At 34.0% G+C, this 142,426-nt stretch overlaps 71 non-coding genes across 71 annotated transcripts; 1 reads left to right on the top strand and 70 right to left on the bottom strand.

Annotated features, from left to right (window-relative positions):
* Positions 1–4,242: 4,242 nt before the first annotated feature.
* TRNAP-CGG (transfer RNA proline (anticodon CGG)) lies at positions 4,243–4,314 on the bottom strand. The gene has a single exon. It is a non-coding gene; the product is annotated as a tRNA-Pro (tRNA).
* An 18,562-nt stretch (positions 4,315–22,876) lies between these two features.
* On the bottom strand, positions 22,877–22,950 carry TRNAT-AGU (transfer RNA threonine (anticodon AGU)). Its single transcript has one exon. It is a non-coding gene; the product is annotated as a tRNA-Thr (tRNA).
* A 34,563-nt stretch (positions 22,951–57,513) lies between these two features.
* TRNAT-AGU (transfer RNA threonine (anticodon AGU)) lies at positions 57,514–57,587 on the bottom strand. The gene has a single exon. It is a non-coding gene; the product is annotated as a tRNA-Thr (tRNA).
* A 206-nt stretch (positions 57,588–57,793) lies between these two features.
* On the bottom strand, positions 57,794–57,867 carry TRNAI-UAU (transfer RNA isoleucine (anticodon UAU)). The gene has a single exon. It is a non-coding gene; the product is annotated as a tRNA-Ile (tRNA).
* Positions 57,868–62,798: 4,931 nt separating this feature from the next.
* On the bottom strand, positions 62,799–62,872 carry TRNAT-AGU (transfer RNA threonine (anticodon AGU)). The gene has a single exon. It is a non-coding gene; the product is annotated as a tRNA-Thr (tRNA).
* Positions 62,873–63,080: 208 nt separating this feature from the next.
* On the bottom strand, positions 63,081–63,154 carry TRNAT-UGU (transfer RNA threonine (anticodon UGU)). Its single transcript has one exon. It is a non-coding gene; the product is annotated as a tRNA-Thr (tRNA).
* A 1,027-nt stretch (positions 63,155–64,181) lies between these two features.
* TRNAT-AGU (transfer RNA threonine (anticodon AGU)) lies at positions 64,182–64,255 on the bottom strand. Its single transcript has one exon. It is a non-coding gene; the product is annotated as a tRNA-Thr (tRNA).
* Positions 64,256–64,463: 208 nt separating this feature from the next.
* On the bottom strand, positions 64,464–64,537 carry TRNAT-UGU (transfer RNA threonine (anticodon UGU)). Its single transcript has one exon. It is a non-coding gene; the product is annotated as a tRNA-Thr (tRNA).
* Positions 64,538–65,608: 1,071 nt separating this feature from the next.
* On the bottom strand, positions 65,609–65,682 carry TRNAT-AGU (transfer RNA threonine (anticodon AGU)). The gene has a single exon. It is a non-coding gene; the product is annotated as a tRNA-Thr (tRNA).
* Positions 65,683–65,891: 209 nt separating this feature from the next.
* Positions 65,892–65,965, bottom strand: TRNAT-UGU (transfer RNA threonine (anticodon UGU)). The gene has a single exon. It is a non-coding gene; the product is annotated as a tRNA-Thr (tRNA).
* Positions 65,966–67,036: 1,071 nt separating this feature from the next.
* Positions 67,037–67,110, bottom strand: TRNAT-AGU (transfer RNA threonine (anticodon AGU)). Its single transcript has one exon. It is a non-coding gene; the product is annotated as a tRNA-Thr (tRNA).
* Positions 67,111–67,319: 209 nt separating this feature from the next.
* TRNAT-UGU (transfer RNA threonine (anticodon UGU)) lies at positions 67,320–67,393 on the bottom strand. Its single transcript has one exon. It is a non-coding gene; the product is annotated as a tRNA-Thr (tRNA).
* A 1,071-nt stretch (positions 67,394–68,464) lies between these two features.
* Positions 68,465–68,538, bottom strand: TRNAT-AGU (transfer RNA threonine (anticodon AGU)). Its single transcript has one exon. It is a non-coding gene; the product is annotated as a tRNA-Thr (tRNA).
* Positions 68,539–68,746: 208 nt separating this feature from the next.
* Positions 68,747–68,820, bottom strand: TRNAT-UGU (transfer RNA threonine (anticodon UGU)). Its single transcript has one exon. It is a non-coding gene; the product is annotated as a tRNA-Thr (tRNA).
* Positions 68,821–69,891: 1,071 nt separating this feature from the next.
* Positions 69,892–69,965, bottom strand: TRNAT-AGU (transfer RNA threonine (anticodon AGU)). The gene has a single exon. It is a non-coding gene; the product is annotated as a tRNA-Thr (tRNA).
* Positions 69,966–70,173: 208 nt separating this feature from the next.
* TRNAT-UGU (transfer RNA threonine (anticodon UGU)) lies at positions 70,174–70,247 on the bottom strand. The gene has a single exon. It is a non-coding gene; the product is annotated as a tRNA-Thr (tRNA).
* A 1,071-nt stretch (positions 70,248–71,318) lies between these two features.
* On the bottom strand, positions 71,319–71,392 carry TRNAT-AGU (transfer RNA threonine (anticodon AGU)). Its single transcript has one exon. It is a non-coding gene; the product is annotated as a tRNA-Thr (tRNA).
* A 208-nt stretch (positions 71,393–71,600) lies between these two features.
* TRNAT-UGU (transfer RNA threonine (anticodon UGU)) lies at positions 71,601–71,674 on the bottom strand. Its single transcript has one exon. It is a non-coding gene; the product is annotated as a tRNA-Thr (tRNA).
* Positions 71,675–72,745: 1,071 nt separating this feature from the next.
* Positions 72,746–72,819, bottom strand: TRNAT-AGU (transfer RNA threonine (anticodon AGU)). Its single transcript has one exon. It is a non-coding gene; the product is annotated as a tRNA-Thr (tRNA).
* Positions 72,820–74,167: 1,348 nt separating this feature from the next.
* TRNAT-AGU (transfer RNA threonine (anticodon AGU)) lies at positions 74,168–74,241 on the bottom strand. Its single transcript has one exon. It is a non-coding gene; the product is annotated as a tRNA-Thr (tRNA).
* A 208-nt stretch (positions 74,242–74,449) lies between these two features.
* Positions 74,450–74,523, bottom strand: TRNAT-UGU (transfer RNA threonine (anticodon UGU)). Its single transcript has one exon. It is a non-coding gene; the product is annotated as a tRNA-Thr (tRNA).
* A 1,071-nt stretch (positions 74,524–75,594) lies between these two features.
* TRNAT-AGU (transfer RNA threonine (anticodon AGU)) lies at positions 75,595–75,668 on the bottom strand. The gene has a single exon. It is a non-coding gene; the product is annotated as a tRNA-Thr (tRNA).
* Positions 75,669–75,877: 209 nt separating this feature from the next.
* Positions 75,878–75,951, bottom strand: TRNAT-UGU (transfer RNA threonine (anticodon UGU)). The gene has a single exon. It is a non-coding gene; the product is annotated as a tRNA-Thr (tRNA).
* A 1,071-nt stretch (positions 75,952–77,022) lies between these two features.
* TRNAT-AGU (transfer RNA threonine (anticodon AGU)) lies at positions 77,023–77,096 on the bottom strand. The gene has a single exon. It is a non-coding gene; the product is annotated as a tRNA-Thr (tRNA).
* A 208-nt stretch (positions 77,097–77,304) lies between these two features.
* Positions 77,305–77,378, bottom strand: TRNAT-UGU (transfer RNA threonine (anticodon UGU)). The gene has a single exon. It is a non-coding gene; the product is annotated as a tRNA-Thr (tRNA).
* A 1,071-nt stretch (positions 77,379–78,449) lies between these two features.
* Positions 78,450–78,523, bottom strand: TRNAT-AGU (transfer RNA threonine (anticodon AGU)). Its single transcript has one exon. It is a non-coding gene; the product is annotated as a tRNA-Thr (tRNA).
* A 208-nt stretch (positions 78,524–78,731) lies between these two features.
* TRNAT-UGU (transfer RNA threonine (anticodon UGU)) lies at positions 78,732–78,805 on the bottom strand. The gene has a single exon. It is a non-coding gene; the product is annotated as a tRNA-Thr (tRNA).
* Positions 78,806–79,876: 1,071 nt separating this feature from the next.
* Positions 79,877–79,950, bottom strand: TRNAT-AGU (transfer RNA threonine (anticodon AGU)). Its single transcript has one exon. It is a non-coding gene; the product is annotated as a tRNA-Thr (tRNA).
* Positions 79,951–80,159: 209 nt separating this feature from the next.
* On the bottom strand, positions 80,160–80,233 carry TRNAT-UGU (transfer RNA threonine (anticodon UGU)). Its single transcript has one exon. It is a non-coding gene; the product is annotated as a tRNA-Thr (tRNA).
* Positions 80,234–81,304: 1,071 nt separating this feature from the next.
* TRNAT-AGU (transfer RNA threonine (anticodon AGU)) lies at positions 81,305–81,378 on the bottom strand. The gene has a single exon. It is a non-coding gene; the product is annotated as a tRNA-Thr (tRNA).
* Positions 81,379–81,587: 209 nt separating this feature from the next.
* Positions 81,588–81,661, bottom strand: TRNAT-UGU (transfer RNA threonine (anticodon UGU)). The gene has a single exon. It is a non-coding gene; the product is annotated as a tRNA-Thr (tRNA).
* A 1,176-nt stretch (positions 81,662–82,837) lies between these two features.
* On the bottom strand, positions 82,838–82,911 carry TRNAT-AGU (transfer RNA threonine (anticodon AGU)). Its single transcript has one exon. It is a non-coding gene; the product is annotated as a tRNA-Thr (tRNA).
* A 1,071-nt stretch (positions 82,912–83,982) lies between these two features.
* TRNAT-AGU (transfer RNA threonine (anticodon AGU)) lies at positions 83,983–84,056 on the bottom strand. Its single transcript has one exon. It is a non-coding gene; the product is annotated as a tRNA-Thr (tRNA).
* A 1,352-nt stretch (positions 84,057–85,408) lies between these two features.
* Positions 85,409–85,482, bottom strand: TRNAT-AGU (transfer RNA threonine (anticodon AGU)). The gene has a single exon. It is a non-coding gene; the product is annotated as a tRNA-Thr (tRNA).
* A 208-nt stretch (positions 85,483–85,690) lies between these two features.
* On the bottom strand, positions 85,691–85,764 carry TRNAT-UGU (transfer RNA threonine (anticodon UGU)). The gene has a single exon. It is a non-coding gene; the product is annotated as a tRNA-Thr (tRNA).
* Positions 85,765–86,837: 1,073 nt separating this feature from the next.
* Positions 86,838–86,911, bottom strand: TRNAT-AGU (transfer RNA threonine (anticodon AGU)). Its single transcript has one exon. It is a non-coding gene; the product is annotated as a tRNA-Thr (tRNA).
* Positions 86,912–87,119: 208 nt separating this feature from the next.
* TRNAT-UGU (transfer RNA threonine (anticodon UGU)) lies at positions 87,120–87,193 on the bottom strand. The gene has a single exon. It is a non-coding gene; the product is annotated as a tRNA-Thr (tRNA).
* Positions 87,194–88,010: 817 nt separating this feature from the next.
* TRNAT-AGU (transfer RNA threonine (anticodon AGU)) lies at positions 88,011–88,084 on the bottom strand. The gene has a single exon. It is a non-coding gene; the product is annotated as a tRNA-Thr (tRNA).
* A 1,308-nt stretch (positions 88,085–89,392) lies between these two features.
* Positions 89,393–89,466, bottom strand: TRNAT-UGU (transfer RNA threonine (anticodon UGU)). The gene has a single exon. It is a non-coding gene; the product is annotated as a tRNA-Thr (tRNA).
* Positions 89,467–90,262: 796 nt separating this feature from the next.
* Positions 90,263–90,336, bottom strand: TRNAT-AGU (transfer RNA threonine (anticodon AGU)). The gene has a single exon. It is a non-coding gene; the product is annotated as a tRNA-Thr (tRNA).
* A 209-nt stretch (positions 90,337–90,545) lies between these two features.
* On the bottom strand, positions 90,546–90,619 carry TRNAT-UGU (transfer RNA threonine (anticodon UGU)). The gene has a single exon. It is a non-coding gene; the product is annotated as a tRNA-Thr (tRNA).
* A 1,073-nt stretch (positions 90,620–91,692) lies between these two features.
* Positions 91,693–91,766, bottom strand: TRNAT-AGU (transfer RNA threonine (anticodon AGU)). The gene has a single exon. It is a non-coding gene; the product is annotated as a tRNA-Thr (tRNA).
* A 209-nt stretch (positions 91,767–91,975) lies between these two features.
* Positions 91,976–92,049, bottom strand: TRNAT-UGU (transfer RNA threonine (anticodon UGU)). The gene has a single exon. It is a non-coding gene; the product is annotated as a tRNA-Thr (tRNA).
* Positions 92,050–93,399: 1,350 nt separating this feature from the next.
* On the bottom strand, positions 93,400–93,473 carry TRNAT-UGU (transfer RNA threonine (anticodon UGU)). The gene has a single exon. It is a non-coding gene; the product is annotated as a tRNA-Thr (tRNA).
* A 1,351-nt stretch (positions 93,474–94,824) lies between these two features.
* On the bottom strand, positions 94,825–94,898 carry TRNAT-UGU (transfer RNA threonine (anticodon UGU)). The gene has a single exon. It is a non-coding gene; the product is annotated as a tRNA-Thr (tRNA).
* A 2,778-nt stretch (positions 94,899–97,676) lies between these two features.
* On the bottom strand, positions 97,677–97,750 carry TRNAT-UGU (transfer RNA threonine (anticodon UGU)). The gene has a single exon. It is a non-coding gene; the product is annotated as a tRNA-Thr (tRNA).
* A 7,081-nt stretch (positions 97,751–104,831) lies between these two features.
* On the bottom strand, positions 104,832–104,905 carry TRNAT-AGU (transfer RNA threonine (anticodon AGU)). Its single transcript has one exon. It is a non-coding gene; the product is annotated as a tRNA-Thr (tRNA).
* A 1,635-nt stretch (positions 104,906–106,540) lies between these two features.
* Positions 106,541–106,614, bottom strand: TRNAT-UGU (transfer RNA threonine (anticodon UGU)). The gene has a single exon. It is a non-coding gene; the product is annotated as a tRNA-Thr (tRNA).
* Positions 106,615–115,089: 8,475 nt separating this feature from the next.
* TRNAT-AGU (transfer RNA threonine (anticodon AGU)) lies at positions 115,090–115,163 on the bottom strand. Its single transcript has one exon. It is a non-coding gene; the product is annotated as a tRNA-Thr (tRNA).
* A 209-nt stretch (positions 115,164–115,372) lies between these two features.
* TRNAT-UGU (transfer RNA threonine (anticodon UGU)) lies at positions 115,373–115,446 on the bottom strand. Its single transcript has one exon. It is a non-coding gene; the product is annotated as a tRNA-Thr (tRNA).
* Positions 115,447–116,517: 1,071 nt separating this feature from the next.
* TRNAT-AGU (transfer RNA threonine (anticodon AGU)) lies at positions 116,518–116,591 on the bottom strand. Its single transcript has one exon. It is a non-coding gene; the product is annotated as a tRNA-Thr (tRNA).
* A 1,353-nt stretch (positions 116,592–117,944) lies between these two features.
* Positions 117,945–118,018, bottom strand: TRNAT-AGU (transfer RNA threonine (anticodon AGU)). The gene has a single exon. It is a non-coding gene; the product is annotated as a tRNA-Thr (tRNA).
* Positions 118,019–118,226: 208 nt separating this feature from the next.
* TRNAT-UGU (transfer RNA threonine (anticodon UGU)) lies at positions 118,227–118,300 on the bottom strand. The gene has a single exon. It is a non-coding gene; the product is annotated as a tRNA-Thr (tRNA).
* A 1,071-nt stretch (positions 118,301–119,371) lies between these two features.
* On the bottom strand, positions 119,372–119,445 carry TRNAT-AGU (transfer RNA threonine (anticodon AGU)). Its single transcript has one exon. It is a non-coding gene; the product is annotated as a tRNA-Thr (tRNA).
* A 208-nt stretch (positions 119,446–119,653) lies between these two features.
* TRNAT-UGU (transfer RNA threonine (anticodon UGU)) lies at positions 119,654–119,727 on the bottom strand. The gene has a single exon. It is a non-coding gene; the product is annotated as a tRNA-Thr (tRNA).
* Positions 119,728–120,798: 1,071 nt separating this feature from the next.
* Positions 120,799–120,872, bottom strand: TRNAT-AGU (transfer RNA threonine (anticodon AGU)). Its single transcript has one exon. It is a non-coding gene; the product is annotated as a tRNA-Thr (tRNA).
* A 208-nt stretch (positions 120,873–121,080) lies between these two features.
* On the bottom strand, positions 121,081–121,154 carry TRNAT-UGU (transfer RNA threonine (anticodon UGU)). Its single transcript has one exon. It is a non-coding gene; the product is annotated as a tRNA-Thr (tRNA).
* Positions 121,155–122,225: 1,071 nt separating this feature from the next.
* Positions 122,226–122,299, bottom strand: TRNAT-AGU (transfer RNA threonine (anticodon AGU)). Its single transcript has one exon. It is a non-coding gene; the product is annotated as a tRNA-Thr (tRNA).
* A 210-nt stretch (positions 122,300–122,509) lies between these two features.
* TRNAT-UGU (transfer RNA threonine (anticodon UGU)) lies at positions 122,510–122,583 on the bottom strand. The gene has a single exon. It is a non-coding gene; the product is annotated as a tRNA-Thr (tRNA).
* Positions 122,584–123,654: 1,071 nt separating this feature from the next.
* TRNAT-AGU (transfer RNA threonine (anticodon AGU)) lies at positions 123,655–123,728 on the bottom strand. Its single transcript has one exon. It is a non-coding gene; the product is annotated as a tRNA-Thr (tRNA).
* Positions 123,729–123,937: 209 nt separating this feature from the next.
* On the bottom strand, positions 123,938–124,011 carry TRNAT-UGU (transfer RNA threonine (anticodon UGU)). The gene has a single exon. It is a non-coding gene; the product is annotated as a tRNA-Thr (tRNA).
* Positions 124,012–125,081: 1,070 nt separating this feature from the next.
* Positions 125,082–125,155, bottom strand: TRNAT-AGU (transfer RNA threonine (anticodon AGU)). The gene has a single exon. It is a non-coding gene; the product is annotated as a tRNA-Thr (tRNA).
* Positions 125,156–125,363: 208 nt separating this feature from the next.
* Positions 125,364–125,437, bottom strand: TRNAT-UGU (transfer RNA threonine (anticodon UGU)). Its single transcript has one exon. It is a non-coding gene; the product is annotated as a tRNA-Thr (tRNA).
* Positions 125,438–126,508: 1,071 nt separating this feature from the next.
* Positions 126,509–126,582, bottom strand: TRNAT-AGU (transfer RNA threonine (anticodon AGU)). Its single transcript has one exon. It is a non-coding gene; the product is annotated as a tRNA-Thr (tRNA).
* A 208-nt stretch (positions 126,583–126,790) lies between these two features.
* Positions 126,791–126,864, bottom strand: TRNAT-UGU (transfer RNA threonine (anticodon UGU)). Its single transcript has one exon. It is a non-coding gene; the product is annotated as a tRNA-Thr (tRNA).
* A 1,071-nt stretch (positions 126,865–127,935) lies between these two features.
* Positions 127,936–128,009, bottom strand: TRNAT-AGU (transfer RNA threonine (anticodon AGU)). Its single transcript has one exon. It is a non-coding gene; the product is annotated as a tRNA-Thr (tRNA).
* Positions 128,010–128,218: 209 nt separating this feature from the next.
* On the bottom strand, positions 128,219–128,292 carry TRNAT-UGU (transfer RNA threonine (anticodon UGU)). Its single transcript has one exon. It is a non-coding gene; the product is annotated as a tRNA-Thr (tRNA).
* Positions 128,293–129,363: 1,071 nt separating this feature from the next.
* Positions 129,364–129,437, bottom strand: TRNAT-AGU (transfer RNA threonine (anticodon AGU)). The gene has a single exon. It is a non-coding gene; the product is annotated as a tRNA-Thr (tRNA).
* Positions 129,438–129,646: 209 nt separating this feature from the next.
* On the bottom strand, positions 129,647–129,720 carry TRNAT-UGU (transfer RNA threonine (anticodon UGU)). Its single transcript has one exon. It is a non-coding gene; the product is annotated as a tRNA-Thr (tRNA).
* Positions 129,721–131,656: 1,936 nt separating this feature from the next.
* On the top strand, positions 131,657–131,730 carry TRNAT-AGU (transfer RNA threonine (anticodon AGU)). The gene has a single exon. It is a non-coding gene; the product is annotated as a tRNA-Thr (tRNA).
* A 1,252-nt stretch (positions 131,731–132,982) lies between these two features.
* On the bottom strand, positions 132,983–133,056 carry TRNAT-UGU (transfer RNA threonine (anticodon UGU)). Its single transcript has one exon. It is a non-coding gene; the product is annotated as a tRNA-Thr (tRNA).
* Between the last annotated feature and the right edge of the window lie 9,370 nt (positions 133,057–142,426).

Here is a 142,426-nt window from a genome sequence, read left to right as displayed (position 1 = left end):
CTTTTACCCTTAGTGCTGACATTAAACAATTCAGAGCACTTAAGAGTATAATCTTTATTCTATGATGTGTAGAAAAAAAATAATTATCTAAAGCAATTTCCTCATCTAAAGAAACACAACACTGTCACTAAAATATACACCAGAATAGGCAGCATAGACAATTTTTCCTATCTCCTTCAATCCCTGGGTTCATAAATTCAATTATTAATGAACAACATGTATGAAAAATGTTCTGTGGAGCAAGCCCATGTTTTGGGATGATTTCTGTGTTGGTTCTTTGATTTTGTTGATTAAATTGTTTGTCCAGTGGGTACGAGTTTCTCAGAATAAATCTTAGAAGTGTCTGTTAGTCTATATTTTCCAAAAACATGATTTCATAATTGGTCAAAGATTTTTCAAAAGTTTTTGAGCCACATCAGTTTTGTCTTCTTTCCTGTGAGTACTATATATTTTAGTAATTTGATATCCTTTCAGTAGATCTAATGTATGTTAGAAAGAACACACTCTGTACATGGTGAAGAGTATTGAAATCAAGGGCTCATCAGGGATTTGAACCAGGAAACTCTTGCACCCAAAGCAAAATCATACCACAACACCGACGAGCCAGTAGGTCATGCCTTATTTGCTGGCAAGCATTTTGTTAGATATGTCTGATAAAGTATCATCAAAAAGGAAATAAAAAAACAATTCTTTCTTATGTTTAGTATTCTTCACATAACTGTAGGAAGTATCATTGCTTTGTGAATGAGATACACGAAGATGGCGTCTGAGGAAGTTAACTCTTTAGGAGGAATCTATTTAAAGGAAATAGTTCTATGCTTTTCTTTTTTCAGAAAATAGTTCTATGGTTTTCTTTTTTCAGAAAATTTGGGCTCCTCTGGGATTTGATCCCGGGACTTCTCGCACCTGCAGCGAGAATCATACCCCTAGACCAACGAGCCTTAGATGCCATGTTAGATGGTTTTTTTTATTTTTTTGTGTGAACTTAACTCTTAAGGAGGATTCTATTTAAAGGAAATAGTTCTTTGGTTTTATTTAAAGGAAATAGTTCTATGGTTTTCTTTTTACGGAAAGGTTGGGCTTGTCTGGTATTTGAACCCTGGAGCTCTCGCACCCGAAACAAGAATCATACCCCTAGACCAACGAGCATTAGATGCCATAATTCATCTTTTTTTTATTTTTTTGTGTGAACTTAACTCTTAAGGAGGAAATATAGTTAAAGGAATTAGTTCTATGGTTTTATTTAAATGAAATAGTTCTATGGCTTTCTTTTTACAGAAAGGTTGGACTCATCCGGGATTTCAACCCGGTATCTCTCGTACCCTAAGCGAGAATCATACCCCTAAACCAACGAGCCTTAGATGCCATTTCATATGTGTTTATTATTTTTGTGTGTGAGCTCTTTCAAAGTGGTCTCTAACACACATTCCACTTAAAAAAATAATAAGGTTTTCAGTCTTGTAGTCCAAAGATACTGTATATTGCAGCTTTCTGTAATTATATTCTGACCAAAAAATACAATTTGTGGAAACAGACTCTGTCGTACTCTATGCTTAACCAATCAGACTATAATAAAAACCTAGGTTTCAAAGATCTCAGGGTAGTGAAGAAAAGCAAGTCTAGAAAAGGTGTTAACATGGAATCTCTGTCCACAGAGAGATCATTCTTGAAATAAGAGGTCTAAAACTGTTGTATAATGCTCTTTTACCCTTAGTGCTGACATTAAACAATTCAGAGCACTTAAGAGTATAATCTTTATTCTATGATGTGTAGAAAAAAAATAATTATCTAAAGCAATTTCCTCATCTAAAGAAACACAACACTGTCACTAAAATATACACCAGAATAGGCAGCATAGACAATTTTTCCTATCTCCTTCAATCCCTGGGTTCATAAATTCAATTATTAATGAACAACATGTATGAAAAATGTTCTGTGGAGCAAGCCCATGTTTTGGGATGATTTCTGTGTTGGTTCTTTGATTTTGTTGATTAAATTGTTTGTCCAGTGGGTACGAGTTTCTCAGAATAAATCTTAGAAGTGTCTGTTAGTCTATATTTTCCAAAAACATGATTTCATAATTGGTCAAAGATTTTTCAAAAGTTTTTGAGCCACATCAGTTTTGTCTTCTTTCCTGTGAGTACTATAGATTTTAGTAATTTGATATCCTTTCAGTAGATCTAATGTATGTTAGAAAGAACACACTCTGTACATGGTGAAGAGTATTGAAATCAAGGGCTCATCAGGGATTTGAACCAGGAAACTCTTGCACCCAAAGCAAAATCATACCACAACACCGACGAGCCAGTAGGTCATGCCTTATTTGCTGGCAAGCATTTTGTTAGATATGTCTGATAAAGTATCATCAAAAAGGAAATAAAAAAACAATTCTTTCTTATGTTTAGTATTCTTCACATAACTGTAGGAAGTATCATTGCTTTGTGAATGAGATACACGAAGATGGCGTCTGAGGAAGTTAACTCTTTAGGAGGAATCTATTTAAAGGAAATAGTTCTATGCTTTTCTTTTTTCAGAAAATAGTTCTATGGTTTTCTTTTTTCAGAAAATTTGGGCTCCTCTGGGATTTGATCCCGGGACTTCTCGCACCTGCAGCGAGAATCATACCCCTAGACCAACGAGCCTTAGATGCCATGTTAGATGGTTTTTTTTATTTTTTTGTGTGAACTTAACTCTTAAGGAGGATTCTATTTAAAGGAAATAGTTCTTTGGTTTTATTTAAAGGAAATAGTTCTATGGTTTTCTTTTTACAGAAAGGTTGGGCTTGTCTGGTATTTGAACCCTGGAGCTCTCGCACCCGAAACAAGAATCATACCCCTAGACCAACGAGCATTAGATGCCATAATTCATCTTTTTTTTATTTTTTTGTGTGAACTTAACTCTTAAGGAGGAAATATAGTTAAAGGAATTAGTTCTATGGTTTTATTTAAATGAAATAGTTCTATGGCTTTCTTTTTACAGAAAGGTTGGACTCATCCGGGATTTCAACCCGGTATCTCTCGTACCCTAAGCGAGAATCATACCCCTAAACCAACGAGCCTTAGATGCCATTTCATATGTGTTTATTATTTTTGTGTGTGAGCTCTTTCAAAGTGGTCTCTAACACACATTCCACTTAAAAAAATAATAAGGTTTTCAGTCTTGTAGTCCAAAGATACTGTATATTGCAGCTTTCTGTAATTATATTCTGACCAAAAAATACAATTTGTGGAAACAGACTCTGTCGTACTCTATGCTTAACCAATCAGACTATAATAAAAACCTAGGTTTCAAAGATCTCAGGGTAGTGAAGAAAAGCAAGTCTAGAAAAGGTGTTAACATGGAATCTCTGTCCACAGAGAGATCATTCTTGAAATAAGAGGTCTAAAACTGTTGTATAATGCTCTTTTACCCTTAGTGCTGACATTAAACAATTCAGAGCACTTAAGAGTATAATCTTTATTCTATGATGTGTAGAAAAAAAATAATTATCTAAAGCAATTTCCTCATCTAAAGAAACACAACACTGTCACTAAAATATACACCAGAATAGGCAGCATAGAGAATTTTTCCTATCTCCTTCAATCCCTGGGTTCATAAATTCAATTATTAATGAACAACATGTATGAAAAATGTTCTGTGGAGCAAGCCCATGTTTTGGGATGATTTCTGTGTTGGTTCTTTGATTTTGTTGATTAAATTGTTTGTCCAGTGGGTACGAGTTTCTCAGAATAAATCTTAGAAGTGTCTGTTAGTCTATATTTTCCAAAAACATGATTTCATAATTGGTCAAAGATTTTTCAAAAGTTTTTGAGCCACATCAGTTTTGTCTTCTTTCCTGTGAGTACTATAGATTTTAGTAATTTGATATCCTTTCAGTAGATCTAATGTATGTTAGAAAGAACACACTCTGTACATGGTGAAGAGTATTGAAATCAAGGGCTCATCAGGGATTTGAACCAGGAAACTCTTGCACCCAAAGCAAAATCATACCACAACACCGACGAGCCAGTAGGTCATCCCTTATTTGCTGGCAAGCATTTTGTTAGATATGTCTGATAAAGTATCATCAAAAAGGAAATAAAAAAACAATTCTTTCTTATGTTTAGTATTCTTCACATAACTGTAGGAAGTATCATTGCTTTGTGAATGAGATACACGAAGATGGCGTCTGAGGAAGTTAACTCTTTAGGAGGAATCTATTTAAAGGAAATAGTTCAATGGTTTTCTTTTTTCAGAAAATTTGGGCTCATCCAGGATTTAAACCCGGAACCTCTCGCACCCGAAGCGAGAATCATACCCCTAGACCAACGAGCCTTAGATGCCATGTGACATGTTTTTTTTTTATTTTTTGTGTGAACTTAACTCTTAATGAGGATTCTATTTAAAGGAAATAGTTCTATGGTTTTCTTTTTTCAGAAAAGTTTGGCTCCTCCGGTATTTGAAACCTGGAGCTCTCGCACCCTAAGTAAGAATCATACCCCTAGACCAACGAGCATTAGATGCCATAATTCATGTTTTTTTTTATTTTTTTGTGTGAACTTAACTCTTAAGGAGTAGTCTATTTAAAGGAAATAGTTCTATGGTTTTATTTAAAAGAAATAGTTCTATGGTTTTCTTTTTACAGAAAGGTTGGGTTCGTCCAGGATTTGAACCCGGGACCTCTCGCACCCTAAGCAAGAATCATACCCCTAGACCAACAAGCCTTATATGCCATTTTGTATGTGTTTTTTATTTTTGTGTGTGAACTTTGTCAAAGTGGTCTCTAACACACATTCCACTTAAAAAATAATAAGGTTTTCAGTCTTGTAGTCCAAAGATACTGTATATAGCAGCTTTCTGTAATTATATTCAGATCAAAAAATACCATTTGTGGAAACAGATTCTGTCGTACTCTATGCTTAACCAATGAGACTATGGTAAAAACCAAGGTTTTAAAGGTCTCAGGGTAGTGAAGAAAAGCAAGTCTAGAAAAGGTATTAACATGGATTCTCTGTCCACAGAGAGATCATTCTTCAAATAAGAGGTCTAAAACTGTTGTATAATGCTCTTTTACCCTAACTGCTGACATTAAACAATTCAGAGCACTTAAGAGTATGATGTTTAGTGATGTCGCAAACTTAAAAATTTCGATTCGTGAACGGCGGACTCGAACTTCCGGTATTGTTTGCGAACATTGACTTCAATAGGCCGGTGAACTTTAAAACCTACAAGGACTTTTTCTGGCCACAATAGTGATTGAAAAGTTGTTTCAAGGGGACTAACACCGGGACTGTGGCATGCTGGAGGGGGATCCATGGCAAAACTCCCATGGAAAATTACGTAGTTGATGCAGAGTCTGCTTTTAATCCATAAAGGGCCTAAATCACCTAACATTCACCTAACATTCCCAAATTGTTTGCAATAACGTGCTTTAAAACATCAGTTATGATGTCGTATCTATCAGGTAGTGTAAGTGTTACGGCCGCTTCACAGTGACAGAGCAAACTCCAAGTGTAACGCACCACAAACAACCGCAAACAGTCCATTTGCACAACCACGAGATAGATAGATTTGATAGATAGATACATAGATTACATAGCTCAATCGATGCAATATACATATGATCGCTACAAATTACATAGATCAATAGATACAATATACATTTGATAGATACGAATTACATAGATCAATAGATGCAATATCCATTTGATAGATACGAATGTTATCGATCCAAAGATGCAATATACATTTGATAGATACGAATTACATCAACCAAAATATGTAATATACATTTTATAGATACGAATTACATTGATCAATAGATGAAATCTAATTTTGATAGATATGTTTGATAGTTAGATCGATTTGATAGATAAATAGATAGATTTGAAATATATATAATTTCCCTGACAGAGTATAACAATAAGACTTGCGGTCTGGGACCCGTGGTGTGTTAAGTAGTACTATTCTTAGCAGTTTACTACTACCTGTTACTCCCCCTATCGGGGGAGGTCTATATGGCCTGCATTTTTGGAACAGGGAGATGGAAAAAGATGATTGGTCTGTCCTCCTACTTCAAATTTGTCAAAAACACAAGTGGCTGTCTCAAAACAGTCCGGACACAAGATAGATAGATAGATAGGATAGATAGATATACATAGATTGATAGTTAGATTGAATCAATAGAAGAGAAATAGATAGATTTGTTAGATATATAATTACCCTGACAAAGTATAATAATTAAACATGCGGTCTGGGATCCATGGTAACTAGGTTGTGTTAAGTAGTACTATTCTTAGCACTTTCAGCCCTGTAACTCCTCCTATCGGTGGAGGTCTATATGGCGTGTATGATTACCCTGACAAAGTATAACAACAAGACACGCGGTCTGGGACCCATGGTAATTAGGTTGTGTTAAGTAAAACTTTTCTTAACACTTTAAGCCCTCTTACTCCCCCTTTCGGTGGAGTTCTATATGGCCTGCATGATTACCCTGACAAAGTATAACAACAAAACATCTGGTCTGGGACCCATGGTAACTAGGTTGTGTTAAGTAGTACTATTCTTAGAACTGTAATCCCTGTTACTCCCCCTATCAAGGGAGGTCTATATGGCCTGCATGATTACCCTGACAAAGTATAATAAGAAAACATGCGGTCATGGACCCATGGTAACTAGGTTGTGTTAAGTAGTACTATTCTTAGCACTTTAATCCCAGTTACTCCCCCTATCGGGGGAGGTCTATATGACGTGCCTGATTATCCTGGCAAAATATAACAGCAAGACATGCGGTCTGTGAACCACTGTTAACTAGGTTGTGTTAATTTTTACTATTCTTAGCACTTTAATCCCTGATCCTCCCCCTATTGGGGGCGGTCTATATGGCCTGGCTGATTATCCTAGCAAAATCTAATAACAAAACATGCGGTCTGGGAACCACTGTTAATGTTAACTAAGTTGTGTTAAGTTGTACTATTCTTAGCACTTTAACCCCTTTTACTTCCCCTATTAAGGGAGGTCTATATGGCCTGCATGATTACCCTGACAAAGTATAACAACAAAACATGCGGTCTGGGACCCATGGTGGTACTGGTATAACTAGGTTTTCTTAAGTATTACTATTCTTCGCAGTTTAATCCCTGTGATTGGTCTGTCCTCCTAATTTGTCCAAAACACAAGTGGCTGTCTCAAAACAGTCCGGACAGAAGATAGATATATAGGATAGATAGATATACATAGATTGATAGTTAGATAGAATCGATAGAAGATAAATAGATTGATTTGTTAAATATATAACTACCCTGACAAAGTATAATAATTAAACATGTGGTCTGGGACCCATGGTAACTAGGTTGTGTAAAGTAGTACTATTCTTAGCACTTTCATCCCTGTAACTCCTCCTATCGGGGGAGGTCTATATGGCCTGCATTATTACCCTGACAAAGTATAACAACAAGACACACGGTCTGGGACCCATGGTAACTAGGTTGTGTTAAGTAGTACTTTTCAAAGCACTTTAATCCCTGTTACTCCCCCTATTGGGGGAGGTCTATATGGCCTGCATGATTACCCTGACAAACTATAATAACAAAACATGCAGTCTGGGACCCATGGTGGTTCTGGTATAACTAGGTTTTCTTAAGTATTACTATTCTTCCCAGTTTAATCCCTGTGATTGGTCTGTCCTCCTACTTCAAATTTGTCCAAAACACAAGTGGCTGTCTCAAAACAGTCCGGACAGAAGATAGATAGATAGGATAGATAGATATACATAGATTGATAGTTAGATAGAATCGACAGAAGAGAAATAGATAGATTTGTTAGATATATAATTACCCTGACAAAGTATAATAATTAAACATGCGGTCTGGGACCCATGGTAACTAGGTTGTGTTAAGTAGTACTATTCTTAGCACTTTAATCCCTGTAACTCCCCCTATCGTTGGAGGTCTATATGGCCTGCATGATTACCCTGACAAAGTATAACAACAAGACACGCGGTGTTGGACCCATGGTAACTAGCTTGTGTTAATTAGTACTTTTCTTAGCACTTTAATCCCTGTTACCCCCCCTATCGGGGGAGGTCTATATGGCCTGCCTGATTACCCTGACAAACTATAATAATAAGACATGTGGTCTGGGACCCATGGTAACTAGGTTGTGTTTTAAGTAGTACTATTCTTAGCACTTTAATCTCTGTAACTCCATCTATCGGGGGAGGTCTATACGGCCTGCATGATTACCCTTACAAAATATAATAATAAGACATCTGCTCTGGGTCTGGGACCCATGGTAAGGTTGTGTTAAGTAGTACTGTTCTTAGCCTTTTAATACCTGTTACTCACCCTATCGGGGGAGGTCTATATAGCCTGCATGATTACTCTAACAAAATATAATAATAAGACATATGCTCTGGGACCCATGGTAAGTTTGTGTTAAGTAGTACTGTTCTTAGCATTTTAATACCTGTTACTCACCCTATCGGGGGAGGTCTATATGGCCTTCATGATTACCCTTACAAAATATAATAACAAGACATGCGGGCTGTGACCCATGGTAAGTAGGTTGTGTTAAGTAGTACTGTCCTTAGCATTTTAATACCTGTTACAACACCGAATGGTGGGAGGTCTATATGGCCTGCATGATTAGCCGCACCCAACCAAAAAAAAAGACATGCGGTCTTGGACTAAGACCCATGGCTAACTCGGTTGTGTAAAGTAGTACTATTCTTAGCACTTTCATCCCTGTTACTTCAAGGGCTCTCGGGGGTGGTCTACATGGCCATCATGTTTAGCCTAACATAGTACAACAATAAAGCCTTGGCTCTTCAAAGCCTGTTAATTGGCTTTATTTTGGTAGTACTATTCTTATTAGTTTAATATCTGTTACAACACAGAATGGTGGGAGGTCTATATGGCCTGCATGATTAGCTGCATCAAACAAAAAAAAAGGCATGCGGTCTTGGACTAAGACCCATGGCTAACTCGGTTGTTTAAAGTAGTACTATTGTTAGCACTTTCATCCCTGTTACTTCCAGGCCTCTCGGGGGTGGTCTACATGGCCATCATGTTTAGCCTAACATAGTACAACAATAAAACCTTGGCTCTTCAAAGCCTATTAATTGGCTTTATTTTGGTAGTACTGTTCTTATTAGTTTAATACCTGTTACAACACCGAATGGTGGGAGGTCTATATGGCCTGCATGATTAGCCGCACCAAACCAAAAAAAAAGGCATGCGGTCTTGGACTAAGACACATGGCTAACTCGGTTGTGTAAATTAGTACTAGTCTTAGCACTTTAATCCCTGTTACTTTCAGGCCTCTCGGGGGTGGTCTACATGGCCATCATGATTACCCTCACCAAAATATAACAACAAGACTTGGGTCAGGGAACCATGGTAAGGTTACTTCCTTTCACAAAATCGAGTATACCAGTTGCAGGCAGAGGTTCTGACCCTGCATTATGGCTGCACCTCTCCCTAAAAGAGGCATCCGTTACAGAGTCTGTGGGCATGTATGCAAAGAGATGGCTTGCCTAATAGGAGCAGCAAGGCAGTACAGGTCGTTCTCCTTCAGCCGTTTTATATGATGGCCCACAAGCCTCAACAGCCACAACAGCAGGAAACACCACCTATGCCATCCTTTAGAACAATAGAGTACAGGTATGGCATTGATTTTAGGAACACGGAGATAATTTTTAGGAACCGTGAAATTGAACTAAAAACCAAGCTTGGACACCCAGTACAGTACAGGTTGTTCACCTTCAACCTTTTTATAAGAGGGTCCCGGACCCTCAACAAAAACAACAGCAGGAAATAGGACATATGGCATCCTTTTGAACAATAGAGTACAGGAAAGGCACTGATTTTAGAAACCCAGAGATAATTTTTAGGAAACGGGAAATAGAAAAAAACATTGATTGGACACCCAGTACACTTCTTTCTCCTTCGGCCTTTTAATAAGAGGGTCCAGGACCCTCAACAGAAACAACAGCAGGAAAGAGGACATATGGCATCCTTTTGAACAATAGATTACAGGTAAGGCATTGATTTTAGAAACCCGGAGATAATTTGTTGGAACCGGGAAATTGAACCAAAAAAATGATTGGACACCCAGTACACTTCTTTCTTCTTCAGCCTTTTTATAAGAGGCTCCAGGACCCTCAACAAAAAAAACAGCAGGAAAGAGGACATATGGCATCCTTTTGAACAATAGAATACAGGTAAGGCATTGATTTTAGAAACCCGGAGATAATTTTTAGGAAACAGGAAATAGAAAAAAAAACATTGATTGGACACCCAGTACACTTCTTTCTCCTTCAGCCTTTTTATAAGAGGGTCCCGGACCCTCAACAGAAACAACAGCAGGAAAGAGGACATATGGCATCCTTTTGAACAATAGATTACAGGTAAGGCATTGATTTTAGAAACCCGGAGATAATTTGTTGGAACCGGGAAATTGAACCAAAAAAATGATTGGAAACCCAGTACACTTCTTTCTTCTTCAGCCTTTTTATAAGAGGCTCCAGGACCCTCAACAAAAACAACAGCAGGAAAGAGGACATATGGCATCCTTTTGAACAATAGAGTACAGGTACAGCATTGATTTTAGAAACCCAGAGATAATTTTTAGGAACCGGGAAATTGAACCAAAAAAAATGATTGGACACCCAGTACACTTCTTTCTCCTTCAGCCTTTTTATAAGAGGGTCCAGGACCCTCAACAGAAACAACAGCTGGAATGCGGACATTTTGCATCCTTTTGAACAATAGAGTACAGGTACGTCATTGATTTTAGAAACCCAGAGATAATTTTTTGGAACCGTGAAATTGGCCAAAAACCATGCTTGGACACCCAGTACAGGTCGTTCTCCTTCAGCCTTTTTATAAGAGGGTCCAGCACCCTCAACAGAAACAACTGCAGGAAACACCACATATGCCATCCTTTTGCACAACAGAGTACAGGTATGGCATCCATTTTAGAAACCCGGAGATAATTTTTAGGAACCGGGAGATGGAAAAAGATGCTTGGACAACCAGTACACTTTGTTCTCCTTCACCCTTTTAATAAGATGGCCCACGAAGCTCAACAGGCACAACAGCATGAAACACCACATATGCCATCCTTTTGCACAATCGAGTACAGGTATGGCATTGATTTGAGGAACCCAGAGATAATTGAGAGGAACCGGGAACATTTTACAAAAAATGTGCTTGGACACCCATTACAGGTCGTTCTCCTTCAGCCTTTTTATACCATGGGCCACGACCCTCAACAGGCACAACAGCATGAAACACCACATATGCCACCCTTTTGCACAATAAACTACAGGTATGGCATAGATGGAACCCGGAGATAATTTAGAGCAACCAAGAGACAGATAAAGATGCTTGGTCAGTCCTCCTCCTTCAAATTTGGGGCACTGCGCGTGCAATTTAATGGTCCACCAGATATGAGTGGTGTGTTAAGTTGTACTATTCTTAACAGTTTAATCACTGTTATGTGCCTTATTTTTTGCTTTGAGTTTTGTAGCCACAGAGCAGCAGCAGAGGCCAGAAAAATTAGGCATGTACTAATGACTGAAAAATTGGGTATTGTTGTAGCCACTGCTGTAGCAGCGGCCAGAAAAATTGATGTTTGTAAAACATTTAGAAAGTGCCCTAAAAGCTTGCGGCTTGAACACTAGTTGTTGGCGGATAAGTCAAGCAAGTCATCCTGCATTATAAGAAAAAAAAAGCCAGCGTGTGTACCAGTTGTAGCCCAAGCTACAAATGTATCGCCCAATGTCAGTCCCTTCGGGATCCATCCCTCATTCATTTTAATAAAGGTGAGATAGTCAAGGCTTTTTTGACCTAGACGACTTCTCTTCTCAGTGACAAAACCTCCTGCTGCACTGAAGGTCCTTTCGGACAGGACAGTTGAAGCGGGGCAGGCCAGAAGTTCAATTGCAAATTGGGATAGCTCAGGCCACAGGTCAAGCCTGCACACCCAGTAGTCAAGGGGTCCATCGCTCCTCATAGTGTCGAGATCCGCAGTTAATGCTAGGTAGTCTGCTACCTGTCGGTTGAGTCTTTCTCTGAGGCTGGATCCCGAAAGGCTCTGGCGATGCATGGGAGTTAAAAAGGTCCGCATGTCCTCCATCAACAAGATGTCAGGAAAGCATCCTGTCCTTGCCGCCGTGGTCGTGGGAGGAGGAGGAGGATTACTTTCATCTCTTCCCCTGTTACATTCCCGTTGTGCTGTGACATCACCCTTATACGCTGTGTAAAGCATAGTTTTTAATTTATTTTTAAAATGCTCCATCCTTTCCGACTTGCGGGAATTTGGTAACATTTCAGGCACTTTATGCTTATACCGGGGGTCTAGTAGCGTGGACACCCAGTACAGGTCGTTCTCCTTCAGCTTTTTTATACGAGGGTCCCTCAACAGGCACGACAGCATGAAAGAACCCATTTGCACAAGGTTGGATGCCTAGCTAATCATGTCCCGTTCCTCCTCCTCACTGATCTCACTGAGGGTATCTTCTTCCCCCAGCCACGTACAACACCACGGGTACCAGTGAGGTGACAACAACGAGCACCCTGGGATGCCTGTTGTGCTTGGTCTTCCTCCTCCTCCTACTCCTCCTCCTCAAAGCCACATTCCTCCTCTGACTCCTCTTCCTCACAATCCTCTTCCTGCATTGCCGCATGTCCAGCAAGCAATGCTGATAAGGCTGTTTGTGGTGGTGATGGACACCACAACTCTTCCTCTTCATGCTCATCTATGGCCTGTTCCAGCACTCTTTGCAGGGCACGCTCCAGGAAGAAAACAAATGGTATGATGTCGCTGATGGTGCCTTCGGTGCGACTGACAAGGTTTGTCACCTCCTCAAAAGGACACATGAGCCTACAGGCATTGCGCATGAGCGTCCAGTAATTTGGCAAAAAAATCCCCAGCTCCCCAGAGGCTGTCCTAGCACCCCGGTCATACAAATACTCATTAACAGCTTTTTCTTGTTGGAGCAGGCGGTCAAACATTAGGAGTGTTGAATTCCACGGTGTCGGGCTGTCGCAAATCAAGCGCCTCACTGGCAGGTTGTTTCGACGCTGGATATCGGACAAGTGCGCCATGGCCGTGTAGGAAAGCCTGAAATGGCCACACACCTTCCTGGCCTGCTTCAGGACGTCCTGTAAGCCTGGGTACTTATGGGCAAATCGTTGTACAATCAAATTACACACATGTGCCATGCCCAATTTCAATGCCGCCACCAAATTACTTCCATTGTCAGAAACAACCTTGCCAATCTCCAATTGGTGTGGAGTCAGCCACTGATCCACCTGTGCGTTCAGGGCGGTCAGGAGTGCTGGTGCGGTGTGACTCTCCGCTTTCAGGCAAGTCAACCCCAAGACAGCGTGACACTACCGTACCAGGGATGTGGAATAGTACCTGGGGAGCTGGCGGGGTGCCATTGATGTGGAGCAAGAGGCAGAAGCAGAAGAGGACTCAGCCGAGGAAGAGGTTATGGAAGAGGTTATGGAAGAGGATGGAGTAGGAGGAGTAGAGGAGGTAGCAGCAGGCCTGCCTGCAAGTCGTGGCAGTGTCACCAACTCTTCTGCAGAGCCACGCATTCCATGCTTGTCAGACGTCTTACGCTCAAATATGTCCTTGACAGACACCTGACTGTGGGCAGATGACCAGGAACTGCTACGTAAGAGAGACTCAGTGGAGAATGGTTGAGACGGGGCAAGGAGGACAGCAATGGTTGACGTGGCTGAAGATGCTGGAGCAGGAGGAGGAGGGCGGCTTTCAGTTTGTGTGCTGCTTCTACTCATGTGTTCTTCCCATCGGTGTATGTGATGTGAGAACATGTGCCTTCGCAAAGCAGTTGTACCTAGGTGGGTGTTGGACTTCCAACGACTCAGTTTCTTTTAGCACAGGTTGCAAATGGCATCACTGTTGTCAGAGGCAGACACAAAAAAAAATGCCACACTGCTGAGCTCTGCAATGACGGCATTCTGGTGGTGGCAACAACATGCGTTGATGGGCGTCAGTGTGCTGTCTGGCTGACCCCGGATGCCGATGCATGCTGTCTGACTGTGCCACTAGCTCCTTGCGACGACCTCCCCCTGCTTCCAACTCGTCTCCTCCTCCTCCTCTCTGTCTCCCCATCTGAACTTTCCCCCTCTTCTTCTTCTCTTCTAGCAGGCACCCACGTGACATCCACTGACACATCATCATCAACTGCTTCACTTGTATCTGACACATCAAGAAAGGAAGCAGCAGCGGGTACAACATCATCATCATCACACCGTACCTCCATGTCTGTAATGCTGCCTGACTGAGACATATCACTGTTATCTACATCCTCTGTCAATGATGGTTGCGCATCACTCATTTCTTCCAACTGATGTGTCAATAACTCCTGTGACAGATCAAGTGAAGTGGCTGTGGTGCTAGTGTTGGTGGTGGCGACAGGCGGGCAAGTGGCACTGGTCACTTGAGACGTGACCAAAGCACAGCTGGACGTAGATGATGCATCAAGGTTAGGAGGACTAGGAGCGGAAGCTGTAGAAGATTGGGTGTCCTGTGTTAGCCATTCAACTAGGTCCTCCTCAGAACTTTTCGCGTCCCCTCTGGCACCCGGCGTCTGAACAATGTGCATATTTGTAGGGTCTAAAGGAATCACAGCACTTCGACCACGACGGAACCTGCGGGGTGGCCTGTTTCTGCCTGTAATTTTTTTTAAAACGGATACTTACAATACAATTACACAAATTATGAGTGGTGGCACTGGGCAAGTGTGCATAGTATACGCTGTGAGACTGACAACAAAAAAAGACTGATGTTTCAAAGTCAAAAATGTTTATTTTTTAAATATTAGAAGTACTGTGACAACAAATATGATTGTTGGCACTAGTTGGCAAATGGGCCTGTCTGGCACACACGCTGAGAGTAATGCGACTGCAATTAGATTAAACTAGCTGAGTCATGCTTCTTAGTCCAAAAATTGTTTTGACAAAAAATTGACAATACTGTTAGAACAAATATGATTGGTGGCACTAGTTGGAAACGGCAAGTGGGCCTGGCACACAGGCTGGCAGACAGGCAACTACAATTCAATGGCACTAGGAGACTGAAGATTCACAGTCAAAAAAGTTATGATTTAAAAAATTTTCAATACTGTTACAAGAAATATGATTGTTGGCACTAGTTGGCTAGTGGGCCTGGCACATATGCTGGCAGGCAGGAGGAAACTGATGATTCACAATCTAAGAATTTTTTATTTTAAATATTAACAATACCGTTACAACAAATATGATTGGTGTAACTAGTTGGCAAGTCGGCCTGGCACACACGCTGGCAGGCAGGAGGAAACTGCAATTCAATGGCACTAGGAGACTGAAGATTCACAGTCAAAAAAGTTATGATTTAAATTTTTTTCAATACTGTTACAAGAAATATGATTGTTGGCACTAGTTGGCTAGTGGGCCTGGCACACACGGTAGCAGGCAGGAGGAAACTGCAATTCAATGGCACGAACAAACTGATGATTCACAATCTAACAATTTTTAATTTTAAATATTAACAATACTGTTACAACAAATATGATTGGTGTAACTAGTTGGCAAGTGGGCCTGGCACACAGGCTGGCAGGCAGGAGGAAACTGCAATTCAATGGCACTAGGAGACTGAAGATTCACAGTCCAAAAAGTTATGATTTAATTTTTTTTCAATACAGTTACAAGAAATATGATTGTTGGCACTAATTGGCTAGTGGGCCTGGCACACACACTGGCAGGCAGGAGGAAACTGCAATTCAATGGCACGAGCAAACTGATGATTCACAATCTAATAATTTTTTATTTTAAATATTAACAATACTGTTACAACAAATATGATTGGTGTAACTAGTTGGCAAGTCGGCCTGGCACACAGGCTGGCAGGCAGGAGGAAACTGCAATTCAATGGCACTAGTAGACTGAAGATTCACAGTCAAAAAAGTGATGATTTACAATTTTTTCAATACTGTTACAAGAAATATGACTGGTGGCACTAATTGGCTAGTGGGCTGGCACACAGGCTGGCAGGCAGGAGGAAAGTGCAATTCAATGGCACGAGCAAACTGATGATTCACAATCTAGCAATTTTTAATTTTAAATATTAACAATACTGTTACAACAACTATGATTGGTATAACTAGTTGGCAAGTCGGCCTGGCACACAGGCTGGCAGGCAGGAGGAAACTGCAATTCAATGGCACTAGGAGACTGAAGATTCACAGTCAAAAAAAGTGATGATTTACAATTTTTTCAATACTGTTACAAGAAGTATGATTGGTGGCACTAATTGGCTAGTGGGCCTGACACACAGGCTGGCAGGCAGGAGGAAAGTGCAATTCAATGGCACGAGCAAACTGATGATTCACAATCTAACAATTTTTAATTTTAAATATTAACAATACTGTTACAACAAATATGATTGGTGTAACTAGTTGGCAAGTGGGCCTGGCACACAGGCTGGCAGGCAGGAGGAAACTGCAATTCAATGGCACTAGGAGACTGACGATTCACAGTCCAAAAAGTTATGATTTAATTTTTTTTCAATGCAGTTATAAGAAATATGAAGCCTGGCACACATGCTGGCAGGCAGGAGGAATCTGCAATTCAATGGCATGAGCAAACTGATGATTCACAATCTAAGAAATTTTTATTTTAAATATTAACAATACTGTTACAACAAATATGATTGGTGTAACTAGTTGGCAAGTGGGCCTGGCACACAGGCTGGCAGGCAGGAGGAAACTGCAATTCAATGGCACTAGGAGACTGACGATTCACAGTCCAAAAAGTTATGATTTAAATTTTTTTCAATGCAGTTATAAGAAATATGATTGTTGGCACTAGTTGGCTAGTGGGCCTGGCACACATGCTGTCAGGCAGGAGGAAACTGCAATTCAATGGCACGAGCAAACTGATTATTCACAATCTAAGAATTTTTTATTTTAAATATTAACAATACTGTTAAAACAAATATGATTGGTGTAACTAGTTGGCAAGTCGGCCTGGCACACAGGCTGGCAGGCAGGAGGAAACTGCAATTCAAATGCACTAGGAGACTGAAGATTCCCAGTAAAAAAAGTGATGATTTACAATTTTTTCAATACTGTTACAAGAAATATGGTTGGTGGCACTAATTGGCTAGTGGGCTGGCACACAGGCTGGCAGGCAGGAGGAAAGTGCAATTCAATGGCACGAGCAAACTGATGATTCACAATCTAACAATTTTTTATTTTAAATATTAACAATACTGTTACAACAATAATGATTGGTGTAACTAGTTGGCAAGTGACCCTGGCACACAGGCTGGCAGGCAGGAGGAAACTGCAATTCAATGGCACTAGGAGACTGAAGATTCACAGTCAAAAAAATTATGATTTAAATTTTTTTCTATACTGTTACAAGAAATATGATTGGTGGCACTAATGGCTAGTGGGCCTGGCACACACGCTGGCAGGCAGGAGGAAACTGCAATTCAATGGCACGAGCAAACTGATGATTCACAATCTAACAATTTTTAATTTTAAATATTAACAATACTGTTACAACAATTATGATTGGTCTAATTAGTTGGCAAGTGGGCCTGGCACACAGGCTGGCAGGCAGGAGGAAACTGCAATTCAATGGCACTAGGAGACTGAAGATTCACAGTCAAAAAAAGCTATGATTTACAATTTTTTCAATACTATTACAAGAAATATGATTGGTGACACTAATTGGCTAGTGGGCCTGGTACACAGGCTGGCAGGCAGGAGGAAACTGCAATTCAATGGCACGAGCAAACTGATGATTCACAATCTAACAATTTTTAATTTTAAATATTAACAATACTGTTACAACAATTATGATTGGTGTAACTAGTTGGCAAGTCGGCCTGGCACACAGGCTGGCAGGCAGGAGGAAACTGCAATTCAATGGCACTAGGAGAATGAAGATTCACAGTCAAAAAAGTGATGATTTACAATTTTTTCAATACTGTTACAAGAAATATGATTGGTGGCACTAATTGGCTAGTGGGCCTGGTACACAGGCTGGCAGGCAGGAGGAAAGTGCAATTCAATGGCACGAGCAAACTGATGATTCACAATCTAACAATTTTTAATTTTAAATATTAACAATACTGTTACAACAACTATGATTGGTGTAACTAGTTGGCAAGTGGGCCTGGCACACAGGCTGGCAGGCAGGATCAAACTGCAGTTCAATGGCACTAGGAGACTGAAGATTCACAGTCAAAAAAGTTATGATTTAAAAAAATTCTATACTGTTACAAGAAATATGATTGGTGGCTCTAGTGGCTAGTGGGCCTGGCACACACGGTGGCAGGCAGAAGGAAAGTGCAATTCAATGGCAAGAGCAAACTGATGATTCACAATCTAACAATTTTTAATTTTAAATATTAACAATACTGTTACAACAATTATGATTGGTGTAACTAGTTGGCAAGTCAGCCTGGCACACAGGCTGGCAGGCAGGAGGAAACTGCAATTCAATGGCACTAGGAGACTGAAGATTCACAGTCAAAAAAGTTATGATTTAAAAAAAATTCAATACTGTTACAAAAAATATGATTGGTGGTACTAGTTGGATAGTGGGCCTGGCACACACGCTGGCAGGTAGGAGGAAACTGCAATTCAATGGCACTAGCAAACTGATGATTCACAATCTAACATTTTTTTATTTTAAATATTAACAATACTGTTACAACAAATATGATTGGTGTAACTAGTTGGCAAGTGGGCCTGGCACACACGCTGGCAGGCAGGAGGAAACTGCAATTCAATGGCACTAGGAGACTGAAGATTCACAGTCAAAAAAGTTATGATTTAAAAAATTTTCAATAATGTTACAACAAATATGATTGGTGGCACTAGTTGGCTAGTGGGCCTGGCACACATGCTGGTAGGCAGGAGGAAACTGCTATTCAATGGCACTAGTAAACTGATGATTCAAAATCTAACAATTTTTAATTTTAAATATTAACAATACTGTTACAACAAATAGGTGTAACTAGTTGGCAAGTGGGCGTGGCAAACAGGCTGGCAGGCAGGATGAAACTGCAATTCAATGGCACTAGGAGACTGAAGATTCACAGTAAACAATGTTATGATTTAAAACTTTTTCAATACTGTTACAAAAAATATGATTGGTGGCACTAGTTGGCTAGTGGGCCTGGCACACACGCTGGCAGGCAGGAGGAAACTGCAATTCAATGACACGAGCAAGTTGATGATTCACAATCTAGCAATTTTTTATTTTAAATATTAACAATACTGTTACAACAAATATGATTGGTGTAACTAGTTGATAAGTGGGCCTGGCACACACGCTGGCAGGCAGGCAACTGCAATTAAATAACAATAGCAGAATGATGTAACAGCTTGTTTTTTAAAAAGTTACAAAAATGTTACAACAGATAGGAGTAATGGCACTCAGGATAGAACTAGGCACAGTATGTGCTGGCAGCCTGACACACAGGCTGGCACTAGTGGTGGCAGGCTGGCCTGTGAACTAATATTAAATAACACTCGAAGAGTGATGTAAAAGTTTTTTTTTACAAAATTTAATGTTATGATACAACAGATAGGAGTCGTGGACTGGCACTGAGGATGGAAGTAGTCACAGTATATGCTGGCAGCCTGACACACAGGCTGGCACTAATGGCAGCCTGGCTGGCCTGGCAACTAAAATTTAATAACTCTAGAAGAGGACTGATGTTAAAAAATGTTTACATATAATTTACACTAATGTTGTTACACCAGATATAAGTGGTGGAAAAAAAAAATGTAATCTGTGTTACACTATATGATGTGGGCCAGAAACACACAGGCCTGATGGAAAAAGAAATTAAATTACACTAGCAAAATGATGTAAAAATTTTTTTTAACTTTAAAATAATGTAAAGCAGATATAAGTTGTGGCTGGTAGGTAGGGCAGCAATTTATCACAGTATGCTGTGTAAGTGAGAAACACACAGGCCTGATAGAAAATTAAATTAGATTACACTAGCAAAATAATTTAAAAGTTTTTCTTTTAAATTTAAAATAATGTTAAGCAGATATGAGTGGTGGCACTGGCTGGCTTCTACGTAGGGCAGCAATTAACAACAGTATGCTCTGTAAGTCAGATACACACAGGCCTGATAGAAAATAAAATTAGATTACACTAGCAAAATGATTTAAAGATTATTTTTTTAATTTAAAGAAAAAGGTTAAGCACATATGAGTCGTGGCTGCTAGCCTTGGTAAGGCAGCAATTAACCACAGTAGGCTCTGTAAGTCAGATACACACAGGCCTGATAGAAAATAAAATTAGATTACACTAGCAAAATGATTTAAAGTATTTTTTTGGGGAATTTAAAAAAAGGTTAAACACATATGAGTCATGGCTGATAGACTACGAAGGGCAGCAATTAAACACAGTATGCTCTGTAAGTCAGCAAAACACACAGGCCTGATAGAAAATGAAATTAGATTACACTAGCAAAATGATTTAAAAGTTTTTTTTTTTATTTAAAATAATGTTATAAGTGGATATGAGTGGTGACTGGCACAGAGCAATGAACCAGAGTATATACTGTGTGAGCCTGAGACACAGTCACAGGCCTGATAGAAATTGAAAATAAATTACACTAGCAAAATAATTTCAATTTTTTGTTGGTTAAATTTAAACTAATGTTGTTAGGCAGATATCAGTGGTGGCACTAATAACAGCATATGCTGTGAGCCTCACACACAGTCTGAAAGCCAGGCAAATGCAAATAAAAATACAAAGGAAAAAAAAAATGACTGAAGTTATAGCCCTAAAAAGGGCTTTTTGGGGTGCTGTCCTTGCAGCAGAGATGAGATGAGTCCTTCAGGACTGTAGTGGACACTAAATACACTAGCCTAGCTATCTATTTCCCTATAATATCAGCAGAAGAAACACAAAAAATCCTCTCTCTAACAAAGCAAGATCGTAATGAGTCTAAAATGGCTGCTGCCAAAAATCTGGGAGGGTCTGTGAGGGAGTGTCTGATGCTGATTGGCTCTAATGTGTCAGACGGCTGTGACATACAGGGTCAAAGTATCCTCAATGATGACACATAGGGGGTGGATCGAACATCGCATATGTTCGCCCGTAGCTGCGAACGCGAACAAGCTAAGTTTGCGGTGAACTGTTCGTGGGCGAACAGTTCGGGACATCACTAATGATGTTTATTCTATGACGTGTACAAAAAATAATTGTCTAAAGCAATTTCCTCACCTAAAGAAACACAACACTATCACTAAAATATACAACAGAATAGGCAGCATAGAGAATTTTTTTCCATCTCCTTCAATCCCTGGGTTCATAAATTCTATTATTAATGAACAACATGTATGAAAAATGTTCTGTGGAGCAAGCTCATGTTTTGGGATGATTTCTGTGTTGGTTCTTTGATTTTGTTGATTAAATTGTTTGTCCAGTAGGTACGAGTTTCTCAGAATAAATCTTAGAAGTCTCTATTAGTCTATATTTTCCAAAAACATGATTTCATAATTGGTCAAAGATTTGTCCTAAGTTTTTGAGCCACATCAGTTTTGTCTTCTTTCCTGGGAGTACTATCGATTTTAGACCAACACTCTGTAAAAGGTGAAGAGTATTTAAATCAAGGGCTCGTCAGGGATTTGAACCAGGGAACTCTTGCACCCAAAGCAAAGCCATACCACTAAACCAACGAGCCAGTAGGTCATCCTTGATTTGCTGGCAAGCATTTTGATATTCTTTCAGTAGATCTAATGTATGTTAGAAAGAACACACTCTGTACATGGTGAAGAGTATTTGGGCTCATCCGGGATTTGAATCTGGAACCTCTCGCACCCGAAGTGAGAATCATACCCCTAGACCAACGAGCCTTAGATGCCATGTTATATGTTTTTTTTTTATTTTTTTGTGTGAACTTAACTCTTAAGGATGATTCTATTTAAAGGAAATAGTTCTTTGGTTTTATTTAAAGGAAATAGTTCTATGGTTTTCTTTTTACAGAAAGGTTGGACTCATCCAGGATTGAACCCAGGACCTCTTGCACCGTAAGCGAGAATCATACCCCTAGACCAGGGGTCAGCAACCTTCAGCTCACAGATGTTTTGTAACTACATTTCTCACGATGCTGAGACACTCTTTAGGCTATCTGAGCATCATGGGAAATGTAGTTACAAAACATCTGGGAGCCGAAGGTTGTTGACCACTGCCCTAGACCAACGAGCAGTAGATGCCATTTTATATGTGTTTTTTATTTTTGTGTGTGAACTTTTTCAAAGTGGTCTCTAACACACATTCCACTTAAAAAAAATAATTGTTGTTGACCACTGCCCTAGACCAACGAGCAGTAGATGCCATTTTATATGTGTTTTTTATTTTTGTGTGTGAACTTTTTCAAAGTTGTCTCTAACACACATTCCACTTAAAAAAAATAATAAGGTTTTCAGTCTTGTAGTCCAAAGATACTGTATACAGCAGCTTTCTGTAATTATATTCAGACCAAAAAATACAATTTGTGGAAACAGACTCTGTCGTACTCTATGCTTAACCAATCAGACTATAATAAAAACCTAGGTTTCAAAGATCTCAGGGTAGTGAAGAAAAGCAAGTCTAGAAAATGTGTTAACATGGAATCTCTGTCCACAGAGAGATCATTCTTGAAATAAGAGGTCTAAAACTGTTGTATAATGCTCTTTTACCCTTAGTGCTGACATTAAACAATTCAGAGCACTTAAGAGTATGATGTTTATTCTATGACGTGTACAAAAAAATAATTATCTAAAGCAATTTCCTCACCTAAAGAAACACAACACTATCACTAAACTATACACCAGAATAGGCAGCATAAAAAGGAAAGGCACTGCTGAGATTCGAACTCAGGATCTCCTGTTTACTAGACAGGCGCTTTAACCAACTAAGCCACAGCGCCTTCTAGTAACAGTAGTTTTTTTTCTCTCAGAGGCTGATATAGCGTGTAACAATAAGAGAAAAAACACTTTCTATGTCATTTACATTTTAACATCCAATCAACAACTTATATTATCATGTAATTTAACACACATTTTAATTATCCTTCATTGCATTTTAGAGACCTTTAAACTTTATTTTATATAGATTAAATATGACAGACATACAGAGAGCACTGCTGAGATTCGAACTCAGTATCTCCTGTTTACTAGACAGGCGCTTTAACCAACTAAGCCACAGCGCCTTGTAGTACCAGGTGTTTTTTTTGGTCTCAGAGGCTGACATGGCCCGAAATATTAAGAAAAAAGACACATTCTATGCCATTTACATTTTAACATCCAATAAACAACGTATATTATCATGTAATTTAACACACATTTTAATTATCCTTCACTGTATTTTATAGACATTTATACTTTTATTATATCAATTAAATATGACAGATTTAGAGAAGGCATTATTGAGATTCGAACTCAGGATCTCCTGTTTACAAGACAGGCGCTTTAACCAACTAAGCCACATCGCCTGACATTCAGTGACATCCGGATGGTTTTTGTAGGAGTTGTTTTAGACATCTAAATAATAATGCATTGGAGTTTTTTTCTGTGTTCTGGGCTTTTGTACGTTTGTCGAGTTTTACAAATGAACACAATATATGAGATTTTTTGTATTTTTTATAAAATTAGCATGTGATATTTTCTTCAATAAAGATTTGTAGGTTAGTGGATTTGCTTTAAACTATATTTTACAAATAAATGATAAATCAGATGGATTGAATTTTCTGTAAAATTTGCAGGTAATATTTTTTTTGCTGAAAGAGATTTGATCGTTAGTGGCTTCGCTTCGCGCCATGCTTTTTGTGTTCAGCCTCATCTAAAAGTTTTTATTTCTAGACACTATTGATCAGTAGAAATGTATTTTTATATTATAATTTCTGAGAAAAAGTGAGCAGCTTTTTTTTTCTTCTACTTTCAGAAGTAAAATTTTGGAAGGCTTAGGGTGAAATCTTATACATTTAAAGAAAAAAAAGCAATAGGAAAAATGCTGTCAACTGGATTCAAATAGGCTTTTTAAGAAGATTTGATGTTGTTTACTGCATACATTAAAATATTAAATTAAAATTTTACTCTGCGCAATTCATGATGTTTATACATTAAAATCTCAAACTTTAAAAAATCTTCCTATTCCAGTGAGTACTCATAGCAATAATGATTCAACTTTTATCAAAATATGCTTGAGTAACATCTATCGAAGTGGGTCAGATGATTGTGAAATTTGTAGACCTCTACCATTGACTTAAAAAGCTGTAAACAAACAATAATATAATCTTAGTTTCAAATCATTTCATCTATGTTTTGAAAGTTTATCTAATATATGAAGAAGAAACATATGGGAATCTTCCAATTATTATTATTCTTTTATATTTGCCCAGAATATTGATAAAAGACATGATTCGGTATTACTATCGAACTAGGAAGAATAAGTTGAACTATCTACATGTAAATTTTGAAAGGTAAGTCTTTAAAGTTGTAGAAATGTGTTGTAATTACAATATACTAACCATTATCCTTTGACTAATGTTATGATATTCATTTAATCACTGAAGAAGGATTTTACTTTTATTTTTTTAAAGTACGTATGCATACAGCAACTATCTTATCCCAATTTGTTACTCTTATCACTATTCATGTCCTGATAGACCTTTTATGCATTTTAAAAAATCTTTTTATCATATAATGCTTTTTTTAAAAAGGAAGGCACTGCTGAGTTTCAAACTCAGGATCTCCTGTTTACTAGACAGGCGCTTTAACCAACTAAGCCACAGCGCCTTGTAGTACCATGTGTTTTTTTTTGGTCTCAGAGGCTGACATGGCCTGAAATATTAAGAGAAAAGCACATTCTATACCATTTACATTTTAACATCCAATAAACAACTTATATTATCATGTAATTTAACACACATTTTAATTATCCTTCAATGCATTTTAGAGACCTTTATACTTTTTCTTTACAAGACAGGCACTTTAGCCAACTAAGCCACAGCACCTGTCATTCAATTACATCCGGATGGTTTTTGTAGGAGTTGTTTTAGACATCTAAATAATAATGCATTGGAGGTTTTTTGTGTGTTCTGGGCTTTGGTACGTTTGTCGAGTTTTACAAATGAAGAATATATGAGATTTTTTGGATTTTTTATAAAATTAGCATGTGATATTTTCTTCAATAAAGATTTGTAGGTTAGTGGATTTGCTTTGAACTATATTTTACAAATAAATAATAAATCAGATGGATTGAATTTTCTGTAAAATTTGCAGGTAATATTTCTTTCATGTAATTAGCAAGAGTCCATGAGCTAGTGACGTATGGGATATACATTCCTACCAGGAGGGGCAACATTTCCCAAACCTTAAATGCCTATAAATACACCCCTCACCACACCCACAATTCAGTTTTACAAACTTTGCCTCCCATGGAGGTGTTGAAGTAAGTTTGTGCTAGATTCTACTTTGATATGCGCTTTGCAGCAGGCTGGAGCCCGGTTTTCCTTTCAGAGTGCAGTGAATGTCAGAGGGATGTGAAGAGAGTATTGCCTATTTGAATACAATGGTCTTCCTCTAGGGGATCTATTTCATAGGTTCTCTGTTATCGGTCGTAGAGATTTCTTCTCCTACCTCCTTTTTCAGATCGATGATATACTCTTATATACCATTACCTCTACTGATTCTCGTTTCAGTACTGGTTTGGCTATCTACTATATGTAGATGAGTGTCCTGGGGTAAGTCTTATTTTTTGTGACACTCTAAGCTATGGTTGGGCACTTTATATGTAAAGTTCTAAATATATGTCTTTAAACTTATATTTGCCATGATTCAGGATAATCAGTATTCCTTCATTCAGACTGTCAGTTTCATTATTTGGGATAATGCATATGAATAAATATTTTTTTCTTACCTTGAAAATTTTCAATTGACTATTTTTTCCTGCGGGCTGTTAGGCTCGCGGGGGCAGAAAATGCTCCATTTTATTGCGTCATTCTTGGCGCAAACTTTTTTGGTGCAAGATTTTGTCATTTCCGCCATCGTAGTTGACGGCGGATGTTGTTTGTAGTTACGTCATTTTTTTGACGCATGTGTATTCAGACGTTTTTTTGCGCCAAAAAATGTGGGCGTCGGTTTCAGCGTTAGAGGATGTGGCGTCATACTTGGCGCCAAAAAATATGGGCGTTGTACTTAGCGCCAATACTGTGGGCGTCATACTTGGCGCCAAAAATGTGGGCGTCATACTTGTTCCACTTTTTTCTCACATTATTTAAGTCTCACTTTTTTGTTGCTTCTGGTTGTTAGAGGCTTGTTTATTTTGCATTTTTTCCCATTCCTGAAACTGTCATTTAAGGAATTTGATAATTTTGCTTTATATGTTGTTTTTTTCTATTACATATTGCAAGATATTCAATACACTGTTCCTGTATCAAGAAATGCTGAGGGATTCCTGTTGACTGATATCAGTCCTACCAAAGCTAAGTTAATTTATTTTAATGTTATGAATGTTTATCTTTAGCTATGGTTTGTAATAAGTTATCATGATAAACTTTTACATGCAGAATCCATTAGTATTTATGCTTAATATATTGCTATTCTTTTTATATCTTATGTACAAGATATACTTAGAAATTTATAAGAATATTTTTCTGATTCTATTTTAAAGGCTTTGTCTGACATCCCGCCTTCTAATAAATTTTGAGGTCTTTTTCAAACTTCTTTTTTAGTTGATGAAGTTTAAAATGACCAACAACATAATGAATTATGCTTCTCTGATGGTGTTTTTTCTCATTCAGAATTTTTCTTCATCAGATATTGACACTAACAAATCTACTTTTTTATTTTTTAATAGAGTACATTTGTTCTTTGTTCAAAAGGTGTTGATTATTTTGGATATTGAAGTAACTAGTTCTTTTGATTTTAAGAACTAGCTTATTTATCTTCTGTGGTTTCTTCAGAGGTTTTTTTTCCAGTTCCTGATACTAGGGAATGGAATAGGCTGAGAATTTTCTTTTAGTCCTTCTTTAAGGTTTTTAAATTGTATTCTTTGCTGGCAGTTAGTTTTCAGTTTTGAGGAAAGATTCCCCAAGTTAATGGGGTTATCTCTACTCCTGCTAAATATACTATTATTCTTATAGCAAATAGTATTTATTTTTTTCCTTCAGATGGTCGTATCTTATTTAAGGAAAATTATTTTCAGGTACTTTTCTTAGACCTGTAATTTATTTTGCTGATGTTGCAATTGCTTCATCTTTCTGGTTGGATACTTTAAGATCAAGTATCAGATTATGATTTGTTTAGCATTGTTAAAAGGACACAATCTACTACTTATTTGAAGTTCAGACTAAGTGCTATTGCATTGTCTTGTTATCTTGCATTTGTTGATTGTGCAAGTCCAGTGTGTTGACTGATCCTTTAACTTGATTAACATGCTAATAATTTCATTTGTGTTGTCATTTTATTAAATATTTTCGCAAATGAGGTTTAATCTATGTCTTTAGCTATTTTAGCTAGAAGAACTTTGTGATTTCAATTTTGATTTCTAAAATCCATATTTCTTTTTTTCCAAGATAATCAATTATTTGGTTCATAATTGGATTCAATTCTTTAACTGTTACTCTGGGCTTCAAGATTGAGTTCTAAGACTAAAACTTTAAGCTTATATTAGTTTTCTGTTCTTACTAAGGAACGGAATCCTGAATTCTTTCCCAAGTAATATGTTTATAATTGGAAGTTTTTTCCTCATTCAATTAAGCCTTTTAAAAGTTCAAAGTCAGCTCCCCAAATTTGCATGTAGGTGCGGTTCTTATTCCAGCTTGACTGGTAAGGGGCAGGTTAAGACTTTTTTGAAATTTATTTGGTTCTATTCAGTCCAAACTTCTTAGACTTTGGGTACAGAATAGGTTTCAGAGTAAAACCGTCTGTGAGAAGTCTTTTTTCTCTATCATATTCCAGCTATTCCAGTAAAACTAACACTTTCCTGAAGTGTGTTTCAGACCTATATGTTTTGGGTACTGGTGAAGTGCGGCTGGTCACCCGTTGGGGCTCAAGCGCTGCTCAGACCTGGAGTTTTCTGGGGTATTTATTCCAGTTTCATTTTAGGAACTGGGTTTTGGTTTTTTATTCAAGACTATTCATTGTTCCAAAGATAGAAAATCTTTTTTTGAACTGTCATATAAGTATACCATCTTTAAGAATGGTGTTTATATGGTCTATTCTGCCTTTTTGGTCAGTGATGGCATTATTTGTTTATGATAGATACAAAAGATGCATATCTTCATTTTCTGTTTTCATTCAGATTATTTTTTATATTCTGAGATTCTCTTTTTTTGACAAGCATTACCAATTTGTTGCCTTTCCTTCTGGTCTAGCGACAGCTCTAAGAATCTTTTCAAGGTTCTTAGTGTTCCTTATTTGGACGGTATCGCGGTACTGGCTCAGTCTTTTCGTTCTGCAGAATCTCATACGATTCAACTTTGTTGTTTCTTCAAAACATAGTTAGAGGATCTTTTTATCAAAAGCTCCTTGATTCCTCACACAAGGGTCACCTTTTTTAGGTTTTCCAGATAGATTGGTCAATGTTTTTGTCTCTAACAGACAAGTAACTAGTTTATTGGGTTCCGTTTGTCGGAACCTTCAGTCTCCATTATTTCCTTCAAGTTGCTATATATGCATGGAAGATTTTAGGTTTCATGGCTGCAGCATTGGATTCGATTCCCTTTGCTCATTTCATAGGAAACCTTTCCAGTTTTTTATGCTGAATAATGGTGCAGGGATTCTAGGATATCACTTTTTATATCTTTGAATCCTAATGTTTAACTATCTTTGATTCGGTGGTTAAGATCACCATCATTTAGTTCTACAGGTCTCTTCGGTTCTTTCAACCTGGACCATGATCTCTACAGATGCGAGTCTTTTAGGTTGGGAGGCTGTCTGAGGATCTCTGTCAGCACAAGGGGTTTGGAAATCTCAGGAGGCGAGATTACCATTTGATATTTTGGAACTCTGTGCATTCTCAGAGTTCTTCAGTTTGGTTTGTTTTTGAAGAAGAGACGTTTCTTCAGACAGACAATGTCACAACTGTGGCGTATGTCAATCATCAGGGTGGGACTATCAGTCTTTAGGCTGTGACAGAAGTATCTTGGATATTTGCTTGGGCTAAATCCAGCTACTATCTCATTTCTGTGGTCTTTTTCCCAGGTATAGACAATTGGGAAGTGGATTATCTCTGTTAATCAAGCTTTACATTTGGGAGAATGGTCTCTTTACCCAGATATGTTTTTCAATTTTTCAGATGTGAGGGCTTCTAGAATTAGATCTGATGGCATCTCATCTAAATAAGGAACTTCCCAGGGGCCTATTCAGGTCCTGGGATCCTCAGGCGAAAGTAGTGTATGCATTAACACTTCCTTGGAATTATCAATCTGCCTATATTTTTTCATCTCTGGTTCTTCTTTTTAGAGTGATTTTCTAAATCATCAGAGAGCAATCTTTGGTGTGACTGGGGGCTCCAGCATGGCCACACAGGTTTTGGTATATGGTTCTTGTTCGGATGTTCAGTTGCCAATCTTGGTTACTTCCATTAAGGCCAGACCTTATATCTTAACATTCATTTTTTTCATCAGGAATTCAAATTATTAATTTGATGGTATGAAAATTTAATGCTTAGTACTTAGTCATAGAAGTTTCTCTGACTCAGTGATTAATACTATGTTGCTGTCATATTACAGTTGGTATCACCTTTACTCTATCAAATGCTAATCCCTTCACACCTGTAATTGGATCATCGCTTCTGCTATAAAGCTCACCTTACAACTTACATCCTTGCTTGTTATCCTGTCTCCATTGAGCTCCGTGTCAAGCCCCTCCTTTGGGAGTAATACTGAACTGATTCGTTGGTTACTCTGACTGCCTTCTCATCCGCTGCTCCAACGCCTAGCTACTTCCGGCTTAGTTGCGGTGACGTCACAAGCCAACAGTTTCACTTCGGCTGCAGCCGCTACTGCCCGCTCTCTCTACTCCAATCTTTAAATTCGAGCAGGTTTGATCTTTAAAGAGCCTTTATGTACATATGCTATATTTATGACATTGTTTGTGAAATTGTGCATATCGATTCACCATACCTACACCACCCTAATTATGTATGCCACAGTCTGTCTGAACATATGATGATTTAACTTTACTTCGTTCTACTACTACTTCTCCATCTCAGTTTCTGTATATGCTCTTAAAAGTTTTATATGCTAGTTGCCTTATTTTTGTCCTTACTTAATTACACTTGTCATATATACATATGTCTTATTTTATCCTCATATGAGTTATTGGCAAGATTAACCATTTGTATATGAGGTTATATACAGATGCATATCAGGTGCCATAGAACAAATTGTAAATCTTCTGCGAAATATTAAGTAACATATATGTTCAGTCTCCGCCAACCTGCAGGAGTTATTACAGACATACATATTTTATGTTAGGAATGAGATCTGCAATTGTGATCCTTATATTCATTAAGTTAACTATCTTTCACAGGGCGCATATGATAGAAATAACAAGCCTCAACATGGATCCAGCAGACCTAGTTAAACATGTTCAGGTCCTCACAGAAAGAGTAGAGACACTCACACAAGGTTACAATAGTCTACACCAGGAAAATACAAACTTAAAATTGTATATAAATGAAAAATTACAATCTTTGAGCTCCTCAAATTTAGCATCAGATCCACAACCCAGTCCTCCAGAGAAATTCTCTGGTGATAGAAGGCAATACAGAGAATTTAAAAATGCTTGCCTTTTGTATTATGCATTAAAACCAAGATCATATCCTAATGATCACTCTACGGTGTTAACTACAATTTCCTATTTGAGAGGAGAGCCCCGTAGCTGGGCTAACACATTCTTTGAGACTGATGACCCTATCTTGTATTCTTTAGAAAATTTCTTCAAAGCTATGAGTCAATTATATGACGACCCAAATAAACAACTCACAGCAGAAAACACTATGAGGTCATTGAGACAAAATAAACGACAGGTGGAAGAATATGTTACTGACTTTAAAAAATGGTCAAAGGATACACTCTGGAATGACCTGTCGCTTAGAAATCAATTCCGGTTAGGGTTGTCTGATGCTCTAAAAGATGAACTAGCGAGAGTTCAGCTACCTGAATCTCTTGAAGACTTAATTAACCTCTGCATAGTTCTTGATAGAAGAATTAGAGAAAGGAGAGTTGAGAGGTATCAGTCAGATCACTCAATAAAAAAAACATACACTCCAAGTTATTCAGAACATAGCATGAAAGTTACCAATAAAGATCCACCTGAGCCAATGGATCTAGGATTTATTAGAGGACCCCTGAACCAACAGGAGAAACTAAGAAGACGCAGTAACAACCTGTGTATGTACTGCGGAGCGCCAGATCACACAGTTAAAGACTGCCCTCAATTGCGCACAAGGAAGGGTAAGCAAACAACTACTGCTAATTGTTTATCAACATATAGTAAACTCTCATCTCACTGTCTACTATTTATTCTTTTACAGTGGGACCAACATGCACTACAAACCCAGGCTATCCTTGATTCTGGGGCTAGTTTGAATTATATTGATGTAGATTTTGTTAATCAAAATAAAATTCCATTAATTAAAAAAGCAAACCCCACTGTGTTACGTTTTATTGATGGAAAGTCTATTTCCTCAGGTCCTATTCAATACCAAACTATTCCACTAAGAGTTATTTCTAAACAGAACCACACGGAATATATAACATTTGATGTTATTCCATCACCTCTTTATCCTGTAATACTTGGTATTACCTGGTTATCCTTACATGACCCCAACATTATTTGGTCAAATTCTACAATTGAGTTCTCTTCAGATTATTGTAAAAAGACTTGTTTCCACTCTCATGTTCTTCTAACAGACACACCTTCTATACCCCCACAATATCAGACATTCTCTGATGTTTTTGACAAAAAGGAGGCAGAAAACTTGCCTCCTCATAGAAAATATGATTGTCCAATTGATCTACTACCTGGAGTGGACATCCCATATGGGCATATTTTCCCTTTATCAGATTCAGAATTAGAATTCTTGAAAACATATTTGGAGGAGAATTTAAAAAAAGGGTTTATTAAACCTTCTACTTCTCCTGCAGGAGCAGGGATATTCTTTGTTCGGAATAAAGATCATAGCTTAAGACCTATTGTTGATTATCGCGAACTGAATAAGCGCACCGTTAAAAACCGATACCCTCTACCTCTAATACCTGACCTGATAGAAAGGTTACAAGGTGCGAAATTTTTCACAAAACTGGACCTAAGGGGTGCTTATAATTTAGTTTGAATTAAATCAGGGCATGAATGGCTGACAGCCTTCCGAACCCGATATGGGTTATACGAATATACGGTCATGCCCTTCGGGCTATGTAACGCCCCTGCGACTTTCCAGTATCTGATAAATGATATTTTTAAAGATTTACTCGATATATTTATAGTGATTTATTTGGATGACATTCTTATCTACTCTAAGTCTTTCGATGAACATATTCAACATGTAAAAGTGGTTCTTACCAGGTTACGTGAAAACCACCTTTATGTAAAACTTGAAAAATGTGAATTCCACACTAACAAGATAACTTTTTTAGGTTACACTATTAGTTCTGAAGGAATAAACATGGAAGAGGATAAGATCTCAGCGATCTTACGTTGGCCGAGACCCACTAACAAGAAACAAGTCCAGAGATTCATGGGCTTTGCTAATTTTTATCGGAAATTTATACGAAACTTTGCACATATAACAAAACCTTTAACAAATCTTACAAAGAAGAATACACCCTTTCAGTGGGGAATTGAAGCACAAACAGTCTTCGATAAATTAAAGAAATCTTTCACTAGTGCACCCATCTTGCACTTCCCAAACCCAAAACTTCAATACATCCTAGAGGTAGATGCCTCGAATGTAGCAATTGGAGCTATTCTCTCACAAAGAGAGAGTTTGGGAAAACCGTTACATCCAGTAGCTTATTACTCACGAACCTTGACATCGGCTGAAGAAAATTATCCAATAGGAGAAAAAGAACTTCTCGCTATTAAAAGTTCTATGGAACATTGGAGGCATCTTCTTGAGGCCACTTCAAACCCTATATTGATTTATACAGATCATAGGAACCTGCAGTACCTTAAAACCAACAGGACTTTAACATCAAGACAGGTTCGATGGAATCTCTTCTTCAATAGGTTCAACTTCCTCATAACATACAGACCGGCCTCTAAAAATCGTAAGGCAGACGCTCTCTCCCGTCAGTTTGACATTACTCATGATTCAAACAAAGAGGGAACAATCATCTCTTTAGACCATTTTCTAGGTCTCACTTTTGATCAACAACAATTATTTTCTGCTAAACAGTTAACTGATTCCAATATACCAAAAACAGAACTTCAACTTCAAGATGACGGGTTGTACTACCATGATCACCAAATTTATGTACCAGAATCTCTCCGTGAAATGGTGCTTCAGACTTTACATGATTCAGCACTTTCTGGACATCCGGGTATTACTAAGACACAAGAACTTGTTAAAAGATTCTTCTGGTGGCCTTCTTTAGCACAAGATGTGGCTGAATATGTTCAGTCATGTAAGGTTTGTGCTACCTCCAAAAAAGGGAAGAAAGCACCATTTGGACAACTTTTACCCTTGCCTACTCCAGATAGGCCTTGGCAGGATAATGCCATAGACTTTATAGTGGACTTACCTACAGCTAACAAATTCAACACAATAGTTGTAATAGTCGATTTGTTCAGTAAGATGGTCCATTTTGTACCATTCCATAAGCTTCCAACCGCTTATGAAACAGCCAATATAGTTTATAACAACATCTTCAAATTACATGGATTACCCAACTCAATCACCTCGGATCGTGGTACACAGTTTACCAGCAAATTCTGGCAAGAACTTTGTACACAACTTGGAATCACAAGAAGGTTGTCTAGTGCTTACCATCCTCAAAGTAACGGACAGACAGAAAAAACCAATCAGTGGGTAGAACAGTACCTACGTTGTTTTGCCACTGCTCAACAGGATAATTGGTCTGACCTTCTGATACATGCTGAATTTGCCTTCAACAATACTTATCACAATTCTATAAAGAATACACCATTTTTTGTAAATTACGGCTTCCACCCAAATTATCACTGGGACAATAGTATTCAAAGTAAATGCCCAATGGTTAATCAAATGATTAACACCATTGCTGATACTTTCACCTCAATTAGGGATAACATTACGCTAGCTAAGAAGAAACAAAAGTTCTACTATGATACATGTAGAACTACCTCTCCAAATTATGCAGTAGGTGATTTTGTTTGGCTTTCAACCCGTAATCTCAAACTACACTATCATTCGAAAAAACTTTCATCAGTTTTCATAGGACCATTTCCAATTTCCAGAATTATAAATCAAAATGCAGTAACTCTTAAATTACCAATTAACATGAAGATACATCCAACCTTCCATGTATCTCTGTTAAAACCATATAAAAAGCTCAGAGACCACAATCCTATCACGCCTAGTATTCCTCAACTCTTAGTTCCATCTAGTGAATATGAAGTTCAAAAGATACTTGACTCCAGAAGAGTTGGTGGAGTACTCCAATATCTGATACATTGGAAGGGTTATCCTGATGAGGATGACTCTTGGGAGCCTGCTACACAAGTTTCTGCACCTCGTTTGGTTGCTTTATTCCATCGGAGACATCCTGACCGACCCTCACCTGATCTCCGGAGGTGATCTTTGGAAGGGGTGTCCTGTCATATTACAGTTGGTATCACCTTTACTCTATCAAATGCTAATCCCTTCACACCTGTAATTGGATCATCGCTTCTGCTATAAAGCTCACCTTACAACTTACATCCTTGCTTGTTATCCTGTCTCCATCGACCTCCGTGTCAAGCCCCTCCTTTGGGAGTAATACTGAACTGATTCGTTGGTTACTCTGACTGCCTTCTCATCCGCTGCTCCAACACCTAGCTACTTCCGGCTTAGTTGCGGTGACATCACACGCCGACAGTTTCACTTCGGCTGCAGCCGCTACTGCCCGCTCTCTCTACTCCAATCTTTAAATTCGAGCAGGTTTGATCTTTAAAGAGCCTTTATGTACATATGCTATATTTATGACATTGTTTGTGAAATTGTGCATATCGATTCACCATACCTACACCACCCTAATTATGTATGCCACAGTCTGTCTGAACATATGATGATTTAACTTTACTTCATTCTACTACTACTTCTCCATCTCAGTTTCTGTATATGCTCTTAAAAGTTTTATATGCTAGTTGCCTTATTTTTGCCCTTACTTAATTACACTTGTCATATATATATATGTCTTATTTTATCCTCATATGAGTTATTGGCAAGATTAACCATTTGTATATGAGGTTATATACAGATGCATATCAGGTGCCATAGAACAAATTGTAAATCTTCTGCGAAATATTAAGTAACATATATGTTCAGTCTCCGCCAACCTGCAGGAGTTATTACAGACATACATATTTTATGTTAGGAATGAGATCTGCAATTGTGATCCTTATATTCATTAAGTTAACTATCTTTCACAGGGCGCATATGATAGTTGCAGGCTCGTAAATCTGTGTCTAGTAGGATTTATTATCGAGTTTGGAAGATTTACATCTCATGATGCTCTTCTTATGAATTTTCTTGGCATTCTTTTAGAATTCCTAGGATTTTATAGTTTCTTCATAAGATTTTGTCTACATGTTCCTTGAAAGGACAAATCTCTGCTTTTTCTGTGCTGTTTCACAGTTTGAATTGCTAAATCTTTCTGATATTCATTGTTTTGTTCAGGCTTTGGTTCGTATCAAGCCTGTCATTAAGCCAATTTCTCCTCCTTGGAGTCTTATTTTGGTTCTGAAGGTTTTACAGGCTCTTCAGTTTGAGCATATGCTTTCTTTGGACATTAATTACTTTCATGGAAAGTATTGTTCTTTTTAGACATCTCTTCAGCTAGAACCGTTTTTGAATTATCTGTTCTTACTTATGAATCTCCTTTTTCTGATTTTTCATCAGGATAAGGTGGTTTTTGCTGTCCTCATTTCAATTTTTACCTAAAGTTGTGAATTCTAACAACATTAGTGGAGGAATTATTGTCCCTTCCTTGTGTCCTAACCCTAAGAATTATTTGGTAAGATTCTTACATTTTTTGGATGTGGTAAGAGTTTTGAAATATTATGTCTAAGCTACTCAGATTTCAGACAGACGTCTAGTCTATTTGTTATCTTTTCTGGTTTTAGGAAAGGTCAGAAGGCTTCTGCCTTTTCTTTGGTATCTTGGTTAAAGTTTTTGATTCATCATGCTTATTTGGAGTCGGGTTAATCCCCGCCTCTGAAGATTACGGCTCATTCTACTAGGTCAGTTTCTACTTCCTGGACTTTTAAGAATGAAGCTTCTGTTGATCAGATTTGCAAAGCAATGACTTGGTCTTCTTTGCATACTTTTACTAAATTCTACCATTTTGATGTTTTCTCTTCTTCAGAAGCAGTTTTTGGTAGAATAGTACTTCAGGCAGCTGTTTCAGTTTGATTCTTCTGCTTATATTTCAGGTTTTTTTTTTTTCATTATAAAAATTGAAACTTTTGATTTGGGTAGTGGATTAATTTTTTTCAGCAGAATTAGCTGTCTTTATTTTATCCCTCCCTCTCTAGTGACTCTTGCGTGGAAGTTCCACATCTTGGGTATCTGCTATCCCATACGTCAGATAGCTCATGGACTCTTGCTAATTACATGAAAGAAAACATAATTTATGTAAGAACTTACCTGATAAATTCATTACTTTCATATTAGCAAGAGTCCATGAGGCCCACCCTTTTTGTGGTGGTTATGATTTTTTTGTATAAAGCACAATTATTCCAATTCCTTATTTTTTATGCTTTCGCTCCTTTCTTATCACCCCACTTCTTGGCTATTCGTTAAACTGAATTGTGGGTGTGGTGAGGGGTGTATTTATAGGCATTTTAAGGTTTGGGAAACTTTGCCCCTCCTGGTAGGAATGTATATCCCATACGTCACTAGCTCATGGACTCTTGCTAATATGAAAGAAATGAATTTATCAGGTAAGTTCTTACATAAATTATGTTTTTTTTTGCTAAAAGTGATTTGATCGTTAGTGGCTTCACTTCGCTTTGGGCCATGCTTTTTGTGTTCAGCCTCAATAGGGAAAATTCTGTCAACTGGATTCAAGTAGGCTTTTTAAGAAGATTTGATGTTGTTTACTGCATACATTAAAATATTAAATTAAAATTTTACTCTGCGCAATTCATGATGTTTATACATTAAAATCTCAAACTTTAAAAAATCTTCCTATTCCAGTGAGTACTCATATCAATAATGATTCAACTTTTATCAAAATATGCTTGAGTAACATCTATCGAAGTGGGTCAGATGATTGTGAAATTTGTAGACCTCTACCATTGACTTAAAAAGCTGTAAACAAACAAAAATATAATCTTAGTTTCAAATTATTTCATCTATGTTTTGAAAGTTTATCTAATATATGAAGAAGAAACGTCTGGGAATCTTCCAATTATTATTATTCTTTTATATTTGCCCACAATATTGATAAAAGACATGATTCGGTATTACTATCGAACTAGGAAGAATAAGTTGAACTATCTACATGTAAAATTTGAAAGGTAAGTCTTTAAAGTTGTAGAAATGTGTTGTAATTACAATATACTAACCATTATCCTTTGACTAATGTTATGATATTCATTTAATCACTGAAGAAGGATTTTACTTTTATTTTTTAAAGTACGTATGCATACAGCAACTATCTTATCCCAATTTGTTACTCTTCTCACTATTGATGTCCTGCTAGACCTTTTATGCATTTTTAAAAATCTTTTTATCATATAATGCTTTTTAAAAATAGTAAGGCACTGCTGACATTCGAACTCAGGATCTCCTGTTTACTAGACAGGTGCTTTAACCAACTAAGCCACAGCGCCTTGTAGTACCAGGTGTTTTATTTGGTCTCAGAGACTGGCATGGCCTGAAATATTAAGAAAAAAAGCACATTCTATGCCATTTACATTTTAACATCCAATAAACAACTTATATTACCATGTAATTTAACACACATTTTAATTATCCTTCATTGTATTTTAGAGACCTTTATACTTAAATATGACAGATTTAGAGAAGGCACTGCTGAGATTCAAATTCAGGATCTCCTGTTTACAAGACAGGCGCTTTAACCAACTAAGCCACAGCGCCTGACATTCAATTACATCCGGATGGTTTTTGTAGGAGTTGTTTTAGACATCTAAATAATAATGCATTGGAGGTTTTTTGTGTGTTCTGGGCTTTGGTACGTTTGTCGAGTTTTACAAATGAACAATATATGAGATTTTTTGTATTTTTTATAAAATTAGCATGTGATATTTTCTTCAATAAAGATTTGTAGGTTAGTGGATTTGCTTTAAACTATATTTTACAAATAAATGATAAAACAGATGGATTGAATTTTCTGTAAAATTTCCAGGTAATATTTTTTTTGCTAAAAGAGATTTGATCGTTAGTGGCTTCACTTCGCTTTGGGCCATGCTTTTTGTGTTCAGCCTCAATAGGGAAAATGCTGTCAACTGGATTCAAGTAGGCTTTTTAAGAAGATTTGATGTTGTTTACTGCATACATTAAAATATTAAATTCAAATTTTACTCTGCGCAAATTATGATGTTTATACATTAAAATCTCAAACTTTAAAAAATCTTCCTATTCCATTGAGTACTCATATCAATAATGATTCAACTTTTATCAAAATATGCTTGAGTAACATCTATCGAAGTGGGTCAGATGATTGTGAAATTTGTAGACCTCTACCATTGACTTAAAAAGCTGTAAACACACAAAAATATAATCTTAGTTTCACATAATTTCATCTATGTTTTGAAAGTTTATCTAATATATGGAGAAGAAACGTTTGGGAATCTTCCAATTATTATTATTCTTTTATATTTGCCCAGAATATTGATAAAATACATGATTCTGGATTACTATCGAACTAGGAAGAATAAATTGAACTATCTACATGTAAAATTTGAAAGGTAAGTCTTTAAAGTTGTAGAAATGTGTTGTAATTACAATATACTAACCATTATCCTTTGACTAATGTTATGATATTCATTTAATCACTGAAGAAGGATTTTACTTTTATTTTTTTAAAGAACGTATGCATACAGCAACTATCTTATCCCAATTTGTTACTCTTATCAATATTGATGTCCTGCTAGACCTTTTATGCATTTTTAAAAATCTTTTTATCATATAATGCTTTTTAAAAAAATAAGGCACTGCTGAGATTCGAACTCAGGATCTCCTGTTTACTAGAGAGGGACTTTAACCAACTAAGCCACAGCGCCTGACATTCGATGACATTCAATGACATTCAATGACATTCGATGACATTCAATGACATCCGATTACATCTGGATGGTTTTTGTAGGAGTTGTTTTAGACATCTAAATAATAATGCATTGGAGGTTTTTTGTGTGTTCTGGGCTTTGGTACGTTTGTCGAGTTTTACAAATGAACAATATATGAGATTTTTTGTATTTTTTATAAAATTAGCATGTGATATTTTCTTTAATAAAGATTTGTAGGTTAGTGGATTTGCTTTAAACTATATTTTACAAATAAATGATAAAACAGATGGATTGAATTTTCTGTAAAATTTCCAGGTAATATTTTTTTTGCTAAAAGAGATTTGATCGTTAGTGGCTTCACTTCGCTTTGGGCCATGCTTTTTGTGTTCAGCCTCAATAGGGAAAATGCTGTCAACTGGATTCAAGTAGGCTTTTTAAGAAGATTTGATGTTGTTTACTGCATACATTAAAATATTAAATTCAAATTTTACTCTGCGCAAATTATGATGTTTATACATTAAAATCTCAAACTTTAAAAAATCTTCCTATTCCATTGAGTACTCATATCAATAATGATTCAACTTTTATCAAAATATGCTTGAGTAACATCTATCGAAGTGGGTCAGATGATTGTGAAATTTGTAGACCTCTACCATTGACTTAAAAAGCTGTAAACACACAAAAATATAATCTTAGTTTCACATAATTTCATCTATGTTTTGAAAGTTTATCTAATATATGAAGAAGAAACGTTTGGGAATCTTCCAATTATTATTATTCTTTTATATTTGCCCAGAATATTGATAAAATACATGATTCTGGATTACTATCGAACTAGGAAGAATAAATTGAACTATCTACATGTAAAATTTGAAAGGTAAGTCTTTAAAGTTGTAGAAATGTGTTGTAATTACAATATACTAACCATTATCCTTTGACTAATGTTATGATATTCATTTAATCACTGAAGAAGGATTTTACTTTTATTTTTTTAAAGAACGTATGCATACAGCAACTATCTTATCCCAATTTGTTACTCTTATCAATATTGATGTCCTGCTAGACCTTTTATGCATTTTTAAAAATCTTTTTATCATATAATGCTTTTTTAAAAAATAAGGCACTGCTGAGATTCGAACTCAGGATCTCCTGTTTACTAGAGAGGGACTTTAACCAACTAAGCCACAGCGCCTGACATTCGATGACATTCAATGACATTCAATGACATTCGATGACATTCAATGACATCCGATTACATCCGGATGGTTTTTGTAGGAGTTGTTTTAGACATCTAAAGAATAATGCATTGGAGGTTTTTTGTGTGTTCTGGGCTTTGGTACGTTTGTCGAGTTTTACAAATGAACAATATATGAGATTTTTTGTATTTTTTATAAAATTAGCATGTGATATTTTCTTTAATAAAGATTTGTAGGTTAGTGGATTTGCTTTAAACTATATTTTACAAATAAATGATAAATCAGATGGATTGAATTTTCTGTAAAATTTTCAGGTAATATTTTTTTTCTAAAAGAGATTTGAAAGTTAGTGGCTTTGCTTCGCTTTGGGCCATGCTTTTTGTGTTCAGCCTCATCTAAAAGTTTTTATTTCTAGACACTATTGATCAGTAGAAATGTATTTTTATATTATAATTTCTGAGAAAAAGTGAGCAGCTTTTTTTTCTTCTACTTTCAGAAGTAAAATTCTGGGAGGCTTAGGGTGAAATCTTATACATTAAAAGAAAAAAGCAATAGGGAAAATGCTGTCAACTGGATTCAAATAGGCTTTTTAAGAAGATTTGATGTTGTTTACTGCATACATTAAAATATTAAATTCAAATTTTACTCTGCGCAATTCATGATGTTTATACATTAAAATCTCAAACTTTAAAAAATCTTCCTATTCCAGTGAGTACTCATCACTATATGATAATGATTCAACTTTTATCAAAATATGCTTGAGTAACATCTATCGAAGTGGGTCAGATGATTGTGAAATTTGTAGACCTCTACCATTGACTTAAAAAGCTGTAAACAAAAAAAAATATAATCTTAGGGCTCCATGTACTAAAGCGTCAATTTTCTCACCGACAACGTGTCTGCTCGACTCGCTTGAACTCGCAGCTAGCAAGATGTTGCCTGCCTGCCATATGTACTAAAAACTATCTAAAAAAATCGCGTGTCTAATCTGCATCGAGCATTGGCGAATGATTCATGCATATGACACCTCGCTATTTGCGAATGTACTATTATTCGCTTACAACTTGTCAGTCATGTTTGTCCCACGTGACTGTAAGGTGTCAGAAACGTCAGATTTGTCGCGGGAACATATTGCAGCACTATATCAAGGAGATTTTATCAATTTTTTCAGACTGCATAGTTCCCGAACTTGAAGCTTTACTGACATTTATTGTTATCGATAAATTAAGTATGGCTACTTCTCGATCTGATTCACAGTCCAAAACGAAGAATCCACACTTTTCACATCAGCAGATCCTGGTTCTTGTCGATATGGTTCTAGACTCCTATGACTATTTATTTGGTTGTCGTGCGAAGCAAACTTCGAGTATCCGTAAAAAAAGTATATGGACCCGGATAAGCGATGCTGTCAGTACTCAGAGACCTGGGAAAAAGGACGTTGACCAAATAAAAAAATGGTACAATGACATAAAAAGATTTGCCAAAGCCAAATTGGCAAAAGAAAAAAATTCTACTCGTGCTACAGGAGGTGGAACAGCTTATGTCGCTGATCTTAATGATTACGAGCAGAGACTGGTGCAGCGTCTAGGCCCAGAAGTAATCGTCGGGATCACAGATGATTGTGATAGCGACCTAAGAGGTAAAACATTAATCTAATTATTAGTTTTTAAATTGAATGATGATCATATTGTAATTATCCAGTAGAGTCGGTTTATCAAAATATTTATTATTTAAAGATATTTTGGCAAATCAATTTTTATTGGCGACAATTTTGATTATGTGAAATCTAGGCCTATTACAGCTAGATTTTTGTATAGCTTACCAAATAACTTATGTTATGTAATCGTCGGGATCACAGATAATTGTGATAGCGACCTAAGAGGTAAAACATAAATCTAATTAGTATTATTTAAATTGAATCATGATCATATTGTAATTATCCAGTAGAGTCGGTTTATCAAAATATGAATTATTTAAAGATATTTTGGAAAATCAAATTTTATTGGCGACAATTTTGATTATGCAAAATCTAGGCCTATTACTGCTAGATTTTTGTATAGCTTACCAAATAACTTATGTTATGTAATTGTCGGGATAACAGATGATTGTGATAGCGACCTAAGAGGTAAAACATTAATCTAATTAGTATTATTTAAATTGAATGATGATCATATTGTAATTATCCAGTAGAGTCGGTTTATCAAAATATTTATTATTTAAAGATATTTTGGCAAATCAATTTTTATTGGCGACAATTTTGATTATGCAAAATCTAGGCCTATTACTGCTTTATTTTTGTATAGCTTTAAAAATAACAATTGTTATCTAATTTACTTCATTCTCTTGATATCCTTTGCTGTAAAGCATATCTAGAAATGCTTACTAGCTACTTGAACATAGATGCCTCTAATGGAAGTATATTTGAATGTATTTTAAAATCTTATTTTCTTTCTGACTCATGAACAAATATTTTGTGTTTTAATGTCCCTATTCATCAAATCAAAAGCAGCTCCAAACAATGGTATTGCTATATGAGCTCTGTATTAAATTAATGTTTGCAGATACAGTGCTAGATTTTTGTAGCCTAATTTTGGTTTTAATAATATATTATATAAAATTTTAATAAAATGCATATACACCTGCATAGTATAAACCTACAAATGCAGAAACACAAACGCTACAGTATACATTAGACACGCATGTACACACACAACATATACACTTATACATGCAGATACACACACACTACATATCATACACTTACACATGCAGATACACACTCACAACAGTAGTGTATACTTAATTCATGCATATACACACACACTATACATGCAGATGTTCTCAATAAATGAAGATACACAGTTATACATGCAGATACTCACAATTATTATCTTAAAATTATACATGTAGAAACACTGACTACATAGCATACACTTATAAATGCATATACACACCCACTTTTGTGGGGGTCGTACATAGATAACAATATTATCAAGATATTGGTTTTACAGTGGATTAATGAGTGTTTATCTACAATGCTAGTATTAAATAAATAGTCTAGACTTAACATGATATTGGTGTGAAAGTGGATTATTCAGTGTTTAAATGCTATTATTTAAAAAATACTAAGGACTTGGCTTTACATAAAAGAATAGTCCTGAAGTTATGTAATCTTTCAAAGAACAAAAGAATTCTAGTGAATAGAATTCTGTCTTTTAACTTGTCATTTCATTAGCACATGAAGAAATCCCTCTTTCTTTAACAATGAATCCTAAGAAGTGAATAAATTCAATTATGTATCAACAAGCTGTTATAAGTAGTCTTTGAACTTGTCATTTAATTAGCAAATGAGCAGACGACTCTTTCGTTTACAGTTAATTGTTAACAAGGTAATAAATTCAATGACGTGTCAACAAGCTTTTAAAAATGTTTTCAATACAAACATCCTTGAGTGTCTCTAAAATGTTTTTATCAAAATATGCTTGAGTAACATCTATCGAAGTGGGTCAGATGATTGTGAATTCAATCACTGAAGAAAGATTTTACTTTTATTTTTTTAAAGTACGTATGCATACAGCAACTATCTTATCTCAATTTGTTACTCTTCTCACTATTGATGTCCTGCTAGACCTTTTATGCATTTTTAAAAATCTTTTTATCATATAATGGGTTTTTTTAAAAAAAAAAAAAAAGTAACTGCTGAGATTCGAACTCAGGATCTCCTGTATACTAGACAAGTACTTTAACCAACTAAGTCACAGCGCCTCGTAGCACTACTTGTTTTTTTTTATCTCAGAGGCTGACATGGCCTGAAATATTAAGAAAAAAAACACATTCTATGCCATTTACATTTTAACATCCAATAAAAAACTTAAATTATCATGTAATTTATCACACATTTTAATTATCCTTAATTGTATTTGATAGACATTTATACTTTTTTTTTATATATATTAAATATGACAGATTAAGGGAAGGCACTGCTGAGATTCAAACTCAGGATCTCCTGTTTACAAGAAAGGCGCTTTAACCAACTAAGCCACAGCGCCTGACATTCGATGACATTCGATGACATTCGATGACATTCGATGACATACGATGATATTCGATGACATTCGATGACATTCGATGACATTCGATGACATCCGATGACATCCGATGACATCCGATGACATCCGGATGGTTTTTGTAGGAGTTGTTTTAGACATCTAAATAATAATGCATTGGAGGTTTTTTGTGTGTTCTGGGCTTTGGTACGTTTGTCGAGTTTTACAAATGAACAATATATGAGACTTTTTGTATTTTTTATAAAATTAGCATGTGCTATTTTCTTTAATAAAGATTTGTAGGTTAGTGGATCTATATTTTACAAATAAATGATACATCAGATGGATTGAATTTTCTGTAAAATGTGCAGGTAATATTTTTTTTGCTAAAAGAGATTTGATCATTAGTGGCTTCACTTCGGCTTTGGGCCATGCTTTTTGTGTTCAGCCTCATCTAAAGTTTTTATTTCTAGACACTATTGATCAGTAGAAATGTATTTTTATATTATAATTTCTGAGAAAAAGTGAGCACCTTTTTTTTCTTCTACTTTCAGAAGTAAAATTCTGGGAGGGTTAGGGTGAAATCTTATACATTTAAAGAAAAAACAATAGGGAAAATGCTGTCAACTGGATTCAAATAGGCTTTTTAAGAAGATTTGATGTTGTTTACTGCATACATTAAAATATTAAATTCAAATTTTACTCTGCGTAAATTATGATGTTTATACATTAAAATCTCAAACTTTAAAAAATCTTCCTATTCCATTGAGTACTCATGTCAATAATGATTCAACTTTTATCAAAATATGCTTGAGTAACATCAATCGAAGTGGGTCAGATGATTGTGAAATTTGTAGACCTCTACCATTGACTTAAAAAGCTGTAAACAAACAAAAATATAATCTTAGTTTCAAATCATTTCATCTATGTTTTGAAAGTTTATCTAATATATGAAGAAGAAACGTTTGGGAATCTTCCAATTATTATTATTCTTTTATATTTGCCCAGAATATTGATAAAAGACATGATTCGGGATTACTATCGAACTAGGAAGAATAAGTTGAACTATCTACATGTAAAATTTAAAGGTAAATCTTTAAAGTTGTAGAAATGTGTTTTAATTACAATATACTAACCATTATCCTTTTACTAATGTTATGATATGCATTTAATCACTGAAGAAGGATTTTACTTTTATTTTTTTAAAGAACGTATGCATACAGCAACTATCTTATCCCAATTTGTTATTCTTATCAATATTGATGTCCTGCTAGACCTTTTATGCATTTTTAAAAATCTTTTTATCATATAATGCTTTTTAAAAAAATAAGGTACTGCTGAGATTCGAACTCAGGATCTCCTGTTTACTAGAGAGGGACTTTAACCAACTAAGCCACAGCGCCTGACATTCGATGACATTCGATGACATTCGATGACATTCGATGACATTCAATGACATTCAATGACATTCAATGACATCTGATTACATCCGGATGGTTTTTGTAGGAGTTGTTTTAGACATCTAAATAATAATGCATTGGAGGTTTTTTGTGTGTTCTGGGCTTTGGTACGTTTGTCGAATTTTACAAATGAACAATATATGAGATTTTTTGTATTTTTTATAAAATTAGCATGTGATATTTTCTTTAATAAAGATTTGTAGGTTAGTGGATTTGCTTTAAACTATATTTTACAAATAAATGATAAATCAGATGGATTGAATTTTCTGTAAAATTTGCAGGTAATATTTTTTTTCTAAAAGAGATTTGATCGTTAGTGGCTTCACTTCGCTTTGGGCCATGCTTTTTGTGTTCAGCCTCATCTAAAAGTTTTTATTTCTAGACACTATTGATCAGTAGAAATGTATTTTTATATTATAATTTCTGAGAAAAAGTGAGCAGCTTTTTTTTCTTCTACTTTCAGAAGTAAAATTCTGGGAGGCTTAGGGTGAAATCTTACATTTAAAGAAAAAAGCAATAGGGAAAATGCTGTCAACTGAATTCAAATAGGCTTTTTAAGAAGATTTGATGTTGTTTACTGCATACATTAAAATATTAAATTCAAATTTTACTCTGCGCAATTCATGATGTTTATACATTAAAATCTCAAACTTTAAAAAATCTTCCTATTCCAGTGAGTACTCATCACTATATGATAATGATTCAACTTTTATCAAAATATGCTTGAGTAACATCTATCGAAGTGGGTCAGATGATTGTGAAATTTGTAGACCTCTACCATTGACTTTAAAAGCTGTAAACAAAAAACATATATAATCTTAGGGCTCCATGTACTAAAGCGTCAATTTTCTCACCGACAACGTGTCTGCTCGACTCGCTTGAACTCGCAGCTAGCGAGATGTTGCCTGCCCGCCATATGTACTAAAAACTATCTAAAAAAATCGCGTGTCTAATCTGTATCGAGCATTGGCGAATGATTCATGCATATGACACCTCGCTATTTGTGAATGTACTATTATTCGCTTACAACTTGTCAGTCATGTTTGTCCCACGTGACTGTAAGGTGTCAGAAACGTCAGATTTGTCGCGGGAACATATTGCAGCACTATATCAAGGAGATTTTATCAATTTTTTCAGACTGCATAGTTCCCGAACTTGAAGCTTTACTGACATTTATTGTTATCGATAAATTAAGTATGGCTACTTCTCGATCTGATTCACAGTCCAAAACGAAGAATCCACACTTTTCACATCAGCAGATCCTGGTTCTTGTCGATATGGTTCTAGACTCGTATGACTATTTATTTGGTTGTCATGCGAAGCAAACTTCGAGTATCCATAAAAAAAGTATATGGACCCGGATAAGCGATGCTGTCAGTACTCAGAGACCTGGGAAAAAGGACGTTGACCAAATAAAAAAACGGTACAATGACATAAAAAGATTTGCCAAAGCCAAATTGGCAAAAGAAAAAAATTCTACTCGTGCTACAGGAGGTGGAACAGCTTATGTCACTGATCTTAATGATTACGAGCAGAGACTGGTGCAGCGTCTAGGCCCAGAAGTAATCGTCGGGATCACAGATGATTGTGATAGCGACCTAAGAGGTAAAACATTAATCTAATTATTAGTTTTTAAATTGAATGATGATCATATTGTAATTATCCAGTAGAGTCGGTTTATCAAAATATTTATTATTTAAAGATATTTTGGCAAATCAATTTTTATTGGCGACAATTTTGATTATGTGAAATCTAGGCCTATTACTGCTAGATTTTTGTATAGCTTACCAAATAACTTATGTTATGTAATCGTCGGGATCAGAGATAATTGTGATAGCGACCTAAGAGGTAAAACATAAATCTAATTAGTATTATTTAAATTGAATGATGATCATATTGTAATTATCCAGTAGAGTCGGTTTATCAAAATATGAATTATTTAAAGATATTTTGGCAAATCAAATTTTATTGGCGACAATTTTGATTATGCAAAATCTAGGCCTATTACTGCTAGATTTTTGTATAGCTTACCAAATAACTTATGTTATGTAATTGTCGGGATCACAGATGATTGTGATAGCGACCTAAGAGGTAAAACATTAATCTAATTAGTATTATTTAAATTGAATGATGATCATATTGTAATTATCCAGTAGAGTCGGTTTATCAAAATATTTATTATTTAAAGATATTTTGGCAAATCAATTTTTATTGGCGACAATTTTGATTATGCAAAATCTAGGCCTATTACTGCTTTATTTTTGTATAGCTTTAAAAATAACAATTGTTATCTAATTTACTTCATTCTCTTGATATCCTTTGCTGTAAAGCATATCTAGAAATGCTTACTAGCTACTTGAACATAGATGCCTCTAATGGAAGTATATTTGAATGTATTTTAAAATCTTATTTTCTTTCTGACTCATGAACAAATATTTTGTGTTTTAATGTCCCTATTCATCAAATCAAAAGCAGCTCCAAACAATGGTATTGCTATGTGAGCTCTGTATTAAATTAATGTTTGCAGATACAGTGCTAGATTTTTGTAGCCTAATTTTGGTTTTAATAATATATTATATAAAATTTTAATAAAATGCATATACACCTGCATAGTATAAACCTACAAATGCAGAAACACAAACGCTACAGTATACATAAGACACGCATGTACACACACACAACATATACACTTATACATGCAGATACACACACACTACATATCATACACTTACACATGCAGATACACACTCACAACAGTAGTGTATACTTAATTCATGCATATACACACACACTATACATGCAGATGTTCTCAATAAATGAAGATACACAGTTATACATGCAGATACTCACAATTATTATCTTAAAATTATACATGTAGAAACACTGACTACATAGCATACACTTATAAATGCATATACACACCCACTTTTTGTGGGGGTCTTACATAGATAACAATATTATCAAGATATTGGTTTTACAGTGGATTAATGAGTGTTTATCTACAATGCTAGTATTAAATAAATAGTCTAGACTTAACATGATATTGGTGTGAAAGTAGATTATTCAGTGTTTAAATGCTATTATTTAAAATATACTGAGGACTTGGCTTTACATAAAAGAATAGTCCTGAAGTTATGTAATCTTTCAAAGAACAAAAGAATTCTAGTGAATAGAATTCTGTCTTTTAATTTGTCATTTCATTAGCACATGAAGAAATCCCTCTTTCTTTAACAATGAATCCTAAGAAGTGAATAAATTCAATTATGTATCAACAAGCTGTTATAAGTAGTCTTTGAACTTGTCATTTAATTAGCAAATGAGCAGACGACTCTTTCGTTTACAGTTAATTGTTAACAAGGTAATAAATTCAATGACGTGTCAACAAGCTTTTAAAAATGTTTTCAATACAAACAACCTTGAGTGTCTCTAAAATGTTTTAATGTCCTTAAATAAAATTAGGATTAAGGTTTGTTTAATATTAAACATTGGTTACTATAAAGATATTAACTTTTTTTTATTATTAAATTAAAATTATTCAACATGGATACTTTTGTGTGTGCTACACTGTCCCTTTCAATAACCACTATTAATATTTAAAATTTTATTTGTTTATTAATCTTGTATTTATATAAAAATGATTAACATTTAATTTTATTTATCATTTATCTGTTAACAGCTCGACCACAATCGGTGACAGCTAGGGGTGGTGATGATCATGCTTCAGCCATTCCGTCAACCTCCTCTGGGACGTCGATGACAAGTGGTGGTGTCCTTACTGGACAATTGATACGCAGCACATCATCTACTAGCCATACCTTGTTATCAGTTGATATACTTCCAGATATCAGGACCAGCACCCCTGAAACAAGTGTTGGTAGAGGTACAATTAAAAAATAAACAAATATTCTAATAGTTCTTAATTTCTTAAATACACATATTTTTCAAACTATAACTATAGATACATTACTATTTTTTATATCTATTCAAAACCACGCCATTTAAATTTTTGGTGTGTAATACATTAATTATCAATTGTGCATATTTTGTTGTGATGAAAAATATTCCACCATTTTTTTCATTCTCCACTGGTCATACTGGTCAAAGCAAACCTAATAAGGTTTATATCCAAAAATCTAATTCCTTGAAGGCCATTTTTTTTTTAAATATTTTTTTTTAAAAGCGTGGTAGAGCTAGCTCACGTAGGCCATATAGATAACATTGATATAACAGACGTCTTTTTTTATTTTTATTATAAAATAAATAAATTATATGTTAATATATTTTTATTTTATTTGTAATCACAGCTGACCTTGGACATCTTTTTCGGACCATGACGGGAAGTTCTCCACGGTTGTTTGATGGTGAGTATCTCTACTATTAATACATAACAATGATTTTTTTTCCTTTTTTTTATAGCCATCTATATCGACAATGAAACATATTCAAATATATTTTAATTTTTTTATAGATATAGATTTATATTTATATAAATAAACTTAAAATATATATATTTCTCTCTATATATATATATATTCTATATATATATATCTATCTATATATATATAGAGACATTTAAAATTTTAGATTAAAAAAAGGCAGCACTCACTCGTCATTTGTAATTACAATTTAGCGTTTAATAATACAAAAGCTTCAAATATTGTTAAAAAAAATTTCCTGAAAGATTTTTTAATTTTGTCTTATAAAAAGCTAAATTTTACTTACAAATGACCAGCGAGTGCTGCTTTTTTTCCATAGTATATACTGTTTTTACATTGCACCCTGTCAGCTGCTACTAAATATATGGTGTGCATTCCTACACAGGACTTTTCATTTTATATATATATATTATATATATATATATATATATATATATATATATATATACATATACATACAATTTGCACTCTGGATAATATGTTGCTAAAATGTCTTGGGTGCTGATCAAGTATAAGTATAAACACCAAACTGAGTAGCAGTACAAAGGATTTATATCAAGTGCTTATTATTCGACATTTGTGTGTCACAAACTACCCATCCACAGACCACTGACTTACAAAGATGCACGTGTAAGCCTGAGGACGGGTTGTTTATGACCAAAAAACGTTAACTAATAAACTTAAAAATTGTAACCAACATATTAGAGTGCTATTCTGTTAGATGTGTGTATATATATATATATATATATATATATATATATATATATATATATAAAAATATATATATATATATATGTATTTTTGGTTATTTTTTTTAATAATATATATATATGTATATATATACAGTATATTTATATATATAAATATCTTAATATATTCTTATATATTTATTTCTTCATTTGTAATTTTCACAGATACAGAAGAATCATCGAGGGAGGTAATTTTAAACATGGTTGCTGTAGAACCAGAAATACCAGAGGAGGAGGAACTTCAATCCAGGGATCCTGGAAGTGAGACCCCAGAATATTTGGATGAAATCATGGATGCACAACCAATGGAAATCCATCAACCTTTCCCTGATGAATCCGAAGTTCAAGAACCAAGACTTCAAAGAAATGTACAGCCAGCACAACCACAATCTCATGAAAGACCTGGCAACTCTGAAATTGAACAACAAGTTGATGATGTCTGTCTCAATTAAATGATCTCTCTTGCTAGACAATATAGGGTGGATCATAGAGAGTTACAAAATATTATAATCGCACACCTGGACCGAAGTGCATCATTAGCAGAAAGACAATTGCAATTAGACAGAGAGAGGTTTGATTGGCAGAGGCGAATGGACGAGGAGCACAACGAACAGATAAATCGTTCATTACGCCTCGCAGAACAAACAATGAATGCTCTCCTGTCCATTATTCGTGAAAGACAGGGTCCTTCGGACCCCAATAAGCCAGGACATGAGTGATAGACTTCATTTTTTTTTATTTATACAGCTAGTTCACACTGTTTTTGACTTTGCACTTTTTAATTTATTTTATATTTTTGTTCAATATAACTTTGTATTTTTGAGTTCCACTAATATTTTTTTTAAAAAATTAACATTTATTTTCCAATTTTTTTTAATAAAATTTGAAAAAAACAAGGAATCCAATTTTTTTTTACTGTGAAAATAATTTTTTATTTTTTACAATAAATTTTTTTTTATTAAATGGTACACAAAATTTAGATTTTTCAAAAATAAAATCCACATCACTTATTTTTTGGATGTTTCATAAAGTAACATTTTTTTGTAACATATACAAAGTACTTTAAAAATTTATTTTAAAAAAAAACTTCTAAATGCCATATTTTTTGTACAAAAAATCAACTTGCTCCATCAAAATTCCCATTGTTGACCTTATTTTTGCCAATTTAATTTTGAAGTAATCATCCATAAAAGTTTGTGTGCTTTCATCTATTTTTTCTTCAAAAACTTCAATACCTTAAAATAAATAAAAATAGATTAAATTTACATATTAATCACATAACAAAATATAAATAATATATAGATATCTGTATATACCTTCATTTTCTTTTGGAGGTATGATATCCATATAATTTTCTGTCTGCACAATTTTTTCCTCTAATATGTAAACATCGCTTGAACCAGAGGCTATAGTAATATAAATAAATATAATTTTTAAGTTATAATTTATTAATTTGAAATATTTTCGATTTTTGACAAAGGTAAATAAATAATATACCTTTGTCTATCAGATTTTTTGTAGGAGGAACCATATTTTGTCCCATCATATTACTTTTTGGTGATCCCATGCCATCCAATTCTATTTCCACTTGTACCGCTTTGTCCAAAAATTGACCTTTTTATAAATTTAGAAAAATTGAATATTAATATCACATTATTTTTTCGATATTTCACTTTCCTAAAAAACAAACACAAAAAAACATATCTAATACCTCTTCCAAGATTAGTATCATCATCGTTTGGGCATGGGTCATCTACCTCAAGATCAAAGTAATAATTTTGTTGTTGTTCAAAGGATGGATTCTCTTCATAAGAACATCCCGGGATATCTACATGTGCATTAGATTATTAAACAGAACAGATTTAATTAATTTAAACTGATTGTGATGCAATTATTTAATTATTACTTATTTTATTGTCAATTTCTAAAACCTTGTTAACCCTGTTCTATCGTTATGTACCTTTTTGAGTGTTGACAGACAATTTTTTCACTGCTCTGTTATTGTCATTGGTATGTCCATAAGTGTCAAAGGAAGGGGTGGTGAAGTGATCCCACTATTTGGAGTTTCAATCCTTATTTCTCGTAAATAACGTGGAATTTTTTGGGACTTCGATTTTTTCATATCTGTTTGTAAAAATTGACTTTCATTTTATAGTTTTACTGACTAATACATGTTAATTTTCATTTCATATATGCAAGTTGAAGGTATACTAAACACAAATATTTCATTTCATGATTAATAATAATAAAAATGTATGATTAAATTGCTTATCGAATGCTATTATCAATGTAAAGTTTGATATTGTGATATCTTGATGTAACTATAATTAATTTAAAGCTTAGTAGACAGTCCATTCTTGGTTAATCAACAAGTATATAGCTTACTTATTGGTGGATACATTTAGAAAAACAATAAGCTACTATAAACAAGGTGCTAAAAATTAAATATACAGCCTATTAAAGCTAAAGGAACACTGAACAGAATTTTTGTCTTTCAATGTTCAGATAGAACATTAAATTTTAAACATCTTTCTAATTAACTCCTATTATCATTTTATATTAATGCTCTTGATATCTTTATTTGAAAAAAAAACTCATAAATCTATTTGTTTTAATTCAGTCCTCTGTACAACTGTTTTTCATTGGTGGATGCATTTATCCACCAATCATCAAGGACAACCCATTTTGTAATACAAAATTGTTTCTACATCTAAAATTGCATAATTGTTTTTCAAAAAAGATAACAAGAGAATGAATAAAATCTGCTAATAGTAACAAATTAAAAAGCTTATTAAAATGTAAAGTTCGATCTGAATACTGAAAGACAAATGTTGTGTTCCTTGTTCCTACTATTATTGAAATTAAATCAAGGGAGAAAGGTAAAAGATGGCGCAGTTATTACGTTTACTATCAATAACGCTTAAAATTTAAACTTACTATCAATAACGCTAAACAGTTATACTTACAGTTTTTTATTAGACGTTTAATTGAATTATAATAGTTAGTCTCCCTACGCCTCAAATCACTGTACTTTCTTAGGCATTGACGTCTTGTCCTTTTTATCTTTGAAACTCTATACATCCTTCTTATCATTTCATATATAATATGATCACGACTGTCCTGCTTTACCAATCTAACTCCTCCCATACGATGAGGAAAATAGCGTTCCATAGCATATACCAGGATGACTATTTCTCCAGCAGTGAAAGGCTCCGGTAGCGACATTTTAGTATCTGACGTCACAACTATACTTGTCAATCAAATTGACGCATGACTATTTTTACAATGTAGCATTATTTTTGGTTGATTCTTTTTTTTTTAATACATTGAAAATGAAGAATATTGTTTATCCGACTAATCGTTACTAACAACAATTATATTTAATTTTGGGTGGAACGATAAATTTTGTATGATGAATGAGCACATGTAAATACTTATCGTCATGGATAATTGGTTTTTTAACACATCACTATATCATAGGTTGTTGACCACAGCTAACACTACTAATATATATATTCTCAAAGATTGTAATTCATTTATATTTCATCCCATTACTATGTAACAAAATCACTAGTTAAATGTAGAATAGTATGTCTAATATGTAACCTTTCTAAAGATAAATGTTGTACTTTTTTTGTTATGTAAATCTATTAGTTTTATTAGGATAAAAATAGTTATAATTCTTATTATTGTTGCTTTTTGTTCTTTAAATAAATAGTTAATATATTATTTTTAAGAAAAGAAACTTCTGTTTCATGTATTTTTTGGGTGTGATCAATGCAAATAATGTTTGCTTATAAAAAGGGCTAAAAAGAAATAACAAGATGATGATGTTTCACAAAAATTTTATTTGAACAAAAAATAACACATAACTGCCAGACACAGTTGTGGCCATGCCACGTCTATTTGTGATTTCTCTGCAAATTTCTGCAAATTTCTTCGGGAAAATCATTAAAAGGCATGGCAATATCGTCAACAATGGGGCATCCTCTTTTTGTGGCAATATTATGCAAAACACAGCAAACTAATATGATTCTTGCTACTTTTTCAGTAGAATACTGCATTGCACCGCCAGATCTGTCCAGACATCGGAACCTCATTTTCAACAATCCATAAGTCCTTTCAATGACACCCCTTGTGCTCTTGTGTGCTTCATTAAAACGAATATGTTTCCTGAGTTGGGGGTTATTATAGGGTGTCAGAAGCCATTCATAACAAGGGTAACCGGCATCCCCTGTAATAAAAAAAAATATTATTAAAGTAAGTCAATTTTCAATTTTCGTTCAAAGAAAAAACATTTTTTATTACTTATCGAGGCTAGCGTCAAATTAGTATAAATTTATAGTAACAACTTTACAATTTACTTGTATTATGTATTTTTAAGAATTATTTATATATCCTTTTTTTGAAGAAATAGCAATGCACATGTGTGAGACAATCACACAGGCCTCTAGGTGCAGCAACCAATCGGCAGCTAATGAGCATATATCTAGATATGCTTTTCAGCAAATGATATCAAAAGAATAAAGCTAATTCGATCATAGAAGTAAATTAGAAAGTTGTTTAAAATGACATGCTCTTTCTAAATCATGAAAAAAAGGGTTTATAGTTCCTTTTAAGCTTACCTAATAACCATCCATCTGGCATCTCTCCATTCTCGAATTTTTGATACAGTCCGGTCTGCCGAAGGATATAAGCATCATGGCAGGAGCCAGGGTAATTTGATCTCACACTTATTATTCTCATTTTCGGGTCACACACCATCTGTACATTCAAGGAATGGCATGACTTTCTGTTGCGGTAAATCTCCTCCCGTAAACGTGGCGGTCGAACTGCAATATGGGTACAGTCTATTGCCCCAAGAACATTTGGCATTCTAGCCACACTGTAGAATTGCGACTTTATTGATTGCCACTCTTCTGTGGTAGATGGTAGACAAACATATTCGGGGAATATATGCATGAGTGCATCGATAACTTTGGATAGATGACGAAAAAAGGCAGACTGACTGAAACCAATGATGACGCTGGACACTGCCTGAAATGATCCGGTGGCAAAAAAGTGCAAAGCAGCAAGAAACTTGAGGATTCCGGGAATGGCCCTTGAACGAGCCGTCACAGGGTCTAGAAAATGTGCTATTTGAGCATATAAAGTCAATATTGAATGTCGATCCAGACGGAACCTTTGAATAACCTCTTTATCGGAAAGGGCATCTAAAGGAACCCGAGGAAGGAATACCCGCTGTACTCGTAATCTCCTTCTTCTAACCGGATTTGGGGCATCAGGTTGACGAATTTGCCTTCTACCCCTGATTTGCATCAGACGAATAATATAAAGTTGAAGAAGTATCTCCATGGCTAGCAGGATCAAAAGTGAGTAACGATTCAATTGTGCCCCTCTTTTAAATCAGTTGTAGGCATTTATCTTATAGACCCTATTGTTTATTATGGTGCTCGCCACTTATTAGCTGGCGAGGGATTTTTCACGAGGTAGGTGCGGAGAAATTTTAATTCACAAGCGTATAAATAGATAGTTTAGTAATTACTGTTTTGTGCGAGATTTATGTCGAGCGAGTATTTTCGAGCTACAAAAAAGACTGGAATTCAAGAGTTGCGGACAAGTTCGCTCGACATATGTTAACGTAAGGTTTTCAATGGATTTGTGGCATAGTACATACGGTTATTGATCCGCACGCAGAAATTTAGACGCAAATAGTCATGAAGACCTCGCAGACAGCTTAGTACATGGAGCCCTTAGTTTCAAATCATTTCATCTATGTTTTGAAAGGTTATCTAATATATGAAAAAGAAACGTATGGGAATCTTCCAATTATTATTATTCTTTTATATTTGCCCAGAATATTGATAAAAGACATGATTCAGGATTACTATCGAACTAGGAAGAATAAGTTGAACTATCTACCTGTAAAATTTCAAAGGTAAGTCTTTAAAGTTGTAGGAAAGTGTTGTAATTACAATATACTAACCATTATCCTTTTACTAATGTTATGATATTCATTTAATCACTGAAGAAGGATTTTACTTTTATTTTTTTAAAGTACGTATGCATACCCAATTTGTTACTCTTATCAATATTGATGTCCTGCTAGACCTTTTATGCATTTTTAAAAATCTTTTTATCATATAATGCTTTTTTTTAAAAAAGGCACTGCTGAGATTCGAACTCAGGATCTCCTGTTTACTAGACAGGCGCTTTAACCAACTAAGCCACAGCGCCTTGTAGTACTTGGTGTTTTTTTTGGTCTCAGAGGACAACATGGCATGAAATATTAAGAAAAAAACACATTCTATGTCATTTACATTTTAACATCCAATAAACAACTTATATTATCATGTAATTTAACACACATTTTAATTTTCCTTCATTGTATATTAGAGACCTTTATACTTTTTTATATCAATTAAATATGACAGATTTAGAGAAGGAACTGCTGAGATTCGAACTCAGGATCTCCTGTTTATAAGACAGGCGCTTTAACCAACTAAGCCACAGCGCCTGACATTCAATTTAATCCAGATGGTTTTTGTAGGAGTTGTTTTAGACATCTAAATAATAATGCATTGGAGGTTTTTTGTGTGTTCTGGGCTTTGGTACGTTTGTCGAGTTTTACAAATGAACAATATATGAGATTTTTTGTATTTTTTATAAAATTAGCATGTGATATTTTCTTTAATAAAGATTTGTAGGTTAGTGGATTTGCTTTAAACTATATTTTACAAATAAATGATGAATCAGATGGATTGAATTTTCTGTAAAATTTGCAGGTAATATTTTTTTTGCTAAAAGAGATTGGTCGTTAGTGGGTTTGCTTTGGGCCATGCTTTTTGTGTTCAGCCTCATCTAAAAGTTTTTATTTCTAGACACTATTGATCAGTAGAAATGTATTTTAATATTATAATTTCTGAGAAAAAGTGAGCAGCTTTTTTTTCTTCTACTTTCAGAAGTAAAATTCTGGAAGGCTTAGGGTGAAATCTTATACATTTAAAGAAAAAAAGCAATAGGAAAAATGCTGTCAACTGGATTCAAATAGGCTTTTTAAGAAGATTTGATGTTGTTTACTGCATACATTAAAATATTAAATTAAAAATTTACTCTGTGCAATTCATGATGTTTATACATTAAAATCTCAAACTTTAAGAAATCTTCCTATTCCAGTGAGTACTCATATCAATAATGATTCAACTTTTATCAAAATATGCTTGAGTAACATCTATCGAAGTGGGTCAGATGATTGTGAAATTTGTAGACCTCTACCATTGACTTAAAAAGCTGTAAACAAACAAAAATATAATCTTAGTTTCAAATAATTTCATCTATGTTTTGAAAGTTTATCTAATATATGAAGAAGAAACGTCTGGGAATCTTCCAATTATTATTATTCTTTTATATTTGCCCAGAATATTTATAAAAGACATGATTCGGTATTACTATCGAACTAGGAAGAATAAGTTGAACTATCTACATGTAAAATTTGAAAGGTAAGTCTTTAAAGTTATAGAAATGTGTTGTAATTACAATATACTAACCATTATCCTTTTACTAATGTTATGATATTCATTTAATCACTGAAGAAGGATTTTACTTTTATTTTTTTAAAGTACATATGCATACAGCAACTATCTTATCCCAATTTGTTACTCTTATCACTATTGATGTCCTGCTAGACCTTTTATGCATTTTTAAAAATATTTTTATCATATAATGCTTTTTAAAAAATAAGGCACTGCTGAGATTCGAACTCAGGATCTCCTGTTTACTAGACAGGCGCTTTAACCCCTTAATGACCGAGGACGTGCAGGGTACGTCCTCAAAAAAAAGGCAGTTAACGCCTGAGGACGTACCCTGCACGTCCTCGGTGTGGAAAGCAGCTGGAAGCGATCCTGCTCGCTTCCAGCTGCTTTCCGGTTATTGCAGTGATGCCTCGATATGGAGGCATCCTGCAATAACCTGACATGGCCATCCGATGCAGAGAGAGCCACTCTGTGGCCCTCTCTGCACCGGACATCGATGGCCGGTATCGTTGGTGGGTGGGAGCCGACTTGGGAGGCGGGTGGGCGGCCATCGGTGTGCCGTGTGACGTTGAGGGGGGCGGGATCGGGGGCGGGACCGTCGGGGGCGCGCACGGACGCGCGCGCGTGCACGGAGGGTGGCGGGCGGGGCGCGTGCAGGGGGCGGGAGCGGGTGGGAACCGCTACACTACGGAAAATGAATTAAAAGTTAAAAGTTAAAAGTAGCATAAGCACAACAAAAAAAAACACAAAAAGAGATCGTGGAGGGGTGGGGGGTTGGTTTTTGTGTGGGGGGAAGCTACACTACAGAAACGTTAAAAAAATGTACAACAAAAACATTTTTTCTTATAAACTGGGTACTGGCAGACAGCTGCCAGTACCCAAGATGGCGCCAATTAAGTTAGAGTGGGAGGGTTATAGAGCTGTTTGGGGGGGATCAGTGAGGTTGGGGGCTAAGGGGGGACTTTTACACAGCAGCATATTTAAATATGCTTTTAAAAATACCACCAAAAAACAAATATAGCTTTTATTTTAGTACTGGCAGACTTTCTGCCAGTACTTAAGATGGCGGGGACAATTGTGGGGTGGGGGAGGGAAGAGAGCTGTTTGGGAGGGATCAGGGGGTCTGATGTTTCAGGTGGGAGGCTGAGCTCTACACTAAATCTAATATTAACCCTGCAAGCTCTCTACAAGCTACCTAATTAACCCCTTCACTGCTAGCCATAATACACGTGTGATGCGCAGCGGCATTTAGCGGCCTTCAAAATACCAAAAAGCAATGCCAAAGCCATATATGTCTGCTATTTCTGAACAAAGGGGATCCCAGAGAAGCATTTACAACCATTTGTGCCATAACTGCACAAGCTGTTTGTAAATGATTTCAGTGAGAAACCTAAAATTGTGAAAAATTTTACGTTTTTTTTTAATTTGATCGCATTTAGCGGTGAAATGGTGGCATGAAATATACCAAAATGGGCCTAGATCAATACTTGGGGTTGTCTACTACACTACACTAAAGCTAAAATTACCCCAAAAAGCTCCCTACATGCTCCCTAATTAACCCCTTCACTGCTGGGCATAATACACGTGTGGTGCGCAGTGGCATTTAGTGGCATTCTAATTACCAAAAAGCAACACCAAAGCCATATAAGTATGCTATTTCTGAACAAAGGGGATCCCAGAGAAGAATTTACAACCATTTAAGCCATAATTGCACAAGCTGTTTGTAAATAATTTCAGTGAGAAACCTAAAGTTTATGAAAAAATTTGTGAAAAAGTGAACGATTTTTTTTATTTGATCGCATTTGGCGGTGAAATGGTTGCATGAAATATACCAAAATGGGCCTAGATCAATACTTTGGGTTGTCTACTAAAAAAAAATATATACATGTCAATGGATATTCAGAGATTCCTGAAAGATATCAGTGTTCTAATGTAACTAGCGCTAATTTTGAAAAATAATGGCTTGGAAATAGCAAAGTGCTACTTGTATTTATTGCCCTATAACTTGCAAAAAAAGCAAAGAACATGTAAACATTGGGTATTTCTAAACTCAGGACAATATTTAGAAACTATTTAGCATAGGTGTTTTTTGGTGGTTGTAGATATGTAACAGATTTTGGGGGTCAAAGTTAGAAAAAGTGGGTTTTTTTTTCAATTTTTCCTCATATTTTATAATTTTTTTTATAGTAAATTATAAGATATGATGAAAATAATGGTATCTTTAGAAAGTCCATTTAATGGCGAGAAAAACGGTATATAATATGTGTGGGTACAGTAAATGAGTAAGAAGAAAATTACAGCTAAACACAAACACAGCAGAAATGTAAAAATAGCCTTGGTCCCAAACGGACAGAAAATGGAAAAGTGCTGTGGTCATTAAGGGGTTAACCAACTAAGCCACAGCGCCTTGTAGTACCAGGTGTTTTTTTTTGTCTCAGAGGCTGGCATGGCCTGAAATATTAAGAAAAAAAGAACATTCCATGCCATTTACATTTTAACATCCAATAAACAACTTATATTGTAATGTAATTTAACACACATTTTAATTATGCTTCATTGTATTTTAGAGACCTTTATACTTTTTTAATATCAATTAAATATGACAGATTTAGGGAAGGAATTGCTGAGATTCAAACTCAGGATCTCCTGTTTGCAAGACAGGCACTTTAACCATCTAAGCCACAGCGCCTAAAATTCAATTACATCCGGATGGTTTTTGTAGGAGTTGTTTTAGACATCTAAATAATAATGCATTGGAGGTTTTTTGTGTGTTCTGGGCTTTGGTACATTTGTCGAGTTTTACAAATGAACAATATATGAGATTTTTTGTATTTTTTATAAAATTAGCATGTGATATTTTCTTTAATAAATATTTGTAGGTTAGTGGATTTGCTTTAAACTATATTTTACAAATAAATGATAAATCAGATGGATTGAATTTTCTGTAAAATTTGCAGGTAATATTTTTTTGCTAAAAGAGATTTGATCGTTAGTGGCTTCACTTCGCTTTGGGCCATGCTTTTTGTGTTCAGCCTCATCTAAAAGTTTTTATTTCTAGACACTATTGATCAATAGAAATATATTTTTATATTATAATTTCTGAGAAAAAGTGAGCAGCTTTTTTTTCTTCTACTTTCAGAAGTAGAATTCTGGGAGGGTTAGGGTGAAATCTTATACATTTAAAGAAAAAAGCAATAGGGAAAATGCTGTCAACTGGATTCAAGTAGGCTTTTTAAAAAGATTTGATGTTGTTTACTGCATACATTAAAATATTAAATTAAAATTTTACTCTGCGCAATTCATGATGTTTATACATTAAAATCTCAAACTTTAAAAAATCTTCCTATTCCAGTGAGTACTCATATCAATAATGACTCAAATATTATCAAAATATGCTTGAGTAACATCTATCGAAGTGGGTCAGATGATTGTGAAATTTGTAGACCTCTACCATTGACTTAAAAAGCTGTAAACAAACAAAAATATAATCTTAGTTTCAAATCATTTCATCTATGTTTTGAAAGTTTATCTAATATATGAAGAAGAAAAGTCTGGGAATCTTCCAATTATTATTATTCTTTTATATTTGCCCAGAATATTGATAAAAGACATGATTCTGTATTACTATCGAACTAGGAAGAATAAGTTGAACTATCTACATGTAAAATTTGAAAGGTAAGTCTTTAAAGTTGTAGAAATGTGTTGTAATTACAATATACTAACCATTATCCTTTGACTAATGTTATGATATTCATTTAATCACTGAAGAAGGATTTTACTTTTATTTTTTAAAGTACGTATGCATACAGCAACTATCTTATCCCAATTTGTTACTCTTCTCACTATTGATGTCCTGCTAGACCTTTAATGTATTTTTAAAAATCTTTTTATCATATAATGCTTTTTAAAAATAGTACGGCACTGCTGAGATTCGAACTCAGGATCTCCTGTTTACTAGACAGGCGCTTTAACCAACTAAGCCACAGCGCCTTGTAGTACCAGGTGTTTTTTTTTGTCTCAGAGACTGACATGGCCTGAAATATTAAGAAAAAAAGCACATTCTATGCCATTTACATTTTAACATCCAATAAACAACTTATATTATCATGCAATTTAACACACATTTAAATTATCCTACATTGTATTTTAGAGACCTTTATACTTTTTTAATATCAATTAAATATGGCAGATTTGGAGAAGGCACTGCTGAGATTCGAACTCAGGATCTCCTGTTTACAAGACAGGCGCTTTAACCAACTAAGCCACAGCGCCTGACATTCAATTACATCCGGATGGTTTTTGTAGGAGTTGTTTTAGACATCTAAATAATAATGCATTGGAGGTTTTTTGTGTGTTCTGGGCTTTGGTACGTTTGTCGAGTTTTACAAATGAACAATATATGAGATTTTTTGTATTTTTTATAAAATTAGCATGTGATATTTTCTTCAATAAAGATTTGTAGGTTAGTGGATTTGCTTTAAACTATATTTTACAAATAAATGATAAATCAGATGGATTGAATTTTCTGTAAAATTTTCAGGTAATATTTTTTTTGCTAAAAGAGATTTGATCGTTAGTGGCTTCACTTCGCTTTGGGCCATGCTTTTTGTGTTCAGCCTCAATAGGGAAAATGCTGTCAACTGGATTCAAGTAGGCTTTTTAAGAAGATTTGATGTTGTTTACTGCATACATTAAAATATTAAATTAAAATTTTACTCTGCGCAATTCATGATGTTTATACATTAAAATCTCAAACTTTAAAAAATCTTCCTATTCCAGTGAGTACTCATATCAATAATGATTCAACTTTTATCAAAATATGCTTGAGTAACATCTATCGAAGTGGGTCAGATGATTGTGAAATTTGTAGACCTCTACCATTGACTTAAAAAGCTGTAAACAAACAAAAATATAATCTTAGTTTCAAGAAACGTCTGGGAATCTTCCAATTATTATTATTCTTTTATATTTGCCCAGAATATTGATAAAAGACATGATTCGGTATTACTATCGAACTAGGAAGAATAAGTTGAACTATCTACATGTAAAATTTGAAAGGTAAGTCTTTAAAGTTGTAGAAATGTGTTGTAATTACAATATACTAACCATTATCCTTTGACTAATGTTATGATATTCATTTAATCACTGAAGAAGGATTTTACTTTTATTTTTTAAAGTACGTATGCATACAGCAACTATCTTATCCCAATTTGTTACTCTACTCACTATTGATGTCCTGCTAGACCTTTTATGCATTTTTAAAAATCTTTTTATCATATAATGCTTTTTAAAAATAGAAAGGCACTGCTGAGATTCGAACTCAGGATCTCCTGTTTACTAGACAGGCACTTTAACCAACTAAGCCACAGCGCCTTGTAGTACCAGGTGTTTTTTTTGGTCTCAGAGACTGACATGGCCTGAAATATTAAGAAAAAAAGCACATTCTATGCCATTTACATTTTAACATCCAATAAACAACTTATATTATCATGTAATTTAACACACATTTAAATTATCCTACATTGTATTTTAGAGACCTTTATACTTTTTTAATATCTATTAAATATGGCAGATTTGGAGAAGGCACTGCTGAGATTCGAACTCAGGATCTCCTGTTTACAAGACAGGCGCTTTAACCAACTAAGCCACAGCGCCTGACATTCAATTACATCCGGATGGTTTTTGTAGGAGTTGTTTTAGACATCTAAATAATAATGCATTGGAGGTTTTTTGTGTGTTCTGGGCTTTGGTACGTTTGTCGAGTTTTACAAATGAACAATATATGAGATTTTTTGTATTTTTTATAAAATTAGCATGTGATATTTTCTTCAATAAAGATTTGTAGGTTAGTGGATTTGCTTTAAACTATATTTTACAAATAAATGATAAATCAGATGGATTGAATTTTCTGTAAAATTTTCAGGTAATATTTTTTTTGCTAAAAGAGATTTGATCGTTAGTGGCTTCACTTCGCTTTGGGCCATGCTTTTTGTGTTCAGCCTCAATAGGGAAAATGCTGTCAACTGGATTCAAGTAGGCTTTTTAAGAAGATTTGATGTTGTTTACTGCATACATTAAAATATTAAATTAAAATTTTACTCTGCGCAATTCATGATGTTTATACATTAAAATCTCAAACTTTAAAAAATCTTCCTATTCCAGTGAGTACTCATATCAATAATGACTCAAATATTATCAAAATATGCTTGAGTAACATCTATCGAAGTGGGTCAGATGATTGTGAAATTTGTAGACCTCTACCATTGACTTAAAAAGCTGTAAACAAACAAAAATATAATCTTAGTTTCAAATCATTTCATCTATGTTTTGAAAGTTTATCTAATATATGAAGAAGAAACGTCTGGGAATCTTCCAATTATTATTATTCTTTTATATTTGCCCAGAATATTGATAAAAGACATGATTCGGTATTACTATCGAACTAGGAAGAATAAGTTGAACTATCTACATGTAAAATTTGAAAGGTAAGTCTTTAAAGTTGTAGAAATGTGTTGTAATTACAATATACTAACCATTATCCTTTGACTAATGTTATGATATTCATTTAATCACTGAAGAAGGATTTTACTTTTATTTTTTAAAGTACGTATGCATACAGCAACTATCTTATCCCAATTTGTTACTCTTCTCACTATTGATGTCCTGCTAGACCTTTTATGCATTTTTAAAAATCTTTTTATCATATAATGCTTTTTAAAAATAGTAAGGCACTGCTGAGATTCGAACTCAGGATCTCCTGTTTACTAGACAGGCGCTTTAACCAACTAAGCCACAGCGCCTTGTAGTACCAGGTTTTTTTTTTTGGTCTCAGAGACTGACATGGCCTGAAATATTAAGAAAAAAAGCACATTCTATGCCATTTACATTTTAACATCCAATAAACAACTTATATTATCATGTAATTTAACACACATTTTAATTATCCTACATTGTATTTTAGAGACCTTTATACTTTTTTAATATCAATTAAATATGACAGATTTAGAGAAGGCACTGCTGAGATTCGAACTCAGGATCTCCTGTTTACAAGACAGGCGCTTTAACCAACTAAGCCACAGCGCCTGACATTCAATTACATCCGGATGGTTTTTGTAGGAGTTGTTTTAGACATCTAAATAATAATGCATTGGAGGTTTTTTGTGTGTTCTGGGCTTTGGTACGTTTGTCGAGTTTTACAAATGAACAATATATGAGATTTTTTGTATTTTTTATAAAAGTAGCATGTGATATTTTCTTCAATAAAGATTTGTAGGTTAGTGGATTTGCTTTAAACTATATTTTTCAAATAAATGATAAATCAGATGGATTGAATTTTCTGTAAAATTTTCAGGTAATATTTTTTTTGCTAAAAGAGATTTGATCGTTAGTGGCTTCACTTCGCTTTGGGCCATGCTTTTTGTGTTCAGCCTCAATAGGGAAAATGCTGTCAACTGGATTCAAGTAGGCTTTTTAAAAAGATTTGATGTTGTTTACTGCATACATTAAAATATTAAATTAAAATTTTACTCTGCGCAATTCATGATGTTTATACATTAAAATCTCAAACTTTAAAAAATCTTCCTATTCCAGTGAGTACTCATATCAATAATGATTCAACTTTTATCAAAATATGCTTGAGTAACATCTATCGAAGTGGGTCAGATGATTGTGAAATTTGTAGACCTCTACCATTGACTTAAAAAGCTGTAAACAAACAAAAATATAATCTTAGTTTCAAATCATTTCATCTATGTTTTGAAAGTTTATCTAACATATTAAGAAGAAACGTCTGGGAATCTTCCAATTATTATTATTCTTTTATATTTGCCCAGAATATTGATAAAAGACATGATTCGGTATTACTATCGAACTAGGAAGAATAAGTTGAACTATCTACATGTAAAATTTGAAAGGTAAGTCTTTAAAGTTGTAGAAATGTGTTGTAATTACAATATACTAACCATTATCCTTTGACTAATGTTATGATATTCATTTAATCACTGAAGAAGGATTTTACTTTTATTTTTTAAAGTACGTATGCATACAGCAACTATCTTATCCCAATTTGTTACTCTACTCACTATTGATGTCCTGCTAGACCTTTTATGCATTTTTAAAAATCTTTTTATCATATAATGCTTTTTAAAAATAGAAAGGCACTGCTGAGATTCGAACTCAGGATCTCCTGTTTACTAGACAGGCGCTTTAACCAACTAAGCCACAGCGCCTTGTAGTACCAGGTTTTTTTTTTTGGTCTCAGAGACTGACATGGCCTGAAATATTAAGAAAAAAAGCACATTCTATGCCATTTACATTTTAACATCCAATAAACAACTTATATTATCATGTAATTTAACACACATTTAAATTATCCTACATTGTATTTTAGAGACCTTTATACTTTTTTAATATCAATTAAATATGACAGATTTAGAGAAGGCACTGCTGAGATTCGAACTCAGGATCTCCTGTTTACAAGACAGGCGCTTTAACCAACTAAGCCACAGCGCCTGACATTCAATTACATCCGGATGGTTTTTGTAGGAGTTGTTTTAGACATCTAAATAATAATGCATTGGAGGTTTTTTGTGTGTTCTGGGCTTTGGTACGTTTGTCGAGTTTTACAAATGAACAATATATGAGATTTTTTGTATTTTTTATAAAATTAGCATGTGATATTTTCTTCAATAAAGATTTGTAGGTTAGTGGATTTGCTTTAAACTATATTTTACAAATAAATGATAAATCAGATGGATTGAATTTTCTGTAAAATTTTCAGGTAATATTTTTTTTGCTAAAAGAGATTTGATCGTTAGTGGCTTCACTTCGCTTTGGGCCATGCTTTTTGTGTTCAGCCTCAATAGGGAAAATGCTGTCAACTGGATTCAAGTAGGCTTTTTAAGAAGATTTGATGTTGTTTATTGCATACATTAAAATATTAAATTAAAATTTTACTCTGCGCAATTCATGATGTTTATACATTAAAATCTCAAACTTTAAAAAATCTTCCTATTCCAGTGAGTACTCATATCAATAATGATTCAACTTTTATCAAAATATGCTTGAGTAACATCTATCGAAGTGGGTCAGATGATTGTGAAATTTGTAGACCTCTACCATTGACTTAAAAAGCTGTAAACAAACAAAAATATAATCTTAGTTTCAAATCATTTCATCTATGTTTTGAAAGTTTATCTAACATATTAAGAAGAAACGTCTGGGAATCTTCCAATTATTATTATTCTTTTATATTTGCCCAGAATATTGATAAAAGACATGATTCGGTATTACTATCGAACTAGGAAGAATAAGTTGAACTATCTACATGTAAAATTTGAAAGGTAAGTCTTTAAAGTTGTAGAAATGTGTTGTAATTACAATATACTAACCATTATCCTTTGACTAATGTTATGATATTCATTTAATCACTGAAGAAGGATTTTACTTTTATTTTTTAAAGTACGTATGCATACAGCAACTATCTTATCCCAATTTGTTACTCTTCTCACTATTGATGTCCTGCTAGACCTTTTATGCATTTTTAAAAATCTTTTTATCATATAATGCTTTTTAAAAATAGAAAGGCACTGCTGAGATTCGAACTCAGGATCTCCTGTTTACTAGACAGGCGCTTTAACCAACTAAGCCACAGCGCCTTGTAGTACCAGGTGTTTTTTTTGGTCTCAGAGACTGACATGGCCTGAAATATTAAGAAAAAAAGCACATTCTATGCCATTTACATTTTAACATCCAATAAACAACTTATATTATCATGTAATTTAACACACATTTTAATTATCCTACATTGTATTTTAGAGACCTTTATACTTTTTTAATATCAATTAAACATGACAGATTTAGAGAAGGCACTGCTGAGATTCGAACTCAGGATATCCTGTTTACAAGACAGGCGCTTTAACCAACTAAGCCACAGCGCCTGACATTCAATTACAACCGGATGGTTTTTGTAGGAGTTGTTTTAGACATCTAAATAATAATGCATTGGAGGTTTTTTGTGTGTTCTGGGCTTTGGTACGTTTGTCGAGTTTTACAAATGAACAATATATGAGATTTTTTGTATTTTTTATAAAATTAGCATGTGATATTTTCTTCAATAAAGATTTGTAGGTTAGTGGATTTGCTTTAAACTATATTTTACAAATAAATGATAAATCAGATAGATTGAATTTTCTGTAAAATTTTCAGGTAATATTTTTTTTGCTAAAAGAGATTTGATCGTTAGTGGCTTCACTTCGCTTTGGGCCATGCTTTTTGTGTTCAGCCTCAATAGGGAAAATGCTGTCAACTGGATTCAAGTAGGCTTTTTAAAAAGATTTGATGTTGTTTACTGCATACATTAAAATATTAAATTAAAATTTTACTCTGCGCAATTCATGATGTTTATACATTAAAATCTCAAACTTTAAAAAATCTTCCTATTCCAGTGAGTACTCATATCAATAATGATTCAACTTTTATCAAAATATGCTTGAGTAACATCTATCGAAGTGGGTCAGATGATTGTGAAATTTGTAGACCTCTACCATTGACTTAAAAAGCTGTAAACAAACAAAAATATAATCTTAGTTTCAAATCATTTCATCTATGTTTTGAAAGTTTATCTAACATATTAAGAAGAAACGTCTGGGAATCTTCCAATTATTATTATTCTTTTATATTTGCCCAGAATATTGATAAAAGACATAATTCGGTATTACTATCGAACTAGGAAGAATAAGTTGAACAATCTACATGTAAAATTTGAAAGGTAAGTCTTTAAAGTTGTAGAAATGTGTTGTAATTACAATATACTAACCATTATCCTTTGACTAATGTTATGATATTCATTTAATCACTGAAGAAGGATTTTACTTTTATTTTTTAAAGTACGTATGCATACAGCAACTATCTTATCCCAATTTGTTACTCTTCTCACTATTGATGTCCTGCTAGACCTTTTATGCATTTTTAAAAATCTTTTTATCATATAATGCTTTTTAAAAATAGAAAGGCACTGCTGAGATTCGAACTCAGGATCTCCTGTTTACTAGACAGGCGCTTTAACCAACTAAGCCACAGCGCCTTGTAGTACCAGGTGTTTTTTTTGGTCTCAGAGACTGACATGGCCTGAAATATTAAGAAAAAAAGCACATTCTATGCCATTTACATTTTAACATCCAATAAACAACTTATATTATCATGTAATTTAACACACATTTTAATTATCCTACATTGTATTTTAGAGACCTTTATACTTTTTTAATATCAATTAAATATGACAGATTTAGAGAAGGCACTGCTGAGATTCGAACTCAGGATCTCCTGTTTACAAGACAGGCGCTTTAACCAACTAAGCCACAGCGCCTGACATTCAATTACATCCGGATGGTTTTTGTAGGAGTTGTTTTAGACATCTAAATAATAATGCATTGGAGGTTTTTTGTGTGTTCTGGGCTTTGGTACGTTTGTCGAGTTTTACAAATGAACAATATATGAGATTTTTTGTATTTTTTATAAAATTAGCATGTGATATTTTCTTCAATAAAGATTTGTAGGTTAGTGGATTTGCTTTAAACTATATTTTACAAATAAATGATAAATCAGATAGATTGAATTTTCTGTAAAATTTTCAGGTAATATTTTTTTTGCTAAAAGAGATTTGATCGTTAGTGGCTTCACTTCGCTTTGGGCCATGCTTTTTGTGTTCAGCCTCAATAGGGAAAATGCTGTCAACTGGATTCAAGTAGGCTTTTTAAGAAGATTTGATGTTGTTTACTGCATACATTAAAATATTAAATTAAAATTTTACTCTGCGCAATTCATGATGTTTATACATTAAAATCTCAAACTTTAAAAAATCTTCCTATTCCAGTGAGTACTCATATCAATAATGATTCAACTTTTATCAAAATATGCTTGAGTAACATCTATCGAAGTGGGTCAGATGATTGTGAAATTTGTAGACCTCTACCATTGACTTAAAAAGCTGTAAACAAACAAAAATATAATCTTAGTTTCAAATCATTTCATCTATGTTTTGAAAGTTTATCTAACATATTAAGAAGAAACGTCTGGGAATCTTCCAATTATTATTATTCTTTTATATTTGCCCAGAATATTGATAAAAGACATAATTCGGTATTACTATCGAACTAGGAAGAATAAGTTGAACAATCTACATGTAAAATTTGAAAGGTAAGTCTTTAAAGTTGTAGAAATGTGTTGTAATTACAATATACTAACCATTATCCTTTGACTAATGTTATGATATTCATTTAATCACTGAAGAAGGATTTTACTTTTATTTTTTAAAGTACGTATGCATACAGCAACTATCTTATCCCAATTTGTTACTCTTCTCACTATTGATGTCCTGCTAGACCTTTTATGCATTTTTAAAAATCTTTTTATCATATAATGCTTTTTAAAAATAGAAAGGCACTGCTGAGATTCGAACTCAGGATCTCCTGTTTACTAGACAGGCGCTTTAACCAACTAAGCCACAGCGCCTTGTAGTACCAGGTTTTTTTTTTTGGTCTCAGAGACTGACATGGCCTGAAATATTAAGAAAAAAGCACATTCTATGCCATTTACATTTTAACATCCAATAAACAACTTATATTATCATGTAATTTAACACACATTTTAATTATCCTACATTGTATTTTAGAGACCTTTATACTTTTTTAATATCAATTAAATATGACAGATTTAGAGAAGGCACTGCTGAGATTCGAACTCAGGATCTCCTGTTTACAAGACAGGCGCTTTAACCAACTAAGCCACAGCGCCTGACATTCAATTACATCCGGATGGTTTTTGTAGGAGTTGTTTTAGACATCTAAATAATAATGCATTGGAGGTTTTTTGTGTGTTCTGGGCTTTGGTACGTTTGTCGAGTTTTACAAATGAACAATATATGAGATTTTTTGTATTTTTTATAAAATTAGCATGTGATATTTTCTTCAATAAAGATTTGTAGGTTAGTGGATTTGCTTTAAACTATATTTTACAAATAAATGATAAATCAGATAGATTGAATTTTCTGTAAAATTTTCAGGTAATATTTTTTTTGCTAAAAGAGATTTGATCGTTAGTGGCTTCACTTCGCTTTGGGCCATGCTTTTTGTGTTCAGCCTCAATAGGGAAAATGCTGTCAACTGGATTCAAGTAGGCTTTTTAAAAAGATTTGATGTTGTTTACTGCATACATTAAAATATTAAATTAAAATTTTACTCTGCGCAATTCATGATGTTTATACATTAAAATCTCAAACTTTAAAAAATCTTCCTATTCCAGTGAGTACTCATATCAATAATGATTCAACTTTTATCAAAATATGCTTGAGTAACATCTATCAAAGTGGGTCAGATGATTGTGAAATTTGTAGACCTCTACCATTGACTTAAAAAGCTGTAAACAAACAAAAATATAATCTTAGTTTCAAATCATTTCATCTATGTTTTGAAAGTTTATCTAACATATTAAGAAGAAACGTCTGGGAATCTTCCAATTATTATTATTCTTTTATATTTGCCCAGAATATTGATAAAAGACATGATTCAGTATTACTATCGAACTAGGAAGAATAAGTTGAACAATCTACATGTAAAATTTCAAAGGTAAGTCTTTAAAGTTGTAGAAATGTGTTGTAATTACAATATACTAACCATTATCCTTTGACTAATGTTATGATATTCATTTAATCACTGAAGAAGGATTTTACTTTTATTTTTTAAAGTACGTATGCATACAGCAACTATCTTATCCCAATTTGTTACTCTTCTCACTATTGATGTCCTGCTAGACCTTTTATGCATTTTTAAAAATCTTTTTATCATATAATGCTTTTTAAAAATAGAAAGGCACTGCTGAGATTCGAACTCAGGATCTCCTGTTTACTAGACAGGCGCTTTAACCAACTAAGCCACAGCGCCTTGTAGTACCAGGTGTTTTTTTTGGTCTCAGAGACTGACATGGCCTGAAATATTAAGAAAAAAAGCACATTCTATGCCATTTACATTTTAACATCCAATAAACAACTTATATTATCATGTAATTTAACACACATTTTAATTATCCTACATTGTATTTTAGAGACCTTTATACTTTTTTAATATCAATTAAATATGGCAGATTTGGAGAAGGCACTGCTGAGATTCGAAATCAGGATCTCCTGTTTACTAGACAGGCGCTTTAACCAACTAAGCCACAGTGCCTGACATTCAATTATATCCGGATGGTTTTTGTAGGAGTTGTTTTAGACATCTAAATAATAATGCATTGGAGGTTTTTTGTGTGTTCTGGGCTTTGGTACGTTTGTCGAGTTTTACAAATGAACAATATATGAGATTTTTTGTATTTTTTATAAAATTAGCATGTGATATTTTCTTCAATAAAGATTTGTAGGTTAGTGGATTTGCTTTAAACTATATTTTACAAATGAATGATAAATCAGATGGATTGAATTCTCTGTAAAATTTTCAGGTAATATTTTTTTGCTAAAAGAGATTTGATCGTTAGTGGCTTCACTTCGCTTTGGGCCATGCTTTTTGTGTTCAGCCTCAATAGGGAAAATGCTGTCAACTGTAAGTAGGCTTTTTAAGAAGATTTGATGTTGTTTACTGCATACATTAAAATATTAAATTAAAATTTTACTCTGCGCAATTCATGATGTTTATACATTAAAATCTCAAACTTTAAAAAATCTTCCTATTCCAGTGAGTACTCATATCAATAATGATTCAACTTTTATCAAAATATGCTTGAGTAACATCTATCGAAGTGGGTCAGATGATTGTGAAATTTGTAGACCTCTACCATTGACTTAAAAAGCTGTAAACAAACAAAAATATAATCTTAGTTTCAAATCATTTCATCTATGTTTTGAAAGTTTATCTAACATATTAAGAAGAAACGTCTGGGAATCTTCCAATTATTATTATTCTTTTATATTTGCCCAGAATATTGATAAAAGACATAATTCGGTATTACTATCGAACTAGGAAGAATAAGTTGAACAATCTACATGTAAAATTTGAAAGGTAAGTCTTTAAAGTTGTAGAAATGTGTTGTAATTACAATATACTAACCATTATCCTTTGACTAATGTTATGATATTCATTTAATCACTGAAGAAGGATTTTACTTTTATTTTTTAAAGTACGTATGCATACAGCAACTATCTTATCCCAATTTGTTACTCTTCTCACTATTGATGTCCTGCTAGACCTTTTATGCATTTTTAAAAATCTTTTTATCATATAATGCTTTTTAAAAATAGAAAGGCACTGCTGAGATTCGAACTCAGGATCTCCTGTTTACTAGACAGGCGCTTTAACCAACTAAGCCACAGCGCCTTGTAGTACCAGGTGTTTTTTTTGGTCTCAGAGACTGACATGGCCTGAAATATTAAGAAAAAAAGCACATTCTATGCCATTTACATTTTAACATCCAATAAACAACTTATATTATCATGTAATTCAACACACATTTTAATTATCCTACAATGTATTATAGAGACCTTTATACTTTTTTAATATCAATTAAACATGACAGATTTAGAGAAAGCACTGCTGAGATTCGAACTCAGGATCTCCTGTTTACAAGACAGGCGCTTTAACCAACTAAGCCACAGCGCCTGACATTCAATTACATCCGGATGGTTTTTGTAGGAGTTGTTTTAGACATCTAAATAATAATGCATTGGAGGTTTTTTGTGTGTTCTGGGCTTTGGTACGTTTGTCGAGTTTTACAAATGAACAATATATGAGATTTTTTGTATTTTTTATAAAATTAGCATGTGATATTTTCTTCAATAAAGATTTGTAGGTTAGTGGATTTGCTTTAAACTATATTTTACAAATAAATGATAAATCAGATAGATTGAATTTTCTGTAAAATTTTCAGGTAATATTTTTTTTGCTAAAAGAGATTTGATCGTTAGTGGCTTCACTTCGCTTTGGGCCATGCTTTTTGTGTTCAGCCTCAATAGGGAAAATGCTGTCAACTGGATTCAAGTAGGCTTTTTAAAAAGATTTGATGTTGTTTACTGCATACATTAAAATATTAAATTAAAATTTTACTCTGCGCAATTCATGATGTTTATACATTAAAATCTCAAACTTTAAAAAATCTTCCTATTCCAGTGAGTACTCATATCAATAATGATTCAACTTTTATCAAAATATGCTTGAGTAACATCTATCGAAGTGGGTCAGATGATTGTGAAATTTGTAGACCTCTACCATTGACTTAAAAAGCTGTAAACAAACAAAAATATAATCTTAGTTTCAAATCATTTCATCTATGTTTTGAAAGTTTATCTAACATATTAAGAAGAAACGTCTGGGAATCTTCCAATTATTATTATTCTTTTATATTTGCCCAGAATATTGATAAAAGACATAATTCGGTATTACTATCGAACTAGGAAGAATAAGTTGAACAATCTACATGTAAAATTTGAAAGGTAAGTCTTTAAAGTTGTAGAAATGTGTTGTAATTACAATATACTAACCATTATCCTTTGACTAATGTTATGATATTCATTTAATCACTGAAGAAGGATTTTACTTTTATTTTTTAAAGTACGTATGCATACAGCAACTATCTTATCCCAATTTGTTACTCTTCTCACTATTGATGTCCTGCTAGACCTTTTATGCATTTTTAAAAATCTTTTTATCATATAATGCTTTTTAAAAATAGAAAGGCACTGCTGAGATTCGAACTCAGGATCTCCTGTTTACTAGACAGGCGCTTTAACCAACTAAGCCACAGCGCCTTGTAGTACCAGGTGTTTTTTTTTGGTCTCAGAGACTGACATGGCCTGAAATATTAAGAAAAAAAGCACATTCTATGCCATTTACATTTTAACATCCAATAAACAACTTATATTATCATGTAATTCAACACACATTTTAATTATCCTACAATGTATTATAGAGACCTTTATACTTTTTTAATATCAATTAAACATGACAGATTTAGAGAAGGCACTGCTGAGATTCGAACTCAGGATATCCTGTTTACAAGACAGGCGCTTTAACCAACTAAGCCACAGCGCCTGACATTCAATTACAACCGGATGGTTTTTGTAGGAGTTGTTTTAGACATCTAAATAATAATGCATTGGAGGTTTTTTGTGTGTTCTGGGCTTTGGTACGTTTGTCGAGTTTTACAAATGAACAATATATGAGATTTTTTGTATTTTTTATAAAATTAGCATGTGATATTTTCTTCAATAAAGATTTGTAGGTTAGTGGATTTGCTTTAAACTATATTTTACAAATAAATGATAAATCAGATAGATTGAATTTTCTGTAAAATTTTCAGGTAATATTTTTTTTGCTAAAAGAGATTTGATCGTTAGTGGCTTCACTTCGCTTTGGGCCATGCTTTTTGTGTTCAGCCTCAATAGGGAAAATGCTGTCAACTGGATTCAAGTAGGCTTTTTAAAAAGATTTGATGTTGTTTACTGCATACATTAAAATATTAAATTAAAATTTTACTCTGCGCAATTCATGATGTTTATACATTAAAATCTCAAACTTTAAAAAATCTTCCTATTCCAGTGAGTACTCATATCAATAATGATTCAACTTTTATCAAAATATGCTTGAGTAACATCTATCGAAGTGGGTCAGATGATTGTGAAATTTGTAGACCTCTACCATTGACTTAAAAAGCTGTAAACAAACAAAAATATAATCTTAGTTTCAAATCATTTCATCTATGTTTTGAAAGTTTATCTAACATATTAAGAAGAAACGTCTGGGAATCTTCCAATTATTATTATTCTTTTATATTTGCCCAGAATATTGATAAAAGACATGATTCGGTATTACTATCGAACTAGGAAGAATAAGTTGAACAATCTACATGTAAAATTTGAAAGGTAAGTCTTTAAAGTTGTAGAAATGTGTTGTAATTACAATATACTAACCATTATCCTTTGACTAATGTTATGATATTCATTTAATCACTGAAGAAGGATTTTACTTTTATTTTTTAAAGTACGTATGCATACAGCAACTATCTTATCCCAATTTGTTACTCTTCTCACTATTGATGTCCTGCTAGACCTTTTATGCATTTTTAAAAATCTTTTTATCATATAATGCTTTTTAAAAATAGAAAGGCACTGCTGAGATTCGAACTCAGGATCTCCTGTTTACTAGACAGGCGCTTTAACCAACTAAGCCACAGCGCCTTGTAGTACCAGGTGTTTTTTTTGGTCTCAGAGACTGACATGGCCTGAAATATTAAGAAAAAAAGCACATTCTATGCCATTTACATTTTAACATCCAATAAACAACTTATATTATCATGTAATTCAACACACATTTTAATTATCCTACAATGTATTATAGAGACCTTTATACTTTTTTAATATCAATTAAACATGACAGATTTAGAGAAGGCACTGCTGAGATTCGAACTCAGGATATCCTGTTTACAAGACAGGCGCTTTAACCAACTAAGCCACAGCGCCTGACATTCAATTACAACCGGATGGTTTTTGTAGGAGTTGTTTTAGACATCTAAATAATAATGCATTGGAGGTTTTTTGTGTGTTCTGGGCTTTGGTACGTTTGTCGAGTTTTACAAATGAACAATATATGAGATTTTTTGTATTTTTTATAAAATTAGCATGTGATATTTTCTTCAATAAAGATTTGTAGGTTAGTGGATTTGCTTTAAACTATATTTTACAAATAAATGATAAATCAGATAGATTGAATTTTCTGTAAAATTTTCAGGTAATATTTTTTTTGCTAAAAGAGATTTGATCGTTAGTGGCTTCACTTCGCTTTGGGCCATGCTTTTTGTGTTCAGCCTCAATAGGGAAAATGCTGTCAACTGGATTCAAGTAGGCTTTTTAAAAAGATTTGATGTTGTTTACTGCATACATTAAAATATTAAATTAAAATTTTACTCTGCGCAATTCATGATGTTTATACATTAAAATCTCAAACTTTAAAAAATCTTCCTATTCCAGTGAGTACTCATATCAATAATGATTCAACTTTTATCAAAATATGCTTGAGTAACATCTATCGAAGTGGGTCAGATGATTGTGAAATTTGTAGACCTCTACCATTGACTTAAAAAGCTGTAAACAAACAAAAATATAATCTTAGTTTCAAATCATTTCATCTATGTTTTGAAAGTTTATCTAACATATTAAGAAGAAACGTCTGGGAATCTTCCAATTATTATTATTCTTTTATATTTGCCCAGAATATTGATAAAAGACATGATTCGGTATTACTATCGAACTAGGAAGAATAAGTTGAACAATCTACATGTAAAATTTGAAAGGTAAGTCTTTAAAGTTGTAGAAATGTGTTGTAATTACAATATACTAACCATTATCCTTTGACTAATGTTATGATATTCATTTAATCACTGAAGAAGGATTTTACTTTTATTTTTTAAAGTACGTATGCATACAGCAACTATCTTATCCCAATTTGTTACTCTTCTCACTATTGATGTCCTGCTAGACCTTTTATGCATTTTTAAAAATCTTTTTATCATATAATGCTTTTTAAAAATAGAAAGGCACTGCTGAGATTCGAACTCAGGATCTCCTGTTTACTAGACAGGCGCTTTAACCAACTAAGCCACAGCGCCTTGTAGTACCAGGTGTTTTTTTTGGTCTCAGAGACTGACATGGCCTGAAATATTAAGAAAAAAAGCACATTCTATGCCATTTACATTTTAACATCCAATAAACAACTTATATTATCATGTAATTTAACACACATTTTAATTATCCTACATTGTATTTTAGAGACCTTTATACTTTTTTAATATTAATTAAATATGACAGATTTAGAGAAGGCACTGCTGAGATTCGAACTCAGGATCTCCTGTTTACAAGACAGGCGCTTTAACCAACTAAGCCACAGCGCCTGACATTCAATTACATCCGGATGGTTTTTGTAGGAGTTGTTTTAGACATCTAAATAATAATGCATTGGAGGTTTTTTGTGTGTTCTGGGCTTTGGTACGTTTGTCGAGTTTTACAAATGAACAATATATGAGATTTTTTGTATTTTTTATAAAATTAGCATGTGATATTTTCTTCAATAAAGATTTGTAGGTTAGTGGATTTGCTTTAAACTATATTTTACAAATAAATGATAAATCAGATAGATTGAATTTTCTGTAAAATTTTCAGGTAATATTTTTTTTGCTAAAAGAGATTTGATCGTTAGTGGCTTCACTTCGCTTTGGGCCATGCTTTTTGTGTTCAGCCTCAATAGGGAAAATGCTGTCAACTGGATTCAAGTAGGCTTTTTAAGAAGATTTGATGTTGTTTACTGCATACATTAAAATATTAAATTAAAATTTTACTCTGCGCAATTCATGATGTTTATACATTAAAATCTCAAACTTTAAAAAATCTTCCTATTCCAGTGAGTACTCATATCAATAATGACTCAACTTTTATCAAAATATGCTTGAGTAACATCTATCGAAGTGGGTCAGATGATTGTGAAATTTGTAGACCTCTACCATTGACTTAAAAAGCTGTAAACAAACAAAAATATAATCTTAGTTTCAAATCATTTCATCTATGTTTTGAAAGTTTATCTAACATATTAAGAAGAAACGTCTGGGAATCTTCCAATTATTATTATTCTTTTATATTTGCCCAGAATATTGATAAAAGACATGATTCGGTATTACTATCGAACTAGGAAGAATAAGTTGAACTATCTACATGTAAAATTTGAAAGGTAAGTCTTTAAAGTTGTAGAAATGTGTTGTAATTACAATATACTAACCATTATCCTTTGACTAATGTTATGATATTCATTTAATCACTGAAGAAGGATTTTACTTTTATTTTTTAAAGTACGTATGCATACAGCAACTATCTTATCCCAATTTGTTACTCTACTCACTATTGATGTCCTGCTAGACCTTTTATGCATTTTTAAAAATCTTTTTATCATATAATGCTTTTTAAAAATAGAAAGGCACTGCTGAGATTCGAACTCAGGATCTCCTGTTTACTAGACAGGCGCTTTAACCAACTAAGCCACAGCGCCTTGTAGTACCAGGTGTTTTTTTTTGGTCTCAGAGACTGACATGGCCTGAAATATTAAGAAAAAAAGCACATTCTATGCCATTTACATTTTAACATCCAATAAACAATTTATATTATCATGTAATTTAACACACATTTTAATTATCCTACATTGTATTTTAGAGACCTTTATACTTTTTTAATATCAATTAAATATGACAGATTTAGAGAAGGCACTGCTGAGATTCGAACTCAGGATCTCCTGTTTACAAGACAGGCGCTTTAACCAACTAAGCCACAGCGCCTGACATTCAATTACATCCGGATGGTTTTTGTAGGAGTTGTTTTAGACATCTAAATAATAATGCATTGGAGGTTTTTTGTGTGTTCTGGGCTTTGGTACGTTTGTCGAGTTTTACAAATGAACAATATATGAGATTTTTTGTATTTTTTATAAAATTAGCATGTGATATTTTCTTCAATAAAGATTTGTAGGTTAGTGGATTTGCTTTAAACTATATTTTACAAATAAATGATAAATCAGATAGATTGAATTTTCTGTAAAATTTTCAGGTAATATTTTTTTTGCTAAAAGAGATTTGATCGTTAGTGGCTTCACTTCGCTTTGGGCCATGCTTTTTGTGTTCAGCCTCAATAGGGAAAATGCTGTCAACTGGATTCAAGTAGGCTTTTTAAGAAGATTTGATGTTGTTTACTGCATACATTAAAATATTAAATTAAAATTTTACTCTGCGCAATTCATGATGTTTATACATTAAAATCTCAAACTTTAAAAAATCTTCCTATTCCAGTGAGTACTCATATCAATAATGATTCAACTTTTATCAAAATATGCTTGAGTAACATCTATCGAAGTGGGTCAGATGATTGTGAAATTTGTAGACCTCTACCATTGACTTAAAAAGCTGTAAACAAACAAAAATATAATCTTAGTTTCAAATCATTTCACCTATGTTTTGAAAGTTTATCTAACATATTAAGAAGAAACGTCTGGGAATCTTCCAATTATTATTATTCTTTTATATTTGCCCAGAATATTGATAAAAGACATGATTCGGTATTACTATCGAACTAGGAAGAATAAGTTGAACAATCTACATGTAAAATTTCAAAGGTAAGTCTTTAAAGTTGTAGAAATGTGTTGTAATTACAATATACTAACCATTATCCTTTGACTAATGTTATGATATTCATTTAATCACTGAAGAAGGATTTTACTTTTATTTTTTAAAGTACGTATGCATACAGCAACTATCTTATCCCAATTTGTTACTCTTCTCACTATTGATGTCCTGCTAGACCTTTTATGCATTTTTAAAAATCTTTTTATCATATAATGCTTTTTAAAAATAGAAAGGCACTGCTGAGATTCGAACTCAGGATCTCCTGTTTACTAGACAGGCGCTTTAACCAACTAAGCCACAGCGCCTTGTAGTACCAGGTGTTTTTTTTTGGTCTCAGAGACTGACATGGCCTGAAATATTAAGAAAAAAAGTACATTCTATGCCATTTACATTTTAACATCCAATAAACAATTTATATTATCATGTAATTTAACACACATTTTAATTATCCTACATTGTATTTTAGAGACCTTTATACTTTTTTAATATTAATTAAATATGACAGATTTAGAGAAGGCACTGCTGAGATTCGAACTCAGGATATCCTGTTTACAAGACAGGCGCTTTAACCAACTAAGCCACAGCGCCTGACATTCAATTACATCCGGATGGTTTTTGTAGGAGTTGTTTTAGACATCTAAATAATAATGCATTGGAGGTTTTTTGTGTGTTCTGGGCTTTGGTACGTTTGTCGAGTTTTACAAATGAACAATATATGAGATTTTTTGTATTTTTTATAAAATTAGCATGTGATATTTTCTTCAATAAAGATTTGTAGGTTAGTGGATTTGCTTTAAACTATATTTTACAAATAAATGATAAATCAGATAGATTGAATTTTCTGTAAAATTTTCAGGTAATATTTTTTTTGCTAAAAGAGATTTGATCGTTAGTGGCTTCACTTCGCTTTGGGCCATGCTTTTTGTGTTCAGCCTCAATAGGGAAAATGCTGTCAACTGGATTCAAGTAGGCTTTTTAAAAAGATTTGATGTTGTTTACTGCATACATTAAAATATTAAATTAAAATTTTACTCTGCGCAATTCATGATGTTTATACATTAAAATCTCAAACTTTAAAAAATCTTCCTATTCCAGTGAGTACTCATATCAATAATGATTCAACTTTTATCAAAATATGCTTGAGTAACATCTATCGAAGTGGGTCAGATGATTGTGAAATTTGTAGACCTCTACCATTGACTTAAAAAGCTGTAAACAAACAAAAATATAATCTTAGAAGAAACGTCTGGGAATCTTCCAATTATTATTATTCTTTTATATTTGCCCAGAATATTGATAAAAGACATGATTCAGTATTACTATCGAACTAGGAAGAATAAGTTGAACTATCTACATGTAAAATTTGAAAGGTAAGTCTTTAAAGTTGTAGAAATGTGTTGTAATTACAATATACTAACCATTATCCTTTGACTAATGTTATGATATTCATTTAATCGCTGAAGAAGGATTTTACTTTTATTTTTTAAAGTACGTATGCATACAGCAACTATCTTATCCCAATTTGTTACTCTTCTCACAATTGATGTCCTGCTAGACCTTTTATGCATTTTTAAAAATCTTTTTATCATATAATGCTTTTTAAAAATAGTACGGCACTGCTGAGATTCGAACTCAGGATCTCCTGTTTACTAGACAGGCGCTTTAACCAAATAAGCCACAGCGCCTTGTAGTACCAGGTGTTTTTTTTGGTCTCAGAGACTGACATGGCCTGAAATATTAAGAAAAAAAGCACATTCTTGGAGAAGGCACTGCTGAGATTCGAACTCAGGATCTCCTGTTTACTAGACAGGCGCTTTAACCAACTAAGCCACAGCGCCTGTCATTCAATTATATCCGGATGGTTTTTGTAGGAGTTGTTTTAGACATCTAAATAAAAATGCATTGGAGGTTTTTTGTGTGTTCTGGGCTTTGGTACGTTTGTCGAGTTTTACAAATGAACAATATATGAGATTTTTTGTATTTTTTATAAAATTAGCATGTGATATTTTCTTCAATAAAGATTTGTAGGTTAGTGGATTTGCTTTAAACTATATTTTACAAATAAATGATAAATCAGATAGATTGAATTTTCTGTAAAATTTTCAGGTAATATTTTTTTTGCTAAAAGAGATTTGATCGTTAGTGGCTTCACTTCGCTTTGGGCCATGCTTTTTGTGTTCAGCCTCAATAGGGAAAATGCTGTCAACTGGATTCAAGTAGGCTTTTTAAGAAGATTTGATGTTGTTTACTGCATACATTAAAATATTAAATTAAAATTTTACTCTGCGCAATTCATGATGTTTATACATTAAAATCTCAAACTTTAAAAAATCTTCCTATTCCAGTGAGTACTCATATCAATAATGACTCAACTTTTATCAAAATATGCTTGAGTAACATCTATCGAAGTGGGTCAGATGATTGTGAAATTTGTAGACCTCTACCATTGACTTAAAAAGCTGTAAACAAACAAAAATATAATCTTAGTTTCAAATCATTTCATCTATGTTTTGAAAGTTTATCTAATATATTAAGAAGAAACGTCTGGGAATCTTCCAATTATTATTATTCTTTTATATTTGCCCAGAATATTGATAAAAGACATAATTCGGTATTACTATCGAACTAGGAAGAATAAGTTGAACAATCTACATGTAAAATTTGAAAGGTAAGTCTTTAAAGTTGTAGAAATGTGTTGTAATTACAATATACTAACCATTATCCTTTGACTAATGTTATGATATTCATTTAATCACTGAAGAAGGATTTTACTTTTATTTTTTAAAGTACGTATGCATACAGCAACTATCTTATCCCAATTTGTTACTCTTCTCACTATTGATGTCCTGCTAGACCTTTTATGCATTTTTAAAAATCTTTTTATCATATAATGCTTTTTAAAAATAGAAAGGCACTGCTGAGATTCGAACTCAGGATCTCCTGTTTACTAGACAGGCGCTTTAACCAACTAAGCCACAGCGCCTTGTAGTACCAGGTGTTTTTTTTGGTCTCAGAGACTGACATGGCCTGAAATATTAAGAAAAAAAGCACATTCTATGCCATTTACATTTTAACATCCAATAAACAACTTATATTATCATGTAATTTAACACACATTTTAATTATCCTACATTGTATTTTAGAGACCTTTATACTTTTTTAATATCAATTAAATATGACAGATTTAGAAAAGGCACTGCTGAGATTCGAGCTCAAGATCTCCTGTTTACAAGACAGGCGCTTTAACCAACTAAGCCACAGCGCCTGACATTCAATTACATCCGGATGGTTTTTGTAGGAGTTGTTTTAGACATCTAAATAATAATGCATTGGAGGTTTTCTGTGTGTTCTGGGCTTTGGTACGTTTGTCGAGTTTTACAAATGAACAATATATGAGATTTTTTGTATTTTTTATAAAATTAGCATGTGATATTTTCTTCAATAAAGATTTGTAGGTTAGTGGATTTGCTTTAAACTATATTTTACAAATGAATGATACATCAGATGGATTGAATTTTCTGTAAAATTTTCAGGTAATATTTTTTTTGCTAAAAGAGATTTGATCGTTAGTGGCTTCACTTCGCTTTGGGCCATGCTTTTTGTGTTCAGCCTCAATAGGGAAAATGCTGTCAACTGGATTCAAGTAGGCTTTTTAAGAAGATTTGATGTTGTTTATTGCATACATTAAAATATTAAATTAAAATTTTACTCTGCGCAATTCATGATGTTTATACATTAAAATCTCAAACTTTAAAAAATCTTCCTATTCCAGTGAGTACTCATATCAATAATGATTCAACTTTTATCAAAATATGCTTGAGTAACATCTATCGAAGTGGGTCAGATGATTGTGAAATTTGTAGACCTCTACCATTGACTTAAAAAGCTGTAAACAAACAAAAATATAATCTTAGTTTCAAATCATTTCATCTATGTTTTGAAAGTTTATCTAACATATTAAGAAGAAACGTCTGGGAATCTTCCAATTATTATTATTCTTTTATATTTGCCCAGAATATTGATAAAAGACATGATTCGGTATTACTATCGAACTAGGAAGAATAAGTTGAACTATCTACATGTAAAATTTGAAAGGTAAGTCTTTAAAGTTGTAGAAATGTGTTGTAATTACAATATACTAACCATTATCCTTTGACTAATGTTATGATATTCATTTAATCACTGAAGAAGGATTTTACTTTTATTTTTTAAAGTACGTATGCATACAGCAACTATCTTATCCCAATTTGTTACTCTCTCACTATTGATGTCCTGCTAGACCTTTTATGCATTTTTAAAAATCTTTTTATCATATAATGCTTTTTAAAAATAGTAAGGCACTGCTGAGATTCGAACTCAGGATCTCCTGTTTACTAGACAGGCGCTTTAACCAACTAAGCCACAGCGCCTTGTAGTACCAGGTGTTTTTTTTGGTCTCAGAGACTGACATGGCCTGAAATATTAAGAAAAAAAGCACATTCTATGCCATTTACATTTTAACATCCAATAAACAACTTATATTATCATGTAATTTAACACACATTTAAATTATCCTACATTGTATTTTAGAGACCTTTATACTTTTTTAATATCAATTAAATATGACAGATTTAGAGAAGGCACTGCTGAGATTCGAACTCAGGATCTCCTGTTTACAAGACAGGCACTTTAACCAACTAAGCCACAGCGCCTGACATTCCATTACATCCGGATGGTTTTTGTAGGAGTTGTTTTAGACATCTAAATAATAATGCATTGGAGGTTTTTTGTGTGTTCTGGGCTTTGGTACGTTTGTCGAGTTTTACAAATGAACAATATATGAGATTTTTTGTATTTTTTATAAAATTAGCATGTGATATTTTCTTCAATAAAGATTTGTAGGTTAGTGGATTTGCTTTAAACTATATTTTACAAATAAATGATAAATCAGATGGATTGAATTTTCTGTAAAATTTTCAGGTAATATTTTTTTTGCTAAAAGAGATTTGATCGTTAGTGGCTTCACTTCGCTTTGGGCCATGCTTTTTGTGTTCAGCCTCAATAGGGAAAATGCTGTCAACTGGATTCAAGTAGGCTTTTTAAGAAGATTTGATGTTGTTTACTGCATACATTAAAATATTAAATTAAAATTTTACTCTGCGCAATTCATGATGTTTATACATTAAAATCTCAAACTTTAAAAAATCTTCCTATTCCAGTGAGTACTCATATCAATAATGACTCAAATATTATCAAAATATGCTTGAGTAACATCTATCGAAGTGGGTCAGATGATTGTGAAATTTGTAGACCTCTACCATTGACTTAAAAAGCTGTAAACAAACAAAAATATAATCTTAGTTTCAAATCATTTCATCTATGTTTTGAAAGTTTATCTAATATATGAAGAAGAAACGTCTGGGAATCTTCCAATTATTATTATTCTTTTATATTTGCCCAGAATATTGATAAAAGACATGATTCGGTATTACTATCGAACTAGGAAGAATAAGTTGAACTATCTACATGTAAAATTTGAAAGGTAAGTCTTTAAAGTTGTAGAAATTTGTTGTAATTACAATATACTAACCATTATCCTTTGACTAATGTTATGATATATATATTTAATCACTGAAGAAGGATTTTACTTTTATTTTTTAAAGTACGTATGCATACAGCAACTATCTTATCCCAATTTGTTACTCTTCTCACTATTGATGTCCTGCTAGACCTTTTATGCATTTTTAAAAATCTTTTTATCATATAATGCTTTTTAAAAATAGTAAGGCACTGCTGAGATTCGAACTCAGGATCTCCTGTTTACTAGACAGGCGCTTTAACCAACTAAGCCACAGCGCCTTGTAGTACCAGGTGTTTTTTTTTGGTCTCAGAGACTGACATGGCCTGAAATATTAAGAAAAAAAGCACATTCTATGCCATTTACATTTTAACATCCAATAAACAACTTATATTATCATGTAATTTAACACACATTTAAATTATCCTACATTGTATTTTATAGACCTTTATACTTTTTAATATCAATTAAATATGGCAGATTTGGAGAAGGCACTGCTGAGATTCGAACTCAGGATCTCCTGTTTACAAGACAGGCGCTTTAACCAACTAAGCCACAGTGCCTGACATTCAATTACATCCGGATGGTTTTTGTAGGAGTTGTTTTAGACATCTAAATAATAATGCATTGGAGGTTTTTTGTGTGTTCTGGGCTTTGGTACGTTTGTCGAGTTTTACAAATGAACAATATATGAGATTTTTTGTATTTTTTATAAAATTAGCATGTGATATTTTCTTCAATAAAGATTTGTAGGTTAGTGGATTTGCTTTAAACTATATTTTACAAATGAATGATAAATCAGATGGATTGAATTCTCTGTAAAATTTTCAGGTAATATTTTTTTGCTAAAAGAGATTTGATCGTTAGTGGCTTCACTTCGCTTTGGGCCATGCTTTTTGTGTTCAGCCTCAATAGGGAAAATGCTGTCAACTGTAAACAAACAAAAATATAATCTTAGTTTCAAATCATTTCATCTATGTTTTGAAAGTTTATCTAATATATGAAGAAGAAACGTCTGGGAATCTTCCAATTATTATTATTCTTTTATATTTGCCCAGAATATTGATAAAAGACATGATTCGGTATTACTATCGAACTAGGAAGCATAAGTTGAACTATCTACATGTAAAATTTGAAATGTAAGTCTTTAAAGTTGTAGAAATGTGTTGTAATTTCAATATACTAACCATTATCCTTTGACTAATGTTATGATATTCATTTAATCACTGAAAAAGGATTTTACTTTTATTTTTTAAAGTACGTATGCATACAGCAACTATCTTATCCCAATTTGTTACTCTACTCACTATTGATGTCCTGCTAGACCTTTTATGCATTTTTAAAAATCTTTTTATCATATAATGCTTTTTAAAAATAGAAAGGCACTGCTGAGATTCGAACTCAGGATCTCCTGTTTACTAGACAGGCACTTTAACCAACTAAGCCACAGCGCCTTGTAGTTCCAAAATGCATTGGAGGTTTTTTGTGTGTTCTGGGCTTTGGTACGTTTGTCGAGTTTTACAAATGAACAATATATGAGATTTTTTGTATTTTTTATAAAATTAGCATGTGATATTTTCTTCAATAAAGATTTGTAGGTTAGTGGATTTGCTTTAAACTATATTTTACAAATAAATGATAAATCAGATGGATTGAATTTTCTGTAAAATTTTCAGGTAATATTTTTTTTTGCTAAAAGAGATTTGATCGTTAGTGGCTTCACTTCGCTTTGGGCCATGCTTTTTGTGTTCAGCCTCAATAGGGAAAATGCTGTCAACTGGATTCAAGTAGGCTTTTTAAGAAGATTTGATGTTGTTTACTGCATACATTAAAATATTAAATTAAAATTTTACTCTGCGCAATTCATGATGTTTATACATTAAAATCTCAAACTTTAAAAAATCTTCCTATTCCAGTGAGTACTCATATCAATAATGACTCAAATATTATCAAAATATGCTTGAGTAACATCTATCGAATTGGGTCAGATGATTGTGAAATTTGTAGACCTCTACCATTGACTTAAAAAGCTGTAAACAAACAAAAATATAATCTTAGTTTCAAATCATTTCATCTATGTTTTGAAAGTTTATCTAATATATGAAGAAGAAAAGTCTGGGAATCTTCCAATTATTATTATTCTTTTATATTTGCCCAGAATATTGATAAAAGACATGATTCGGTATTACTATCGAACTAGGAAGAATAAGTTGAACTATCTACATGTAAAATTTGGAAGGTAAGTCTTTAAAGTTGTAGAAATGTGTTGTAATTACAATATACTAACCATTATCCTTTGACTAATGTTATGATATTCATTTAATCACTGAAGAAGGATTTTACTTTTATTTTTTAAAGTACGTATGCATACAGCAACTATCTTATCCCAATTTGTTACTCCTCTCACTATTGATGTCCTGCTAGACCTTTTATGCATTTTTAAAAACCTTTTTATCATATAATGCTTTTTAAAAATAGTAAGGCACTGCTGAGATTCGAACTCAGGATATCCTGTTTACTAGACAGGCGCTTTAACCAGCTAAGCCACAGCGACTTGTAGTACCAGGTGTTTTTTTTGGTCTCAGAGACTGACATGGCCTGAAATATTAAGAAAAAAAGCACATTCTATGCCATTTACATTTTAACATCCAATAAACAACTTATATTATCATGTAATTTAACACAGATTTAAATTATCCTACATTGTATTTTAGAGACCTTTATACTTTTTTAATATCAATTAAATATGACAGATTTAGAGAAGGCACTGCTGAGATTCGAACTCAGGATCTCCTGTTTACAAGACAGGCACTTTAACCAACTAAGCCACAGCGCCTGACATTCAATTACATCCGGATGGTTTTTGTAGGAGTTGTTTTAGACATCTAAATAATAATGCATTGGAGGTTTTTTGTGTGTTCTGGGCTTTGGTACGTTTGTCGAGTTTTACAAATGAACAATATATGAGATTTTTTGTATTTTTTATAAAATTAGCATGTGATATTTTCTTCAATAAAGATTTGTAGGTTAGTGGATTTGCTTTAAACTATATTTTACAAATAAATGATAAATCAGATATATGAGATTTTTTGTAAATATTATCAAAATATGCTTGAGTAACATCTATCGAAGTGGGTCAGATGATTGTGAAATTTGTAGACCTCTACCATTGACTTAAAAAGCTGTAAACAAACAAAAATATAATCTTAGTTTCAAATCATTTCATCTATGTTTTGAAAGTTTATCTAATATATGAAGAAGAAACGTCTGGGAATCTTCCAATTATTATTATTCTTTTATATTTGCCCAGAATATTGATAAAAGACATGATTCGGTATTACTATCGAACTAGGAAGAATAAGTTGAACTATCTACATGTAAAATTTGAAAGGTAAGTCTTTAAAGTTGTAGAAATTTGTTGTAATTACAATATACTAACCATTATTCTTTGACTAATGTTATGATATTCATTTAATCACTGAAGAAGGATTTTACTTTTATTTTTTAAAGTACGTATGCATACAGCAACTATCTTATCCCAATATGTTACTCTTCTCACTATTGATGTCCTGCTAGACCTTTTATGCATTTTTAAAAATCTTTTTATCATATAATTCTTTTTAAAAATAGTAAGGCACTGCTGAGATTCGAACTCAGGATCTCCTGTTTACTAGACAGGCGCTTTAACCAACTAAGCCACAGCGCCTTGTAGTACCATGTGTTTTTTTTTTGGTCTCAGAGTCTGACATGGCCTGAAATATTAAGAAAAAAAGCACATTCTATGCCATTTACATTTTAACATCCAATAAACAACTTATATTATCATGTAATTTAACACACATTTAAATTATCCTACATTGTATTTTATAGACCTTTATAATTTTTAATATCAATTAAATATGGCAGATTTGGAGAAGGCACTGCTGAGATTCGAACTCAGGATCTCCTGTTTACAAGACAGGCACTTTAACCAACTAAGCCACAGCGCCTGACATTCCATTACATCCGGATGGTTTTTGTAGGAGTTGTTTTAGACATCTAAATAATAATGCATTGGAGGTTTTTTGTGTGTTCTGGGCTATGGTACGTTTGTCGAGTTTTACAAATGAACAATATATGAGATTTTTTGTATTTTTTATAAAATTAGCATGTGATATTTTCTTCAATAAAGATTTGTAGGTTAGTGGATTTGCTTTAAACTATATTTTACAAATAAATGATAAATCAGATGGATTGAATTTTCTGTAAAATTTTCAGGTAATATTTTTTTTGCTAAAAGAGATTTGATCGTTAGTGGCTTCACTTCGCTTTGGGCCATGCTTTTTGTGTTCAGCCTCAATAGGGAAAATGCTGTCAACTGGATTCAAGTAGGCTTTTTAAGAAGATTTGATGTTGTTTACTGCATACATTAAAATATTAAATTAAAATTTTACTCTGCGCAATTCATGATGTTTATACATTAAAATCTCAAACTTTAAAAAATCTTCCTATTCCAGTGAGTACTCATATCAATAATGACTCAAATATTATCAAAATATGCTTGAGTAACATCTATCGAAGTGGGTCAGATGATTGTGAAATTTGTAGACCTCTACCATTGACTTAAAAAGCTGTAAACAAACAAAAATATAATCTTAGTTTCAAATCATTTCATCTATGTTTTGAAAGTTTATCTAATATATGAAGAAGAAACGTCTGGGAATCTTCCAATTATTATTATTCTTTTATATTTGCCCAGAATATTGATAAAAGACATGATTCGGTATTACTATCGAACTAGGAAGAATAAGTTGAACTATCTACATGTAAAATTTGAAAGGTAAGTCTTTAAAGTTGTAGAAATTTGTTGTAATTACAATATACTAACCATTATTCTTTGACTAATGTTATGATATATTCATTTAATCACTGAAGAAGGATTTTACTTTTATTTTTTAAAGTACGTATGCATACAGCAACTATCTTATCCCAATTTGTTACTCTTCTCACTATTGATGTCCTGCTAGACCTTTTATGCATTTTTAAAAATCTTTTTATCATATAATTCTTTTTAAAAATAGTAAGGCACTGCTGAGATTCGAACTCAGGATCTCCTGTTTACTAGACAGGCGCTTTAACCAACTAAGCCACAGCGCCTTGTAGTACCATGTGTTTTTTTTTTGGTCTCAGAGACTGACATGGCCTGAAATATTAAGAAAAAAAGCACATTCTATGCCATTTACATTTTAACATCCAATAAACAACTTATATTATCATGTAATTTAACACACATTTAAATTATCCTACATTGTAATTTATAGACCTTTATAATTTTTAATATCAATTAAATATGGCAGATTTGGAGAAGGCACTGCTGAGATTCGAACTCAGGATCTCCTGTTTACAAGACAGGCGCTTTAACCAACTAAGCCACAGCACCTGACATTCAATTACATCCGGATGGATTTTGTAGGAGTTGTTTTAGACATCTAAATAATAATGCATTGGAGGTTTTTTGTGTTCTGGGCTTTGGTACGTTTGTCGAGTTTTACAAATGAACAATATATGAGATTTTTTGTATTTTTTATAAAATTAGCATGTGATATTTTCTTCAATAAAGATTTGTAGGTTAGTGGATTTGCTTTAAACTATATATTACAAATAAATTATAAATCAGATGGATTGAATTCTCTGTAAAATTTTCAGGTAATATTTTTTTGCTAAAAGAGATTTGATCGTTAGTGGCTTCACTTCGCTTTGGGCCATGCTTTTTGTGTTCAGCCTCAATAGGGAAAATGCTGTCAACTGGATTCAAGTAGGCTTTTTAAGAAGATTTGATGTTGTTTACTGCATACATTAAAATATTAAATTAAAATTTTACTCTGCGCAATTCATGATGTTTATACATTAAAATCTCAAACTTTAAAAAATCTTCCTATTCCAGTGAGTACTCATATCAATAATGACTCAAATATTATCAAAATATGCTTGAGTAACATCTATCGAATTGGGTCAGATGATTGTGAAATTTGTAGACCTCTACCATTGACTTAAAAAGCTGTAAACAAACAAAAATATAATCTTAGTTTCAAATCATTTCATCTATGTTTTGAAAGTTTATCTAATATATGAAGAAGAAAAGTCTGGGAATCTTCCAATTATTATTATTCTTTTATATTTGCCCAGAATATTGATAAAAGACATGATTCGGTATTACTATCGAACTAGGAAGAATAAGTTGAACTATCTACATGTAAAATTTGGAAGGTAAGTCTTTAAAGTTGTAGAAATGTGTTGTAATTACAATATACTAACCATTATCCTTTGACTAATGTTATGATATTCATTTAATCACTGAAGAAGGATTTTACTTTTATTTTTTAAAGTACGTATGCATACAGCAACTATCTTATCCCAATTTGTTACTCCTCTCACTATTGATGTCCTGCTAGACCTTTTATGCATTTTTAAAAATCTTTTTATCATATAATGCTTTTTAAAAATAGTAAGGCACTGCTGAGATTCGAACTCAGGATATCCTGTTTACTAGACAGGCGCTTTAACCAGCTAAGCCACAGCGCCTTGTAGTACCAGGTGTTTTTTTTGGTCTCAGAGACTGACATGGCCTGAAATATTAAGAAAAAAAGCACATTCTATGCCATTTACATTTTAACATCCAATAAACAACTTATATTATCATGTAATTTAACACAGATTTAAATTATCCTACATTGTATTTTAGAGACCTTTATTCTTTTTTAATATCAATTAAATATGACAGATTTAGAGAAGGCACTGCTGAGATTCGAACTCAGGATCTCCTGTTTACAAGACAGGCACTTTAACCAACTAAGCCACAGCGCCTGACATTCCATTACATCCGGATGGTTTTTGTAGGAGTTGTTTTAGACATCTAAATAATAATGCATTGGAGGTTTTTTGTGTGTTCTGGGCTTTGGTACGTTTGTCGAGTTTTACAAATGAACAATATATGAGATTTTTTGTATTTTTTATAAAATTAGCATGTGATATTTTCTTCAATAAAGATTTGTAGGTTAGTGGATTTGTTTTAAACTATATTTTACAAATAAATGATAAATCAGATGGATTGAATTTTCTGTAAAATTTTCAGGTAATATTTTTTTTGCTAAAAGAGATTTGATCGTTAGTGGCTTCACTTCGCTTTGGGCCATGCTTTTTGTGTTCAGCCTCAATAGGGAAAATGCTGTCAACTGGATTCAAGTAGGCTTTTTAAGAAGATTTGATGTTGTTTACTGCATACATTAAAATATTAAATTAAAATTTTACTCTGCGCATTTCATGATGTTTATACATTAAAATCTCAAACTTTAAAAAATCTTCCTATTCCAGTGAGTACTCATATCAATAATGACTCAAATATTATCAAAATATGCTTGAGTAACATCTATCGAAGTGGGTCAGATGATTGTGAAATTTGTAGACCTCTACCATTGACTTAAAAAGCTGTAAACAAAAAAAATATAATCTTAGTTTCAAATCATTTCATCTATGTTTTGAAAGTTTATCTAATATATGAAGTAGAAAAGTCTGGGAATCTTACAATTATTATTATTCTTTTATATTTGCCCAGAATATTGATAAAAGACATGATTCGGTATTACTATCGAACTAGGAAGAATAAGTTGAACTATCTACATGTAAAATTTGAAAGGTAAGTCTTTAAAGTTGTAGAAATGTGTTGTAATTACAATATACTAACCATTATCCTTTGACTAATGTTATGATATTCATTTAATCACTGAAGAAGGATTTTACTTTTATTTTTTAAAGTATGTATGCATACAGCAACTATCGTATCCCAATTTGTTACTCTTCTCACTATTGATGTCCTGCTAGACCTTTTATGTATTTTTAAAAATCTTTTTATCATATAATGCTTTTTAAAAATAGTAAGGCACTGCTGAGATTCAAACTCAGGATCTCCTGTTTACTAGACAGGCGCTTTAACCAACTAAGCCACAGCGCCTTGTAGTACCAGGTGTTTTTTTTGTCTCAGAGACTGACATTGCCTGAAATATTAAGAAAAAAAGCACATTCTATGCCATTTACATTTTAACATCCAATAAACAACTTATATTATCATGTAATTTAACACACATTTAAATTATCCTACATTGTATTTTAGAGACCTTTATACTTTTTTAATATCAATTAAATATGGCAGATTTGGAGAAGGCACTGCTGAGATTCGAACTCAGGATCTCCTGTTTACAAGACAGGCACTTTAACCAACTAAGCCACAGCGCCTGACATTCTATTACATCCGGATGGTTTTTGTAGGAGTTGTTTTAGACATCTAAATAATAATGCATTGGAGGTTTTTTGTGTGTTCTGGGCTTTGGTACGTTTGTCGAGTTTTACAAATGAACAATATATGAGATTTTTTGTATTTTTTATAAAATTAGCATGTGATATTTTCTTCAATAAAGATTTGTAGGTTAGTGGATTTGCTTTAAACTATATTTTACAAATAAATGATAAATCAGATGGATTGAATTTTCTGTAAAATTTTCAGGTAATATTTTTTTTGCTAAAAGAGATTTGATCGTTAGTGGCTTCACTTCGCTTTGGGCCATGCTTTTTGTGTTCAGCCTCAATAGGGAAAATGCTGTCAACTGGATTCAAGTAGGCTTTTTAAGAAGATTTGATGTTGTTTACTGCATACATTAAAATATTAAATTAAAATTTTACTCTGCGCATTTCATGATGTTTATACATTAAAATCTCAAACTTTAAAAAATCTTCCTATTCCAGTGAGTACTCATATCAATAATGACTCAAATATTATCAAAATATGCTTGAGTAACATGTATCGAAGTGGGTCAGATGATTGTGAAATTTGTAGACCTCTACCATTGACTTAAAAAGCTGTAAACAATAAAAATATAATCTTAGTTTCAAATCATTTCATCTATGTTTTGAAAGTTTATCTAATATATGAAGAAGAAAAGTCTGGGAATCTTCCAATTATTATTATTCTTTTATATTTGCCCAGAATATTGATAAAAGACATGATTCGGTATTACTATCGAACTAGGAAGAATAAGTTGAACTATCTACATGTAAAATTTGAAAGGTAAGTCTTTAAAGTTGTAGAAATGTGTTGTAATTACAATATACTAACCATTATCCTTTGACTAATGTTATGATATTCATTTAATCACTGAAGAAGGATTTTACTTTTATTTTTTAAAGTATGTATGCATACAGCAACTATCGTATCCCAATTTGTTACTCTTCTCACTATTGATGTCCTGCTAGACCTTTTATGTATTTTTAAAAATCTTTTTATCATATAATGCTTTTTAAAAATAGTAAGGCACTGCTGAGATTCAAACTCAGGATCTCCTGTTTACTAGACAGGCGCTTTAACCAACTAAGCCACAGCGCCTTGTAGTACCAGGTGTTTTTTTTTGTCTCAGAGACTGACATTGCCTGAAATATTAAGAAAAAAAGCACATTCTATGCCATTTACATTTTAACATCCAATAAACAACTTATATTATCATGTAATTTAACACACATTTAAATTATCCTACATTGTATTTTAGAGACCTTTATACTTTTTTAATATCAATTAAATATGGCAGATTTGGAGAAGGCACTGCTGAGATTCGAACTCAGAGATCTCCTGTTTACAAGACAGGCACTTTAACCAACTAAGCCACAGCGCCTGACATTCTATTACATCCGGATGGTTTTTGTAGGAGTTGTTTTAGACATCTAAATAATAATGCATTGGAGGTTTTTTGTGTGTTCTGGGCTTTGGTACGTTTGTCGAGTTTTACAAATGAACAATATATGAGATTTTTTGTATTTTTTATAAAATTAGCATGTGATATTTTCTTCAATAAAGATTTGTAGGTTAGTGGATTTGCTTTAAACTATATTTTACAAATAAATGATAAATCAGATGGATTGAATTTTCTGTAAAATTTTCAGGTAATATTTTTTTTGCTAAAAGAGATTTGATCGTTAGTGGCTTCACTTCGCTTTGGGCCATGCTTTTTGTGTTCAGCCTCAATAGGGAAAATGCTGTCAACTGGATTCAAGTAGGCTTTTTAAGAAGATTTGATGTTGTTTACTGCATACATTAAAATATTAAATTAAAATTTTACTCTGCGCATTTCATGATGTTTATACATTAAAATCTCAAACTTTAAAAAATCTTCCTATTCCAGTGAGTACTCATATCAATAATGACTCAAATATTATCAAAATATGCTTGAGTAACATGTATCGAAGTGGGTCAGATGATTGTGAAATTTGTAGACCTCTACCATTGACTTAAAAAGCTGTAAACAATAAAAATATAATCTTAGTTTCAAATCATTTCATCTATGTTTTGAAAGTTTATCTAATATATGAAGAAGAAAAGTCTGGGAATCTTCCAATTATTATTATTCTTTTATATTTGCCCAGAATATTGATAAAAGACATGATTCGGTATTACTATCGAACTAGGAAGAATAAGTTGAACTATCTACATGTAAAATTTGAAAGGTAAGTCTTTAAAGTTGTAGAAATGTGTTGTAATTACAATATACTAACCATTATCCTTTGACTAATGTTATGATATTCATTTAATCACTGAAGAAGGATTTTACTTTTATTTTTTAAAGTACGTATGCATACAGCAACTATCGTATCCCAATTTGTTACTCTTCTCACTATTGATGTTCTGCTAGACCTTTTATGTATTTTTAAAAATCTTTTTATCATATAATGCTTTTTAAAAATAGTAAGGCACTGCTGAGATTCAAACTCAGGATCTCCTGTTTACTAGACAGGCGCTTTAACCAACTAAGCCACAGCGCCTTGTAGTACCAGGTGTTTTTTTTGTCTCAGAGACTGACATGGCCTGAAATATTAAGAAAAAAAGCACATTCTATGCCATTTACATTTTAACATCCAATAAACAACTTATATTATCATGTAATTTAACACACATTTAAATTATCCTACATTGTATTTTAGAGACCTTTATACTTTTTTAATATCAATTAAATATGGCAGATATGGAGAAGGCACTGCTGAGATTCGAACTCAGGATCTCCTGTTTACAAGACAGGCGCTTTAACCAACTAAGCCACAGCGCCTGACATTCCATTACATCCGGATGGTTTTTGTAGGAGTTGTTTTAGACATCTAAATAATAATGCATTGGAGGTTTTTTGTGTGTTCTGGGCTTTGGTACGTTTGTCGAGTTTTACAAATGAACAATATATGAGATTTTTTGTATTTTTTATAAAATTAGCATGTGATATTTTCTTCAATAAAGATTTGTAGGTTAGTGGATTTGCTTTAAACTATATTTTACAAATAAATGATAAATCAGATGGATTGAATTCTCTGTAAAATTTTCAGGTAATATTTTTTTGCTAAAAGAGATTTGATCGTTAGTGGCTTCACTTCGCTTTGGGCCATGCTTTTTGTGTTCAGCCTCAATAGGGAAAATGCTGTCAACTGTAAACAAACAAAAATATAATCTTAGTTTCAAATCATTTCATCTATGTTTTGAAAGTTTATCTAATATATGAAGAAGAAACATCTGGGAATCTTCCAATTATTATTATTCTTTTATATTTGCCCAGAATATTGATAAAAGACATGATTCGGTATTACTATTGAACTAGGAAGAATAAGTTGAACTATCTACATGTAAAATTTGAAAGGTAAGTCTTTAAATTTGTAGAAATGTGTTGTAATTACAATATACTAACCTGTGATAGGAAACAGTTTAGATTAAACAATAATGTTTCAAGTTTTGATAGTTTAAAGTGTATGTAATCATTATCACCAATAATACCATGACTTAGATATTAGGTACCTGTATGATTACAGAGTTTATTTTAGATTCGTGATAAATGTCATTTCTATGCGACTTAGAAGGAATGATATACTCAAATAAGTGAGTTAGAGAGAAAAAATGGATTCTATCTTAAGTAATGAATGAACAGCATAGACTCATAATCATTGGTGATTTAGTGAGATGAAACTGAATAACTCATATAAAAATAAATAGAGTTATTGTGGAAAAGTTAAACACAATATAGATAACTTTCTGATATAAACAAAGTTAAACTCCTTAGAATGATCCGAGAATAGAATAATGTGAATTTTTATAGGATATTATAGTTCCACATAGTAGAATGAGATTTTCAGTAATGCATTACGAACTCGGTTATGTCCTAGCATGCTATTAAAGTATTCGTTGGTGCACATACCTGATTCAGGAGTTGACTGTGATGTTACAGAGGATAGTTGAGATACTAGACTCTTAGAAAACAAGAGCGTTCAGTGAAGAGTGGGTGAGCAGCAACCACAGAGAGCAGCGATCCTTCGACTCCGGCGTGGTGCGCAGTGAGAGCGGTGATGACGTCACCCGCTGCCTGTCAGTCCGTTCCGGTTGAAACACAGAGTGCTGTAGATTCACGCAGCTGAAGATTTGGTTAGAGTTTACTCCAACTTTGATAGGAGTAAATAACAAAAGGTATTATTCCAATATGAGAAAAGGAAAATTACAAAAGTTAGATTTAGAATATAATAAATGTCAGAAAACTTTAGGGCTTCTTAATGTTAAGGAGATAGAAAGACTGGTACTGGTCTCCTATTCCACTTCCAATAATCAAGCAATGATTTCTGGGAAAAGAGGTGAATAAATAGAAATGTGTTAGGGGAGGAGATCTTGCCTTAAAGGGATAATGAAAGGCAAATTGTTGACAGATCCCCCCATTCAAGAGCCCCTCCCAGCAACCTGAGGACCAGGTTTACAGGGATAACGAACATGAAACTCCCTCAACAAATCAGGAGCATTTAAGTCACGTAAGAGGACCCAGGAGTTCTCATCATCACCATAATCCTTCCAATGGACTAGGTACTCAAGCTTCCTCCTACGAATCCTGGAGTCCAGGATCTGATCGACTTCATAATCCAGTGGATCCGGGATGGTGTGGATATCAGTAGAAGGAATCTCAGTTCCAATGAACGGTTTCAGTAATGATACATGGAACGAGGGGTGAATTCTCATAGTGGGAGGTAACTTTAAAGTCACCGCATTCTCATTGATTACTTTGAGAATCGGGAATGGACCAATATACTGATCCGCCAGTTTTTTACTCGGAACTGGTAACTTGAGGTTCCTCGTAGAAAAACCATACCATATCTTGAGGTTTGTATTCAGGTGATGGTAATCGTTTCTTGTCAAAGTATTTCTTTTGAGTTTCTTTAGCATTAACAAGATGGTCATGTAGTGAGTCCATGACGTTTTTCAAAGTTTCAGTGTAAGAGGAGACTGATGGAGAATGTGAGCACGTTAGTGAGTTAGGATAAGCACGTGGATGAAAACCATAAGTAGCAAAAAATGGAGAGATTTTGGATGAAGAATTGACTGAATTATTATATGCGAATTCGGCACTAGGTAAGTAATCATACCAATCGTCTTGTTGAGATGATATAAAGCATCTCAAATATTGTTCGAGAGTCTGGTTTAATCGTTCTGTTAGTCCATTGGACTGAGGATGGAAAGCTGTAGTGAGTCGTAATGAGATCTGTAAGGTCTTGCATAAAAATTTCCAAAATTTGGAGGTGAATTGACATCCACGATCTGTTACAATGGAGGTAGGTAATCCATGTAGTTTAACAATATGACTATGGAAGACTTTTGCAGTTGTGTAAGCAGTAGGTGTTCTCTTTAATGGAATGAAATGAGCCAATTTAGTTAAATGGTCTACTACAACCATTATGGTATTGTGACCATTGGAGATGGGCAATTCAACAATAAAATCTATTGCAATCATATCCCAAGGCTTTATGGGTATGGGTAATGGTAATAAACATCCATAAGGTTTATGATGTTCCTTCTTTTTCCTTGCGCAGATTTGACAATTTATTATATAAGTGTGGATGTCGGCCTTCATTTGTGGCCACCAGTATTCTCTACTGATAAGATCAGTAGTTTTACCTATGCCTGGATGTCCGGCTAAAGGGGTATCGTGATGTTGTTGAATGATCTGCTTCCTTAGAGATGATGGAACATATATCAATCCATCATTCAAATATAAACCAGATTCAGAATCTGGGGTACAAATTGGTGGAATGTCAGGATCTAAATGTTGTGCTTGGTATAAGTCAGATGTCTCTAGGACTGCTGCAGCTATGATTTTAGTTGGTGGAATAATATAGGCCATAGTTTGAGTGTCTGCAGTTGAATCAAATGACCGGGATAAAGCGTCTGCTGTTACATTCTTTGTACCTGGTATGTGGGTAAGTAAAAAATTAAACCTATCCAGAAACAATGCCCAGCGAACCTGTCTTGAAGAGAGAGTTTTATTTTTCTTCAAATATTGAAGATTTTTATGATCTGTATGAACCTGGAATGGGATTGTGGTTCCCTCCAAGAGATGTCGCCAGTGCTCCATTGCTGATTTCATCGCAAGTAACTCCTTATCGCCTATAGAATAGTTTGTCTCGGCAGGAGTTAGTCTTCGAGAAAAATAGGCGATAGGATGGAGATGATTATCTTGGTTTCCAGGTTGTAAGAGAATGGCTCCAATTCCAACATTGGAAGCATCTACCTGTAAAGTGTATGGCAAGTCTGGATTGGGTAAACTTAGAATAGGAGCTGTTGTGAATTTCTCCTTCAAAGTTTGAAAGGCATGTTCTGCATTGGTATCCCAAACAAATTTTTGTTTTCCTGTTAGTTGAGTTAAGGGTTGAACAATGGTTGAATAATGATTTATAAATTTTCTGTAAAAATTTGAAAATCCTAGAAATCGTTGAAGGGATTTCAAGGTAGTGGGTGTTTGCCAATTGATTATGGCTGTGACCTTTTCCTGATCCATCTCTATACCTTTGGGAGAAATTATATAACCCAAAAATTTAATAGTATCTTTGTGAAATTGGCATTTTTCCAACTTTGCGTATAACTGATGATCACGTAGTGTTGAAAGAACCCACCTTACATGTTTCCTATGCTCTTCTATAGATTTTGAATAAACAAGTATATCATCCAGATATACAATTACGCACACATCCATTAATTCTTTAAAGATTTCATTTATAAAGAACTGGAATGTGGCAGGAGCATTCGTTAAACCAAAAGGCATAACGTTATATTGAAATAAGCCGTATCTTGTTTTAAATGCTGTTTTCCACTCATCACCAGATCTCATTCTTATTAAATTGTATGCACCTTTTAAATCTAGTTTAGTGAATATGGTTGCCCCAGTGAGACGTTCAATTATTTCTGGGATGAGTGGTAATGGGTATCTATTTTTTATGGTTACTGAGTTTAGTGCACGGTAATCTATTATGGGTCTGAGAGTGCCATCTTTGTTGGTGACAAAGAATATTGCAGAAGCTACTGGTGATGATGATGGAGAAATGAAACCTTTTCTTAGGTTTTCATCTAAATAATCTCTTAGATGAATCAATTCTTTTTGCGACAATGGAAAATTTTTTCCTGAAGGTATTTCTACTCCAGGTTTGATGTCAATCGGACAATCAAAATGTCTATGAGGTGGTAGTGATTCAGCATTTTTTAAATTAAAGACATCATTAAATTCATAATATTCTTGTGGTATTGCAGAGCCTATGTGTCCAATATTTACATATGGATAACATGTCTCTGAACAAAACTGTGAGGTGAAAGTAACCTTATTTTGAGACCAATCTATGGATGGGTTATGTTTTTGTAACCATGGTAGGCCAAGAACTATGGGATGTATTGAACTTGGTATAATATCGTATGTTAGATATTCTTTGTGACCATCTGGTGAGATGGTTAATAATGGTATTGTGTGGTGAGTGATCGGACCCTTTAAGATCTGGGTACCATCAATTACTCTAACAAAAACAGGAGTGGTTTTCTGCAGAATTGGAATTTTATTGTATTTTACTATTGACTCAACAAGAAATATACCATCAGCACCGGAATCAATAATGGCTTCGTTCTGAAGTTGTTGATTGTCCCACTGTAAAGACAATTTTAGGGATAAGTGTGAAGGGTGTTTTTGATTTTCACAAGCACAACTATAAGTACACTTACCCTTCTTCTGGCGAGTTAGGATAGGACAGGTGGCAACATCGTGATCTTTATTTGCACAATATAAGCAAAGATTTGCAGATCTTCTCCTTTGTTTTTCTTCCTGGGATAAAGGTCCACGAATGGTACCTATCTCCATGGGTATGGGGCTCGAGTAGGTTTTTTCTTGATAAGCATGGAATGATCTTTTAGGTGTTGTTTCATATGAGTGCTTTTCAATCTTCCTTTCACGATACCTCCTATCCATGGAGATACATAATTTAATTAAAGCATCTAGACTGTCTGGGAACTCTACCCTAGACAGTTCATCCTTTAAGTATTCAGATAGTCCAATACGAAACTGGTTTTTTAAACAGACTGTGTTCCACTCTGAATCCGTGGCCCATAGCTGAAAATCTGCTATATAATCTTCCACTGGTCTTTTTCCCTGTTTAAGGGTTCTTAGTCTTTGTTCGGCAGTTTGTTATTTGTTTAAATCATCATAAAGGATGGCCATTGTTTGGAAGAAATTTTCTAGGGAATTCAGAATTGGATCCTCTGTCTCAAGGAATCTGTCAGCCCAAACTCTTGGCTCCCCAGTTAGGTAGGATATAGCAGTAAAAACTTTGATCTTTTCTGTACGGTAGGTACGAGGTTTCAAAGTGAATAGAAGTAAACAAGCGTTCTTATATTCACGAAATTTCGTGCGGTCCCCACCGAAAGGTGTTGGGGAATTTACCTGTGGTTCGGGTGTCTCATTTGCTTTTTGAGTCACTAATTCATTTATGATTTGTTTTAGACTGCTGTTCTCATTTTTTAATTCAGTTAACCCTTGAGCCAGAATTTCCACCTTTTGATTTAAGGTGGTGACTTGATTTGCCATTTCTATGGGATCCATTATGGTCTAAATCAGAATCTACAAAAAACAAATTATTATTTTTATAGGCTTGATTATTCTGTGATAGGAAACAGTTTAGATTAAACAATAATGTTTCAAGTTTTGATAGTTTAAAGTGTATGTAATCATTATCACCAATAATACCATGACTTAGATATTAGGTACCTGTATGATTACAGAGTTTATTTTAGATTCGTGATAAATGTCATTTCTATGCGACTTAGAAGGAATGATATACTCAAATAAGTGAGTTAGAGAGAAAAAATGGATTCTATCTTAAGTAATGAATGAACAGCATAGACTCATAATCATTGGTGATTTAGTGAGATGAAACTGAATAACTCATATAAAAAATAAATAGAGTTATTGTGGAAAAGTTAAACACAATATAGATAACTTTCTGATATAAACAAAGTTAAACTCCTTAGAATGATCCGAGAATAGAATAATGTGAATTTTTATAGGATATTATAGTTCCACATAGTAGAATGAGATTTTCAGTAATGCATTACGAACTTGGTTATGTCCTAGCATGCTATTAAAGTATTCGTTGGTGCACATACCTGATTCAGGAGTTGACTGTGATGTTACAGAGGATAGTTGAGATACTAGACTCTTAGAAAACAAGAGCGTTCAGTGAAGAGCGGGTGAGCAGCAACCACAGAGAGCAGCGATCCTTCGACTCCGGCGTGGTGCGCAGTGAGAGCGGTGATGACGTCACCCGCTGCCTGTCAGTCCGTTCCGGTTGAAACACAGAGTGCTGTAGATTCACGCAGCTGAAGATTTGGTTAGAGTTTACTCCAACTTTGATAGGAGTAAATAACAAAAGGTATTATTCCAATATGAGAAAAGGAAAATTACAAAAGTTAGATTTAGAATATAATAAATGTCAGAAAACTTTAGGGCTTCTTAATGTTAAGGAGATAGAAAGACTGGTACTGGTCTCCTATTCCACTTCCAATAATCAAGCAATGATTTCTGGGAAAAGAGGTGAATAAATAGAAATGTGTTAGGGGAGGAGATCTTGCCTTAAAGGGATAATGAAAGGCAAATTGTTGACATAACCATTATCCTTTGACTAATGTTATGATATTCATTTAATCACTGAAGAAGGATTTTACTTTTATTTTTTAAAGTACGTATGCATACAGCAACTATCTTATCCCAATTTGTTACTCTACTCACTATTGATGTCCTGCTAGACCTTTTATGCATTTTTAAAAATCTTTTTATCATCTAATGCTTTTTAAAAATAGAAAGGCACTGCTGAGATTCGAACTCAGGATCTCCTGTTTACTAGACAGGCGCTTTAACCAACTAAGCCACAGCGCCTTGTAGTACCAGGTTTTTTTTTTGGTCTCAGAGACTGACATGGCCTGAAATATTAAGAAAAAAAGCACATTCTATGCCATTTACATTTTAACATCCAATAAACAACTTATATTATCATGTAATTTAACACACATTTAAATTATCCTACATTGTATTTTAGAGACCTTTATACTTTTTTAATATCAATTAAATATGGCAGATTTGGAGAAGGCACTGCTGAGATTCGAACTCAGGATATCCTGTTTACAAGACAGGCGCTTTAACCAACTAAGCCACAGCACCTGACATTCAATTACATCCGGATGGTTTTTGTAGGAGTTGTTTTAGACATCTAAATAATAATGCATTGGAGGTTTTTTGTGTGTTCTGGGCTTTGGTACGTTTGTCGAGTTTTACAAATGAACAATATATGAGATTTTTTGTATTTTTTATAAAATTAGCATGTGATATTTTCTTCAATAAAGATTTGTAGGTTAGTGGATTTGCTTTAAACTATATTTTACAAATAAATGATAAATCAGATGGATTGAATTTTCTGTAAAATTTTCAGGTAATATTTTTTTTGCTAAAAGAGATTTGATCGTTAGTGGCTTCACTTCGCTTTGGGCCATGCTTTTTGTGTTCAGCCTCAATAGGGAAAATGCTGTCAACTGGATTCAAGTAGGCTTTTTAAGAAGATTTGATGTTGTTTACTGCATACATTAAAATATTAAATTAAAATTTTACTCTGCGCAATTCATGATGTTTATACATTAAAATCTCAAACTTTAAAAAATCTTCCTATTCCAGTGAGTACTCATATCAATAATGACTCAACTTTTATCAAAATATGCTTGAGTAACATCTATCGAAGTGGGTCAGATGATTGTGAAATTTGTAGACCTCTACCATTGACTTAAAAAGCTGTAAACAAACAAAAATATAATCTTAGTTTCAAATCATTTCATCTATGTTTTGAAAGTTTATCTAATATATGAAGAAGAAACGTCTGGGAATCTTCCAATTATTATTATTCTTTTATATTTGCCCAGAATATTGATAAAAGACATGATTCGGTATTACTATCGAACTAGGAAGAATAAGTTGAACTATCTACATGTAAAATTTGAAATGTAAGTCTTTAAAGTTGTAGAAATGTGTTGTAATTACAATATACTAACCATTATCCTTTGACTAATGTTATGATATTCATTTAATCACTGAAGAAGGATTTTACTTTTATTTTTTAAAGTACGTATGCATACAGCAACTATCTTATCCCAATTTGTTACTCTACTCACTATTGATGTCCTGCTAGACCTTTTATGCATTTTTAAAAATCTTTTTATCATATAATGCTTTTTAAAAATAGAAAGGCACTGCTGAGATTCAAACTCAGGATCTCCTGTTTACTAGACAGGCGCTTTAACCAACTAAGCCACAGCGCTTTGAAGTACCAGGTTTTTTTTTTGGTCTCAGAGACTGACATGGCCTGAAATATTAAGAAAAAATGCACATTCTATGCCATTTACATTTTAACATCCAATAAACAACTTATATTATCATGTAATTTAACACACATTTAAATTATCCTACATTGTATTTTAGAGACCTTTATACTTTTTTAATATCTATTAAATATGGCAGATTTGGAGAAGGCACCGCTGAGATTTGAACTCAGGATCTCCTGTTTACAAGACAGGCGCTTTAACCAACTAAGCCACAGCGCCTGACATTCAATTACATCCGGATGGTTTTTGTAGGAGTTGTTTTAGACATCTAAATAATAATGCATTGGAGGTTTTTTGTGTGTTCTGGGCTTTGGTACGTTTGTCGAGTTTTACAAATGAACAATATATGAGATTTTTTGTATTTTTTATAAAATTAGCATGTGATATTTTCTTCAATAAAGATTTGTAGGTTAGTGGATTTGCTTTAAACTATATTTTACAAATAAATGATAAATCAGATGGATTGAATTTTCTGTAAAATTTTCAGGTAGACGACTTCCGGTGGGCGGGCCAACAGAGCAGACGTGTCCTAACAGAGCTCCGCTAGTCGGATCGCAAATACCCCTAAAATCTATCAATTTTCTGCTGGGCCCCGCATAACAGACTTGCTGGACTAGTGACCATTGCACAGTGCCAGCCGTCTACTGAAGTGCGCGGAGCATATTCCATCGGCTCCGGCTCCTGGAGGCCATTGATCGCAAAAGGATTTCACACACTACCGACGCCATCTTGGTTTTTACCCGGCCTCAATCACAGGTGTGGAGGGAGTAAAGGGGCGCAAAGTGCCACAAAGCACCCGCTACACTCCATATTGTGGGCAATGGTGAGTAACGTTCATGAAAGGCGCGAACGTTAACTTTGTGTGGAAAGACAGCAGTGAATGGTGAGGTGGGGAAAGGACAGGGGACACGCAGCCAAAGAAAACACACCACAGCTCAGTGATATCGGCACAGACAACATACTGTCTCTATATGCTCTCCAGGGACAATAGTGTATCAAGACTGGTTCGAGAGTGGTGAGCATAGTGAGAGTTCATTGAACACTGCACAGAGAACTTTACATTACATCGTGGCCTTAACTTGCAGTTTGCCCTGACTGCGCCACGTTATCCCAGAAAGTGAAAACCGTTGCTTGCACATTAAAAATCCCTCTGGGTCCCCCCACCCCACATCAGGATATTTTCCTCCCCCCATCAAGTGCCAATTACATACATCAAAAGACACACTTATGCCTGATCCTGTTTATACCTCCTCCAACTGCATCAATATATAGCAAAGCGGCATTCAACACTCCAACAGCTGTGCAGAAACCGTGCAACAGTAAAGGGGACGCAGACTGAACTTTTTTACCCCCCAAGACTAAGGTATCCTCTTGGGGCACAACACCGGAGGCTAGCATCTACTTGAATATTGCACCATCACGCTCACCTGCCCTATATGCACAGAAGACCCCACACCCCACTCTAATGAAAGTGGACAAATACTTTCATAAACTCTCTCCCTCCAATAAACCTGACATGGCTCACAGATCAAAGACCAGTGAAAAGAGACTGAAACACTTATCAGACATTCAGGCAGAGGGCTCAGCTATACCAGACCATGCGGGGGCCTCAGATTCAACCTCACACTCTGCCCTCTTGCAAGAATTAAAATCCTTCTTTCTCCCAAAGATGGATTCTCTGCAAACAGGGGTTGACACGCTAACAAGCGAAGTACGCCAATTTTCTTCACGCTTAACTGCAGCCGAAACCCGCATCTCAGATGCGGAAGACAGGCAACTTGCCACAGATACCACAGTCAAGCAATTAGTAAAGAAAACGCAAGTGCTCCAGGATCGCATAGATGATCTGGAGAACAGAAGCCGCCGCAACAATCTACGCATCGTAGGAGTTCCAGAGTCCATTAGGGGCAAAGACCTTCTCGAATTCACAGCACTGAAGCTCCCCAGGCTATTGGGCATACATCCTGACATTCTCCCAATTGATGTAGAACGAGCACACCGAGTGGGCCCAGAGAGGGCAGGAGACCAAGCAGGAGCCAAACCTAGACAGGTCATTTTCAAGTGCCTAAATTTTCAAGAAAAATTAAAGATCCTGAAAGCCTACCGTTCACATAAAGAGCTAATATACGAAGGTTCCAAGCTGCTCCTCTTCCAGGACTTCTCACTGGAGGTCTCTAGACAGAGGAAAGAATTTGCTCCGCTCTGCTCCCAGCTACATGAACAGGGACGCCAAGTGGCGCTGCTTTTCCCGGCGAAACTTCGTCTACAAACACCATATGGCGTAAAATTCTTCAATTCACCACAAGCGGTGAGAAGTTATCTGGCTACGGAAAATCAACGCCCTCCAACCTGAAAATAACTAGCTCCTACTAGGAGGATGCTTCCTCTGTTTTCTCCTCCTTGCTTTGTTTTTAAGCCTCAAAAGTAAAGGATGGCTGAATCTCTCTGTTGCTTGGCCTTTTCCTGGACTGGAAGAGACTTTTACCCCAAGGGGTCGTTGGACTTCACAGAGAGGCAGGACAATGCCTCTAGGGTAATGTTGATTAGTGATACCTCCTTTAAGTTTTATTTGTTCTACTTGTTGTTTCTTCTTTTGTTTATCCTTAACATGTTTTAAATTCTCATTGGGTCATAACAACGGGTTAATACTACTGACACTTTATTTGGGAAGGGGGGGACTACAATGTGATTTGCTATATTATGGTCTTGACAGTGTTAAATCTTACAACATGAATCACCATGCATACACAAGCCCAAACTCTCCGATAAAATACGCTGATAGCCACTATGAGGCACAGGTGGATGATGACTTAAATACCCAGCCCGAAAGTGATAGACATCAAAGATGCTGTAATCTGGAGGGGACCTTCAGTCGCCACAGAGGAAACAGAGGTCCCTTAGAACATAGTGCTTACTCAGAACCACTTCACCTTAGTCTGGTAACAGAACCAATCCCTCTTAAGAGGTCTGCCCCTCCCACCTCTATTATTGTCAACTCCACGGAGATCACCCACACATATATATACTATCAGGGCAAGTTAAATATTGCTGAGATGTTTTATCAGCCTATTATTCGGGGTATCCCTCCTGTGCCTAACTCAGGGAGTCACACACGTTTAAACCCCCCAGCATTATCTACCTCTCTCAGGGATAGGGGCCTAGAACAGCTGCTTTCAATCGGGACGAAAATCTACAGACTTATAGCCCTGGCTCTGTCTGAGCATGCAATAAATGTAGAGCTTAATTATGTATATGCTAAGATAAGTCTAAGTTTATGTCTATCAAATATAACTATTATTGTTGAAGGTCCAGAATGCTGTATACTTTATGCCTTTTCTCCTGCTCTCTCCCTTCTCTGCCTCTTCTTTATATCCAGATTCTATTGGACTCTCTCCTACCCGCCTAATGTTCCTTCCCGGCCCCCTTCTCTCCTTCCCCCCCCCCCCCCCCCTTTTTTTTTTTTTTTTTTTTTTTTTCTTCTTCTTCTCACCAGCTCTGATCCCCTGTAATTGAATATGTCGCTTAAGATAGTGACTTGGAATGTGGGTGACATCCACTCGCCCATAAAACGCAAATCAATTCTCACCCATCTCAGGAAACTAGGAACAGACGTAGCCTTATTGCAGGAGACACATCTGACAGACTCAGAACATCAAAAACTACAAAGGGACTGGGTGGGACAGGTAGTCTTCTTATCTTACACTAGTGCCAGCCGGGGTTTAGCCATTGTATTTGGGAAAAAGGTAACAGCGACAGTAGATAACACCTACCTAGACAGGGAAGGACGATTTATGATAGTACAGGCAACGGTAAATTCTAGGAAATATACATTTTGCAACCTGTATGCCCCCAACCACAGAACAACAGGCTTCTGGTCAGATTTAATTAGACACTTAGCTCCACACATGGGTTCATCCCTGATAATTGGCGGAGACTTTAATATCTCACCCACGCATGTTTTGGATAGACTATGGTTAGCATCTCATTCTGTCAGAGACCCAAAAACAAACTATAAGGCCAGATACGAAACAAAAATCTTTAGCATGCTAGAAGCAGACTTAGGGGTCTGTGACATCTGGAGACTATTGAACCCAGAAGGAAAAGAATACACCTGTTTATCTAAAGCCAAGCATACCCTGTCCAGAATCGATTTATTTATGATTGCTGGGGAACTAACCACACAGGTACATCATTGTAAGATACACGACATCTTAATCTCAGACCATGCACCAGTGGAAATTGCCCTGGGATCCCAGAGAACACCCTCCAATAGGAACACTGTTAGATTTCCAACTTACTTGACCACCTCAGAGGCATTTGTGAAATACCTTCAACATACATGGACGGACTTTCTCACTGACAACGCAGCGCACGCAGATGACACCCAACTTCTCTGGGAAACGGCGAAAACAGTGTTTGCCGGTTCCATAATCTCATATGTCTCCAAACTGAAACATAAGACACAATATAAATGTAAGAGCCTACAAAAGCAGCTGGCACAGACTTATCAAGCTTATTTGCAAGCTAAAACAAAAACGACCTATGAGACCTACCTAGCAGCAAAGGCAGAGCTCGAGGCATTCATGAGGCAACAAACTACCTCAGGGCTATTAAAGACGGCAGGTAAATTCTACAGATTTGGTGGGAGGGCAGGCAGGATGTTAGCTACCCTATCAAAACCCCAGACAGCAAGGACCAACATAACAGCAATCAGAGCACAGGGCCTAACCTACACAAAATCAGTTGACATAGCACAGTGCTTTGCACAATACTATGCAAAATTCTACACCCAACAAGCCCCGGCCCCAGATGGAGTTCAGACACAATTTTGGCAATCCTTACAGCCCCCCCAATTGACACAGACTCAAATCAACAGTCTAAATGGCCCAGTGACCGTCGAGGAACTCGCCCTCACCCTGAGGTCCTTGCCAGTGGGTAAGGCACTGGGGCCAGACGGCCTTCCGGCCGAATTTTATAAGTCCCTACAACCCCAGATCACACCTACACTGACCAGGCTATATAATGCCTTCCTCCAGATGGACACCTCCCCCTCTAACAATTTTACTTCAGCACATATTACGCTGATCCCCAAGCCAGGTAAAGACTGCTCAAGGCCAGAGTCCTTCAGACCAATCTCCCTGTTGAACACAGATTACAAGCTGTTTATGAAAATCTTAGCCAACAGACTGAAGGTGATCCTTCCAGACCTGGTACACCCGGACCAAACGGGCTTCGTTTTTAAACGCTCATCCGTGGTGAATCTTCGCAGGGTCATGCAGGTCATAGAGCGGTACTGGACAAGGGGACAGGAGAGGGGAGGGGACACCCCGGAGGCCTTCCTGCTATCCTTGGACGCAGAGAAGGCCTTCGATAGGGTGGAGTGGCCTCATTTACTGGACACCATGCGGAGGTTCGGTTTTAGGGGCCCATTCCTAGAGGTCATAGGTAAAATGTACCATCACCCAGTGGCACGGGTCATTGTCAATGGACTTTTTTCTCCTGATTTCAAATTGCAGCGGGGCACCAGGCAGGGTTGCCCCCTCTCGCCGCTGCTATTCAACTTAGCGCTAGAACCCCTTGCGCTGAAACTACGGCAGCTCTTCCCAGGGATTACAGTAGAGGGGGTTCCCCTACACCTAGCGTTGTACGCTGATGACATGTTGCTGTTTGTGGACACTCCCTCTGTCCATATACCGCGTATACTGCGCATGATCGCAGACTTCGGCACCTTCTCGGGATATCAGATAAACACCTCAAAGTCTGAGGTACTGTGGCTACATAGACACCAGAACTCAACACAAGGCTACCCATTTGTAGAGGCCCCAGAGGGCCTTACCTATCTAGGCATCAAACTTCACAGAGATCCTGCTAAAATGTATGAGCTTAACATAGCCCATAAGTGCTCAGAGCTAGTTTCTCAATTGACAAACTGGGCCAATCTCCCCTTGGGCCTCTCGGGCCGGATTAGTCTAATTAAAATGACAATCCTACCCAAAATCCTATACCCATTGCTTATGCTACCTTTTCTAATGACAAAAAAGAATCTGCGGATGCTCTCAGGTGCCATATCACACTTCATTTGGAGGGGAGGTAAACCCCGAATAGCGGCGGTTAAGCTACATCTCCCATACTCGGAGGGAGGATTTGGTCTGCCAAATCTTAAACTATATAACTGGGCAGCTCTGGCCAGAATAGTCACTGACTGGCAGCTAAACACGAAGCATTTTTGTGATGCATCACTTGAAGAAGCAAAAGTTGCACCCCTGGCACTGGCCTACCTCCCCTATGCAAAATTTTCGACCCTACCACCACTAATCACTAATAGTGTATTATATCGCGACCCACTGAAAGCGTGGCATCTGATCCACAAATTCATGAAAGTGGACAGTCCCCCCCCGAGACACATACCCATTCGCGGGAATGCCGACTTTCCAGCAGGAAATGAGTATGAGCCATTCCGCATTTGGGAAACCCTCGGTGTCCAGATGGTGGGACATGTCTTGGATCCATTACTTCATACAATACGCTCCTTCCAGGAGCTCAAAACGAAGTATAATATCCCGAACCAACACTTTTACGCATACCTTCAACTGCGACACTACGTAACGTCTTTGCAATCATCAAATGCCGGCTTCTGGGATAAATCACCCTTTGCCATTGCTCAGACGCTGTTCCTTGTGGGACGATTCTCCTTGTCATACTTTTATGTACAACTAATGAAACAGCCCGAGTCCCTTATACAAGCTAACATGCTGGCAAGGTTGGCTGCAGATATTCCCGTCACGATTTCAGTACAAGACCTGAAAGACAGTTTAGACAGCACGAGACAAGCTACACTTGCAGTCGCTCACAGAGAGGCCCAGGTTCGACTATTACACAGAGACTACATCACACCCAATAGATTAGCAAAATGGAACAACCTACACCCCAACCAGTGTATCAAGTGCAGTAGTGCTGCCCCCTCTCTTCTACATTATTTTTTCGCTTGTCCGATCATTAGGCGCTTTTGGGGCCAATTCCAACACTGGGTAAAAATCACTCTTGACATTGAAATAGAGTTCACTGCAGCTGAAATATATCTTTTTAAGTGGGGAGACACACACAAGCGGCAGCAGCGATTACTATTACTATTTGCACTATACTAGCACGACAATGTATCCTAGCAAGATGGGTCTCCAGACATCCACCAACAATAGCACAATTCAAACAGTTACTGATAAAACAACTATACATAGAACAATATGACGTAAGGCTAGATGTGACCCGAAGACTGCGACCTTTCTGGAGGAAGTGGTCCCCCCTTATCAATACCTTCAACACGAACTTAAAAAGCCAAATCATGAGACCATTCCTTCAGTCCGAAGTAATGCCTCAACTTAACTATAATGTGACTGAACAATCTCTCAGAGATCAAGGGGAAATTCATAACGGGATTCGATACCCAACTGAGGAAATGCTCTTCTAGGTAGCAGGGCCCACACCCCCCCCTTTTTTTTTTTTCTCCCTCTCTCTCCTCTCTCCCCCTCTCGACCCTCAGACCTTTTCACTCCTCCTTAGAACATGTTGTTATAATGTTATAATGTCATATGTTATATTTGTGTTTAAACTGTTATATGTTATATTTTAAAATGGAGACGGATATGGCATGCCAAACCTCATGGACACATCTTACTACAAATATCGAGTCGCAGTACACAGCAACTATAACCTATGTTCCTACCATTTTCTGTATGGACTGATATGGACAATCTACTTAAACACTCTGTATATGATGAAAATGGTGCATGGTGGAAATTTACATTGTGTATGCTTCTTGCTGTAATACCTGATTCTGTATTATGTCATGTCTGTCTCTTACAATAAAAAGAATTTAAAAAAAAAAAAATTTCAGGTAATATTTTTTTTGCTAAAAGAGATTTGATCGTTAGTGGCTTCACTTCGCTTTGGGCCATGCTTTTTGTGTTCAGCCTCAATAGGGAAAATGCTGTCAACTGGATTCAAGTAGGCTTTTTAAGAAGATTTGATGTTGTTTACTGCATACATTAAAATATTAAATTAAAATTTTACTCTGCGCAATTCATGATGTTTATACATTAAAATCTCAAACTTTAAAAAATCTTCCTATTCCAGTGAGTACTCATATCAATAATGACTCAAATATTATCAAAATATGCTTGAGTAACATCTATCAAAGTGGGTCAGATGATTGTGAAATTTGTAGACCTCTACCATTGACTTAAAAAGCTGTAAACAAACAAAAATATAATCTTAGTTTCAAATCATTTCATCTATGTTTTGAAAGTTTATCTAATATATGAAGAAGAAACGTCTGGGAATCTTCCAATTATTATTATTCTTTTATATTTGCCCAGAATATTGATAAAAGACATGATTCGGTATTACTATCGAACTAGGAAGAATAAGTTGAACTATCTACATGTAAAATTTGAAAGGTAAGTCTTTAAAGTTGTAGAAATGTGTTGTAATTACAATATACTAACCATTATCCTTTGACTAATGTTATGATATTCATTTAATCACTGAAGAAGGATTTTACTTTTATTTTTTAAAGTACGTATGCATACAGCAACTATCTTATCCCAATTTGTTACTCTACTCACTATTGATGTCCTGCTAGACCTTTTATGCATTTTTAAAAATCTTTTTATCATATAATGCTTTTTAAAAATAGAAAGGCACTGCTGAGATTCGAACTCAGGATCTCCTGTTTACTAGACAGGCGCTTTAACCAACTAAGCCACAGCGCCTTGTAGTACCAGGTGTTTTTTTTTGGTCTCAGAGACTGACATGGCCTGAAATATTAAGAAAAAAAGCACATTCTATGCCATTTACATTTTAACATCCAATAAACAACTTATATTATCATGTAATTCAACACACATTTTAATTATCCTACAATGTATTATAGAGACCTTTATACTTTTTTAATATCAATTAAACATGACAGATTTAGAGAAGGCACTGCTGAGATTCGAACTCAGGATCTCCTGTTTACAAGACAGGCGCTTTAACCAACTAAGCCACAGCGCCTGACATTCAATTACATCCGGATGGTTTTTGTAGGAGTTGTTTTAGACATCTAAATAATAATGCATTGGAGGTTTTTTGTGTGTTCTGGGCTTTGGTACGTTTGTCGAGTTTTACAAATGAACAATATATGAGATTTTTTGTATTTTTTATAAAATTAGCATGTGATATTTTCTTCAATAAAGATTTGTAGGTTAGTGGATTTGCTTTAAACTATATTTTACAAATAAATGATAAATCAGATAGATTGAATTTTCTGTAAAATTTTCAGGTAATATTTTTTTTGCTAAAAGAGATTTGATCGTTAGTGGCTTCACTTCGCTTTGGGCCATGCTTTTTGTGTTCAGCCTCAATAGGGAAAATGCTGTCAACTGGATTCAAGTAGGCTTTTTAAAAAGATTTGATGTTGTTTACTGCATACATTAAAATATTAAATTAAAATTTTACTCTGCGCAATTCATGATGTTTATACATTAAAATCTCAAACTTTAAAAAATCTTCCTATTCCAGTGAGTACTCATATCAATAATGATTCAACTTTTATCAAAATATGCTTGAGTAACATCTATCGAAGTGGGTCAGATGATTGTGAAATTTGTAGACCTCTACCATTGACTTAAAAAGCTGTAAACAAACAAAAATATAATCTTAGTTTCAAATCATTTCATCTATGTTTTGAAAGTTTATCTAATATATTAAGAAGAAACGTCTGGGAATCTTCCAATTATTATTATTCTTTTATATTTGCCCAGAATATTGATAAAAGACATGATTCGGTATTACTATCGAACTAGGAAGAATAAGTTGAACAATCTACATGTAAAATTTGAAAGGTAAGTCTTTAAAGTTGTAGAAATGTGTTGTAATTACAATATACTAACCATTATCCTTTGACTAATGTTATGATATTCATTTAATCACTGAAGAAGGATTTTACTTTTATTTTTTAAAGTACGTATGCATACAGCAACTATCTTATCCCAATTTGTTACTCTACTCACTATTGATGTCCTGCTAGACCTTTTATGCATTTTTAAAAATCTTTTTATCATATAATGCTTTTTAAAAATAGAAAGGCACTGCTGAGATTCGAACTCAGGATCTCCTGTTTACTAGACAGGCGCTTTAACCAACTAAGCCACAGCGCCTTGTAGTACCAGGTGTTTTTTTTGGTCTCAGAGACTGACATGGCCTGAAATATTAAGAAAAAAAGCACATTCTATGCCATTTACATTTTAACATCCAATAAACAACTTATATTATCATGTAATTTAACACACATTTTAATTATCCTACATTGTATTTTAGAGACCTTTATACTTTTTTAATATCAATTAAATATGACAGATTTAGAGAAGGCACTGCTGAGATTCGAACTCAGGATCTCCTGTTTACAAGACAGGGGCTTTAACCAACTAAGCCACAGCACCTGACACTCAATTACATCCGGATGGTTTTTGTAGGAGTTGTTTTAGACATCTAAATAATAATGCATTGGAGGTTTTTTGTGTGTTCTGGGCTTTGGTACATTTGTCGAGTTTTACAAATGAACAATATATGAGATTTTTTGTATTTTTTATAAAATTAGCATGTGATATTTTCTTCAATAAAGATTTGTAGGTTAGTGGATTTGCTTTAAACTATATTTTACAAATAAATGATAAATCAGATAGATTGAATTCTCTGTAAAATTTTCAGGTAATATTTTTTTTGCTAAAAGAGATTTGATCGTTAGTGGCTTCACTTCGCTTTGGGCCATGCTTTTTGTGTTCAGCCTCAATAGGGAAAATGCTGTCAACTGGATTCAAGTAGGCTTTTTAAAAAGATTTGATGTTGTTTACTGCATACATTAAAATATTAAATTAAAATTTTACTCTGCGCAATTCATGATGTTTATACATTAAAATCTCAAACTTTAAAAAATCTTCCTATTCCAGTGAGTACTCATATCAATAATGATTCAACTTTTATCAAAATATGCTTGAGTAACATCTATCGAAGTGGGTCAGATGATTGTGAAATTTGTAGACCTCTACCATTGACTTAAAAAGCTGTAAACAAACAAAAATATAATCTTAGTTTCAAATCATTTCATCTATGTTTTGAAAGTTTATCTAACATATGAAGAAGAAACGTCTGGGAATCTTCCAATTATTATTATTCTTTTATATTTGCCCAGAATATTGATAAAAGACATGATTCGGTATTACTATCGAACTAGGAAGAATAAGTTGAACTATCTACATGTAAAATTTGAAAGGTAAGTCTTTAAAGTTGTAGAAATGTGTTGTAATTACAATATACTAACCATTATCCTTTGACTAATGTTATGATATTCATTTAATCACTGAAGAAGGATTTTACTTTTATTTTTTAAAGTACGTATGCATACAGCAACTATCTTATCCCAATTTGTTACTCTTCTCACTATTGATGTCCTGCTAGACCTTTTATGCATTTTTAAAAATCTTTTTATCATATAATGCTTTTTAAAAATAGAAAGGCACTGCTGAGATTCGAACTCAGGATCTCCTGTTTACTAGACAGGCGCTTTAACCAACTAAGCCACAGCGCCTTGTAGTACCAGGTGTTTTTTTTGGTCTCAGAGACTGACATGGCCTGAAATATTAAGAAAAAAAGCACATTCTATGCCATTTACATTTTAACATCCAATAAACAACTTATATTATCATGTAATTTAACACACATTTTAATTATCCTACAATGTATTATAGAGACCTTTATACTTTTTTAATATCAATTAAACATGACAGATTTAGAGAAGGCACTGCTGAGATTCGAACTCAGGATCTCCTGTTTACAAGACAGGCGCTTTAACCAACTAAGCCACAGCGCCTGACATTCAATTACATCCGGATGGTTTTTGTAGGAGTTGTTTTAGACATCTAAATAATAATGCATTGGAGGTTTTTTGTGTGTTCTGGGCTTTGGTACGTTTGTCGAGTTTTACAAATGAACAATATATGAGATTTTTTGTATTTTTTATAAAATTAGCATGTGATATTTTCTTCAATAAAGATTTGTAGGTTAGTGGATTTGCTTTAAACTATATTTTACAAATAAATGATAAATCAGATAGATTGAATTTTCTGTAAAATTTTCAGGTAATATTTTTTTTGCTAAAAGAGATTTGATCGTTAGTGGCTTCACTTCGCTTTGGGCCATGCTTTTTGTGTTCAGCCTCAATAGGGAAAATGCTGTCAACTGGATTCAAGTAGGCTTTTTAAAAAGATTTGATGTTGTTTACTGCATACATTAAAATATTAAATTAAAATTTTACTCTGCGCAATTCATGATGTTTATACATTAAAATCTCAAACTTTAAAAAATCTTCCTATTCCAGTGAGTACTCATATCAATAATGATTCAACTTTTATCAAAATATGCTTGAGTAACATCTATCGAAGTGGGTCAGATGATTGTGAAATTTGTAGACCTCTACCATTGACTTAAAAAGCTGTAAACAAACAAAAATATAATCTTAGTTTCAAATCATTTCATCTATGTTTTGAAAGTTTATCTAACATATTAAGAAGAAACGTCTGGGAATCTTCCAATTATTATTATTCTTTTATATTTGCCCAGAATATTGATAAAAGACATAATTCGGTATTACTATCGAACTAGGAAGAATAAGTTGAACAATCTACATGTAAAATTTGAAAGGTAAGTCTTTAAAGTTGTAGAAATGTGTTGTAATTACAATATACTAACCATTATCCTTTGACTAATGTTATGATATTCATTTAATCACTGAAGAAGGATTTTACTTTTATTTTTTAAAGTACGTATGCATACAGCAACTATCTTATCCCAATTTGTTACTCTACTCACTATTGATGTCCTGCTAGACCTTTTATGCATTTTTAAAAATCTTTTTATCATATAATGCTTTTTAAAAATAGAAAGGCACTGCTGAGATTCGAACTCAGGATCTCCTGTTTACTAGACAGGCGCTTTAACCAACTAAGCCACAGCGCCTTGTAGTACCAGGTGTTTTTTTTGGTCTCAGAGACTGACATGGCCTGAAATATTAAGAAAAAAAGCACATTCTATGCCATTTACATTTTAACATCCAATAAACAACTTATATTATCATGTAATTTAACACACATTTTAATTATCCTACATTGTATTTTAGAGACCTTTATACTTTTTTAATATCAATTAAATATGACAGATTTAGAGAAGGCACTGCTGAGATTCGAACTCAGGATCTCCTGTTTACAAGACAGGCGCTTTAACCAACTAAGCCACAGCGCCTGACATTCAATTACATCCGGATGGTTTTTGTAGGAGTTGTTTTAGACATCTAAATAATAATGCATTGGAGGTTTTTTGTGTGTTCTGGGCTTTGGTACATTTGTCGAGTTTTACAAATGAACAATATATGAGATTTTTTGTATTTTTTATAAAATTAGCATGTGATATTTTCTTCAATAAAGATTTGTAGGTTAGTGGATTTGCTTTAAACTATATTTTACAAATAAATGATAAATCAGATGGATTGAATTTTCTGTAAAATTTTCAGGTAATATTTTTTTTGCTAAAAGAGATTTGATCGTTAGTGGCTTCACTTCGCTTTGGGCCATGCTTTTTGTGTTCAGCCTCAATAGGGAAAATGCTGTCAACTGGATTCAAGTAGGCTTTTTAAAAAGATTTGATGTTGTTTACTGCATACATTAAAATATTAAATTAAAATTTTACTCTGCGCAATTCATGATGTTTATACATTAAAATCTCAAACTTTAAAAAATCTTCCTATTCCAGTGAGTACTCATATCAATAATGATTCAACTTTTATCAAAATATGCTTGAGTAACATCTATCGAAGTGGGTCAGATGATTGTGAAATTTGTAGACCTCTACCATTGACTTAAAAAGCTGTAAACAAACAAAAATATAATCTTAGTTTCAAATCATTTCATCTATGTTTTGAAAGTTTATCTAACATATTAAGAAGAAACGTCTGGGAATCTTCCAATTATTATTATTCTTTTATATTTGCCCAGAATATTGATAAAAGACATGATTCGGTATTACTATCGAACTAGGAAGAATAAGTTGAACAATCTACATGTAAAATTTGAAAGGTAAGTCTTTAAAGTTGTAGAAATGTGTTGTAATTACAATATACTAACCATTATCCTTTGACTAATGTTATGATATTCATTTAATCACTGAAGAAGGATTTTACTTTTATTTTTTAAAGTACGTATGCATACAGCAACTATCTTATCCCAATTTGTTACTCTACTCACTATTGATGTCCTGCTAGACCTTTTATGCATTTTTAAAAATCTTTTTATCATATAATGCTTTTTAAAAATAGAAAGGCACTGCTGAGATTCGAACTCAGGATCTCCTGTTTACTAGACAGGCGCTTTAACCAACTAAGCCACAGCGCCTTGTAGTACCAGGTGTTTTTTTTGGTCTCAGAGACTGACATGGCCTGAAATATTAAGAAAAAAAGCACATTCTATGCCATTTACATTTTAACATCCAATAAACAACTTATATTATCATGTAATTTAACACACATTTTAATTATCCTACATTGTATTTTAGAGACCTTTATACTTTTTTAATATCAATTAAATATGACAGATTTAGAGAAGGCACTGCTGAGATTCGAACTCAGGATCTCCTGTTTACAAGACAGGCGCTTTAACCAACTAAGCCACAGCGCCTGACATTCAATTACATCCGGATGGTTTTTGTAGGAGTTGTTTTAGACATCTAAATAATAATGCATTGGAGGTTTTTTGTGTGTTCTGGGCTTTGGTACGTTTGTCGAGTTTTACAAATGAACAATATATGAGATTTTTTGTATTTTTTATAAAATTAGCATGTGATATTTTCTTCAATAAAGATTTGTAGGTTAGTGGATTTGCTTTAAACTATATTTTACAAATAAATGATAAATCAGATAGATTGAATTTTCTGTAAAATTTTCAGGTAATATTTTTTTTGCTAAAAGCGATTTGATCGTTAGTGGCTTCACTTCGCTTTGGGGCATGCTTTTTGTGTTCAGCCTCAATAGGGAAAATGCTGTCAACTGGATTCAAGTAGGCTTTTTAAAAAGATTTGATGTTGTTTACTGCATACATTAAAATATTAAATTAAAATTTTACTCTGCGCAATTCATGATGTTTATACATTAAAATCTCAAACTTTAAAAAATCTTCCTATTCCAGTGAGTACTCATATCAATAATGATTCAACTTTTATCAAAATATGCTTGAGTAACATCTATCGAAGTGGGTCAGATGATTGTGAAATTTGTAGACCTCTACCATTGACTTAAAAAGCTGTAAACAAACAAAAATATAATCTTAGTTTCAAATCATTTCATCTATGTTTTGAAAGTTTATCTAACATATTAAGAAGAAACGTCTGGGAATCTTCCAATTATTATTATTCTTTTATATTTGCCCAGAATATTGATAAAAGACATGATTCGGTATTACTATCGAACTAGGAAGAATAAGTTGAACAATCTACATGTAAAATTTGAAAGGTAAGTCTTTAAAGTTGTAGAAATGTGTTGTAATTACAATATACTAACCATTATCCTTTGACTAATGTTATGATATTCATTTAATCACTGAAGAAGGATTTTACTTTTATTTTTTAAAGTACGTATGCATACAGCAACTATCTTATCCCAATTTGTTACTCTTCTCACTATTGATGTCCTGCTAGACCTTTTATGCATTTTTAAAAATCTTTTTATCATATAATGCTTTTTAAAAATAGAAAGGCACTGCTGAGATTCGAACTCAGGATCTCCTGTTTACTAGACAGGCGCTTTAACCAACTAAGCCACAGCGCCTTGTAGTACCAGGTGTTTTTTTTTGGTCTCAGAGACTGACATGGCCTGAAATATTAAGAAAAAAAAGTACATTCTATGCCATTTACATTTTAACATCCAATAAACAACTTATATTATCATGTAATTTAACACACATTTTAATTATCCTACATTGTATTTTAGAGACCTTTATACTTTTTTAATATCAATTAAATATGACAGATTTAGAGAAGGCACTGCTGAGATTCGAACTCAGGATCTCCTGTTTACAAGACAGGCGCTTTAACCAACTAAGCCACAGCGCCTGACATTCAATTACATCCGGATGGTTTTTGTAGGAGTTGTTTTAGACATCTAAATAATAATGCATTGGAGGTTTTTTGTGTGTTCTGGGCTTTGGTACGTTTGTCGAGTTTTACAAATGAACAATATATGAGATTTTTTGTATTTTTTATAAAATTAGCATGTGATATTTTCTTCAATAAAGATTTGTAGGTTAGTGGATTTGCTTTAAACTATATTTTACAAATAAATGATAAATCAGATAGATTGAATTCTCTGTAAAATTTTCAGGTAATATTTTTTTTGCTAAAAGAGATTTGATCGTTAGTGGCTTCACTTCGCTTTGGGCCATGCTTTTTGTGTTCAGCCTCAATAGGGAAAATGCTGTCAACTGGATTCAAGTAGGCTTTTTAAAAAGATTTGATGTTGTTTACTGCATACATTAAAATATTAAATTAAAATTTTACTCTGCGCAATTCATGATGTTTATACATTAAAATCTCAAACTTTAAAAAATCTTCCTATTCCAGTGAGTACTCATATCAATAATGATTCAACTTTTATCAAAATATGCTTGAGTAACATCTATCGAAGTGGGTCAGATGATTGTGAAATTTGTAGACCTCTACCATTGACTTAAAAAGCTGTAAACAAACAAAAATATAATCTTAGTTTCAAATCATTTCATCTATGTTTTGAAAGTTTATCTAACATATTAAGAAGAAACGTCTGGGAATCTTCCAATTATTATTATTCTTTTATATTTGCCCAGAATATTGATAAAAGACATGATTCGGTATTACTATCGAACTAGGAAGAATAAGTTGAACAATCTACATGTAAAATTTGAAAGGTAAGTCTTTAAAGTTGTAGAAATGTGTTGTAATTACAATATACTAACCATTATCCTTTGACTAATGTTATGATATTCATTTAATCACTGAAGAAGGATTTTACTTTTATTTTTTAAAGTACGTATGCATACAGCAACTATCTTATCCCAATTTGTTACTCTTCTCACTATTGATGTCCTGCTAGACCTTTTATGCATTTTTAAAAATCTTTTTATCATATAATGCTTTTTAAAAATAGAAAGGCACTGCTGAGATTCGAACTCAGGATCTCCTGTTTACTAGACAGGCGCTTTAACCAACTAAGCCACAGCGCCTTGTAGTACCAGGTTTTTTTTTTTGGTCTCAGAGACTGACATGGCCTGAAATATTAAGAAAAAAAGCACATTCTATGCCATTTACATTTTAACATCCAATAAACAACTTATATTATCATGTAATTTAACACACATTTTAATTATCCTACATTGTATTTTAGAGACCTTTATACTTTTTTAATATCAATTAAATATGACAGATTTAGAGAAGGCACTGCTGAGATTCGAACTCAGGATCTCCTGTTTACAAGACAGGCGCTTTAACCAACTAAGCCACAGCGCCTGACATTCAATTACATCCGGATGGTTTTTGTAGGAGTTGTTTTAGACATCTAAATAATAATGCATTGGAGGTTTTTTGTGTGTTCTGGGCTTTGGTACATTTGTCGAGTTTTACAAATGAACAATATATGAGATTTTTTGTATTTTTTATAAAATTAGCATGTGATATTTTCTTCAATAAAGATTTGTAGGTTAGTGGATTTGCTTTAAACTATATTTTTCAAATAAATGATAAATCAGATGGATTGAATTTTCTGTAAAATTTTCAGGTAATATTTTTTTTGCTAAAAGAGATTTGATCGTTAGTGGCTTCACTTCGCTTTGGGCCATGCTTTTTGTGTTCAGCCTCAATAGGGAAAATGCTGTCAACTGGATTCAAGTAGGCTTTTTAAGAAGATTTGATGTTGTTTACTGCATACATTAAAATATTAAATTAAAATTTTACTCTGCGCAATTCATGATGTTTATACATTAAAATCTCAAACTTTAAAAAATCTTCCTATTCCAGTGAGTACTCATATCAATAATGATTCAATTTTATCAAAGTATGCTTGAGTAACATCTATCAAAGTGGGTCAGATGATTGTGAAATTTGTAGACCTCTACCATTGACTTAAAAAGCTGTAAACAAACAAAAATATAATCTTAGTTTCAAATCATTTCATCTATGTTTTGAAAGTTTATCTAACATATTAAGAAGAAACGTCTGGGAATCTTCCAATTATTATTATTCTTTTATATTTGCCCAGAATATTGATAAAAGACATGATTCGGTATTACTATCGAACTAGGAAGAATAAGTTGAACAATCTACATGTAAAATTTGAAAGGTAAGTCTTTAAAGTTGTAGAAATGTGTTGTAATTACAATATACTAACCATTATCCTTTGACTAATGTTATGATATTCATTTAATCACTGAAGAAGGATTTTACTTTTATTTTTTAAAGTACGTATGCATACAGCAACTATCTTATCCCAATTTGTTACTCTTCTCACTATTGATGTCCTGCTAGACCTTTTATGCATTTTTAAAAATCTTTTTATCATATAATGCTTTTTAAAAATAGAAAGGCACTGCTGAGATTCGAACTCAGGATCTCCTGTTTACTAGACAGGCGCTTTAACCAACTAAGCCACAGCGCCTTGTAGTACCAGGTGTTTTTTTTTGGTCTCAGAGACTGACATGGCCTGAAATATTAAGAAAAAAAGCACATTCTATGCCATTTACATTTTAACATCCAATAAACAACTTATATTATCATGTAATTAACACACATTTTAATTATCCTACATTGTATTTTAGAGACCTTTATACTTTTTTAATATCAATTAAATATGACAGATTTAGAGAAGGCACTGCTGAGATTCGAACTCAGGATCTCCTGTTTACAAGACAGGCGCTTTAACCAACTAAGCCACAGCGCCTGACATTCAATTACATCCGGATGGTTTTTGTAGGAGTTGTTTTAGACATCTAAATAATAATGCATTGGAGGTTTTTTGTGTGTTCTGGGCTTTGGTACGTTTGTCGAGTTTTACAAATGAACAATATATGAGATTTTTTGTATTTTTTATAAAATTAGCATGTGATATTTTCTTCAATAAAGATTTGTAGGTTAGTGGATTTGCTTTAAACTATATTTTACAAATAAATGATAAATCAGATAGATTGAATTTTCTGTAAAATTTTCAGGTAATATTTTTTTTGCTAAAAGAGATTTGATCGTTAGTGGCTTCACTTCGCTTTGGGCCATGCTTTTTGTGTTCAGCCTCAATAGGGAAAATGCTGTCAACTGGATTCAAGTAGGCTTTTTAAGAAGATTTGATGTTGTTTACTGCATACATTAAAATATTAAATTAAAATTTTACTCTGCGCAATTCATGATGTTTATACATTAAAATCTCAAACTTTAAAAAATCTTCCTATTCCAGTGAGTACTCATATCAATAATGATTCAACTTTTATCAAAATATGCTTGAGTAACATCTATCGAAGTGGGTCAGATGATTGTGAAATTTGTAGACCTCTACCATTGACTTAAAAAGCTGTAAACAAACAAAAATATAATCTTAGTTTCAAATCATTTCATCTATGTTTTGAAAGTTTATCTAACATATGAAGAAGAAACGTCTGGGAATCTTCCAATTATTATTATTCTTTTATATTTGCCCAGAATATTGATAAAAGACATGATTCGGTATTACTATCGAACTAGGAAGAATAAGTTGAACTATCTAAATGTAAAATTTGAAAGGTAAGTCTTTAAAGTTGTAGAAATGTGTTGTAATTACAATATACTAACCATTATCCTTTGACTAATGTTATGATATTCATTTAATCACTGAAGAAGGATTTTACTTTTATTTTTTAAAGTACGTATGCATACAGCAACTATCTTATCCCAATTTGTTACTCTTCTCACTATTGATGTCCTGCTAGACCTTTTATGCATTTTTAAAAATCTTTTTATCATATAATGCTTTTTAAAAATAGAAAGGCACTGCTGAGATTCGAACTCAGGATCTCCTGTTTACTAGACAGGCGCTTTAACCAACTAAGCCACAGCGCCTTGTAGTACCAGGTGTTTTTTTTGGTCTCAGAGACTGACATGGCCTGAAATATTAAGAAAAAAAGCACATTCTATGCCATTTACATTTTAACATCCAATAAACAACTTATATTATCATGTAATTTAACACACATTTTAATTATCCTACAATGTATTATAGAGACCTTTATACTTTTTTAATATCAATTAAACATGACAGATTTAGAGAAGGCACTGCTGAGATTCGAACTCAGGATCTCCTGTTTACAAGACAGGCGCTTTAACCAACTAAGCCACAGCGCCTGACATTCAATTACAACCGGATGGTTTTTGTAGGAGTTGTTTTAGACATCTAAATAATAATGCATTGGAGGTTTTTTGTGTGTTCTGGGCTTTGGTACGTTTGTCGAGTTTTACAAATGAACAATATATGAGATTTTTTGTATTTTTTATAAAATTAGCATGTGATATTTTCTTCAATAAAGATTTGTAGGTTAGTGGATTTGCTTTAAACTATATTTTACAAATAAATGATAAATCAGATAGATTGAATTTTCTGTAAAATTTTCAGGTAATATTTTTTTTGCTAAAAGAGATTTGATCGTTAGTGGCTTCACTTCGCTTTGGGCCATGCTTTTTGTGTTCAGCCTCAATAGGGAAAATGCTGTCAACTGGATTCAAGTAGGCTTTTTAAAAAGATTTGATGTTGTTTACTGCATACATTAAAATATTAAATTAAAATTTTACTCTGCGCAATTCATGATGTTTATACATTAAAATCTCAAACTTTAAAAAATCTTCCTATTCCAGTGAGTACTCATATCAATAATGATTCAACTTTTATCAAAATATGCTTGAGTAACATCTATCGAAGTGGGTCAGATGATTGTGAAATTTGTAGACCTCTACCATTGACTTAAAAAGCTGTAAACAAACAAAAATATAATCTTAGTTTCAAATCATTTCATCTATGTTTTGAAAGTTTATCTAACATATGAAGAAGAAACGTCTGGGAATCTTCCAATTATTATTATTCTTTTATATTTGCCCAGAATATTGATAAAAGACATGATTCGGTATTACTATCGAACTAGGAAGAATAAGTTGAACTATCTACATGTAAAATTTGAAAGGTAAGTCTTTAAAGTTGTAGAAATGTGTTGTAATTACAATATACTAAACATTATCCTTAGACTAATGTTATGATATTCATTTAATCACTGAAGAAGGATTTTACTTTTATTTTTTAAAGTACGTATGCATACAGCAACTATCTTATCCCAATTTGTTACTCTACTCACTATTGATGTCCTGCTAGACCTTTTATGCATTTTTAAAAATCTTTTTATCATATAATGCTTTTTAAAAATAGAAAGGCACTGCTGAGATTCGAACTCAGGATCTCCTGTTTACTAGACAGGCGCTTTAACCAACTAAGCCACAGCGCCTTGTAGTACCAGGTTTTTTTTTTTGGTCTCAGAGACTGACATGGCCTGAAATATTAAGAAAAAAAGCACATTCTATGCCATTTACATTTTAACATCCAATAAACAACTTATATTATCATGTAATTTAACACACATTTTAATTATCCTACATTGTATTTTAGAGACCTTTATACTTTTTTAATATCAATTAAATATGACAGATTTAGAGAAGGCACTGCTGAGATTCGAACTCAGGATCTCCTGTTTACAAGACAGGCGCTTTAACCAACTAAGCCACAGCGCCTGACATTCAATTACATCCGGATGGTTTTTGTAGGAGTTGTTTTAGACATCTAAATAATAATGCATTGGAGGTTTTTTGTGTGTTCTGGGCTTTGGTACGTTTGTCGAGTTTTACAAATGAACAATATATGAGATTTTTTGTATTTTTTATAAAATTAGCATGTGATATTTTCTTCAATAAAGATTTGTAGGTTAGTGGATTTGCTTTAAACTATATTTTACAAATAAATGATAAATCAGATAGATTGAATTTTCTGTAAAATTTTCAGGTAATATTTTTTTTGCTAAAAGAGATTTGATCGTTAGTGGCTTCACTTCGCTTTGGGCCATGCTTTTTGTGTTCAGCCTCAATAGGGAAAATGCTGTCAACTGGATTCAAGTAGGCTTTTTAAGAAGATTTGATGTTGTTTACTGCATACATTAAAATATTAAATTAAAATTTTACTCTGCGCAATTCATGATGTTTATACATTAAAATCTCAAACTTTAAAAAATCTTCCTATTCCAGTGAGTACTCATATCAATAATGATTCAACTTTTATCAAAATATGCTTGAGTAACATCTATCGAAGTGGGTCAGATGATTGTGAAATTTGTAGACCTCTACCATTGACTTAAAAAGCTGTAAACAAACAAAAATATAATCTTAGTTTCAAATCATTTCATCTATGTTTTGAAAGTTTATCTAACATATTAAGAAGAAACGTCTGGGAATCTTCCAATTATTATTATTCTTTTATATTTGCCCAGAATATTGATAAAAGACATGATTCGGTATTACTATCGAACTAGGAAGAATAAGTTGAACAATCTACATGTAAAATTTGAAAGGTAAGTCTTTAAAGTTGTAGAAATGTGTTGTAATTACAATATACTAACCATTATCCTTTGACTAATGTTATGATATTCATTTAATCACTGAAGAAGGATTTTACTTTTATTTTTTAAAGTACGTATGCATACAGCAACTATCTTATCCCAATTTGTTACTCTTCTCACTATTGATGTCCTGCTAGACCTTTTATGCATTTTTAAAAATCTTTTTATCATATAATGCTTTTTAAAAATAGAAAGGCACTGCTGAGATTCGAACTCAGGATCTCCTGTTTACTAGACAGGCGCTTTAACCAACTAAGCCACAGCGCCTTGTAGTACCAGGTGTTTTTTTTTGGTCTCAGAGACTGACATGGCCTGAAATATTAAGAAAAAAAGTACATTCTATGCCATTTACATTTTAACATCCAATAAACAACTTATATTATCATGTAATTTAACACACATTTTAATTATCCTACATTGTATTTTAGAGACCTTTATACTTTTTTAGTATCAATTAAATATGACAGATTTAGAGAAGGCACTGCTGAGATTCGAACTCAGGATCTCCTGTTTACAAGACAGGCGCTTTAACCAACTAAGCCACAGCGCCTGACATTCAATTACATCCGGATGGTTTTTGTAGGAGTTGTTTTAGACATCTAAATAATAATGCATTGGAGGTTTTTTGTGTGTTCTGGGCTTTGGTACATTTGTCGAGTTTTACAAATGAACAATATATGAGATTTTTTGTATTTTTTATAAAATTAGCATGTGATATTTTCTTCAATAAAGATTTGTAGGTTAGTGGATTTGCTTTAAACTATATTTTACAAATAAATGATAAATCAGATAGATTGAATTTTCTGTAAAATTTTCAGGTAATATTTTTTTTGCTAAAAGAGATTTGATCGTTAGTGGCTTCACTTCGCTTTGGGCCATGCTTTTTGTGTTCAGCCTCAATAGGGAAAATGCTGTCAACTGGATTCAAGTAGGCTTTTTAAGAAGATTTGATGTTGTTTACTGCATACATTAAAATATTAAATTAAAATTTTACTCTGCGCAATTCATGATGTTTATACATTAAAATCTCAAACTTTAAAAAATCTTCCTATTCCAGTGAGTACTCATATCAATAATGATTCAACTTTTATCAAAATATGCTTGAGTAACCATCTATCGAAGTGGGTCAGATGATTGTGAAATTTGTAGACCTCTACCATTGACTTAAAAAGCTGTAAACAAACAAAAATATAATCTTAGTTTCAAATCATTTCATCTATGTTTTGAAAGTTTATCTAACATATGAAGAAGAAACGTCTGGGAATCTTCCAATTATTATTATTCTTTTATATTTGCCCAGAATATTGATAAAAGACATGATTCGGTATTACTATCGAACTAGGAAGAATAAGTTGAACAATCTACATGTAAAATTTGAAAGGTAAGTCTTTAAAGTTGTAGAAATGTGTTGTAATTACAATATACTAACCATTATCCTTAGACTAATGTTATGATATTCATTTAATCACTGAAGAAGGATTTTACTTTTATTTTTTAAAGTACGTATGCATACAGCAACTATCTTATCCCAATTTGTTACTCTTCTCACTATTGATGTCCTGCTAGACCTTTTATGCATTTTTAAAAATCTTTTTATCATATAATGCTTTTTAAAAATAGAAAGGCACTGCTGAGATTCGAACTCAGGATCTCCTGTTTACTAGACAGGCGCTTTAACCAACTAAGCCACAGCACCTTGTAGTACCAGGTGTTTTTTTTGGTCTCAGAGACTGACATGGCCTGAAATATTAAGAAAAAAAGCACATTCTATGCCATTTACATTTTAACATCCAATAAACAACTTATATTATCATGTAATTTAACACACATTTTAATTATCCTACAATGTATTATAGAGACCTTTATACTTTTTTAATATCAATTAAACATGACAGATTTAGAAAAGGCACTGATGAGATTCGAACTCAGGATCTCCTGTTTACAAGACAGGCACTTTAACCAACTAAGCCACAGCGCCTGACATTCAAAGCAAGTTTAAAGCAAATCCACTAACCTACAAATCTTTATTGAAGAAAATATCACATGCTAATTTTATAAAAAATACAAAAAATCTCATATATTTTTCATTTGTAAAACTCGACAAATGTACCATAGCCCAGAACACACAAAAAACCTCCAATGCATTATTATTTAGATGTCTAAAACAACTCCTACAAAAACCATCCAGACGTAACTGAATATCAGGCGCTGTGGCTTAGTTGGTTAAAGCGCCTGTCTTGTAAACAGGAAATCCTGAGTTCGAATCTCAGCAGTGCCTTCTCTAAATCTGTCATATTTAATTGATTTTAAAAAAGTATAAAGGTCTCTAAAATACAATGTAGGATAATTAAAATGTGTGTTAAATTACATGATAATATAAGTTGTTTATTGGATGTTAAAATGTAAATGGCATAGAATGTACTTTTTTTCTTAATATTTTAGGCCATATCAGTCTCTGAGACCAAAAAAAACACCTGGTACTACAAGGCGCTGTGGCTTAGTTGGTTAAAGTGCCTGTCTAGTAAACAGGAGATCCTGAGTTCGAATCTCAGCAGTGCCTTTCAATTTTTAAAAAGCATTATATGATAAAAAGATTTTTAAAAATGCATAAAAGGTCTAGCAGGACATCAATAGTGAGAAGAGTAACACATTGGGATAAGATAGTTGCTGTATGCATACGTACTTTAAAAAATAAAAGTAAAATCCTTAATAAAATAAAGATTTGTAGGTTAGTGGATTTGCTTTAAACTATATTTTACAAATAAATGATAAATCAGATGGATTGAACTTTCTGTAAAATTTTCAGGTAATATTTTTTTTTGCTAAAAGAGATTTGATCGTTAGTGGCTTCACTTCGCTTTGGGGCATGCTTTTTGTGTTCAGCCTCAATAGGGAAAATGCTGTCAACTGGATTCAAGTAGGCTTTTTAAGAAGATTTGATGTTGTTTACTGCATACATTAAAATATTAAATTAAAATTTTACTCTGCGCAATTCATGATGTTTATACATTAAAATCTCAAACTTTCGAAGTGGGTCAGATGATTTTGAAATTTGTAGACCTCTACCATAGACTTAAAAAGCTGTAAACAAACAAAAATATAATCTTAGTTTCAAATCATTTCATCTATGTTTTGAAAGTTTATCTAATATATGAAGAAGAAACGTCTGGGAATCTTCCAATTATTATTATTCTTTTATATTTGCCCAGAATATTGATAAAAGACATGATTCGGTATTACTATCGAACTAGGAAGAATAAGTTGAACTATCTACATGTAAAATTTGAAAGGTAAGTCTTTAAAGTTGTAGAAATGTGTTGTAATTACAATATACTAACCATTATCCTTTGACTAATGTTATGATATTCATTTAATCACTGAAGAAGGATTTTACTTTTATTTTTTAAAGTACGTATGCATACAGCAACTATCTTATCCCAATTTGTTACTCTTCTCACTATTGATGTCCTGCTAGAACTTTTATGCATTTTTTAAAATCTTTTTATCATATAATGCTTTTTAAAAATAGAAAGGCACTGCTGAGATTCGAACTAAGGATCTCCTGTTTACTAGACAGGCGCTTTAACCAACTAAGCCACAGCGCCTTGTAGTACCAGGTGTTTTTTTTGGTCTCAGAGACTGACATGGCCTGAAATATTAAGAAAAAAGCACATTCTATGCCATTTACATTTTAACATCCAATAAACAACTTATATTATCATGTAATTTAACACACATTTAAATTATCCTACATTGCATTTTAGAGACCTTTATACTTTTTTAATATCAATTAAATATAACAGAATTAGAGAAGGCACTGCTGAGACTCGAACTCAGGATCTCCTGTTTACAAGACAGGCGCTTTAACCAACTAAGCCACAGCGCCTGACATTCAATTACATCCGGATGGTTTTTGTAGGAGTTGTTTTAGACATCTAAATAATAATACATTGGAGGTTTTTTGTGTGTTCTGGGCTTTGGTACGTTTGTCGAGTTTTACAAATGAACAATATATGAGATTTACTGTATTTTTTATAAAATTAGCATGTGATATTTTCTTCAATAAAGATTTGTAGGTTAGTGGATTTGCTTTAAACTATATTTTACAAATTAATGATAAATCAGATGGATTGAATTTTCTGTAAAATTTTCAGGTAATATTTTTTTTGCTAAAAGAGTTTTGATCGTTAGTGGCTTCACTTCGCTTTGGGCCATGCTTTTTGTGTTCAGCCTCAATAGGGAAAATGCTGTCAACTGGATTCAAGTAGGCTTTTTAAGAAGATTTGATGTTGTTTACTGCATACATTAAAATATTAAATTAAAATTTTACTCTGCGCAATTCATGATGTTTATACATTAAAATCTCAAACTTTAAAAAATCTTCCTATTCCAGTGAGTACTCATATCAATAATGACTCAAATATTATCAAAATATGCTTGAGTAACATCTATCGAAGTGGGTCAGATGATTGTGAAATTTGTAGACCTCTACCATTGACTTAAAAAGCTGTAAACAAACAAAAATATAATCTTAGTTTCAAATCATTTCATCTATGTTTTGAAAGTTTATCTAATATATGAAGAAGAAACGTCTGGGAATCTTCCAATTATTATTATTCTTTTATATTTGCCCAGAATAGTGATAAAAGACATGATTCGGTATTACTATCGAACTAGGAAGAATAAGTTGAACTATCTACATGTAAAATTTGAAAGGTAAGTCTTTAAAGTTGTAGAAATGTGTTGTAATTACAATATACTAACCATTATCCTTTGACTAATGTTATGATATTCATTTAATCACTGAAGAAGGATTTTACTTTTATTTTTTAAAGTACGTATGCATACAGCAACTATCTTATCCCAATGTGTTACTCTTCTCACTATTGATGTCCTGCTAGACCTTTAATGCATTTTTAAAAATCTTTTTATCATATAATGCTTTTTAAAAATAGAAAGGCACTGCTGAGATTCAAACTCAGGATCTCCTGTTTACTAGACAGGTGCTTTAACCAACTAAGCCACAGCACCTTGTAGTACCAGGTGTTTTTTTTGGTCTCAGAGACTGACATGGCCTGAAATATTAAGAAAAAAAGCACATTCTATGCCATTTACATTTTAACATCCAATAAACAACTTAGATTATCATGTAATTTAACACACATTTAAATTATCCTACATTGTATTTTAGAGACCTTTATACTTTGTTAATATCAATTAAATATGACAGATTTAGAGAAAGCACTGCTGAGATTTGAACTCAGAATCTCCTGTTTACAAGACAGGTGCTTTAACCAACTAAGCCACAGCGCCTGGCATTCAATTACATCCGGATGGTTTTTGTAGGAGTTGTTTTAGACATCTAAATAATAATGCATTGGAGGTTTTTTGTGTGTTCTGGGCTTTGGTACGTTTCTCGAGTTTTACAAATGAACAATATATGAGATTTTTTGTATTTTTTATAAAATTAGCATGTGATATTTTCTTCAATAAAGATTTGTAGGTTAGTGGATTTGCTTTAAACTATATTTTACAAATGAATGATAAATCAAATGGATTGAATTTTCTGTAAAATTTTCAGGTAATATTTTTTTTGCTAAATGAGATTTGATCGTTAGTGGCTTCACTTCGCTTTGGGCCATGCTTTTGTGTTCAGCCTCAATAGGGAAAATGCTGTCATCTGGATTCAAGTAGGCTTTTTAAGAAGATTTGATGTTGTTTATTGCATACATAAAATATTAAATTAAAATTTTACTCTGCGCAATTCATGATGTTTATACATTAAAATCTCAAACTTTAAAAAATCTTCCTATTCCAGTGAGTACTCATATCAATAATGACTCAAATATTATCAAAATATGCTTGAGTAACATCTATCGAAGTGGGTCAGATAATTGTGAATTTTGTAGACCTCTACCATTGACTTAAAAAGCTGTAAACAAACAAAAATATAATCTTAGTTTCAAATCATTTCATCTATGTTTTGAAAGTTTATCTAATATATGAAGAAGAAACGTCTGGGAATCTTCCAATTATTATTATTCTTTTATATTTGCCCAGAATATTGATAAAAGACATGATTCGGTATTCCTATCGAACTAGGAAGAATAAGTTGAACTATCTACATGTAAAATTTGAAAGGTAAGTCTTTAAAGTTGTAGAAATGTGTTGTAATTACAATATACTAACCATTATCCTTTGACTAATGTTATGATATTCATTTAATCACTGAAGAAGGATTTTACTTTTATTTTTTAAAGTACGTATGCATACAGCAACTATCTTATCCCAATTTGTTACTCTTCTCACTATTGATGTCCTGCTAGACCTTTTATGCATTTTTAAAAATCTTTTTATCATATAATGCTTTTTAAAAATAGAAAGGCACTGCTGAGATTCGAATTCAGGATCTCCTGTTTACTAGACAGGCGCTTTAACCAACTAAGCCACAGCGCCTTGTAGTACCAGGTGTTTTTTTTGGTCTCAGAGACTGACATGGCCTGAAATATTAAGAAAAAAAGCACATTCTATGCCATTTACATTTTAACATCCAATAAACAACTTATATTATCATGTAATTTAACACACATTTTAATTATCCTACATTTTATTTTAGAGACCTTTATACTTTTTTAATATCAATTAAATATGACAGATTTAGAGAAGGCACTGCTGAGATTTGAACTCAGGATCTCCTGTTTACAAGACAGGCGCTTTAACCAACAAAGCCACAGCGCCTGACATTCAATTACATCCGGATGGTTTTTGTAGGAGTTGTTTTAGACATCTAAATAATAATGCATTGGAGGTTTTTTGTGTGTTCTGGGCTTTGGTACGTTTGTCGAGTTTTACAAATGAACAATATATGAGATTTTTTGTATTTTTTATAAAATTAGCATGTGATATTTTCTTTAATAAAGATTTGTAGGTTAGTGGATTTGCTTTAAACTATATTTTACAAATAAATGATAAATCAGATGGATTGAATTTTCTGTAAAATTTTCAGGTAATATTTTTTTTGCTAAAAGCGATTTGATCGTTAGTGGCTTCACTTCGCTTTGGGCCATGCTTTTTGTGTTCAGCCTCAATAGGGAAAATGCTGTCAACTGGATTCAAGTAGGCTTTTTAAGAAGATTTGATGTTGTTTACTGCATACATTAAAATATTAAATAAAAATTTTACTCTGCGCAATTCATGATGTTTATACATTAAAATCTCAAACTTTAAAAAATCTTCCTATTCCAGTGAGTACTCATATCAATAATGACTCAAATATTATCAAAATATGCTTGAGTAACATCTATCGAAGTGGGTCAGATGATTGTGAAATTTGTAGACCTCTACCATTGACTTAAAAAGCTGTAAACAAACAAAAATATAATCTTAGTTTCAAATCATTTCATCTATGTTTTGAAAGTTTATCTAATATATGAAGAAGAAACGTCTGGGAATCTTCCAATTATTATTATTCTTTTATATTTGCCCAGAATATTGATAAAAGACATGATTCGGTATTACTATCGAACTAGGAAGAATAAGTTGAACTATCTACATGTAAAATTTGAAAGGTAAGTCTTTAAAGTTGTAGAAATGTGTTGTAATTACAATATACTAACCATTATCCTTTGACTAATGTTATGATATTCATTTAATCACTAAAGAAGGATTTTACTTTTATTTTTTAAAGTACGTATGCATACAGCAACTATCTTATCCCAATTTGTTACTCTTCTCACTATTGATGTCCTGCTAGACCTTTTATGCATTTTTAAAAGTCTTTTTATCATATAATGCTTTTTAAAAATAGAAAGGCACTGCTGAGATTCGAATTCAGGATCTCCTGTTTACTAGACAGGTGCTTTAACCAACTAAGCCACAGCGCCTTGTAGTACCAGGTGTTTTTTTGGTCTCAGAGACTGACATGGCCTGAAATATTAAGAAAAAAAGGACATTCTATGCCATTTACATTTTAACATCCAATAAACAACTTAGATTATCATGTAATTTAACACACATTTTAATTATCCTTCATTTTATTTTAGAGACCTTTATACTTTTTTAATATCAATTAAATATGACAGATTTAGAGAAGGCACTGCTGAGATTTGAACTCAGGATCTCCCGTTTACAAGACAGGCGCTTTAACCAACTAAGCCACAGCGCCTGACATTCAATTACATCCGGATGGTTTTTGTAGGAGTTGTTTTAGACATCTAAATAATAATGCATTGGAGGTTTTTTGTGTGTTCTGGGCTTTGGTACGTTTGTCGAGTTTTACAAATGAACAATATATGAGATTTTTTGTACTTTTTATAAAATTAGCATGTGATATTTTCTTCAATAAAGATTTGTAGGTTAGTGGATTTGCTTTAAACTATATTTTACAAATAAATGATAAATCAAATGGATTGAATTTTCTGTAAAATTTTCAGGTAATGTGGACTTCCGGTGGGCGGAGCTAGCGGCTGGCAGCAGAACAGAAGAGCTCCGCAATTTAACTCTGAATATATCCCATTTTCTGCTGCCGGCTGCCTTATCCCACGTTACCGCCTTGTTGGGTAGATGTAATAAGACCTCAACCGGCCAGGGTTAGATCGTGAAGGGCCGAAAATCGCTCTTGCCTCGGAAGGCATTTCTATCTGCGCCACGCTGCGCACCTAACGGACCTCGCGGACTCCATCTTGGAGGATCCCTCCCTACCTCCATACCCACCACAGCCCGGACGGAGCTGCAGAATCATACAGCCTAAGGAATATATCGGAAACGCTATAGGATACCAATCCAGCCAGATTAACTGTCTCTGTGGCGGTTGAAAATGGGACAATCATAAGCGGTACTCAGGTAACACGCACCCTGAAGGGACATTGTGGGCTAAATGATTAACTCAATTAGAAGCAATGCTGATAGCAATTGACTGCATTTAAGTAATCCGGCCTGCTTCATTTTATCTTGGAAGGGAGAGCAAATAAATACAAAAAAAAAAAAGAAAAGCAAACTTATATCAAGACACAAGTTGATAGATAACTGGGGGCCGGAGACAGAGAGCTGCAGCGCTGGAGCTGTGAGCGAACTCAGCAATCTATAACTGCACAGGGGCTAGACATATGGAACGTTCTGCTCTATTGCATAGCTGGTATAGCTAAAAAAATTCCCAGGACTATATCTAAGGTCTATGTTTTCAGAGTGGGGCAGAGTTTCTCTATTATTCGCTGCGTAGCTGGTATAGCTAAATTTTTTACATCTGTCTCATGTGATCTTGTGAGTACACTTGAAGCCTATCACTTCTAACTGAATAATTTGCCTGACACTTTACTGCTTCATAACTACCTCAGTGAACTTATCCTATTACACCTGGGACTAACATTTCTAATATGAGATAAGAGGGGATGCAGCTTACTTGTTTGTTTCTTACTCATCCTGCTCGTTCACAGCCTGTGGGGCCGCTACATCTCACAGAATTTCAGTATCACTTTGTGGTTTATGCATAACGTTCCTGCAATACTAGCCCTCTTGTACAATTTGTTCTATGAAAGTGGACGAGTATTTTCACAGGCTGCCTTCGCCTTCAAGTAGCACCATGAGTCAAAGATCAAAAAATCAGGACAAGAGGCACAAAATCCTTATTGAATCTCAGGCAAACACCTCACTTGCAGATATTGAAAATAATTCACCGGGTGACCACTCCTCACTCTTGCAAGAACTTAAAGCATTTTTCTTACCAAAGATGGACAGTTTGCAGGCTGGTGTTGATACTTTGACCAGTGAGGTAAGACTCTTTTCTACACGTATGTCTGCCGCAGAACAGAGAATTTCGGGGGTTGAGGATAGGCAGCAAGAATCAGATATCTCATTGAAGCACTTGCTGAAACAAAATCAACAGTTAATGGATAAAGTAGAAGATTTAGAAAACCGCAGTAGACGAAACAACCTGCGAATTGTAGGTGTTCCTGAATCTATCAAGGATAAAGATCTACTGGACTTTGCCGCCTCAACCCTTCCAAAGCTCCTGGGCATGCCTTTGGATTGCCTCCCACTGGATATTGAGAGATCACACCGAATTGGCCCTAACAGATATCTGGACAACTCCAGGGAAAAACCACGTCAAGTAATCTTTAAGTGTTTGAATTTCCAGGACAAGCTTGCCATTCTCAGAGCATACAGAACGGCTAAAGAAGTCATTTATGAAGATCACCGCCTCTTGTTGTTTCAGGACTTTTCTGTGGAAGTCACTAAGAGACGCAGGGACTTTGCCTCACTCTGTTCCACCTTGCATGAGCAGGGGCGTAAATTTGCTCTTATGTTTCCAGCTACCCTTAAGATCCAGACCCTTTCAGGCCCAAAAACTTTCCACTCGCCTGCAGCAGCGCAAGCATTTTTGTCCACAGAGCGAAGGCAGGATAATGGTTGATAAGACTCTGACAAGAATCAATGTTCTCTTTTTTTACATAAAATGTATCTCATGACATATTTGGTCCCTATCTTGCAGAGACCGTGGTTGTGGTTGATGGTTCTCAGTTGGTGTGTGTGCTTGTGGGGCTTGGAGAGGGGGCACTTGGACGCCGAGTTCCCTTTTGCTGTTGAGCACTTGCTTCTATCTGAAATACTCTCTTACGTCATTGACGTTTGCAGGTGTTGCAGTGTGTCCTCTCTGGCCCACATAGGCGAAATAGATTTCATAATAAGTATGGTTGTTTATATGGTTTGTTTTCTTAGTACTCTCAATGTTTGCTCTAGCCCCAGCTCCTACACACCCCACCTTATTAAGACTATGCAATACCCCCCACGTCGCATAACCCATGGTTCAGAAAGGTATGTTATCGGTAGAGCCCCTACTCATTCTAGGTTTCCCACCCCCTTTCCTGCATGTTTGGCCCTTGACTTGCATCTAACACCATTAGATGGCGATCCTCTGTCTGCCTTCCATCTCCTATGGTCCACTGCCGTGGGTGTTGTAGAGCTGCTCTGTTCCAGGGGTATTGTTCCTGACTGTATGCTATGTATTCTCCCACCTCAAACTTTGCCTGGCCATTGTTTATTTGTTCCCTCCCTTCTTTCCTGCGCTGCATCCCTTGAAGTAGAGCCACTCCTTGAAATGCTGAGCATATTTTTCAATACAAATACAATCGTGATTGGTAATTGTTGGTCCCAATACAGAAAATCTATTCGTTGTATATATGACTCCATTGTCTTGATCTATGCTAAGCCTCTTAAGGTTATTTTATACTCTGGAATGTTGAAAATATCTTGTACTGTATACTCTGGAATGTTGAAAATATCTTGTACTGTTTATACAGCTGTGGTTGAAAAACTTCGGCCTCAGCATAATACTAATGCCATTTTATGTTCTCGTTTCCTCCATAGCTGCTGTGGAATCTATGCCTGGGGGCCTCTGGCTCCCTCCCCTCCGCCACACCGCCAACCAACGGAGGCTAAACACTGTCATCATATCAACGTAAGTCAAATTTACACAACATATATATGTATTACCATTATAAGCTTTAGATATGTCACCTCCCATTAAAGTTATTGCTTGGAATGTAGGGGGCATCACATCCCCGGCAAAGAGGAGTATGATTCTTCACCATTTAGACTCATTACGGGCTGACATAGCTTTACTCCAAGAGACGAAACTAACAACTGAGGAACATGAGAAATTAAAAATACGCTGGGTTGGACAGGTTATAAGCTCCCCCACAGAGTGTAGGAAGAGGGGGGTTGCAGTCCTAGTGCGCAAAGGCTTGGCAGTTGTTTTTTCTAAGGTAGAGATAGACAAGAAGGGGAGATTTATAGTTGCCTTAATTCAGACTGACACTTCCACATACACCCTATGCAATGTTTATGGCCCTAATGTATATGACCCTGACTTTTGGACGAACCTTTTAGCCACATTGGCCACATATAACGCTCCTATAATTATGGGAGGTGATTTTAACTTGGCTCAGGCTCTTCCCCTGGATAGGTTTAGAGACCCTTCTGTCTCAAAAGCTTTGAAGATAAATATGTCTAGATATAAGCGGGAGGTATCCCTTATTGGCTCCTTCAAAGAAACTTTGAACCTGGTAGATGTGTGGAGAGCTAGAAACCCTGTCGAGAGATATTTCACTTGCCTTTCTAAAACGCATCATACCATGTCACGTATTGACTATTTTCTGACCGCACCAAGTATCACGCCACAGATCTCGTTCATAGGTATAGGTCAAGTTACTATTTCAGACCATGCCCCAGTTACCCTACTCCTTCAGCCTCAGCTTCCTAAGCCCCCAAATAATACTTGGAGATTCCCTCTTCACCTCTATAATAATATTGAGTTTCGTCGCCATTTAAAAGCCTCCTGGACACACTATGCGTCGGACAATGCTTCCCACTCAAGTGCTCCAGATCTATTTTGGCATGCCTCCAAGGCGGTGATGAGGGGCCACATAACCTCTTTTACAGCGCATCATAACAAGCAGCTTAAGAGCGTGGATGGGGCTCTTCTTTCCCAACTCACTGAGGCTTATAATAAATATCTATCTACCCCTACATTGCTGACTAGGAAAGCGTACTATGACCTTAAACAAACTAGGGATACATATCTCGCTCAACAAGACAATAAAATCAATATCCACAGGCAGGGGCGTTATTATCGGCATGGTAATAAGGCTGGCAGGTTACTCGCCAAGTTGGTTCACTCTTATAAGCCTAAGTCCCAGATCCTAGCCATTAAATCTAAGGGTACCCTAACTGTCGATTCTAAAGACATCATGGCAGAATTTGTAGACTATTATACTTCCCTATATTCTAAACAATTAATTCATTCAGAAGCAAAACATAAGTTTTGGGATGCAGTGCAACTCCCTACTCTTACGGAGGACCAGACCTCCCTCTTGAACTCTAGGATACTTCCTCAAGAGGTTCTTAAGGCCATTCGGCAGAACAAGCTGGGCAAGGCAGCGGGCCCTGACGGGCTACCCGCCGAATATTTTAAAATACTGGATGAAGAACTGGCCCCTGTCCTATCTTCCCTATACTCTGCGTATCTGGCAGGCACTGAGCAAATAAATGACAGATTCCCTGAAGCCAACATCTGTCTTTTATTGAAACCCGATAGGGATCCCACTCTCACCTCATCTTATCGCCCCATTTCACTGTTAAATGGGGACTATAAACTTTTGACGAAGATCCTGGCGGATAGATTGGCAACGGTTTTACCACATATAGTCCATGCCGACCAAACTGGTTTTGTAAAGGGCAGATCGTCAGTGTTGAACATCAGG

Source organism: Bombina bombina, chromosome 4 (genome assembly GCF_027579735.1).
Source record: "Bombina bombina isolate aBomBom1 chromosome 4, aBomBom1.pri, whole genome shotgun sequence".
NCBI lineage: Eukaryota > Metazoa > Chordata > Amphibia > Anura > Bombinatoridae > Bombina > Bombina bombina.
Note: the sequence above shows the minus strand (reverse complement) of the source record. Positions and strands in the feature narration are given on the sequence as shown.